Source organism: Nyctereutes procyonoides, unplaced genomic scaffold (assembly GCF_905146905.1).
Source record: "Nyctereutes procyonoides isolate TBG_1078 unplaced genomic scaffold, NYPRO_anot_genome, whole genome shotgun sequence".
NCBI lineage: Eukaryota > Metazoa > Chordata > Mammalia > Carnivora > Canidae > Nyctereutes > Nyctereutes procyonoides.
In genome coordinates this window covers 44,976,724-45,120,902 of record NW_026575051.1, presented here as the reverse complement: position 1 = coordinate 45,120,902, position 144,179 = coordinate 44,976,724, and the positions used below count along the sequence as shown (strand labels likewise).

At 39.1% G+C, this 144,179-nt stretch overlaps 2 protein-coding genes, 1 long non-coding RNA gene and 1 other non-coding gene across 4 annotated transcripts; 2 read left to right on the top strand and 2 right to left on the bottom strand.

Annotated features, from left to right (window-relative positions):
* Positions 1-23,440: 23,440 nt before the first annotated feature.
* Positions 23,441-93,318, bottom strand: LOC129513114 (uncharacterized). The gene is made up of 9 exons (XR_008665141.1): positions 93,053-93,318; positions 92,095-92,162; positions 63,850-63,975; positions 52,786-52,873; positions 29,455-29,489; positions 29,022-29,346; positions 28,474-28,536; positions 25,091-25,267; positions 23,441-23,879 (listed from the first exon to the last, which is right to left on the bottom strand). It is a non-coding gene; the product is annotated as an uncharacterized LOC129513114 (long non-coding RNA).
* Positions 58,338-59,667, top strand: LOC129513113 (TATA box-binding protein-associated factor RNA polymerase I subunit D-like). The gene is made up of 2 exons (XM_055330836.1): positions 58,338-59,284; positions 59,335-59,667. Exon 1 carries the CDS (start codon positions 58,424-58,426, stop codon positions 59,240-59,242), a length of 819 nt encoding a protein of 272 aa, XP_055186811.1. The 5' UTR covers positions 58,338-58,423; the 3' UTR covers positions 59,243-59,284; positions 59,335-59,667.
* Positions 93,319-103,460: 10,142 nt separating the features above from the next.
* TBX18 (T-box transcription factor 18) lies at positions 103,461-132,087 on the top strand. The gene is made up of 8 exons (XM_055330351.1): positions 103,461-104,193; positions 105,362-105,566; positions 107,777-107,878; positions 110,930-111,101; positions 117,801-117,968; positions 121,244-121,308; positions 127,568-127,662; positions 129,025-132,087. The coding sequence occupies exons 1-8, from the start codon at positions 103,887-103,889 to the stop codon at positions 129,747-129,749; spliced, it is 1,839 nt and encodes a 612-aa protein (XP_055186326.1). The 5' UTR covers positions 103,461-103,886; the 3' UTR covers positions 129,750-132,087.
* Positions 111,408-111,514, bottom strand: LOC129513236 (U6 spliceosomal RNA). Its single transcript, XR_008665198.1, has one exon. It is a non-coding gene; the product is annotated as a U6 spliceosomal RNA (small nuclear RNA).
* Positions 132,088-144,179: the final 12,092 nt, after the last annotated feature.

Sequence of the window (144,179 nt, the reverse complement as noted above, 5' to 3'; positions counted from 1 at the left end):
TTGTATGAATAAGAGCAAGTTTTATTCCTGATTCTTTTTTAAAAATTGTATTTATTCATGTTCTCAGAGAAAGTTGTCTGTAAGGATGGAGACCAAAATTATCCTTTAAAATCTACTTTCAGACACACATATGTATCCATGAGAGTGCATTTATGTGTGTGTATACATATATACATATAAGCCATTTATATGGAGCTTAATTTAAAAATGAGAGGTGATGGGCACTGAGGGGGGCACTTGACGGGATGAGCACTGGGTGTTATTCTGTATGTTGGCAAATTGAAAACCAATAAAAAATAAATTTATTATTTAAAAAAATAAATAAATAAAAATGAGATTTGGAATTGAATTGCTTTAATCAAAGAGAAAAGAAGTTGTGTATTTTTCACCTGGTAGTAAGAAAGTCTAAGACTTGTGAAAATTTGTTACCACCACCAGAAACAACTAGATCAAAAGAAGAATGAAGGGACCAAAAAAAAAAAGGAAAAAACTCCAAGAGAATTCTGGGAGACCTATGTCAACAGAAATATTGCCAAAGATCCAGAACATAAACATGACATTAGTTGTTGTCCACACATTTTTTTTTTTGCTCTTTTTTTGTTGTTGCTATCCAGGGATTTAATGACATTGTCTTAAACTATGTAAATCTATCCTGTGTCATTCTAAGTGTGGAAGAAATATTTTATTACTCTTCATGTGATATAGACTAAGGAGTTGCATCCCTTTGAAATAAAAATGTGTTTGGAACCCTCTTGTTTGGATCAAAGTCAAAATTATAATGATATACTTCAATCAGCCCAACAAGTACAGGATCGATCAGAATGTGTTTATTTCATCAACTATAACAGAAATCCAGCACTACAGAATGAACTATTATATAATTAATGGGCAGTGATATGGTATAAGCTATTGATCTTCACTCATTTTTCCTTGTTTAACTCCTAAATTTTTTTTGCTATGATCCTCCTCCCTTATTCTTATGTTATTTTCTAAAATTTTTATTATTGTTTTACACAGATACATAGGATGAAATCCCCAATGCATTGTAAATATCAACATTTTCACTCTTTTAGATATATTCAATAAAATCTAAATACCATAGCGATTTGATACCATCATCATCTAATTTTAAAATATGCAAACAAATTGCAAATGGGCTCAAGAATACTTCTGGGATGATGGAAGTGGTCTGAAATGGAATTGTGAGGATAGTGCACAATTATACACACTTAACAAAAATCTGCAATTGCACAATTACAATGGTTGAATTTTATGACATATAAATTATATCCCAAAAAAGCTGTTAAAGGGCACCTGGGTGGTTCAGTAGGTTAGGTATCTGACTTTTGATTTTGCTCAGGTCATGATCTCAGGATCATGAGATCAAACCCTGAGTGGGGCTCTGCACTCAGTGCAGAGTCTGCTTGAGATTCCCTCTCTCTCTCCTTCTGCCCTTCCCCCAGCTCACCTGCACACATGCACATGTGCATACTCTCTCTTTGTCTCTCAAATGAATAAGTAAATAAATAAATCTTTTTTAAAAAAGCTGTTAAAAAACAAAATGGAAATTTTACATTGTTCTTTTTCCACCTTTGACCTGTTTTTCTATTCTACTTCCTCCATAGAATCCCATCCTAGTATAATATATTTTCAGAATTGAAAGTCTTTTGTTAATGATCCCATACTTCTTTGCAACAAATACGTGTATTTAAATTAAATATTTTTTATATTCTATGACATAAGACTCTAAATATTAAAATGTTTCTTCTAAATTATTACAAGTAGCATGAATTGATCAAAAGCAGTATTAATATGCAATAAATTTTATAAACTTCAAAATTAACATTTATTAGACATGTACCATTTGATGAAATAGATGGAAATGTTCCTTTTTCATTTAGTTGTTTCCCTTCTAATTACTCATTGCCAAATGAGATCAAATTCAACAATTTATTCCAATTTTTTGTTTTAATAGATTTAAGCACCAAGCAACTTTTTTTGGTATAAATCATAAAATGGAGTATAAGATATTTAAGTAAAGAAAATGGCCCAGGTTTTCAAATTCCTTCGAGTTGTACATCATCTGGTGACCTGTTACTAAAACTGTCTTAATAATATAAACCCAAAGAGGTCCTCTCTCAATTTTATCAAAAGCAAAATTTGAAAACCACTTGACTTGCAAAAGTCAGTCATTATAATCAATCACCTTCTTAGCATTTACAACAATTTTTTGAATTTTTCTTATGTGTGGGACTGTGATGGTTTTTACAATTTTGTAGGATTTTGGTTGGGAGAGAGGTGGGCCATTCTTCTGTAAACAGGGAGAAGGCTGATGGCTAAGGGAGCACCTTTGCCCTAGGTGAATTCTCAGGCAGGTTAGTGTGATAAAGGAGTAGACATGGAAGCCGAGGATATGGGAATTTATTTCCTGAAAGCTGTCCTCAATTATGCATCCCTTGGGAAATTTGGTCCATCTTGAAAGGTGTCTGTACCCCCTGTTTAAAGATTGACAGAGCCAGCCAGAAGTCAGAGGCAGGAGAAAGCATAGGTGGATGCTTGGTGGGGAGGGGAGGGAAGAGAAACAGATGCGCTGAAGCATCCAGAACTGAGCCAGGCCTGGGAAAATTCAGAGGCTTTATGTATTCAGAGAGAAGCAAGGAAGGGCCTTTCAGGTGAGGGACTCACTTGAACAAAAGCGTGAAAACAGAATTGACATGTTCTTTGCCGGAGATGAGAAGGGGGCTGCCTGAAACATATGGACCAAATAAAAATCCAATTCTAAATGCAATGTGGTGAGAAGGGCCCTAAGAAATATCTGTGTTCTCTCCCTGAAATCTAAGTCCATCAGTTCAAAATGGCAATGGACATATATGGTTAAGAACCATAAAGATAAGATCAGCACTTGAATTTAACTTCATTTTCAGAGAAGGGCTTTAGAGGAATCACTTTACCTTCTATGAAAAGAAGGTACATAGGTACCTGGAATAAATTCATGAATCAAACACATGTATTAAGTCCTTATTAAGTCTATGCTATGTACCAGGCCTTGAGTGGCCTTATGGACATCTTTTCAGCCCGTATTCCAAAAACTGAACTACTCAGAACTCTCTTGCTGAAGTGATTCTGGATATAAAACACTAAAAATGTATGTGGGTGTAAGGAGAAGCCACAAATCTCCTTGGTACTATATCCTGCTTGTAGGGCCTGGTGCCTCCCCAGAGTCTATAGTTCCTATGCGCATGTTAGCTAAGTTACCTGGATGGAATAAGAGAGTATCTTTTCTCATCTGACCAGTGACTATGTTGGTAGCAGCAGTAAAAAAAAAAAATGTTTAAGCCTAGACATATATAGACATAAGCACAACACACGGGATATCTGTGTCCAAGTTTGTTTTCCTCCAGTTGGTAAAATAAGCCACATCCAAAATATAGACTTTCTATAAGAATTTCCTTTCAAATTAATTTTTGTCAGAACTAGTCCCCATGTGGTTTGTGGTTACTGATCTTGTTTTTAGGGTGAAGCATACTTAAGTCAGCTCAAAGGCTTTTCAGTCCCTTTAGGAAGATAACAAAAAACGGAGGGAAATCTTATACCTAAAAATCACCCCAACTTCTAGAAGGAATTTGAGCCCAGTTGTGCTCAGTACTCAACTTCTATCCTGCAAGCCTGAGTCTCTCCTGTAATTTCCCTTTGATGACTTGGTATCTTTGTACACATCCTTGCTGCATTAAGGATGATCCCTTTGGCTACTCTCTCCAGAAACCCCTCTAGTACCACCCCATTTTCCTGATTCCTTCAGGCCAGGCTGCGCTCTGTACTTCCCTTGCCCTCTCTCAATTGAATACTGAAATAATCTGTGAACGCACCCATTTCCCACATGGTGTTGTTATGGCCGTCTTCCACTGTTATTCATCTTTGAATACTTGCTACTTAGCAGGGTTCTTGGCACATAGGAACTGCTCAATACATGTTTGCTGAATGAATGAACAAAATACTAAGGCCCTAGAACCCGATATGTAAATAAAAAAGAAAAATACCCAACAGCAATTTGGGTTGCAGTTTTGTACAGGTATATTTTTTAGGATTCGTGAGTCATAGCAGGCTTGCGAAGTTCAAAGTGAAGGGTTTTACTTGTTTTTGTTTATTTTGTTTTGTCTTGCAACAAATGTGGATGAGTCGGTGTGTAAATATGTGTACGCGATATATGTCTGTGGTACGTGGTCTACACAATGAGATAAACTTCACAGTCACCTGGAAATCCTAGAGTTAGATTTTACTTTTCCACCTTTATTGTATCCACTCACAAATTTCTGTTCTTTACCATAATCCACTTGCTGCCACACACACACACACACACACACACACACACACACACACACACGAACACATACATGCACAAACACACCCATACCACTTCTAGGGTCAAGTGGTAAGAATGGGAGATAAAATACAGAATTATGCAAACATCGAGGTCTCCCCTTATGTTTCGGGGACTCATCCAGCCAACTCAAAGTGAGATTTGCCTTTTTAATTGCCTCACCAAAAAGTCTCTTTTGGTTTCCTTGATCTTTTGGGGCAGCCTGTGGGTTAGGCTGTTGGACATTAAACATAGCGATGTTGGAGGTAGAGACTAAGCTGGATAAACATGAAGGACCCTCAGGGTCCTTAGGCATGTGGAGACCCTCTGGTGGAAAATGAACTGGCATGTCTAAGATTCCTGCTGATGTGGGGTAGAGGCTAAGTAATGACCCAGCTTGTGAAATCGGCCCTCTGGGGCTGGCATAGAGTCATAAACCAAGCCAATTAAATTCTTAGAGGAAAATATAATTGTGTAAACTTCAAATGTTGAGTTGAACTGTTCAGCAGTGAGCTGTTCTTTTAACTGCCAACAGCGCCTGAGCCCGCCTCTTCCTGTTATGTCAGCAGCAAATAGCAGCTCCAGGCTTGGGTGTCTGGGTAATGGGAGGGACAAGGCTTTTGCTGAGAGTTGAACTATCCCAAAGGCAAAACTGAACTGAAAGTGACAAGATAGGTAAGATGTTTGACTTTAGAGTTGATGCCAGACGTGGTTAAGATTTTCAGACTGTTGTGAATATATTTGTATGTGAAAACTACATGACTTCTGGTGAGCTAGGGGGTATAGTATTATGGGTTGAATTGTGTCCCCCAAATTTCAGATGAAGTCCTAATCCCCAGTACCCCAGATTATTACTGTATTTGGAGATAGGGCTTTCTTTTTTTTAAAGGTTTTATTTATTTATTCCTTCACAAGAGAAACAGAGAGAGAGAGAGAGGCAGAGACACAGGCAGAGGGAGAAGCAGTCTCCATGCAGGGAGCCCGACGTGGGACTCGATCCCGGGTCTCCAGGATCAGGCCCTGGGCTGAAGGCAGTGCTAAACTGCTGAGCTACCTGGGCTGCCCAGGAGATAGGGCTTTTATAGAGGTTGGCCCTAATCCTGTTTGCTGGTGTCCTTATAAGAGGAGATTAGGACACAGACCTGTGCACACACCGAGGAAAGACCACATGAGGACACAGCATGAAGGTATCATCTGCAAGCCAAGGAGAGAGGCCTCAGAAGAAACCCATCCTGCCAACACCTTGATCTTGAATTTCCAGCCTCCAGAACTGTGAGAAATAAATTTATGTTGTTGAAGCCACCCAGTTTGTGGTATTTGTTATGGCAGCCCTAGCAAACTACTATAGTCACCTAGTCCAGGAAATATTATTTTCTAAGTCTCCTTATTTTTTTCAACTCAGTGAGCTTTTGTAAGAAATAGGCAGAATGTGGAAGGAGAAGACTTGGGTTTTGAAAGGCCTGAGGCTGATACAATTTTGGAGCATCCTCCTCAAGGAAAAAAAAATAGGTAGGAAAGTAAGTATTTATAGAATAGGACAAGAAATCACAACACATTTTAAAACTGCAAATGGGTGACAAAATTCCAAAATACATATCATCGGACCACGTGGGTCAGGCTTCACTGGAGGGCCAGGTAAGTTGGGGTGCAGAGGCTTACATGAGGTTGGCTGTGTGTTAAAGTGCCTGTTTGAAAGAACAGAGAAAGAATGGATCCCTATCTGGTTAGATTTTCTGCCTTCCAATCCTCCAGTTAACTCCACCACAGCAATCTGTTGTAGACCAGGTTTCTTTCTCATGAGTCTCCACCAGGCCCTTAGATTACATTTTCCATCTAGCTGAGTAATCTTTTTTACAAATGTAGTACCTTCTGGAAGAATCTGGAAGACTCCCTTGCCCTGTGTAGTAACTAGTCCTGGTTGGTTACTCTTTTCAGCAGCATTTTATGTAGATCCCTAGAAGTGGGCTTTCTGGGCTATCTGCAGTAAGTAATAAGCAGAGCATGGGGCTTGATGCCTTTGGCACACAGAAAAGCTCCTCTGAAATTGCACAGAAAACTTGAGAATTTTGGTGAAACTTTTCAGTTTCAGAGTTCACTGGATCTCACATCAGGTTGCTAGTGCTGAGGTCACCAATATGACCCTTTTCCCATTTTCACAGGCAAAGCTTCCCTCTTGCTAAAGACAAAATTCATGCAACTGTGCCAGAGAAATATGATTTTTTTTCACACTTCACAAAGCTGTCAAAAAGCCTTGGTTTGCCAGTTTTGCTTTTAATGTGCAAAACCTTTCACATGGCTTCAGGCACAGTCCAAGATCTGGTGGCCAACCAGTTGGATTTCCTTCCAAAGGAAACAGTAGAAGCATTGTTGGAGAAGAGGATGGCATTGACTTCGGCTGGAGCTGGCAGGGATGGTGTTCACATTCAAAAGAGCAGAAGCATTGGCTTCTGCAACAATGACCTTTATTTTAGAAGTAGGTTTAAGAGCACACAAGTATAGTGTGTGTGTTTACTCACACGTGATAATTTTACCTCTTTCACATGGCCATATTTTTCATGTTCACTTTGTAAATGGGATGTCTGAGGAGCAGCCCTGTGGCACCCATTGGCACATAGAGTGATCAGTTTCATCAAGTTGTCTTCAACCCTCCTACGCATGACTCTCAGTCCTAATAGCTAGCTTGTCCTGGACTTCTTCATGCTTTCCTTTTTATACTTTTCCACGCTTACTCTGAAGGTATTTAGAGAAGCACACTTCCATTATGTTTGGCCATGTACTTTATCCCTCCTCTCTTCTATGTTCTACACTGGTAATTCTCCAGGTGTGGCCCCTGGAATGGCAGTATCAACATCACCTGGGACTTGTTAGAAATGCAGATTCTCAGGCCTCATCCTGGTTCCACAGTATATTAAGTGGAGTTCAGAAATCTGTATTTGAACAAGTCCTCTAGGAAATTCTGATACTCACTGAAGTTTGAAAAGTATTGCTCTAGGGGCATCTGGTTGGCTTAGTGGTTGAGCATCTGCATCAGGCTGCCCCCAGGGAGCCTGCCTCTCCCTCTGCCTATGTCTCTGCCTCTCTCTCTCTCTCATGAATAAATAAATAAAGTCTTTAAAAAAAAGTATTGTTCTACATTGTTTCTAACTGTCCTGGGAAATAGATAGCATAGCCTTCCAATGCTTAGTCTCAATGGGCAATGTCCAGAAAGAAGCGACTCAACACTAGTTGCACTAAGCATTTTAGACACATTAATCTCCTGAGTCCTCACAGTGAGTCCATGTGGGAGGTGTGATTGTCCAGCTTCTACAGCTGACTGAGGCTCAGGGAGGCTATACAACATACCCACAACCAAGATCTTGGCTTCGGGGGGTGGCTTGGAGGAACGTTAACATGATTGCCCACTGCAATTCCACTGTGCTTGCTATGCAATGTGCGAGAATTCCCAAACATCTTTGCTCCCTACGAACAAGCTCTCTATGATAAAAATTCTAGAGAGGCATTACCTTCAAGGGCACACAACTGATGAGGGATGGAGCCGACGTTCAAAGACAGTATGTCCAAATTTAATCCCTGTGGTTTTGCCTGTAATTTGCAGCTTTGTCAGAACTTATTGTTCATAAGGGGCTGGACTGGGTTCTGTGGAGCATACAAAACTGGATAATAGAGAGTCCTAACCCTTAAAAAGTATAGGGTGTAGGTGGGAACTTCGGTCTGTGCCTCTACTCAGGCATGAGAGGGCAGATCCAGATAACCCAGAACAATGTTTAGGAAAACACTGGGACCTGGAGTCAACAGCTCTGGGTTTGAATCCCTAGACCACAGGTTGGGGCTCCCCTGGACCACAGGTGGGGCAAGCTGCTTAACCTCTTTCAACTTCAGTTTCAACATTAGTGTAATGGAAACAAAAATTCATGGGCTCATTGTGAGCCTATATTGGGATTAGGTATCTAAAAGTTTTAATATAAAAAATAAATAAAATGAACTGAATTTTTAGAACAGTTTTAGTATAGTGCCTGTTAATGAATGCCATTAACATCCTCACATTATTTACTTAGTTGGATTGTTGACAGAGGGAGGGATAATGAAGGTAAAATTCCAGGCACACCTTGGGTGTCCCAGAAATGGTAGTTATTTTTATTTTTTATGAGTAAGCATATATTCAGGAGTACCAGCATAATGTCATTCTCCCATGCACCTCAGTAGGGTGAAGGTTGGGAGAGCTAGAAGCTGGGTGGGAGGACAATGGAATGACTGAGATCCCACCCTAGATTATACTAAAAGCAATTCAGTGAGTGTTAAGGTGTGCCTCAACACTCAAATATTACCTCTTCCACTTTCTTTGAAACAGTGAGTTCAAGGAAAAGAGTTGGTGAATGGTCACAGGATGTAGAAAATGAAAGACACTTGATAGAGACCAAATGTTTCTTGCACGTTGTGCTAAAAAGGATACAGCCCCCCCCCAAAATTTTAAAAGTCAATGAAGTACAAATGGAATCTGTTGCCTCTACTCTGTTTTAATCATACTGGACTTTTGCTGCATGCACTTAGCTAGCAGTGGGTTCCTAATCGTGGAGCTCACTTATAGGCTTCCCAGAGACTTGAGCAATCCTGCACCACCTGCAGCATGGGATCCAGGTGCAGACTCATTGCCCAGAGATCGTGTTCATATGTTTTTTTAGTTTGGGTAAAATTTTACTAAAAATCAAAATCCAAGTCTTATAGAACATAAGAAGTAGCTTTGGGGTGCAAGTCTTCGTGAAAATAGAATCTATTTATTACAAAGCTAATTTGTTTCCCAGACAATTTATTTTTCTTTAGAAAAAAATACATCAGACTAGAGTATTTTAAGTTTTGAAAAAAAATTCTTAGGAAAGGATGGAACATGTGAAACACCCCGTAATCTCTAGAGAGATGAGGCAGGAAATACCAGCTTGAAGCTTACAAAAATGGTAATGACCAAATTTCCCAAGAAAGTAATCTTATAACATTTTATGGTCATCAGTTCATTTTACACATGAGTAAACAGTGATAAAATGAGGTGATATATAAGCAAGTTTGTAACCAGCTGTGCCCTTTATAATTATATAGATGCCCTAACTCTTGATTGAACAGGAGTTAATTTTTATAGTTGAAGACAATTACCACATTTATTCATGTAATTCTTTGCAAGGAAACAATCCTGAGTTAACTAAAGAGTTAACCTGTGTATTGTTTATGTGCTTTTATTTTCTGTATACTGTGATGTTTTGACATTTGAAAAACCTTCTGTCTGGGAAGAGACTGCCCCTCCAATGCTAGCCAATTAGAAATAGCACAAGGCCAGCTGGGAACATGCTTTTGATGTATAAACAAACCACTCCAAAGCCATACGTCCTTTATCTGGCGTGTGCACTCCTGGAGGCAATATTCCTTTGCCTTCATCATCCCAGGGCCAGGTGCCAGGCAACTAGGGACCACTCCTATAATTTAGAGCCTGCAGAAATTATTCAAACTAGCCAATCTAAATTATTTACCCTACCCCGCCTTGCCTTTCCCACAGAAATTCCAACAAAAGCTGGGGCTTAGACTCTCCTCTCTCCTGCTACAGTCCTGCCTCCTGACTCCCACTGATGCTTCGCCATGTGGTCCTGTGTGGCTTGCCTCCTGTCTCTAGGTCCTATAATAGGCTTTGTTTCCCTGACTCTCTCCTGTGTCTCCTCTCATGGTCACACTTGAGTGGCCACCATCAGGAACACAGAACTACACGTGACAATATTGCTTACATAAGGTTTCTGCTACCAGGTGCCGTACTACTTTTTCTGATTGGCAGAAGCAACAACTGTAGAGACAGGCCATTGAAATTCAGAGTATGTCTGAACAAAGTTGAACGCAACTTTGTCTCGATTGCTCCGTTATGCTTCCCAGTTTCCCTCTCTTTGCCAGTTCTATACACCCTCATTTCAGCCTGATGGTTCTTGTATACTTCCTGCCTGAGTCTAGCTTCTCTCCTGCTAGACACGTGGTTCTTTTTTTTTTTTTTTTTTTTATTTATGATAGAGAGAGAGAGAGAGAGAGAGAGGCAGAGACACAGGCAGAGGGAGAAGCAGGCTCCATGCACCGGGAGCCCGATGTGGGATTCGATCCCGGGTCTCCAGGATCGCGCCCTGGGCCAAAGGCAGGCGCCAAACCGCTGCGCCACCCAGGGATCCCTAGACACGTGGTTCTTGATCTTGAAACTCTTCCTTCTCTACCTGAACCAAGGGCATTACTGCCCATTTACCTTCCAACCACTCTTATCCTTCTCAACTTGCTGCTGACCTTAGTCATATACACTTTACCTTGCTAAGATGCCATATACATCTTACCTTGCTAAACACCACTCATGCACACTCACACATATAGTAGATGTGCCATTTGCCATAGTTGTCTTAAATAGGCAGCTAAGTTGAGTTCAAAACACTAAATATGTGGAAGTTTAATTAGCAAATATGCTAGTATTTTCCTATTTTAGGATATTTAGGAGCTATCTACATTCATTATCATATTCTATATGCATGAGAGTATACTGTTTTTATATATGTTGTGGTAATATAATTGCCATCCCAGTAATTAACAAATAGGAGAAAACTTTTATATTACAGAAAAAATTTAAAAATTTCTTCCTATATACTGCTAACAGATATTTACTACTATCCTTATTTTAATGAATAAAAATTTCATTTATCTGTTTCCATATAATTGTTGTACAAATCAGTAGCACCATGTTCTCTAAAGCTAAACAAGCCCTTTGAAATCGGTGTTAAATTGTTTGCTAAATATTTGCTTATAAAAGGTATAAGGATCAACCTAAATTTGGGCGAAATAACCACAAATGGCATTAATAAGCAAGTTGTTTTTTTTTTAAAAGATTTTATTTATTTATTCATGAGAGTCACAGAGACAGAGGCAGAGACATAGGCAGAGGGAGAAGCAGGCTCCCCGCGGAGAGCCCAATGCAGGGCTGGATCCCAGGACCCCCGGATCACGACCTGAGCCGAAGGCAAATGCCCAACCACTGAGCCACCCAGGCACCCCATTAATAAGCAAGTTTTGCAAAATTGCTTGTGAGTTCTTTACTTATATATAGTACAAAAATAAACTTGGATCAAATATGCACAGACAGAATTAATAAACAAATCTTGCAATACACATTTTCATTCACAGACCTGCAAATAGTTTTAAAAAAACTGACTTGAGGGATCCCTGGGTGGCGCAGCGGTTTAGCGCCTGCCTTTGGCCCAGGGCGCGATCCTGGAGACCCGGGATCGAGTCCCACGTCGGGATCCTGGTGCATGGAGCCTGCTTCTCCCTCTGCCTGTGTCTCTGCCTCTCTCTCTCTCTGTGTGTGTGTGTGACTATCATAAATAAATAAAAATTAAAAAAAAAACACTGACTTGGGTTATATTCACAACTGCCACTATTTACCCTCTAAGGAAACTCACCTTCTCACACCACTAGTTTAAGGAACAACAGCCACGATGTCTATCTATGAGGAACCTACTACGTTGCACACTGTTCTAGGTGTCATATATGTGCCAGTTACTCTTCCAATTACATGTAGTACGTACTATTCTTATCTCTGTTTCACGTATGAAGAAACAGACAGGAGAAAAGTCACTCACCCCAAATCACAACCCTTACAAGTGGTCAGGAAGAATGAGCTTGGTCTTCCTGCAGAGCCTGTGTTGGAGCCCCTCTGCTCCATCACCTCTGTGACAAGTTCAGAATCTCACCACGATCAGGGCTGAGAAGGCCACCGAAGACAAAGGGAGAGATGTCTGGGCAAAGGCAGAATCAAGTAACTATTTACCTTCATTCATTCCCTCCCTTCACCCCAATTAAAACAGTCATAAAGGGATTTCTCTTAAAGACAAATCCAGAAAGAGGAGGAAATAGGAGATGAAATGACAGCAACAAAATTTAGGAAGCCGGAAAGCCAAAGAATGAGTAGGGACTGGGTAGCTCATCCAGGAAGGAATGGGTGAATTCTATTGAGAAACAGATTCTTAGATCCCTGCTGTACCCCACCACCATTCTCTCTCCCTTTATTTTCCTGAACAGTAAAGGGTTTCTTGCATGTTTGGGGCACCTGTGGCTCAGTCGGTTAAGCATCCTACTTTTGATTTCAGCTCATGATCTCAGGTGGTGAAATCAAGCCTGGCAACAGGTTCTGCATGCTGGGTATGGAGCCTGCTTAACATTCTCTCTCTCTCCCTCTGCATCTGCCCTACCCCCATCTCTCCTCCAATCTCTCTCTCTCTCTCTCTCTCTCTCAAAAAAAAAAAAAGTTCTTTGCATGTTTTGATAGAGTGTACCTGTGAAGCCAGCTGAGTTTTAAAATTTTAAATTAATAGATACAATTTCATGCTCGTGAGAATGGTTACAACATAAAAGACCAGCAAAACCAAATATTGGTGAGGTTATTGAATAATCAGAGCTCTCATATGCTGTTTATGGAAGTATGAAATAGGATTACCACTTTGGAGAATGGATGGAAAGGTAAATTTACATTTATCCCATCATCTACCAATTCTGCTCCCAGATATTTATCCAAGAAAAATTAAAATGTGGGTCCACAAAATGATTTACACAGTGATGTTCATAAAAATCCTATTCAGAAGACACCTGGGTGGCTCAGCAGTTGAGCGTCCACCTTTGGCTCAGGGCGTGATCTCAGGTCCAGGGATCGAGTCCTGCATCAGGCTCCCTGCAAAGAGTCTGCTTCTCCCCCTGCCTATGTCTCTGCCTCTCTCTGTGTGTCTCTCATGGGTAAATAAATAAAATATTAAAAAAGAAACATTCTTTAAAAAAAGTCCTATTCAGATTTCCCCTAAATTGGAAACATTCTGAATTTTCATTAAGAGGAGAAAGGAAACAAACGACAACAAAAAAACCTGCAATGAGACAATACAGTGAATACTACTCAGTAAAAAAAAGAGTGAAAAGGTAGTATACACAACAACATAGATGAATCTTAAAAAATTGTGTTGAGCTACAGATCCTAGACACTACAGATTTATACATTGTAGATCACTCTTTTCATCTAGAATCTAAAAACAGCCAAAGCAGTGATGGAGTCAGACAGTGGTCACCTCTGGGATAGGAGTGAGAGAATGACCTGAACAGGCACATGAGGGAAACCCAGGGATGATGGAAATGTTCTATCTGTTATTTGAAGTAGTGTATCCAAGTGTTCAAACTTGTCAGTCTGAACACTTATAGTCTGTCCATTTTGTTTAATGTAAATTATACATCAGTAACTTTGCAAATTTTATAAATAGCAAAATATGCAAAACAAAAAAATGTACATTTATAAATTTGATTTAAAAGAGTAATAAAGCTTTTTGCTCCAGTCACTTGTTAGAACTTTACACATACAAATTAATTCAGTCCTTGTTATATCTCAATTAGATATTATTATATCAATTTTACAATTAAGGACACTGATGCCTATAAAGTAAGAAACTTGCCCAAAGTTGTCTAGCCAGCCAGTGGCAAGGCTGGGATTTGAACCCAAGTAACATGTTTCTAGAGCCTGTACATGATTCTATGGTATGATGCTGTCTTCCACTAACTAAAAAGAGAGTGGAGGATAAAGAAAACATGGTAGAAAATGGTAGAAAAGAAGTGACACATAAGTCATAAATCTGAAAAGAAGAGTTTGAACAAATTTTGCTCTAGCACAATGAAAAACTTAGGGTGGCTCTTGGGGGCTAGGTTCTTGACACTCTGACTAAGGATAAAAAAGGCAGGGTCCTTTGCTTTTCCTGGCAGGTCAGGTCCCCAGTTCAAATTGGGATGGCCCAAGCTCCTGAGCTGGCATTGCTTAGACAATGGGAATCGAGGAAGTGCCACTGGCCCTGAGTCCATGTGATCTCATTGCTGAGATATGGCATGATACACTTATTCCAAAAGATTACTTTTAGCATCAGTCAGACCCAGTTCCAATCTGTGCCTATGGTTTTATATTTGTATGGCCCTTCAAGCCTTAGTTTTCTTAGCTGTAACCTCAGGATGTTAACATCTATGCCAGAAGTAAGATGTGTAGCAGATTCATCTAGATGTCTGCCTAGTATTCACTCTCTCCTTTCCCCTCATTGGGGGTGTCAACAGACACTCTATTTTGTTAAGAGTGGCAACATGCCTGGCTAAATACCTTTTCAGATGCCCTCACAATGAAGGGGGCCATGTGGAATAGCTCTGACTTCAAAGAAAAATGTGTAAGAGGAAGTCTACCAGGATGTTGGGGCAAGTTTTGGCTCTCCTGCTTCTTGTACCTGTCCATTCTCCTTCCTCCTGTCTGCAACTCCAGTGTGAGTCTAGAGGTGAAGCCACCATATTGCAACCATGAGGATGAAAGTTGTATGCTAAGAAAGGGAGAACAAAAATAAGAAACCAAGGACCCTGATGACCATCGGAGCCCCTGTCTGGCTTAGGATGGTTAATTGCCAGACTTCTTGTCATGTGAGGAAAAGAAAAATCCCCCAGTGGCCAAGCTACTATATTTTGGGTTTGTGTTACATAGAGATGAATGTTATCCTTAATTTACCTTACATCCAGATAGTTGGTAAGAGCCATTAGTGGATGGCAGATAATTTTCAGCTAAGCTAAGAATATTCAATGTTATTTCTATCTTTGGTTTGGAGTTTAACAACAAAATATATCAGAGGTATGACTGTACATTATATCTCTATCCTTACATGTTGCTGGTTTTCCTAGACATAGACATTAATGTAACCCTTATCAGTCATGGTTTCAAGAGATTATTCCTGTCAGCACTTGATTTCTGGCACGGTTATGCTTGATAATTTTTCAGTACCATGCACTTGCCTTAAAGATATTTGAAGGATGAAACTATCCTTGTCCTCCCTTTCCTTCCAAGCCAATTTGTTTAGTATGAAGTTATAATACAAATAGACCACATTTATTAGGCATTTGCCACATTGATCAATGTTTTGAATATTTAACATTCAACTAACTTGATCATTACAAAAATTATTCAAAGGGACTGTTATTATAAATATTTAACAAAATCAAGACTCCATTATAAGTATTTTACAGAGTGATTAAGAAGCAATGTAGGTGGAGCAGCTAGGATTTGCAATCAAGCGCTCTGACCCAAAGCTTTCCTAACATGACTCATGGGCTGTATTCTTAACTGTTGTCTAAAGCAACTTGGAGTCAAAACTGGTCAACAAGTGGGACACCTGGGTGGCTCAGTCGGTTAAGCATCTGCCTTCAGATCAGGTCATGATCTCAGTGTCCTGGAATCAAGCCCCACATCAGGGTCTCTGCTCAGCAGGGAGTCTGTTTCTCCCTCTCCCTCTGTGCACACACACACACACACACTCTCTCTCTTAAATAAATGGAAATTTTAGGGAAAAAAACTGGTTAACAAGATTTGGAACTATTTGGTAGGTTTGCATGCCATTGTGTGCTTGGGGTTGCATACATGAGGCAGAGAGAGAGAGACGGAGGAAGGGAGGGAAAGAGAACAAGAATGGATGGTAAGAAGTTTTGTTTGGGGGGAGGGAGAAAATCATAAATAAGGGGAAATTCTCTTTTAAATGTCACTTACTAAATGCAAAATGAAAACATCATTTTTGAGCCTCTTCTGCATGACCTCAGGATGTTAGAAATTGAAAATGGATGGCCAAACACAAGCTGAGTTGTCAAAAGTGAAAAGAAAGTTGAATAAAGTTATCATTTGATACAGTAAATTCCTAGGCTGGAAGTCTCTTCCCTCATTTAAAGGAGAAAAAATTTTTTTTAAAAAAAGGAGAAAATTACATACCCACAGGACACAGAAAAAGAGAGTTTATGCAAAAAGAATGCAAAAAATGTACTTCTTGTCTAAAAATAATAAATCTTTAAATGAAAAGGAATAATGATAGATATTAGCATCTACTATTGTATCTAACATAATATGAGCAATTTTTTCCATAATTCAATTTATTATAGATATAAGAAGATTATTGTATGAAATGAGACTTAACTAAGAAGTAGAAGCAGAGTATTACACATAACAAGCATTATTATTTATTTATTTTATTAAATAATAACATAAAAGCCTGTATTATAGGGTATAACAGAAAACCTGCCTTTTAATTTTATTAAATTTTTTTAAAATAAGAGTAAATGGAGAATTAACTGAACCAGACAGATTCAGTACTTCAAACTGAAACAATGTTAGAGAAATACTTTTTAAATCTCAGATTTTGATCTCTCTTTGAATTGTTTTGGACTATTGCATCATGTTATTTCTGGCTGAGGTTTTTTGAAACTAGGAATATGCAGGATTAGTCTTGGACAATAGCAAGTACAGTCAAGTAACCAATAGGTAGGATTGGAAGAAGAGGGAGTGGCTGTTGGCTAGCCAAGGTCAATATTGGAAAGTCATGAGGACATCTGAAGTGCTAAGCTAGAAAAGTAGAGCATGTAAGCATTGCAAGTAGTTTCCAGAGCAATCCAAATGTCTTCTAGCAGATTGGAACTACACATATCTGCTTTTCCATATAGTATCTTAAATATTGTCTTATTTGAACCACTGTAGAATTGTTGAGACATTTCTGTGAAATAGACCAGTATCATTTATGTAGAAAAAGTAACCAATCATGTTCTGCACTCCTTCCTAATTAGAAAATTAGAAATGGGCTAGAAATATCAACACAATGAAAAGTATATACATTAATCCTACAGTTAATGCCATACTTAATGGTGAAGAAATGGCAGGGGGCCCAAGAATCTCCAGAACAAATAAGACCCCTCTTCATGTTACTATTGGTAAACTTGGGTTTAAGTTTCTGGCTAACACAGTAAGACAATACTGAGAAGTAAAAGGCATATCTAAAAAGAAGAGAAAAGTGATCATGTGCATGTTGACTTTTTTAGGCTTAGAACTAAAAGGACACAACTAAAAAATTTTTTTTAAATATTTTATTTATTTATATATTTGAGAGAGAGAGAGAGCAAGCGCTAGCCCATGCATGCATGAGTTAGGGGAGGGGCAAAGGGACAGGGAGACAGAATCCCAAGTAGATCCAGAGTTCAATTTCAGACCCTGAGATTGTGACCTGAGCCAAAATCAAGAGTCAGACACTTAATTGACTGAGCTACTCAAGTGCCCCTAAAAGTTTTTAAAAAAAGGAAGACAATTCAGCATAGTCGTGAAGTATGGGATAAATACCTAAAATAAATTTTCTTTATGTGAGTAATAACCAGTTAGAAAACTCCATTCATGAGTTGTCTAGGTGGCTCAGTTAGTTAAGCATCTGCTTTTGACTCAGGTCATAATCTCAGGATCCTGATATCAGCTGAGCAGGGAGCCAGCTTCTCCCTCTCCCTCTGCTTCTTCCCCTGCTTGTGCTCTCTTGCTCTCTCTGTCAAATAAATAAAATCTTTTTAAAAAAAAGATTCCATTCACAATAGTAACATACAACATGAAATAGCTAGAAGAGAAAACTAACAAAAAGTGTGGCTTTCATGAAGTAAACCACAGAAGTAATTCAAAAGACATGAAAGAAGAGAAAGATATAACATATTTCTGAATGAGACTTAATATTCAAGATAAATTACTTACCAATCAAAATTTGTAAATACTCTTGGCTTATCAAAAATAATTTTAATATTAAACTAGGTCATAAAAATAGAGATATGAGAATGGGTTATAAAATCCCGAAAAAGGAAATATTGAAGTCACACTCACACTACCATATAATAAAATGTAATATAGAATTCTGGTGATTAAAGCCATATGATATTGGCAAAGAAGTGACAGATAAATGAAACAAAATGGATAACTTTAGAGCAGACTCTAATATATAGAAGAACATATTCCACAATAAAGGAAATGTCACAACCCAATGGGGAAGGCTTTTTCATCTGACAAATAAGATGGAAAACACTAATAAACTTCAGAGTAAAGCAAGATCCTCAGAGAAGAAACAGACATGGTGAATACACATATAAAAAGATGCTCAGTCTTGCCAATAATTCAGGAGATGTAAATTGAGGCCATATTGATTTACCTTTCAATACTTCCTACATTGGCAAAAATCAGCAAAACATGCTGAATATAGGAGAAATGTAGATCAAGGAAAAACCATGTATCTTGCCGATGAGAATATAAATTGTTATAGTCACACTGAAATTTGCATTACCATTTACATTTAAAGCTTACATCCCCTACAACCTAGCATTTTGAATCCTAGATACACACTTTGCAGCAACTGTTGCATGTATACATCAGTAGATTTGCATGAAAATGTTTTAGAAGCATTGTTCACATTAGCAACAAACAAAACAAAACATTTATTGACAATAAAATAAAAGTACCTTGTGGCATCTTCACACAATGAAGGAGTATACACCAGTGAAAATAAATGAGCAAAATTATAAATAAAAACTAAAAGCAAACTGTTAAGGAGGAAAGAAAGCAAATCACAGAATACTACATACAGCATGGTACCATTTTTATGAAACCTCAAACCAGCAAAATTAAATGACAAATAATTTAGATCATATGTATGACAAAGCTATTGTTTTAAGCAGTCATGATAAATTCAACACACAGGAGAGAACAACAAGGTGTTTCAACCTTAGCCCCACTAGTACTTAAAGCCAATAACTCTTGGTTGTCAGAGACTGTCCAATGCACTATTGGATGTTTAGCAGCATCCCCCATCTCTACTCACTCGATGCCAGTTGTAAACCCTACCCCACTGGTGACCACCAAAATTGTGTCCAAGTATTGTGGACATGTCTCTTGAGAGATAAAACTGCCCCCAAATAAGAACCCCTGGATAGAGGTTACCCTTAGGAATGGGACCAGGGGAAAAAAAAAAAAAGGAATGGGACCAGGGAGCAAAGGAGATAGTAGAGGAGAAATCCAGGGGAAAGTGCCAGGTTAGTGATGACTCTCTGGTCGCTGGTTTGTATTATAAGTTCAGGGATGCCATTTTATTCTTATGCCTCATGGCTTACATGCTTTTTATCTATCAGATAGTATACAGATGATTTTAACATTAACTATATGTGATGATACATAGTAAAAATACCAGAATAAAATATCTCAAAATTAGCAATATACATCCTTAGAGACAAAGGCTATTGATGGTTTCTAGTTCCTTCTCTGTAATGTCTGTTTTCAAAAGAAAAAAAGAATATGCATTAGTTGTATAAAAAAAACGTTTTTAAAACCCTTCCAAATGAGACAACAACAATGCTCCTTGATTATCATGGTGGTGTTTGACACAAAATCATTTCAGAACTCATGAAAAAGTTCATTCCCTATTTTGTCACTTATATTTATTATACGTCTACTTTTAAGAAACAGCATTTGATCTGGCAAGACAATATGTTCTTCTTTTGGTTGCCCTGTATCTCAGAGAGTGCTTGTTAATCTAGTGTGTACCCAGCTTTATTTTTATAAAAGCTCATAAAAAAGTATTTGAAATTATTTGAGAGTTTGCTATATTTGAAGCTGCTGGCTCAGTTAGTCCCGGGCCTGTGATAAACCCTGGGGTTTGTTTCATCTGTTCTCTACAGCAGCTGACGCACAGCATGCTCTGCTCTCTGTATTTCTAATTTTTGTGAACCCTTTGATCAAAATCTGATGATGTAAAAAACAAAACAAGAGGATCAGTGGCAGTGGCAGCTAAATGAGTTCAAGAAGTTGTTTCAAGCATTGTCACAGTTGAGAAAATGATTCCTTTTCTTCAAATTAGATCCAAATTCTAGATACTAATGGAGAGAGAATTAAATATTATTTTATTTATTCCTGGTGAGAACACACTGCCAGAGCCCAACTGATAAATATTCGATGTGAACTCCTTGGAGTACATAATCCAAGGGTCATCTTAGCCAACACATACTGAAACTTCTTCCTTTCTCACAGGGAAAAGAGATGCTTCTCTTACTCTATGCATGGGATAGATAACTAGATATATTTATGGCACAAGCATATGTCACCTGTTTCTATCTTACCTTCATTTATTAAAGAAGGCAGAACAATAGAAACCCTGGATTTGAAACCAACTTTTCTGTACAACTTAGAAGAAATCACCTAAATTCTCTGAGACTCAGTTTGCTCAGCCAAGAAATGAGAATAACCAGAACACCTGCCAATCTTACTTTATAGGTAGATGAGAGAATTGCTTAAGGTTGTGTCTAGGAAAATGCTTCAAGGACTATTTATACCTTCCTACCTATACCTGCATCTATATACCTACAGTTCTATAGAGATGTAATGTGTAAGAATTAAATGGTCTTATTATCACCAGATGTTTCTGTTACAAGGAAAGCCATTTGTTATATTGTGTGTGTGTGTGTGGGGGGGTGTCACAAAGAGTAAGTAAAACAGTTTTTTTGCTTGTTTATTTTGTGAGTGACCCCATTCTCTATAGTTCACAGCCTCTTCCTCTTTTCCCAACAGTCAACCATTCTGGTCACCACTCCAACAGTGTGAAACTGTTGCTGGAGCAAAAGGCCACTCATTTCAAAGACTCCAGACACAAGTATGTCTGATTCAGCATCTCTCAACCAGGGCCAATTTTATTCTCCTTCTCACAGCGACGTGTGACAATATCTGGAGACAATTTTGATTGTCACAATTAGGTTGGAGGTACTTCAGTCAGCTTGTGGGTAGAGGACAGGGATGCTGCTAAATATCCTACAATGCACAGGACAGCTCTTCATCCCCAACAACAAAGAATTGTCTGGCCCCAATATCAATAGTGCCAAGATTGAGAAACCCTTATCTAAGTCAACACTGGGTAACTGTGAAATGGTTCAACTGTTCTGAAGCTTATTCTCCATCCCACTCATGTATCCAGGGTAACTTGCTATTAGAATGAAATTCAAGTGGCCCTCCTTGCTGTGGCTTATTTATATCATTGTTTGAATCAGGTGTATATGTCAGTCTCTCAATTTACCGTCTATCAGACAGTCTCCAGGGAATTGAGCCAACTTAGCATTTTAAGCTTGTATTCAACTACAGTCAAGTAGAATTCTTCTTGGTCTGACAAATATCTCTGATTTTCTTTTTATTGGGTCTCTGCAATTGGTTCCTCATCTTTTGGTCTGATTCTGGGTGATTCATTCTAAGTTTAGGTACACAAGCTCCTGCTTAGGGTTGAGTCCCTATACTCTGTCTTATAGACATTTGGTCAGACAGGTCCTCCATCATACTGGAAGAAACTCTAATCAACCAGAAGTCAGGAAACAAAGCAGACAACGAGGGATGTCAGATGGTTTTCTAGGCAAATGAAGAGGCAGCTGTTAAGCTGGTTTTGCAAGCACAAACAATCAAGAGGCTAGGGACACCCAAATCAATTTAATATCATATAGAAGAACTTTGGAGGATTATCACTTTTTAGTATAATTAGAAGAAAATGTCTCCCTGCAATCACCAATACACAATTTAGAATAATAAAATGACTAAAAGAGTCAGAGTTATATAGCAAATAAGACACAACCAAAAGTGGTCCTCATTTTATTCTTATTTACCATTACATAGTAATGTTTTTATTAGGCTGGTAATAGAGTATCACAAGATGACCTGCTACAGATGTCATTATGTATTTTAAAATGGCTCTCTTAAATTCCACTGGAATTTAGGAAACAATTTTGAATAAATGCATCCAAAGAAAAATCATTACTGATTCTCATAGGAAGATAATATGCTTTTTCCCCTTTTTCTCTTAGATCTCCTTGACATTGACAGTGTGACTAATGTACTCAGTGGTATGGGAAATCCTCAAGGCAATGACATCACAATATGTAATTTTTCCCTTGTGTACTCAGGAAAGTCAAAGTTCTCTTGTACACTTAAAGAATCAAAAAGCCTAACTTGAAATGGGAATAGTATCCAAAATAAACAAGTTGTAATATTCTCTTTCCCTCTCAACCCAACCTTTTCCCCTGTAGTTTTAAAGTTTGGAATTAGGTTGTCATAATAGTCTGACTTTCATTTTTAATTAGCCAATGACTTAGAAAAGAAAGGATGAAAGAAGAAACTTGCTGTGTATTAAAATCATTGATGTGTAGTTTTCTTTGGGTTCTGGTGTTTGATGAAGTGCCTTACATTGTTTTTTTTGTTGCCAGCAACTGAAATACCTACTAATGCTTTCTGGCTCTAAAAGAACTGCACAGCATTGGCTGCATATGTTTACCATTATCCACAGAACTGTCAGACCCTTTATTCCAGTGGAAGCATGCATGGAAATAGGCCAGGACGCAAAGGAACACAGTTCCGGTAGTGAAATTAGCAACTGGACAACATTCCCAAGGAAGCGGCTGAGTTCAGTTCTGGCAAAAATCCCATTGCTGCTGGTACAAAAAAAAAAAATTAGAAGAAGAAAGAGGAGGAGGAGAAAGAAAAAAAGAAAAGAAATAAAAGGAAAGAAAAAAACCCACAAAGGATAAAATTTATTTAGGGGATAAAGGGAGGTGAATATATATGATTTGTGTAGTCTATCAAAAAATAATCCTGATAATTCTTTTCATTTATGCTAAATTTTTGGTTTGGGGGTGACTTCTGATTTTGAAATGTCAAAATGCTTTTCTGAACCTTGATTATGCATAAAGGTTTAGCACTTAAGACTGGCAACCTTTTCGCCTTTGAAGAGAATTTTCAGAGTTTATCTCCTTATTGTGGTCACAGGATTTAAAAGCCATTATTTTGGTTGAATTAAATTGTGGTCATTATTTTTAGTTCCCCAAAATTGTATCCATTCACCAAACCAACTATGGTGAAATAGAAAAAAAGTCAATTCTCAGTATGGTTTTGTAAAATGTTGGTAAGGGTTACCTAAAACATGGACAATCAGTAAAAGATACATTACCAATAGTTTATGGTATTTTTTAATGTTTAATTGGGTTGCTAAGTAACATGGATGTATTTGTAAAATATTGCTGAATATTCAAAATATTAAGGGGGGCCCTTTAATATCACAAACCTTGTTGGGGACCAGGTAAAATCCATAATTACACAAATCTGTATGATCATAAAACAAAATGTATCTTGTCTTTTCAGAATCAATTAAAAATACTATGTGGTAATCATTATATATTTATTATTCTATTCAAGCTTAGCAACAATTGCTGAAATAGATTTTATTATCCCTTAAAAGGTAAGGAAATTGAGGCATGAAGACTCACATGAGAATTATTTGCAGGGCTAGAATTTGAACCCAGGTCTGTCTGGCTATGAAACCACATTGTAGACTCAATAAACCCATTTCCTCTTCTTTCTGGACGCACAGCTAGACTACATTTCCCAGTCTCCATGGTATTTAGATATGACCATAAGACCAAGTTCCAGGCACTGGGATGTAAACAGAGATGATTTTACCATTTCAGACTGGCCTATAAAATCCTTCATGCAGTACCCTCTTCATGGTATGTCCATTTCCACTGCTTTGAGGCAAATGTACAGGGAACACCTTGGATATGTTGAATATGACATAGGCACAAGAAAAAAAGGGTCTGGGTTCCTATGCTGTCTCTGGAAAAGAATGCCAATTTGGAAATTTATGAGAATGAGAAATAAGCTTCTATTGTATTTGAACCTTCATACATTTTGACGCTTTGTTTGTTACAGCAGCTAGCATTGCTTTGCCTGTATATAGTATTGCCTACATATTATAATAATAGTCTTTCTTCATACTGAATGGACCCAGAGAAGTCCATACAAAAGGGCAAATCTATAAATAACTTTTAAATAGGGACTTGAAGAAAAGAGATGTGAAGGAACAAGGAGACACTTCATCAATTCTTTTGAAGAAAACTATATTTAGAAAGGACACTTCTTATTTTTCTAAATAATCAACAAACATCTTAAGAGTTATAAAATCAACTATTTTATATTTAAAAACTGGATATACTATGTGAAGACCAATGTTATATTATGTACACAGAGATGTTTAATAATAATTTTTTCACTATCTCTCTTGGATAATTATTTTGATTTGATATATTTTATTTGAAAAACTTAGAAGGCAGGGGAAAGGAAAGCAAGAAGTCCCATTATGCCTCAATGGGATCATTTAATTCAGAAAACAAGAGTTGCTTACAATTAAATAAAAATTTCAAACTCTTAGGGATATTATACTTCATGTCTATGAATTCTGGTGATCAGGAATGAAATTAAACTTCTCTAAAAAACAATATTATCATGATGAGGTTTCAGGGTAGTTATGTTTGTACAAAAAAAATCCCTAAAAATGTACCTTTTTATGCATCTATCTTTTCTCATAAGAGAAAAAATGTATTTAAAGGAGCCCTAGAGATAATGCTGGAGCTGGAGCTTTGTAGGATTGTCATAAAAATACCATATGATCTAAAATGAAATCTTAATGTCTGTAAGGAGAATAAAGCTGTTCTAAGTAGAGTTGGGACAGTGGAGCAAAGTCTCCTTCTTCCCCAGTTGTCCAAATCCAGGTCCAGTCTGGTCTGGCATTTACCAGAGGATCCCATGCACTGCTATCTCTGGAAGAGGAGACCCTAAGGGTGATGAGTGAATAGTGCCAAAGTTCCAGAGAAGAGGCAGTGAAATACAGTGTGAAGATCATAAATTCTAGAATAAGAGACACCTGCTTTTCTACTTGTTAGCTATTTGGCTTTGATTAAGTCGTTAGATTTTTCTAATTCTGAATTGTGGTTTATCTACCAAAGTAGACAATGCCACATACCTCGAATGGTTCTTGTGAGACTTACCAACAATATAAAAGGAGAATCTGGCAAAAATATTTAATAAGTAGAAGTGGTTGCTGTCATGGTTGGAGGACAGTCCAATCCTAGAGCACTCTTCAGTCTCCAGGGGAGATAAGTTGACAAGACTTGGCTGGAGGGCTCCAATCTTTGGTCTAATGTTCTAGTTTTTCTAGGGAAAAACTGGTACACAAACACACAGAAAACAGATGTTCAGTCATCAGGATAGAAGATTTCAGGGAGCATGTGAAGCCACTCCAGGATCACCAAATACTAGGATGATGACAGCATAACTGCCTCCAGATCTTAGTCATTGGGAATAGAGCTCCTGGTATATGGACAGATGTGGACAGGGCTGTCTCAAGAACTGATAAGTGCTGACCCTTTGGGCTACAACTATATAGTGTCTGCATCTACATGAGTTTGAGGCTGGCAGAGAATGAAATTTGTTATGAAAAGTGAGCTATGTTCCTCAATTTTTTTTTGCTTTATTTTTCTATCACATTCAACTATAGGCCATTTCCAAATTTCTTATTTGCAATCATGAGAAAGAATTTTTCAATTCTTTCAAGTATAAACTTATAAGATTTGAACCTTTGTGTTTATCTTTTAATTTCTAAATTACTCATGATCCTCATTGTATTTCTCCTTGAATAATCTTTATTTGTGTATTTAACTTCATTTGCCTACTCAAATAATTCTTGAGAGTAGAAAATGTGTCTTACTATCTCAGTCAGGGTCCCATAGGAAAACAAATGGCACTCTTCAGCAAGATAATTAAGTCAAATGAAATGAAGGGGTATTTACACAGATATGAGCAAGTTTTAGGAAAATCAATAAGGGACAGTGTGGTACTCTGGTACAAGCAATGTTGGGAAGCTGGTACTACCCATAGGGCTAAAGAGACAAGGGAAGGAGAGTGTAGTGGTCATCTGATAGGGACTGTGGCTTTTAGTAGAGATTCACAAACAACTAAAGAGAAAGAAATACCCTGATCTCATTTCCCCCAAGCCTTCTAACCTCTAACTTCCTCTCATTGTCTCTCATTGGCCAAATCCAACCAGAAACCAGAAGACAAAGGAAACAACAACAAAAAAATCTTCACTTTTCTTCTTTTAAAACATCTCTTACAGAGGATGCCTAGCTGGCTCAGTGGGTAGAGCATGTGACTCTGAAACTTGGGTAGCTCAAGCCCCACCATAGATATGGCTCAAATTTAAAAATAAAATCTTTAAATAAATACATAAATAAATAAATAAGAATCTCTTACAGACACTGAACATATCATTATTGAATTGAGCTTTGTGCTTTATTGGTTTATAAAGACAAAAAAAACCCCACAAAATTGCACTGCTAACATTGTCGCTTCATTAAGCCTCTCCATATAACTTCCTTAACCTCCCTCTGCTTCCTTCCTTCCTTCCTTCCTTCCTTCCTTCCTTCCTTCCTTCCTTCCTTTCCTTCTTCCTTCCTCCAACTGAAACTCAGTCTCATGGGGGTCAGAGATGTAAACTGATATCATCCAATAGGATGAAGGCTTTAAATGAAGGTGTAGAGATGTGTACAAAAGGCTATGAGAACAGTGAAGAGCAGTCCTAAGTCTGCCACAGGAAATCAGAGAGGTTGATGCGGGACCTTCCCTTGAAAGAATATCCAGATATGTCAAAATGAGAAGCAGAAAGACTGCTAAGGTGCTGGCCAACCATGAAGAATTTCCTGCTGCTTTTCTTGCCTCTGTGCTCAATCATGAGATGTGTCAGCTGGGTGCAGGGACAGCCCCTAGAGACAATCACTTCTATGGCCTCCTTGCTTCAGTGAGAGGGAGGGAGGGCATAGGGATGAGTGTCTCTAGCTGAAGGAACGTCTACTCCAGAAGTCGGCTTTCACTACAGACCGCCTAAGGTTGGATATGGATATGATTAGGGTCTGCAATAAGTGACATCTGTTTGCTCTGACCTTTGGGTAATGTGGCGTTTCTTTCTCTGGGGCAGATGCTAGAAAGGTGTTTATTGTGAGTTGACAGGGGTCTTGGTGGGTGGTGAGGTGTGAGTCAAAATTCGACTATGCATTTTGGCATTTTGTCTACAGATGTTTCTCAGATGTTTGTGGGCGGGCATGTCTTTAAATAAAGAAATACTAAATGTATGTTTCTTTTGTGGAGGAAAGGAAAAAATTCACACTTAAAAGCTTGGCCCTTTTATGCCTTCAACAGCACACTTGTTTCATGGCCAGATGAGAATTAGTTATTGCATGTATTTTCTGAAGGGAAAATTTGATCATTTAAGGAAAAATCATCTGGTAGTATGAAATTAATGTGCTGATGAAGAACTTGAACATGGCAATGGGGAAAGTATGGGAAACTTCATGAGGTACCAGATACTTGTTTTATGCAGTCTTGCTCTCCTTTATCTTTCTGGTGTATCCTTCCCCCTACTCAGGCGAAAAACTGGATTTGATGAGGCTCATTCTTTATTTCAAAGTTCATTGCATTTGGAGTTGTCTTCAGAATTCACAGTCTATACCTATTTATTGTACCATGGAAGTCATATCTTCCATTGAAGATGCTGATTTTATAATATTAGAGAGAGAGATCTTGAAGGATATTCAATTTCTTCAGAATTATGTTGATATAAAAAACATGATTTGCAAAGGTATGGAAAATCAAACCATGCTTTTAAGATTATCTTTCTCTTTTTTTTTTTTTTACTTTAAGAAAGAAAAGTAACTAAAGGAAAAATAAAACAGTCCATTTTAATTTTGGTTTCCAGAATCACAAGTTTTAAAAGAAAGTTTCTCAAGTTTCTAAAGAAATCCTCTTTTAGTTTGAAAAATCTATTTGAAAAACTTTATAAACAGATGAAGAAACTCCTTATAGAGTTGATTAATCTGCTTAGTGAATAAATGGAAAAATAGTGATGATGAAATGAGCCTGGAAACCAAGAGCTTAAACATTATGTGGAGTTTTCCTGCTTCATATCAAAACTTCTTAAAATAATGTTTTTGACAGATGCTTACTTTGACCTCTACTTGTTAGCAGTTAGATGGAATTTACCCAAAAAAGTTTATTTTCAAAATAATTTTGTTGTGTATAGTTAAGGAGACCAACTTTTTCCCATTTAGTTTACTTAAAATTCTTAAACCTTAATGATTATCTTAACAAGAATGAAATATTTTATCTAATGCTCCTGCTTAAAAAAACAAACAAAAAGATAGCTGATGAATGATTATAAGGATAGTTACAAACAAAATGATAAGATTTGTTATATTTGTTGGTGAATGTGTTCTAATAGGAATATAAAAACTGCTTCTTCAACTTAGCTATTATATAGACCTATATTGTAGATCTTCCACAGAAATAAAGCTGAGAAATGTGAAGTGTGAAAACTCACATGAAAGTTTGCTTACAATCTTGAATTCTTTCTCCCAAATCGAGATAGTGTGTTCCAGCAAAGCTAGAGAAGAGATCCACCATAAAATATTTAATACATGGTTTCTTCATTCAAATTCATTGTTACACTAATGACTGACTTGTTTCAGTGCCTTATGGGAAAGTGGGTCTAGGGTACCTGGGTGGCTCAGTGGTTGAGCATCTGCCTTTGGCTCAGGGCATGATCCTAAGGTCCTGGGATTGAGTCCTGCATCAGGCTCCCCATGGGGAGACTGCTTCTTCCTCTGCCTTTCTCTCTCTGTGTCTCTCATGAATAAATAAATAAAATTTAAAAAAAAGAAAGATAGTGGGCCTGTCTTTACTGATATTTGGGGACCTCATAAAGTCTAACTGTAGCCAGTCAGTAACTGTTGCTCAGTCAGGGAGCGACATGCTATTTCTTGTTTTCCTTTTCTCCTGGGTCTTATCCCACTTTCTCCCATCCCTTTCTTCATTTCTCACCTACTTGGAGGGAAAAATGGTAATAAATAAAGCTCTTTTTTTTCTTACCCAAAACATATTCAGCAGAAGGTCCTGAGAACACAGAACTTGGCTTTCATTCCTAATGTAGCAGGATGGCAGTCAGTGTTTATGAGGTTCAGTATTACATGCTGGTCTAGTACATTCAAGGCAAATGTGTCAATCAGGACAGGCTAGGTTAGGTTATGGAAGCAAACAACAAAGCAATCACAGAGGCTGGAAAGAACAAAGGCTTATATCTCAGCTTCTTCGTATGCCCAATGCAGATTGGTGGGAAGTTCTGCTCCCCAGACCCAGGTCGACAGGTGTTCCTCATCATAGAATATTTCCTTCTCATCCAGAGATTTTGGGTTTGCTGCAACAGGGAAAGAGAACATGGAAAATTAAGGCCATTGTCCAGGAAGAGACATAGGTCAATTTCCCTTCATTTTGTTGGCCAGAATAGATACATAGTCATGCTTACCCTCAAGAGGACAGAAAATGCAATTCTTTATATTCCTACAAGTAAGGAAAAATATTAATATTACCATAGCAAGTCTGGGATTTTTGTTTGTTTCTGGTTTTGTCTAAATTGACCCTCTAGACAAGACATAAAATGATCTGAAATAGAAAATATTGTCTTGCATATAATAAGCATTCAATAAATATTTATGAGTGGCAGGTTATTAGTTTTCTATTGCTGTATAACAAGTTAGCATAAATTGAGCAGCTTAAAACAATACCTATTTATTATGTCACAGTTCCGTAGGTTCGAAGTTCAGCACGGTGTGACTGGGTTTTCTGTTCATGGCATATGAGGCTAAAATCATATGTTGGTCAGCCTGGATTCTCATCTAGTGGCTTTGGAGAATTTACTGCCAAGCTCAGGCTATTGATGGAATTCAGTTCCTTCCAGTTGAAAAGCTGAGGCCCCCATTTTCTGACTGGCTATAGGTGGGGTCTCAGCTTCTAGAAGCTGCTAGAATTCCATATCATGGAGGAAAGGTTCTTCAAAGCCAGCAACAGAGAATTTCCCTCACATCAAATCATTTTTCTGCTTCAAATTTCTCTGACTTATTCCATCCCTTACCTCTAGACCCATACTTTAAGGGCTCCCATGTTTAAGTCAAGCCCACCCAGACAATTTCCATATCTTAAGGTCAACTGATTTGGGATCTTAACTACAACTACAAAATTTCTTTTGCATATAAGGTAATATAATCACAGGAGCAATATCTTATCATATTTACAAGTTCCATGGATACTCCAGGACAGGAGATTATATAAAGGTAAAGGTCATTAAAGATCATTTTATTTAATTATTTATCTGTTTATTTATTTATTAATTTTAGAGAGAGAGAGAGGCAGAGGAAGGACAGAGAGAGAGAGAATCTCCATGCTGGGTGGGGATCCTGATGCGGGGCTTGATCTCACAACCCTGAGATCATGATCTGAGCCAAAATCCAAATTCAGACGCTTAGCTGACTGACCTACCCAGCTGCCCCAAAAGAGTTCTTTTAGCATCCTCTCTACACAGCAGCCTGGTTAGAGTACAAAAATTATTATTGAATTGTCCAGATGACTTGGGTTTAAGACCCAGTTCTGCCGGTTATTAACTGGATAATTTGAAGCAAGCCATGAGCCTTTCTTCTCTGTATCAGTTTCCACAATTCTGAAATGGGAATACTATTCCCTGCCCTGCAAACCCCAGAGAGTAGTTATGAGAATCAAATGAGATTATGTGAAAGCACTTTGTAAACTTTAAAGATCAACACAAATGCAAGTTATTATTATTTTGTTTGAATTTAATTTTGCTTCTGAGGACCTATGAGACCAGATCTTTTAAAAACAATGCTGGATGAGGAGGCAGGCATAGGGGCGGAGGAAGGTCTTGAGAGACACAGGCTTTTTGGCTTTCTGTCCTTACAGAACACAAATTTGATGAGCTAATCGTAAAATAAGTGAAAGCATATGCTACACATTTCTTTTTTTAATGCATGAAATAGGTGTAAAATTTTAGAGGATCACTTTGGCAAGATGTTTTTGGCCTCTGCTCTATATAATGATAATAATACATTACCATATATTTATGTGGTGTTTTCTGCAGGAACTGAAACACTTTATAGACAGGACTGTTCCTCTTCTAAATACGACTGAGGTAGTAGCAGATGTAAAGCATTTATCCATGTATAATGTTAGCATATAGACTAGGCCATTTCAGAACACAGGACCCTAAAGCCACATATAAGTACTTTATTTTTTCCCTTTGATTTATGATCTCTTCTTCAGTTAACAAATAGTTTTGGACTTTTACGAACCCCAAGCCTACCTTATTAGCACATGCCTACTCCATATTTTTTTACACTAAGGTTGAGCTTCAGAGTAATTGCATGCTTCCAGTTAAACATTCTCATTTGGTTGTAAGCATCAAATAAATAAAGTTCACATTGATTGAAAGAATTCTATGATGGTATTGCTTGATGCACAGACTTTGAATTTGCCAGCTTATATATAAGTATACTAAGTGATTGTCAGTTGCTCAGGTATGTCTTGAGACACAGGACTAAATCCGGTACAAATCCATTTTCTTTGCTCTGAATCCATTATGAAGAACACTACTGAGAATGTTTAGAATAGGCTCATAACTTATGGAAATATACTCTCAACATCACTTAAACTTTGTTTTCTCTTCGGTACTTTCTCTTTATCCCATGGAGTTTGGAATCTGGCTGATTTTATTTCCAGTGAAAACTAATGGTTTTTAACATGTACTATGAGAAAGGAGTTCATCTCTAAGGAAAACTTTCAGACAATAATAGTTGCTTAATATTGCAGAGAGCAATTTAAAGAATTTTTGTGATTTGCTACCCAGAAGGATTTAAATGGGGACAGTCTGTGGCATTGGTCCCAGTGTGAGCCTAGAGATGAATTTGGGATCAATTTTTCATGGCTTCATCTTGTGATTCTCTCATTCTTTTTGTTTGTTTGTTTTTATTTCTTTTCTAAAGAAAGGCAGTGCCCCATTTGAATGTGTCTGGAGGCTTAGAAACTCGATTACCCTACGTTCTACTACAAATGGACCTTGAGAATTTGTTTGGAGGTCTAGCAGGGGGATGCAGCTACTCATTTACCCTTGACTGAATCCTCCTCTATGGGGGGATGGTCACCTTCCTCCATGGAGCACAAAGCCTCAGGAGGGATGATTTGAGGGAGGAAGGAGACACCAGCCTAGCCTGCCAGATCAGCCGAATCAAACTGGCCATCATTAGTGGGGTGACAGATATCACAGCCAGATCACCTTCCCATCCTCTATTATTCTTTTCTTTATTTTTTAAAATTTTAAAAAAGATTTTATTTATTTATTCATGAGAGACAGAGAGAGAGAGAGAGAGAGAGAGGCAAAGATACAGGCATAGGGAGAAGCAGGCTCCATGCAGGGAGCCTGATGTGGGACTGGATCCCAGGACTCCAGGATCACACCCTGAGCTGAAGGCAGGTGCTAAACCGCTGAGCCACCCAGGCTGCCCTATTCCTTTCTTTAATGATGAAATTTTAGGCTGAACATAGAATGGCCACCCATCTACTCCAAGTTTTTATTCCTAATTTTTAAAAAAAATTATTAAAAATTTAAAATAAACAAAATAATTGTTTGGAATAAACAAAAAAATGTTATTTTAAAATTACAATCCTTCTCTCCCCAAACCATGGGTTCTAGGTTTGAGATTTCTAGTTTTTTCCTTCACCAAATGGCTTTGTTTCTTCCCAATTCTAACATTCCTGACCCTCACACTAGATTTTGCGAGATTGTCATAAGGAGAAAACCCAGTCTGGGGGCACAGACTGAAAATCTCCCTACTCCTGGTTGTCATTTGGCTCCACATTCACTGTAACTAAAAACAAGTATCATCTGTGACTCAAAAGTATAAATACTTTTCTTATTGACTAAATTATATTATATATTTAAAAAATATATAGTAGTTAGAACGACCCAAAATGTTAGAACATTTAATTTCTGAACCTGTAACTAATTTTTTCTTCTACCCCGTAGTTATCTAAAATTTCATATATCATTTAGATGCTTAACAATAAGAGAGGATCAATGTAAAGTCCTCTCTCTCTTTTTTATTGACGTATAATTAACATGCAATGCTGTATTAGTTTCAGGTATACAACATATCGATTCAACAATTCTATATGTCACTCAGTGCTTGCCACGATAAGTGCAGTCACCTTCTGTCACCATACAATAGTATTAAAATTATTGACTATATTCCCTATGCTGTACCTTTCATCTCCATGACTTATTTATCTTAGAACTGGAAGTTTGTATCTTTTAATCCTCTTTGTCTACTTCACCCTCCCCCAACCCACCACCCCTCTGGTAATTACCAGTTTGTTTTCTGTGTTTAAGAATCTGTTTTCGTTTGTGTGTTTGTTCATTTATTTTGGTTTTTTTTTAGAATTCACGTATAAGTGAAATCATATATTTGTCTTCTTTGCCTGACTTATTTCATTTAGCGTAATGCTCTCTAGGTCCGCCTGTGCTATCACAAATGGCAAGATTCCATTCTTTATTATGTCTGAGTAATACTTCATTGTGTGTATGTATGTGTATATATATACATGCATATATATACATTATATATGTGTATATATGTATATCATATATCTCACATATGTGTATATCATATATCTCACATAGATGTTTATATATATCTTACATCTTTTTTATCCATTCATCCATTGATGGGCACTTGGGCTGCATCCATATCTTGGTGATTATAAATAATGCTGCAATAAATGTAGGAGTGCTTTTTTTGTATTAGCATTTTCATTTTCTTTGGGTAAATACCCAGTAGTGGAATTGCTGGTTCGTGTGATATTTCTATTTTTAATTTTTTGAGGAATGTCTCTACTGGTTTCCACAGTAGCTACACCAGTTTACATTCCACCAATAGCGCACTAGGTTCCCTTCTCTCCATATCCTCATCAGCACTTGTTATTTCTTGTCTCTTTTATTCTGGTGATTCTAACTGGTATGAGATGATTCGTCATTGTGGTTTTGATTTGCTTTTCCTTGAGGTTTAATGATTTTGAATATTAGTGTGTCTCTTGGCCTCCTATATGTCTTCTTTGGAAAGCTCTTTTTAATAGCAAGTTTCTAATCTTGTACATTCATATGCAACTGTTTAGACTTACAAATTTCAGATATGAGTAGAGTCTGATCAGTAATATTTTAATAATGTAACATAATGTCAGATAGCAGGTTATTTTTTTTTCTTTTTCCTGTGCTAAGGCTAGATACACAGCAGGATTTTTTAAAGTGAATTTATAGTCAATTAACTTTGGAAAAGAAAATACAATAAACAGACCACCCAGTTGATAGCAGCCTTTAAATAGTGTGTTAAAAAATACTTGTATCTCAAAGTGAGATCCAGACACAGTTCTGATTATTTTTTTTTTAAGATTGTTTGTTTACTTCTTGGTTCAAAAAAGTCAACAACAGGTAACAGTGATTTTCCAAATTTCTCATGTAGCTGTACAATATTTAGTGACCTAAAGATATGGTACATAGGGCACAAATCAAGTTCTCTAGATTGTAATTCTTTTTTTTTTTAAGATTCTATTCGTTTATTCATTAGAGACACAGAGAGAGAGAGAGAGAGAGAGAGGCAGAGACATAGGCGGAGAGAGAAAGGGAGCCTGATGTGGGACTCGATTCCGAGATTACAGGATCACACCCTGGGCCGAAGGCAGATGCTCAACCACTGAGCCACTCAGGCATCCCTAGATTGTAATTCTAAGATAACATGACAATAATGCAGAAAATATGGACTGCTTAAGCACTGAATAAAATACAAAGCATTGAATCATTAATTCCGCCTTACATCTTATTCTTTTTTTTTTTTAAGATTTTACTTATTTATGCATGAAAGACATAGAGAGAGAGAGAGACAGAGAACAGACAGAGGGAGAAGCAGGCTCCATGCAGGGAGCCTGACATGGGACTTGATCCCAGGTCTCCAGGATCTCACCCTGAGCTGAAGGTGGCGCTTAAACTGCCGAGCCACCGGGTCTGCCCATCTTACTCTTTCTTAAATGAAATACACTGCCAGCCCAAGCACCGCCCCCCCGCCCCCAGCCCATACACACTCCTTCCTGATACTCACAAACTCAGCTCTTAACATATGAAGGTGTAGAGAGAGAAAACTGAGAAGACTAGCATGGCTCAGAAAACCTGAAATGTCCAGCTCCAAAATCCTCCCTTGCCTTCCTGGACATCATCTGTAGGATTCTGCTAACATAAAAATGAATGAGTCAGGTTTGACCATATTGGTAGTTTCTAAGCTAAGTTGTATATCTTTTCTCTCTCTCTCTCTCTCTCTCTCTCTCTCTCTCTCTCTGTTTGGTGCCTCCATGTTAGCCCCTAGCAGATTTAGGAATCTTCAAGTTCCTGAATGTTCCATATCTTATGAGCAAACTTGAAACTGATTTAAAGTAGTGCTTTATCATACTTTCTTTAGCTAAGACTGGAGGAAACAGAGGACAGCAGGACAAATTCTGAATCTGTATCAGTCCCAGGGGAAAGGCCACTGACATAAGCATGTTGACTCTTCTCAGATATGAAGTGTTCATGTAAGCAGCCTAGCAGAAGAGCTGTGATTGTAAAAGTATGATCACATACTTCACAAGTGGGAAAGGCTTATGAGGTGCCTGCATCCTGCAGTTTGTGTTTTGTATTTAATTCTATCAAGAATTATACGTGATGTATTATTACCCCCATTTTGCATAAATGGAAACTGAGACTCAGAGAAAATGAGAAACTTGCCCCGAGTAAGCTGTGACTCAAATGTCATTCTGTCTAGAAACCTCACACCCTTTATTTTGCTCTTTCCCTCAAACTACTTGAAGAATTAATTGTAAAATTTCTCTTTTATCATCCAGTACTATTTAAATGCCTAGTTATACATTCAGTAGGGCATCCATATGCTTTGCTAGGATGTCTTTCTGGCAAGAACTAGAAAACTGTGGGGTGATAGACTTCCAAATGAAGGGTTAAGTGAACTAGCTATAGCAACTTAGACTGTCTTTTATCAAATCTCTATCTAAGCCTTAATAACCTGGGAAAGGATGACTCACACAGCCCAGAGGCTCTCGTTGGCTTAACGGAGAGCTGCAGTGTGTCAGGGGCAGGTCTGCTTAGTGCAGACTGTTCGATGAAGGGTCTGAATTCTGACTCACATGAGCTACATGACTGAAACAGCCCCTTCCGAAAAATCTGGAAGCAATGCTGCCCTCTTGGACTGTACTTTTTCATGGCACCAACATGGGGTTATCATCTTAATGTGTTTATAACAACCAGAGAGACATCAGAATGTGAAATCTTTAGGACACAGATTTCGTAGTGGTTTTGGCACAGTATATTCCACTGAGCCTTGCATGTTTATGGGAAATATTAAATAATCATTTGATTGGTGATTGGGGATAGGAGACTGAGAGCTGGGGGATATAAAAGTGTGGGGTCAGAGAGATTTTCTTGACTACAGAAGATAAGGAGCTACAAGCTGTGGGAAGCTTTTATGAGAGAGAGTAGGCTGTATGCAGACATTCTAGGCTGGCTGTGTGGGCATGAAGCAATTAGGTCTGCAGATGAGGTGAATCAAAAAAATATTTCTAAGAAATCTTAAAGGTGTGAATAATTTGAGAAGACAGGTAGAAGAGGAAAGAGGGTAAACTGATCTGATAGATCTCCTGGCAGATTAACTAAAATTTCTTGACCAGAAGTGCTAATGAATAGAGTCATGTATATTTCCTCAAGAAAGAGAACACTGCAGAAATATCACAAAATTCCAGAAACACTAAAATCACCACTCATTTTATGTGGAAAGGCAAGAGGCTGCAGAGAAAAAAGCCAGGTGGCTTCATAACAATGCTGGCCCTGACGGAGGTTGGGATAGAGATATTCCAGTTACATCACATGTCTACAGGCAATATTGGACCCAAAGCTTTAGTGTTGCACTATTGAGTGACCTAATCAAATAAGCACCCTCAGATTTACAATGGAACTTTAGACCAGAGTGTGTAAAAATGATGTGATTTTACATGAAGATGAATTCAGAAGACATGGTAGGGGGGATGAGAAAGGACTCTTTATTTCATTTGTCAACACTGTGGAAGTATCTCATTAAACCTTATCATATCCAAATTAGTCATGTTCAGTCCAAGCCATTATCAGCACCAGAGGAATCAGTAAAGACTATACAATGGATCCCTTAATAGTCTAATTCTTATATTTCTTGCCTGGATTATTGGCAGAGCCTCCTAATTGGTTTTTCTTAATTGTTTTTTTAATTATTTATAAATTTATTTTTTATTGGTGTTCAATTTGCCAACATATAGAATAACACCCAGTGCTCATCCCATCAAGTGCCCCCCTCAGTGCCCGTCACCCAGTCACCCCCCCCCGCCCACCTCCCCTTCCACCACCCCTAGTTCGTTTCCCAGAGTTAGGAGTCTCACATATTCTGTCTCCCTTTCTGATATTTCCCACTCATTTTTCTCCTTCCCCCTTTATTCTCTTTCACTAATTTTTATATTCCCCAAATGAATGAGACCATATAATTTTTGTCCTTCTCCGATTGACTTATTTCACTCAGCATAAGACCTTCCAGTTCCATCCATGTCGAAACAAATGGTGGGTATTTGTCTTTTCTAATGGCTGAGTAATATTCCATTGTATACATAAACCACATCATCTTTATCCATTCATCTTTCGATGGACACAGGAGACTCCTTCCACAGTTTGGCTATTGTGGACATTGCTGCTACAAACATCGGGGTGCAGGTGTCCTGGCATTTCATTGCATCTGTATCTTTGGGGTAAATCCCCAGCAGTGCAATTGCTGGGTCGTAGGGCAGATCTATTTTTAACTCTTTGAGGAACCTCCACACAGTTTTCCAGAGTGGCTGCACCAGTTCACATTCCCACCAACAGTGCAAGAGGGTTCCCCTTTCTCCACATCCTCTCCAACATTTGTGGTTTCCGGCGGTTTTTCTTAATTGTGATGACAGACAGTAAGGTAGCTTCCATGCTCCCCCACTTCCTGGCATTCACACTTTAGTGTAATTTCTTCTCTTGAGTATAGGTAGGACCTGTGGCTTGCTTCTGACCAATGCCTTTGGTAAGATAATGGGATGTCACTCCCATGATCATGTTATGTTACATGAGATTCTATACTGCTAATAGACTTGCTCTAGAGTCTGTCTGTCTCTCAACCTTGCTCACTCTATTTTTTCTTTATGGCTGGCTTTGAAGAAGATAGCTACATGAATCATACAGCTGCAAAAAAGTGAATTTTGTCAAAAACCAGAGGGAGCTTGAAAACAGATTCTTCCCCTGTCAAGCCTCTGGATGAGAACCCAGCCCTGGCTGACATCTAGACTACAGCCTACAGAGAACCCAGCTGAACTTGCCCACTCCTGACTCACAGATAACATCATAAATACATATTATTTTAAGCCACTAACTTTGTGGTAATTTCTTACACAGTATAGAAAATTAATACACTGATATTCCCCTCTATTCCCAATAATATTTATTCTCAACACAGAATCCAGAGAATCTTGTTAATATTTAAGTGTTTTCTCTATTTAAAACTCTTCAGTGGCTTCCTCAACACAAAGCAAAAGGCAAAGTTTGTACCATGGCTTTCAGGGTCACGTATGCCCATTTCCTCTCTCACTGATCTATTGCTCTCTTACTGCCTAGTTTATCCATCCTGGCCATCCTGCCAACTCTCCAACATGCCGGCACCCTCTTTGGGTCTTGGTACTTCTGTTCTCTATGTCTGGAATATTCTTCCCTCCAATATCCACATGGCTCACTCCTTCAGCTCTTGCATGTCTTGTCTCAAATGTCACTCTCGCAGCAAGGCCTTCCCCAGTAATCCTCTAAAAAATATGCCTCCCACTCCATCATTCCTCACCACCACTTCCTGGTTTTCTTTTCCTCACAGTATTTGCACACTGTACCATGTGTTTTACTTATTTGCTTATTGTCTGTTTTCCTGCATAGGCCATAATCTCCATGAACATAGGAACTTTTATCAATTTTGTTCACAGTTTTATCTCCAGAACTTAGAACATATAGTATATGCTCAATAAATATTTGCTGAAATAAATTTCAAAAACACATCACATAATCTGCTTTTAGGTTATATTCTCAAATTAAAATAAATTTTCCATTTAAGCGTGACATAGCATCATCAAAAATTCTCAACTCTAGAGTAGCCCAGGTGGGTCAACGGTTTAGTGCTGCCTTCGGCCCAGGATATGATCCTGGAGACCCGGGATCGAGTCCCATGTTGGGCTCCCTGCATGGAGCCTGCTTCTCCCTCTGCCTGTGTCTGTTCCTCTCTCTCTCTTCCTCTCTTCCTCTCTCTCTCTCTCTAATGAATAAATAAATAAAATCTTTTAAAAAATTCTCAACTTTATTATCTAGATTATCTGCTGTATGACCAAAGGCATGGAATATTTCAAATTTGTCAAACAAATTTGTGCTGTGGAAGAAGACCAAGATGAACCTGACTCACTGAAACCCATCACATATCCAAATTTTCCTTTGGTTTTACAGATCTGGAGCCCAACTCTACTATCACAAGATCAGACTTCCCAATAGGGAACTGACATAAGACTAAAGCATCAAAATCAAGATGCTTTCCATGTGACATAGTTGTTCTCAAAACCAAAGTTCTATCAGCTAACTTTCTCTATGGTTGAGAAATGAGAAAACTTGTTTCTTTAAGCAGTTGTAAAAATAATTTTGCCAACACCTACTTGTCACTAACTGGCAGAACCAGATCTCTAAGGCTTTGGATCTGGAATATTAACCAATATCTGCTGAGCATCAAGAGTCAAGGGTTGGCCCTGTGATCCAGCCCATATGCTGAACAGGACTTGTAGTGCAGGGATGTGTCAGGATACCTCCGTGACTGCTGTGTAATAATTTCACACAGATTGGAGAATAATTGCTTGAAAAGATGTAGTGGAAAGAGAGTGGATCTTAGAAAGACCCACTTAGTTTAAATCCCAACTGTGGTCCTGACCTCCTGACCTTAGGGAAATGATAACTTTTCAACTTCATTTCTTTATTTTTAAAATGGGCATATAGGGGCACCTGGGTGGCTCAGTCAGTTAAACATCTGCCTTCAGCTCAGGTCATGATCCCAGGGCCCTAGGATGAAACCTAATGTCAGGCTCTTTACTCAGCAAGGAGCCTGCTTCTCCTTCTCCCTCTGCCTACAGCTCCCCCTACTTGTGCTCTCTCTCTGTGTGTCAAATAAATAAAGTCTTATAATTAAGTAAATAAACAAACAAATAAATAAATAAATAAATAAATAAAGTTCCAGCATCATAGAGCTGTAATAATAAATAAATATAATAGTGAGTATAAATTCCTTGGAATGGTGTTGGCACAAAGTAGAGATCCGTCAATGGCAGCTACTATTAATAATAAAGGTACATTAAAGAACAACTTCAAGTATTGCATTATTGCTGTGGAATAAAGGCAAACATGAAAGAACAGCTCTGAGCAGTGCATTATTGGTGTGGCAATAAAAAGAGCATGGCTAGGTTTGAGTAAAAAGATGTACATTCCCAGGTGGGAGTGCAGAGTTGGAAACCAAAGGGCTGTCTTCACATACGTACAATGTAGGCATTTGCTCATATATATATTTGCCCTTTTTGTGACCCATGTGGATGATGACTGAATAGCAGCATTTTCTACACTATGTATTATACTATTTGGTCTGATGATTCATGTTTCTATGTAACTAGAGAACCAAGATTCTGCTTGGATTCTAGTTCATTTATTTGTGGTTTAGTGTAGATGTACTTCTCTGTACTGGCAGGATGGAGTAGGTGGCTTTCAAATCCCCCTTGAGCCCCAACTCTAGGGAAATCTTCACTTAGAATACCTTTACTCTATTAGAATAAACTCCTGGAGCATGCACAGACTAATTGAGACAACTTAACCCTTCATACTCACAACATCACACCTGGCAAGGATACATTGCCCCTATATTAGGTAAGGGATATAGCAGCATGAGAGACCCCCACTTCCCAGAGCCTGTCCTCTAATGCTACCATCAGATAGAGCAAAGGAGTCCCACAGGGACCTTACAAGGTGATCCAAACAATAACCAGACTTTCCAGCTGGGGTGAAGGCTCTCAGCTGGGTGTGGTTCTAGAAACAGCTTCCTGGACTCTGGCCACATTTTCTCAGCATGTGCTGCTTCAGTAAGGTTTGCTTTCTTATGATGATGGTGGTGTTCTTTGCAATTGGGGTTGTGATAGCCCAAGGTAAAAATATCCCACATGGTGTCATGAAAGCCACAAAGCCTCTCCTTGGCCCTTTTGTTCCTTTGGCTCTGCGGACCTATCAGAATATCCTTTACTTCTACAGTCCTTTGTTGTGCTGACCCCTCAGGAAGTGCAGAGGTCCAGACATGGCTTCCCCAGCCCACCCACACTCTTCCCTTCTACCAGGGCTACATGCCTTGCAGGAGCAGATATGGTGAATGGCGAGGAGAGTCCAGTGGTTCATAGACTTTGAAATTTCATGACAAGAAAGTTTTCCCAAGGAAGATCATTAACAAAAAAGCAGCTGCAATCTAATATCAGAAAACAGTATGTTTAGGCTTTAGAGCCATACCACCTAGGTGGAGTCCAAATCAGCCATTTGAAGGAGATGCTTCATTACTCTGCGTCTCCTCTTCAGTCTCTTTAAGTGGGGATGACAGCTGTGCTCCCCTCATAGGCTTCTCCGAAAAATTACAGATGAATTACCTCCTATCTGCAGGCAAAGCACTTAGCAAAGTGCCAGGCACATGTTGTTATTATGTTCATTATTATCATTTCATAAAAGAAAGATTATTTTAACACCAAAAAAGTAGAAGGTATCTCAGAGTAAGGACAATCCTTTCCAATAAAACACAGCTGGCAAAATAAATATGTGTGTGTGTGTACAGGATCACTTAAAGTTTCATTGTATAAATGATAAAATACAATGATTTTCTTAACACCTATCGGCCAGTTTTCAGATATAGTCAACAGTGTTATTTGAAGTGAAAGTCAAATTCAGCTCTGTCCCCTACTGTTATTTAAATGCACAATTTTGAAATTGTAGTTTTTCTTAGGCTTATTTTGAAAAATGGAAGTAATACAGTGGTAATATGCCAACTCAAAACATGTGGAGCCAATTAAGAAAAGTCAAATATAAGTAACCCCAAGGAGCCACAATGGTAGCCAATCCAATTTCAGCCTCAGGAAGGTAGCAGGGAGAAGACCAATGGGCCAGTAGACATATGGAATAAAGAATTAGTGGTTTTTGGAGATCTTGATGTTTCTACAGAGAGGGGCAACTGGACAATGAGAAAACGTGGCTTCTGTTTGAGCTTTACACCCTAACTTCTAAAGAGAGAACAATTCACTGAAAACAAAAAGGGAATTGGAGCAGAACATTGAGGAGAAGGCAAAGGCTATGACTTGAGCTTGTGGAAGATCCTTGTGCCAGCACCCCTTGTCACCATGGCAACTGCAGCAGCAGCAGCTCCCAGGGCTACCTCTACGTTTGCAAGGAAGGCTATGAAGGTCCCAGCTGTGAACAGGCCCTGCCCAGCCTCCCCGCCAACGGCTGGACTGAGTCCATGGCGGCCCCCAGGCAGTTGCAGCCTGTCCCCACCACCCAGGAGCCCGACATCATCCTGCCCCGCTCTTCTCAGGCCACTGTGATCCTGCCCACCTGGCAGCCCAAAACAGGGCAGAAAGGTGTAGTTCAGAGAGTCCTAGTTCAGAGCCTCTATACCAGAGCTCAATCCATATATAGGTTGTCCACTATAGACTTGTGACTACTTCCCTAAACACCTAGTCAGGTTCTTCTAGCTCTAGAAAGTCTTAAATTACAATGATTTGTTATCCTATCCTTGTCCATTATCCTATTCCGGTCCATCACTTGGAAGAAGAATGACACAAGAATGGATATAACACTATGTGATAAGTGATTTTCATACTTTTGGAAAACTGACTTTTGGGCTTATATTAATAAGGGATTTTAATTCTCCCTACATGAAGAGGATAAAAGGCAGAGCAGTGTAGATTCCTGTCTGTCCTTGTAACATGTTTCATACCTTGAAGCAAGAAAATAAATTAGCCTCTCGAGGTTTCCCCTAGCCTCAGTAACCAAGTACCAAACGTCACAGTGTTAGCTGCCAGAATCAGGACAATGGGTAGTATACTGGAAAATAGAAATTCAAAGCCCTAGACTTGAAAAAAGTTTTGAAGTAGTTGATAATTATACCAGTGACACAGTAATCACCATTGTTAACATTACCCTCCTTGTCTCTAACCAAAAGTAGTATTTTAGTCAGGATGTCAGGTGAGAACAGAATTGGTTCAAATGAAGATTCACTTGTAAGTTTCAAATAAAGATAATTTAGTGAAGATACTTTTTATCTAGGTATTGGGAATAAGCAAAGGCATCCAGAGACTAGCAACAGTGGGAAGACTGAAAGGTCAAGAGAAAGTAATTGTGTTGTTGGAGCTCACTGAGAAAGAGCTGGGGCCATGGGAGCCATAGATGGGGACAGGCCCCACTGCTGACAGAAAAGCAGTGCTGAAATAAGGAGGGAGATGGAAAATAAATGCCTCAAGCCCTCTCTTTCATTTTGCCCTGCAGTCTCCAGCTAGTACCTCCTATTGGGGTACAGGGGCAATTCAACTGGGGGCAAGCTAGCAAGAGGGATAGGGAGATGCCATCTGTAGGCGCAGGACAGAGTAGGCCTGAGAATAGATGTGGGGGGCAAACAGAATAACTAGAACAAGCACTTACTATATGCCAGGTCCTGGGTTGGGTGCTTTAGGTGAATTATTTTATCTAATTATCAAAAAGCTTCTATGCAGTAAGACTAGTGTTATCCTTGTTTTTAGAGGCATGAAAACTGAAGCTTACAGTTGACTAACTTGGTCAGCAGAGCACACTGCGTGCAAATAGTGCAGCCAGATGGTCTGACTCTGCTAGATAGTTGGAAAAGATGAAGAAATAAAGTTTGAGATATTACACTAGATCAGGTGTCAGCAAACCACGACCTCTGGGCCAAATCTAGCTGTTTTTGTAAATAAAGTTTTATTGGAACACAGCCACACCCATTTGATTACATTTTGTCTCTGGCTGTTTTCACACTAAATTTCAACTAGAATTGACTAGAGTTGCAACAGGGACTGAATATACCATGAAGCCTAAAATATATACTATCTGGCCTTTTACATAAAATGTTTGGTGACCCCCTTCACTAGACAGAAGAAAATATTTCATTTGGAGCTGCTGACTTCTCTGATTCTGAAAAGGTCACCCTATACTCTCACTAAACACTCAGAATGAACTCCCTCTAGTCTGGACTCAGCCTGTGCCTGCCTAATGCAATCAAGGGAAAGGAAGACACAGGTGTCAGTCAACAGGGCACTGAACTAGATATGAAGGCAGCTGGTTAAAGAGAAATTGTTTATTGCAACTATTTAATTCATGAATATTCATTGCATGGATTTTGGAAAATATAAAAAGTGTGATGAAGAGGATAAAAATTACACCACTCAGGATATTATTTTTTTAAAGATTGGTTGATTTGAGATGGAGCATGCTTGCATGAGTGGGGGGTGAGGCACAGGAAGAGGAGAGAGAGAATCACAAGCAGAGTCTCTACTGATCACAGGGCCCAACACAGAACTCAATCTCAGGACCCTGAGATCATGACCTGAGCAGAAACCATGAGTCTGTTGTTCAACCAACTGAGCCACCCAGGGTGTCCTTTTTTTTCTTCTTAAGATAGATAGATAGATAGATAGATAGATAGATAGATAGATAGATAGATTTATTTATTTATATTTTTTAAAAGATTTTATTCATGAGAGAGAGAGAGAGAGAGAGAGAGAGAGAGAGACAGGCAGAGGGATAAGCAGGCTCCATGCAGGGAACCCGACGTGGGACTTGATCCCGAGTCTCCAGGATCACATGCTGGGCGGAAGGCAGGCGCTAAACCACTGAGCCACCCAGGGATCCCCTATTTATTTTTTTCAGAGAGAGAATAAATATTTTAATCATACACAGATACATATAATTTTTACTTTTCCCAAAATGAGTTTATACTGCTATGTAACTTACCTATTGAACTGCCTTCTAACCTAAATATCCTATAACATATATTTTTCCCCAAGGGTATTATAATGGCTATTGAAACAATAATTTAAATTTAAATAATTAATATTTATTTGAATCAAGTTAGTCTTACTCAAAATTTATTGAATGCGTTCCACATGCCAGATACTCCAATAAGCATTGGGAACAAAATAATGAAGAAGCAACCTTGTATCTGCTTTCAGAGAGCTTATATTCTGGAAGGGAAGACACAGAACTGGTGAAAAATAAAACAACTGCAAATCATGATCAATGTTATGCCAGAAAGAAGGGAATAATAGAGAAAATTTATGTAGAGGCGCTTTAGATAGCCTGGCCGGAGAAGGCCTCTAAGACCTGAAATGAGAAGAAACCAGCGATGTGAAGAATGAGGTAAGAGAATTCTATGCAAAAGGGAACACCTGATGCAAAGACCCTAAAGATTCAAAAGAAGTTTGTTCAAGGGACCAATCAAAGATTAGCATGGCTAGAGATGAATGAGTACAAATAAGAGTATCATAAAATATGGTCAAAGGTAGCCAGAAGATTAACACCTGGGGTATATATACTATGAAATACTACTCAGCAATAAAGAAGAATTAACTCCTGTACAGTGAATTTCAAGATCATCATGTGGCATGAAAGAAACCAGACACAAAAGAGATGATACCATATACTTCTATTTATATGAAATTCTGGAATAGGCAAAATCCATCTATCATGATAGAAATTACACTAACCGTCCCTTAGGGAGTAAGGCAGAGATTAATTGAGAAGGGTATTTTTCTAGGGTAGCAGAAATGTTTTATACTATGATACAGGTATGTGTGATATGGGTGAAGCCGTTTATCAAAATTCATCAAGATATACACTCATATCTGTGCATTGACTGTGTATAAGTTGTATTTCAATATAAAATGAAAACCAAACAACAAAGAATGCATACACACAACTGAGAGTATATGGGACCGTTTCATGCAAGGTAGTTGAAGCCATGGTACAAGTTTAGATTTTATTTTAAGCACAATGGACAGCCCCAAGACAGTTTTAAGCAGTGGAATGACATGATCTGATTTATGGTTTCAGATCAGTGTTGCTGCTATGGAAGAATGTATTGGAGGAGGACAATGTGGGAGCCTCCAGACCAGGTAGGGTGTATTTCAGTAGTTCAGGTAAGAGATGGGGGCACCTCAGAGCTAAGGTGGAGAGAGTGGGCTGGTCCCCACCATGTAAAGGTGTGAGGGTAGACCAAATAAGCCTCTTTGTAAGTGACGTTTGTTCTGCTTCTGTTTTGTACTATTTCCATTATAAGCCATGCTGCAAGAAACATCATTAGAGATCAACGTTTGAGCACATTTATGGTTATATGCTTGGATTAAATACATTCTTAGGACACAGAATGCTAGAAGAATGGGAATAAACATTTTTATTTAGATACCGGTGATCATCTGAACCATAAATCAGCAAGATAAGCATAAATATCCATATCCTTGAATCTCCACTCAAACTGGCCATTCATGATCTAATAATAATAGGGTTAAGCTGAAGAATAGCTGCTGGCTGTTACTAGACATAAAATTTTTATTACTACAAAATTTGAGTCTTTTCATATTGTTTCAGGCATTTGAATTTAATTTCAAGCAACCCATTTATTTTCTTTGGAAGGTAAACATTCTTTTATAACTATCCATGTACTGATATTAAGATTTAAGCTAAAGCAGATCCCTATATCTGAGCCTTGTAATGAAGTTTTACGAATTTCTTCCAACAAAGAGACAGAATTGTATATGTAAATGCATCAGATAGCCAAGTTCCATTTCCCCACAGAGATTTAGTTTAGCATACTGTCCTTGGTTGGCTACTTGAGCTTCCAGTGAATTAGTATTCTAGCTAGGGCAGCATCCTTCCAGCAGTATCTATGTGAATGTTTTCTGTTTCTCCGTCTCCCCTCTCATTGCTATACTGAGATAGCACCAGAGAGGTCATATGGTAACTTGCATGAAATCCCAGCAAGCCTTTATCTGTCTTGTTTTCTATGCCTCAAGAACCATTGGTAAAATGAAGTTAGTTTTAATCGTTGAACCCTTCAAGCATCTCCTCCGGAAAGTATTATTTCTGAGCCTTTGCTTCCCCACAGTTGATGTCATTTGAATCTGTGAGTTGAATAGGGATCCAGTTTCCTTGTATGTTCCCTAGTGTTCCTCCAAATCCCTTTCTTTTCAATATTAATGCATTCTCGTTGGTCAAAGCTACCAAAATGTACATTTAATGTTCATTCCTCTGCTAATGACATGCACATTTACCGTAAAATTATGGTAAGACTATTGTCTGCCTTCCTACCTTTTATTAATGAAGAGTCTGTATAAATTTTATGTTTGCGTGTGTAGGTATGTATCAAATTTTGTTTTTCCCTGAGGGTTGTGTCCCCAAACGTTTGAAAACTGATGAATTAGCAGGGCAAGGAGGATTTGTTACAAGAATGAAAAATAAAAATGGAGAGCTACAGCCCAGCTTGGATGGCCAGGCCATTTCTTCTACAAATGTTCTGGCTAGCTAAACATGTGAGTTGCCTCTTGACTCCTACTGGCTGCAAAGGAGCAATGCTAGCTGCAAGGAACAGGGAAAATTCATGACAACAGCAGCAGGTAGCTCTGCTGAGAGCTCTCTCTCCCTGGCCATGCAGGTTGGACAGCCAACACCCTGCTTTCAACGGAGAGAGCAAATGACAGGGCTTAGGAGCAGAGCATGTTAAAGCTTTAATAGACTTTAGAAGCAATGGAACCCTCATTTTATATCCTCGCCAAAGGGTACGTGAAAACCTCCTGGTGTCTAGGGATGGCTTGAGAGCTTATTTCCCTTTCCCCTACCTCTACTCCTCCACTAGATAATCCTGCTTGACATGAAGGATTGGATAGGATAGAAGTATGTTGGCATTCTCAAAATTGGGACCTCTCCATCTTACATAAAGCTAATCAACATGAGGTCTTTCCCAAGCTGAAACTTGCCCATGATTACCAAATGATATACGGTTGTTTGTGATATAGATAATGTTCCAATGGGGACCTCACTAAATATCCTCTAAAAACTCCTATTATACAAGACCTCTGGCTGAACTTCAACCCTCTGCTGAGGAGTGAAAAAGAGTGGTGCTGTATCTGCTAACTCCCTCCCCCGCTCTACTCCAAAAGCTGGAATCGTTAGGCAAATTATCCTATTTACCTTGTAAAAAGTTGGACAAAGTGAGGCATCAACCTCTAGAAGAATGTAATTAATTAAAGATAACTAGGTTGATAGAGTTTAATATCCACCTCTGGAGTGCCTACAAAAAGGACAAGGTGACCATCTATTATTAAGTTCTTAGTAGCTTTTTGGCTTTCTTTATAACAGATGTTTTCCTGTGTTGGTCAATAATATCCTATGAGTTATAAAATAAAGAAAGAAGTCTGAACAATTGATTGGCAAATTTCCCAAACTTAGGTCAGCCTCAAGTATATGAGAAATGGTGCTATATTGAGGGCAAATACCAAAAAAAAATCAATTTGATTTTATAAAATCTATTTTAGTTTGGCTGGATGCTGCCTGAACTCCCACTGCAGAGAATGGCAAGCAGTCAACGTACAGTTCCAGACATCAATATAAAAAAGTGTTTATCTGATAGTACTGCACAATCTCTTTAGATTTGTTTTGTAAATTGCTGTTAATCCAAGAGAGTTGTTCTGTGTTTGTCCATGGTATTTTCCCTTAGAGCTCATACTCTAATTGCAAAATTATTTTTTTTAATGAAAAGACTGAAAATCTATCCTGACCAACATTTTCCAAATATTAAGTGTGATTACAAAAGTACCGAGACTTTCTAAAAAACAGACATGTCATAACTTACACATCTCAATGAGGCCTTTTGGAACATTGCAAATTCATCAAACTCTATTTTCCTTGCTCAGAATATAACTGGAGCCCCTTGTTTTTTTTCTACTTAAAATTGTAATATTTTGGGCAAGTGTTTTAAACACTCAGAGCCTCCATTTCTCCATCAATGAAATGGAGATTTGTCCCAGAGATATCTACCAGTGGAATGCAAAATCAATGCATAAATATTTTTGAGGATTAATAATATATGCAAAGTTTCCAACATAGCAACTAGCTCATAGTATCCCATGGAAGCCATGGGAGATGTCATTATGCTTTACTTATATATGGCTCCTTCTACAAGTCATAAATCTCACTCTTTTGTCTGAAATAAAGTCCTCAGAAGTGAAAACAAAAAAATGAAAGTACAAAGGTCATCATTTTGCCCACCCAACAGCGCTGCCCTCTTCTGTCCATTCCCTGCAGTACAAACAGTTTTGGGGGGTGGTGGGGGGGGGGAGAAGGGGGTCAGTCATCCACCTAGTATTTCTGCTTAAGGACCTTTTCAACATGTTATACACTTAGAATTTTTTATTTTAATTTAAATTCCATGGACATTTGGGTGGGGCTCAATGGTTGAGTGTCTGCCTTTGGCTCAGGGCATGATCCTGGGTCTGTGGATCCAGTCCAACATCAGGCTCCCTGTGAGGAGCCTGCTTCTCCCTCTGCCTGTGTCTCTGCCTTTCTCTCTGTGCCTCTCATGAATAAATAAATAAAATCTTTTAAAAAATAAAATAAAATTTCAGTTCCAGCATAGTTAATATACAGTGTTGTATTAGTTTTAGGAGTACAACATAATGATTCAACAAGTCCATACATCACCCAGTGCTTATTGGTACAATTAGAATTCCTTAATAATCTGGCCTCCACCTGCTCAGCATAACCTCCATGCTGAGAATCTCATCACTGCTCAACCATCTCATGCCTTCTTGGGTTTGAACACAATTCCCTTCTGTTTGCCATGTCTGTTCCTGATTCTCCATCCAGCAACTCCCATGTCATTGCACTTCTATTCCCCACTTCTGCATTGCACATTTTCCTCATTTCTGCTGTGCTCCAGTATCACACTGTGTATTCTTGATGTGTTAAAATTATTTGCTTGCACATGTATGCCCATCAATAGAGTATACAGTAGTATCCCAGCGTGGAGTTCATGGGAGACACAATTTTTTGGAGATTGAGAGCATACGCTCTAGAGTAGAACAAACCTGGGCTCTTGCTCTTTACCAGCTTCGGTGAGTTACTTAATTACTCTAAACCTGTTTGTTCATCTGGAAAAGAAAGATCTACCAGGACCTCCTTTATAGGCTTATTGGAAGGATGAAGGGAAATGATGAATATTCAACAGTTATTTCATAACATCAATAACTATTAGATACTTTGGTTATTTATTTGTTTGTTTTTTGTTTATTTATTCCTTGAGGCTTTACAGTAGCAATCGTCTAGAAGATCAGGTATTTAGTTAAAGTGGAATGAATGAATGGATGGTGACACAAAAAACACCTCAGAGTTACATCTCCTTACATTTAAGAAGTTTTTTTAAAAAGTACATTCCATGATTCACCCGAATGACATGTTGAAGTAGCTTACAATTCCTACACTCAGAGATGTGACAGATGGGTTGTGATAGAATCATCTTTGGAAGAAAGATGGTTCACTTAAAAACACATACTTGTTGGAATTTTCATATTGTTATGATTTAGGTATGATTCAGCAAAAGTGCTACTTTTCTGAAAAGTTGCTCCTATGACTCCTAAAGACTTCACAGAGAAAGGCCTTCCCATGGAAAAATGTGATCGCAAAAGTATACTGAAAGGGGCAACAATCCCATCTTCAAGCTTGGAGCTGTAAGAGCCATCCTCAGACTAATTGGTCTTTTTGTTGCCACAGTGTCCTCCAGTGCTTTATAGTTTATGGGTGCTGTTGGATATCTTAATGGGAAGCTAGGTACCAGCCTAACGAGTGCCTAACTTGGGATAGTACCTAAGAACACCAGTCCAAGATTTGTATTGATGTACATAATAGCACAGCAGTGATAAGACAGGGATAGAAACCTCTGATTCTTCTATTGCCTTGCATTATTCCAGGAGTTCTGTTAGAAATATAAGAATATGGGTTTCTCTTATTTTATGTTTTGCTGTTTTACAATGGGGCTTGGTTTAATGGGGTTTATCTGCATTATTATTATTATTATTATTATTATTCATACTTTTTAAACAAAACCTCATCCTATAAATTTTAATACAACTTGATTATTTCTTTAAAATTTTTAAAGATTTCTTTTTAAGAGGAATTTTAGGCTCAATTTTTCAGAAAAAGTACAAAGATTTCCCATCTACCCTCTACAGCACACGTGCATAGCCTCCCCCATTAACAATCTCCCCCACAAGAGTGGTACATTTCTTTTTTTTTTTTTAAGATTTTACTTATTTATTCATGAGAGAATAAATATGAGAGAGAGGCAGAGACACAAATAGAGGGAGAAGCAGGCTCCATGCTGGGAGCCCGACGTGGGACTTGATCCCAGGTCTACAGGATCACGCCCTGGGCCCAAGGCAGATGCTTAACTGCTGAGCCACCCAGGGATCCCCAAGAGTGGTATATTTTTTTATAAGTGATGAAGTCTATACTGGCACATAATCACCAAAAGTCCACAAAGCTTACATTAGGATTCAGTCTTGGTATTGTGCATTCTATGGGTTTGAACAAATCTTTAATGGCATGTATCCACCATTGTAATATCATATGAGTATTTTTGCTGCCTTAAAAATCTACTCATCTCTCCCCTCACCAAACACCTCCTTTAGCATTTTTTTTCTATTTCTGTAGGTCTTCCTATTCTCCTGTCTCTAAATACACACACACTTGTTTCTTCACTGGCAGATAATATATGGTGTAGCCTTTGTTTTGTATGTGCAGCAGACATTTTAAAGATTTGTGCTCTGTACCTTTCTCTAGCAATATGTTTCAGGGACAAGTCTGCATTCTTTATGAGTCTGGCCCTAAAACTCCATAGATTTCAATTATTCTTAGAGTCTGGTTATGCCTCAAAAGCTTCTTTTTTTTTTTTTCAAAATATGGTGCCTAAAATGAAAAGCTGCTAGTTTGTTCATACACTGTGCTTTGAGGAACAGCTTTTCACAGATGGAAGGGCATAAAAATGATGGGCTGTTATCTTGTAGCCTCCACTCTCTGAACACATGAGATACTGATATTAAATCAAGCTGTACCTGGTTTCCTCCATATGAATCTTTCCAAGTTCTTGACCTCTGTTCTGTTGCTGTTTCATTTTAGGCAGAATTCCAGTGTCAAGGTGGGGATGGGGAAATACATGGCTTCAGTGAAAGAAAAATTGAAATTGGACAAGCTTCTCATATATTTTTATAAATTCAGGGATGACAGAAAACAGTAAAAATAAACGTAGCGATGATATGGTCAAACGGATAAACATATTTATTCAGGGTGAACTGTTTCACTCATTTGCAATGACATCATTGAAAGCTTACAAGCAGAATTTATATAATAATGAAATAAATTCTATACAAGACGCTAATTACACAGAATATTAGTGAAGGTGATGTTCACGCTATTAAAAAAACAACAAAAAACAAAGCTTATAATGGCTCAAACACTTATTTCTTATTCATACAATCAAATGAATATTCCTGATTAACTGGAGCTCACCTCTGGGCACTGATTCAGGGTCCTGGGCTCCTTCCACATTGTGGCTCCACCAGCTTTAACACAAAACTTCCAATGTTGCCATATTCATCTGAAATTCATGTGAAGGAAAAGAGCACAGATAATCTATCATGGGAGATTTTTTTATGCACCAAGCTCAGGAATGCTACATATCATTGCTATTCCTTCCACTGACTGGAACTCAGTCACCTAGCTACACTTTAGTATAAGACAGTCTGGGAAATGTCATCTGGCTGTATGCCCTGGAAAACAAAGAAAAGCTTTGTTGATCATCTAAAAGTCTTTGCTATGGTTATCACACTTTTAGTAAAAGCATCTTCAAAATTGTCTTAATAGATAATTTGACAAGATCACAAGACAGATGGATTATTTTTTTTAAGATTTTATTTATTTATTCATGAGACACACACAAACACACACACACACACACACACACAGAGGGCAGAGACACAGGTGGAGGGAGAAGCAGGCTCCATGCAGGGAGCCCGAAGTGGGACTTGATCTCCACATCTCCAGGATCTCCAGGATCTGAAGGCGGCGACAAAACCGCTGAGCCACCCGGGCTGCTGAAGACAGGTGGATTATTGATATAAAGAGTCCTTTCCATTAAAAAAAAACTCATATTTTTAATATGCTCCAAAATGTTGTCTGCCCTTTCAGTCCCTATAATTGTCTTACCATTCTTATTAGAAGCAATACAGTAAAAGGAAGTCATATACCCCTGGATTTGCCAACTTCAGGTATACAGGAAAGCAGAAACAGTAACCAAAGCCACACCTGTCAGTCTTCAAAGCCCAAACTATCAAACTCTAGAGTATTCTGCTTTTCATTGGCCACAGGGTCTAGTCCAAACTCTGGTGCTCAATATCTGATAGAACAGCCACAGCATCATGAGGACAGAAGCAAGAATTCTGGAGTATTAGTCATAAAAACTTTCCGTTTCAGTTAACAGGTAACTCATGTTCTTTCCAATGATTCCTGTAGGTAACAATTATTCCAAGTTCTTTTTAGTGACATCCAATCAGGAGCACATACATCTTCCTGGGGATAAATGCACACCTTTGGGAGGTTGACTATTTCAGAATCTGACACACAGTTTTCACTAAGATTTCACTAATTGATTCCCAGGGCACCCAACCACTGACAGGAAGATCACTTTATTTTCCAGGGTCACCTCTGTAACCAAATTCTATTTATATAAGTTTGATTTCTAACTTTAAAAATATGCTATTTCAAAATCAATTTTGTACCTGTTCATTGAGGTATGTTAGCAAAATAGAAGAGGGATATTTTTATGTTGAAATTCACTGAAAGTTTACTATCTATCCCTGATATTGGTTCTTGTGCAGAAGCCTTTCTCTCTTACATGTTCTGCTGTGTTAGTTTATCAGTTTAAAAAATCAGCTGGAAAATCAGAAAAATTTTCAATGTCATTTACATATAATCAATAATAACTTTTCCTAAACACATGGTTTCTGTGACTCAGTAATTGTGATTAATTTTCTTGAACAGGGGCACCTGGGTGGCACAGTTGTTGAGCATCTGCTTTTGGCTGACATCGTGATCCCGGAGTCTTGGGATTGAGTCCCTGCATCAGGCTCCCTCTGGGGAGCCTGCTTCTCCTTCTGCCTGTGTCTCTGCCTCTCCTTCTGTATCTCTAATGAAAAAATAAAATCTTTAATAAAAAATAATAATTTTCTTGAAGAAAAAAATACATGATGAATTAAATGCATATCTTCAGCTTCCCACATGATTGTGAGCAGTTTTTTGAGCATCCATTAAGTGAAAACATCATAACACATTGAGCATAAGAAGAAAGACATATTTGCCCCCTATGAGGCAAAGGTAGAGTGGTAATATATTTGCTCAATATGAACCAAGAATATTTACTAAGTAATAAATAACAAATGGTGAATCCTCTCATCAGTGGCAATAAATCAACAAATGATCAATCCTCTTATAGGATGGCAGCCTAAAGGAGTATTTGCTTCTAGGTTAGATTATGAATTTTTATAAAGGAATTATTTAACTGACATTCACATGCCCTTGATCAGTTATTAAACAAAAACAGTTAAGAAAGCTAATTAGAAATCTAATAATTTGCTTTATTTATAATTCATAAGACTGAGTAAATAAATTAATATGAGAATATAAGAATTAATTCCATAAGTACATCAGTTAAAAAAGAGGAAACCCCATTAATTAGAATTATTCTCTCTCTGAGAATTAAGAAACAATGAAATGTTTCTAAAAATCCCTTTGACTTAGCAAAAGTGGGTAAAAAACTCCCAGATAACTTCAGTTTCTGTATGCTTATTGTTCTTGAGTGAAAAAAGGAAAGCTGGTTCCTGAACCTACTGCTTTTGTATGATCCATCAGAGAAAAGGTGTTTTTAAGAAATGATCCACAAAGGAAAACCAAGGAAAGTACACAATGACCCCCTAAAAGCAGAACCTTAATAAAATATTTTAGCAGGAAACTTCATTTAGAGGTATTATAGCATAGTGTTGACATCATTGGCCAGTGCTGATGAGCATTCCAACTATAGATCTAAAGCAAAATTTTAAATATACATTACTCTTTAGGGAAAAGAATTTTTTTTTACCAAATGAACGAGAGAAACCTAGGCCTAAGTTATATAGCAATCAGAATATGCCTAAAAAAGAAAGCGGTGATCAAGTAGGGTTGGAAAGCAGCTGTATTCTTGGTCTGAAATCCCTTTCAAAATATAATGTCACCAAACTGACAAAAGATCAGTTTGTTCTTATTCCTGCTGTCTTGATTCTACAATTAACAATTTGCACTCTAAACTGAAAATGATTGGAAGCAATGTGGTAAAGATGACACACTTCTGGACCAAGTCCACATGCACCATCTATTGCTCCCCAGCTGTGTGACCTTGGGAAAATCCTTTGAACCCTCTAGGTCTTGCTTCTGACACCCCATGTACCAGAGGGCTCTCCATCTTGCCTGCTGCCTTCTGCTGTCCATCATTCTGCTCTCAGGGTTCTGACAGGCTAATGACCTAAAGATGCTGGCTGACTGTGGTAGGGTGAGTCTGGAAGATGGGTGGTCACACAAGAGAGTTCTGGAGGAAAACCATGCTAGATGAGGTCTTTGAAAGTCTTTAGAAAAGACAGCTCATGCATATCCAGAGTCATAAATTGTCACACAAAGCCAATGATCTCATTTTAATGATATTTGTTATTGAAAGAAATATGGATAACAACTTGTCTTAAAATCATTTCATGATGTTGTGGCAAATAATATCAAACCAGCCTGGAGCGCTGGCATTTTACACCGCCTTTAAATATTAACAAACAAACAAAAAAGAGACCTCTTGATCTTCTCTGAATAGAAACAGGTGGAAATGCAAAATCATTATATCTATTTGAAAATAAAGAATATATCTCCATTTTTGTCATGAAGTACAGTGCCATGTTTGCAAAATTATTTTTATTTTGTATGTACCCTGTAGTGCTCAACATTTTAATTGCTACTTCCTCAATAAAATTATTGGAAATCTTCCATCTTGCCATTAGCACTTGCAAAATAACTGTTAACAATATGTTATCCAGACACAGAAACTTTATAATTAATGTTGGAATAGTCTTCAAAGTCTAGTGACTAAAATATATCCTATAAAAATTACTGGACTTCATTCAATGCTGTTCTGCCGTTTTAAAGTTCAATAAACGTGTTGAGAGGGAGATATTTGGCAACCTAAGTTGGGCAGTCTGGCAGCGAGACCTGAGATGCTAAAGTTTTGATTTCTGTTGTGTGGTAAATATACCAAAGGCCTCCAGAGTTTCAGCACAACCCCTGGACAGCTAAAGGGGATCTGACCAAATGCAACTCCCAGTGGGAATCTGAACAGTCATTCGGGGCTATATTCCCACCTTGTGAGTTGATGAGGCGCTGGGACAGGTTCCATTTAAGCAATAAAACACAACAGGCCATGTATATATCTGGGTGATTATAGCATAACTCAGATTGTGTTATAAGTCATGAGGCTGAAGGCCAAGTGTCTTAACTCCATGAGAAGTGCAATATTGGCCCTGAAACACAGTGCCTGAAGTGTCTTATTGCTGTCAAGAAATGGAATTTCTACAGTACATTAGGAAAAGGAAAACACTTAGCACAGTGGATTTAAAATAACCATGGCTATGACATCACTGACAGCTAATCAAAACTCTAATTGCAACCAGAGTTCTGAGGCTATTGTATAAAAGGTCTTAACAGACACAGCCATGGATACAAGGAAGAATGATGCCTATGTCATGAGAAGAACTCCAGTAGCACAGGATCCTGAAGCAAGAATGGAATAAGTGGGCAGATTTCAGACAATCTCATTAGCAGTAATGTTGTAGTTAACAGATAAGCCAAAGAAAAAGTAAGCGTGCAAACAGTTTTTGAATATTTTTCAGTTGCAATCTTCATGTTCATATAGCTAAATATTTCTTTAAACAATTAAGAGATGAAACAGCATAAATGGGAACAAAAATCCAGTTCAGATGTCTTAGAAGAAATGAAAGATTATAACGAACTGAGAAGACTTTGGGGGTCACATGTTGCTCATGATCCATGCAAGGAATTTCTAGTGATATTAAGTTGAAGTTGTCCAAAAGGATTGAAGTCACTATGTGGTCATAAGGACCCAGTGCAGATTTTACATCTGAATCTGCCTAACACCACAAAGTGGAACGTGCATTTCAAGGTCCAGTTAACAGCCTCAATAAATTTAGCTATGCCAAAGCACACACTGAAAGGCATGTTCAGAAGGTGCCACAGGGAGGCATATAACATCATAAATGTGAGCAAAAAAAGAGCTTGTCTCAGGAGTCAGAGGATTTGTGCTTAATGATTTTCTGGGTCACCATGGATAAGTATTTAATTTTTGTGGGCTTTAGTTTCCCCCCAGTGGACTCTCCTTGGACTCCAGTTATAGGCATTGCTTCCTCAGGCTCCAAATGAAGCTACTCTGCCATTTCCTGAAAGTTCACTGACAAAGTCATAAAGAGACAAAAATAGATGCAAGAGATCCTGCTGTTGACACATCGTGGGACACATGTATATCTGTAAATAAACGTGACATTAGAACTTTGCCATCAGTTGCAGCAAAGATAACTATATAGATAAGCAATTACTAATTCACTTTTACTAATGATATTGGAACAACAGATTCTCCATGTTCTTGGGTAAAAACAAGTGGCTGTTTGTCCCATCAAAGAGTACACTTAAGTTTTGGAACAAAGGCCCCACAAAATCATGTTTATCTATTTCTCCTCAATTTATTGGAAGTTTTTACCTATATCATATGTCAGCCATGACACTAATAAGTGTACACTACCTGTGACAAAATAGTTCTAATAGTCTTGTATATATATATATATATATTTTTTTTTTTTAGTAATTAAGTCTGGCTTCCTTTGGAATAAAGAAATGTTAAATGAGTAATCAAATGGCTAGCCCTGGATGGAAGTAAATTTTTAATTTTTAAAAACATTATATTCTTAGCTTTCCTTCCACGTGGTTGTTGGGAACTCTGAAGCAAACAAGTGGTGAATACAATTTGGAGAGGACTTGGGGGAGAATAAGTAACGAATTTTCTCAACCTATAATGGCATCTAATTCAGCTGTAGAAATTGACAATGAAAGTGATAATTCTTCTGGTAGCAGCTTATTTAAGACTCAGTGTGTCCCTTACTCACCAAAACAGGGGCAAAGAAACCCTATTAGAAAGTTTGTTCGTTCATCTGGAGGTGTTGAAGCAAGAGATTCATCTAGTGACTCCTCTTTTGAACCAAGACCACTGACTTTAAAAGCTATTTTTGAAAGATTCAAAAAAAAGAAACGTAAAAAGAGGAAATATAAGCCAAAAGAAAGACCAAGGGGAAGACCAGAAGGAAGAAAAACCACTAGACGCTCCCAAATAAATAAGAAACAAGTTAAAGACAAAGGATCTGGGTTCCCATTTTTAGAATCTGAGAATGTAAAAAAGCCATTACCATGGAGAAAGATTTTAAGCTTTGAGCAAGCGGTGGCAAGAGGATTTTTCAACTACCTTGAAAAATTGAAATATGAATACTATCTCAAGGAATCCTTGAAACAAATGAATGTTGGTGAAGATTTAGAAAGGGAAGATTTTGACAGTCGTAGATACAAATACTTGGATGATGATGGATCTCTCTCTCCTATTGAAGAGTCAGAAACAGTGGAAGAGGCTGCAACAACTCTTGAACATGATGATGGATGTGATATAAAATTGGTGGACAATAATGAATTCATAGTAAGTTCTGAAATACCAAAGAAAATGAATCTGTATTTAGGACAAGAGGAATATACTGAAGAAGCTGCTTCGTCTAAAAAGAGAGCATCAAAGTCCAAAAACATGGGACAGAGGATAGAATGGTCTGAAAAGGAAGAGATAGGAATATGAATATTAAGGCTTTTCACTTGAAAACAGTGTCTGGACTTAAAGGTATTGGCGTATCCCAACAATCTGTACAGTTCTAGGGTGTGATAGTTTAGGGGTGAATACGATTTGAACTCATTCATGTTTAGAGGATGTTTGAGAACCAGGAAGATCATTTATCTATTTAGACCCTAAATGGGGCTCTAAAGAAATTGGACCTCAAAGATTACAGTGGGGAGTTTTTGAAGTATGTCCATATTCAAGTGGAGATCCAAGAAGACCTCTGGACAGTGACGGCTGTGGATTGAACAAAAGTTTGTTTTAAAAGTGCTATTTTGGTTGAAGATCATCACTCTGGCTTTGGTGGAACTATGGTGATTGGCGGCAGAAGGAATCACATGTCAAATATCTTAAATAAAAATATCTTAAATAAAAATTTATTAATTTAAAAAAAAACATTATATTCTTAATATTATGAAATAGAGCAAACAATTATTTTATTAGGTCAAAGTTTTACATATATTGAGATTTTAAATTTTAGCTTTATTCAGCCAATCAATTTAAGATGGTTAAGAATCCTGCTGGTCTTGCCCCACCTCAACCCACCCTGGCTTATTCTCTCTCTCTCTGTCTCTCTCCATATCTCCAATAGATAAATAAAATCTTTAAAAAAAAATCTTACTGGTTTTAATGGCTTCTGCAGTTTAATATATATTTTAGTTTAACTTGAAGGGAGCTGCATTTCTAAATTCCAATTTAACAAATGATCCTGTCACAGACATTTCATAAATGAAATTCTTCACAATTATAATACCTTTGTCTTTGATAAGACAAAGAACTAAATTCCAAAATATATTCAATTAATGGCAGGATCTAAAATATTGCCACAATTTCCAATCTTGTCACTGAGTAAATTTAATAAAAAATGCTCCATTAACACCCCTATTAAAAGAGTGTGGTGTCCTATAAAAATGAAGTATTATACAGAGACATAAGCATTAGGGTCTAATGACCAGCTGATACCTCATTAGTCAGGGCCACAAAGAGTGAGAAGAATGATATTCTCTTTTGTTGTACATCAATGCAATAAATAAGTGCAAAGCTGCTTTCAAGGTACATGTTGCATGTCTCTAATAACAGTGTGTAACACAGTTTCACCTTTGAGATGGCCTACCTCTGAACACACATGGGCTGCCACAATGCGGCCAATTCCCAATCATTTGAATTAATAAATGGCCTAGATATATTATCTCAATGAAACAGCTTTCTTATTTTAGACATTGTTTGTAACATACTTGTTAGAGAGGTGTTACTGGGTGTTGTTCAAGATATTTGGCTAAAGGATCCAAATATGCATATTCTTCTCCAACAATCATCCCTCCTCAGAGGCTCCTGCTGAGACACAAGTGCTGGCATGCATATACCTATCCTGGAAGCAAAGTGCAAAGCAAGCCTAGGGGTTTTGTTTGTTTTTCATTGGCTTAGCCCTGCTCAATCACCTCCAGTGCAAAGTGAAGATAAAACTAGGTTGGATTGTGGAATTGTGGATTGGATTGTGGATGCAGAATTGTCTAAGCAATTAAATAGAGCCTCTTCTTATCCCCAATCCCTAATCCATATTAGGCTCTTTCCATCTTTTGGCCAGTCATATGGTTCAGAAATCAAAGCGATGACTAAAAAACAAAGGCATGATTTAATGGAGCAACAAGGCAGCATTTGGCCTTCTCACCACACCAACAGTACAATGAAGGACCACAAAAGAGAACCTATGAGCGTGTGAGCATGAACACAATAACTCTAAATCAGAGCACCAGTCAGTTATCCCACACTGAGCAATTGGCTGAGCAACTCTTCCTTACTTGGGGAAAGGTGGGGAAGAGGCTGAGCAGATGGGCTGGAAACATACAAGATTCTCTCTTTGCTTCCAGGTTCCCTCTCTGCTCAACAAACCATCAATTCTACATGTTTAATTACTGTAAATATACATTTGCTGGGAAATGGGAAATAACCGTGGGACTTTTTAAAAGCACTTTTTTAGGTCGGGCAAAAAGGAAGTCTGTTTGCCAAGGATGTCCTTGAGGAGTAGCTTCAAGGAAGGAGGAAGTTGTGGGGTGGGCAGCAGAGAACTGGGAATTACCTAGCAGGGTATCTCATCATCAGAGTGCCCTGCTGATGGCTCATCATTCACTAAAATCTTTCCTCCAAAACCCACATCTTCTATATAGCAAAGTGACAGTGAAAATATAAGTTTATGCCACGTGGGGTAGAAGTAGGGAGTGACAAACCACTTGTCCCACAGACAAAACCTGTCTGCTGTGCAATTACCAAAATGATATAACTTAAATCTCTCTCCCCAGATGAGCATACAAATATAAGGAAAAGGGGCAGGCCCAGTAGCTCAGCGGTTTAGCGCTGCCTTCAGCCCAGGGTGAGATCCTGGAGACCCGGATCCCGTCCCATGTCAGGCTCCCTGCGTGGAGCCTGCTTCTCCCTCTGCCTGTGTCTCTGCCTCTCTCTCTATGTCTCTCATGCATAAATAAATAAAATCTTAAAAAAAAAATAAGGAAAAGAAGAGAGGCTAAAAAGAAAGAAATAAAATATCAAAGAAGAAAAGAAAAAATTAGCTTAAAAGAGTCTCTAAGAGATGAACCAACCCTTGAGTTGTTAGGGTGACAGACACTATAATGGATTGAATAGTGTTCCCCTAAAATTCATGGCCACCCAGAACTTTGTAAACGTGATCTTATTTGGAAATAGAGTCTTTGTAGATATAATCAAGTTAAGATGAGGTCATAGAGTAGGGTGGGCCTATATCCAATAAGACTGGTGTCCTTATAAAAACGAAGGAAATTTGGACACAGACATACAGGGAAAATGGCCATGTGGGACAGAGGCAGAGGTTGGATTTAAGCTGACATAAAACAAGGAAAAAGGCAAAGATTGCTGGCAACCCCTGGAAGCTAAGAAGAGGTGAGGAAGGATGCTCCCCTAGAGACTTCAGCGAGATCATAGTCTTACTGACACCTTGATTTTGGACTTCTAGCCTCCAAAACCGTGAGATAACAAGATTTTGTTGTTTCAAGTCACCCATTTTGTGGTAATTTGTTATGGTAGTCCTAAGAAAGAAATACAAACACTAATGGTGCATCACTAACATTTGTATGTTTGTTGTATTGTTCTTTCTTCACATGACAAATTTATCCCATTCACATTTTTAAAAATAGCCTTTTGCACAGGAAAAGAATACTGTTTACCTACTCAGAGTAAAACATGGACTTGGACTTTCTTCTACTTGTGTGGATTGGTACCGAACATTTCCCCCTTTCCATTGTTCTTGTGATCATCATCATTCACTTACAAGCTGGAATATCAGGCTATGACTCCAGATTTCAATCATGGAAAAGAATGGCTCTCTGTGCTAAGAGGCCTACGTGGAGATGCAAACTGTAACCTAGCCTCATGAAGAATATTATCTCTTAAACACCAAATAAATTAACTGATTTAAGCCACAGTGAGGCTGTGAGAATAATTATATAGATAATAATCTGGATAAACTGTAGCATTTCTGTTAAGTAGTGCTTTCTTTCCACTGTAATATATCATATATTCAGGAATTATAATGTATTTAGGATGAAATAAGTCTTGCTTTTCTAAATTGTAGTAGTGCCTTTTTATATTCTTAAATATCTTTTCCTCTATCTCTTGCTACTGATTAAGAATTCCTTCTCTAAATTAGCTTAATTTGCAGCAAGGGATTACTAAATGTGAGGGGCACTAACCTTTGGCCTTAAAAATGTACTCAGAAATGATGATAATCAGAACTATCCTGTTGAGAGTTTTATCAGTCATAGGGATATTGGCAAAGGTGGATTTATCATGTAATGCATCTAATGGGACCCAACCTTTGTTTGCATTTATACTTTGCCAAGTATCCTGACTTGAGTGGAAGTTTTGGTGGGAAATTCCAACTCCCAGCATTCTTATCTTGGTCCCAATGACTGAGTCTTGAATAAAAATGTTAATTACAATGATAATATGATGATGATGACAGCTAACATTCATTGAAAACTTATTATGTTTTATGCGCCATGCTAAGAATTTCACCTACATTATCTCACTTGACTTCTATGATATAAGTGCTATTATCATCACTGTTTTATAAACAAGGAAACAGATTTAGAGATAAAAAAAGATTATACCAGTGGAGATCTATCCCAGCACAGAAAAATGTCACCCTCAAAAGAGGTGAATAGAGTTTAATAAAGAGATTACTTACAAAATTGTAGGCAAAGTTAAGGGAAATCAACAAACAATGGTGAGGGCCTAACCCTATCAGGAAGTTTTTATTATCCCTGGCTGGAATATTGCAAGGCCAGCCAGCAGAAGCCTTTGATAGAAAGACATAGCCACTGTCAACCTGTGACCTGGCTGGGAGAATAAATACCCTGACCTCTCTCCTCTTTCTCTCAGATCTCCTTAAAGCATTTTCCTTTGGCTGACCCAAATGGAAACCAGAGGGCAAAAGCACTTGGTGATGTAGTCCCTAGAGGCCAGACTCCAGGATTCAGAGCAAGGTGGAATGGAGAATAGATTTGGAGGGGCGAAGGTGTTTATGCAGCACAGTAACTCACTCATTATTGGGTGAAGACAAAATGCAAATCTGGGCAGACCCTGATGGTACTAGGTCCTCAGGCCCACCTTTGATGGCTCATCAACCACCACGAATGTCTGCTGTGGCTCAGGACCCAGCTCCAGCTCTGTTGGGGGTAAATCAGGACACCGTTAGTTCTGTGATCCTGTCAAGCCTCCTCCCCTCCCTATCATGCCTGCCACTTGAGCTACTTCAAACCAAAACAGCAACTGTCTCCTCAAACTCAATGCCCTGACTCATCAACCACCCCCTTGATGACTGCTGGAAAGTTTACTTTGTAGTACAGGTTCCCTGAGGCAGTAACAAAAATGTGTTGTTCAAATCTACTCTTGGGAACATAACTGCCCTTCCTCCCACTGTTGCCTCTTGGCTATTTTTACACCAAGAGGACACTTCCCACAAGTTTCCCCCAGACAATGACTGAGATCAGTGGAGCACTCAGGCAGGCCCAGTTTAGCAAGAAGTGGGGATTCCCCACAGGGGATGTTGCTTGAGGACTCCTTATTTGCCTCATTAGTTCAAGACTCTTCCTTTCCAATCCAATTTCATTCTCTCTCTTCTTTCTTTCATTCTATAGATGCCAGACCTGCATGTGGTATGAAGCCTCTCTCCACCTTCTACCAATAAATCTCTTACATCTCTAATTCCATCCTGGCATCTGCTTTCAATAGGCAGGAACTAATGCAAGGGGTACTGAAGGGGTCTGAGAAAACAGGTGGTGAGATGAAAACAGGAGACTGGCTTATTCATCACCTGAGCACAAAGAGGATGCCATCCTTTTTTTTTTTTTTAATGTAAATTTTAGTGCACTATTTGTTTCTGGAGTAGAATTCAGTGATTCATCACTTACACACAATACCTGGTGCTCATCACAACAAATGCCGTCTTTAATAAAAGGGCTGTAGACAGTCCCTGGAACAAGTTAACAGCTCAACTGCTAAAGATTTCACTAGTGCTTATCTGGGAAAATGAGTGGAAGTAAACACCTTGCAGATGAAACAATCCAGGCATTTGAAAGATGTGAGGTAGCAATATCTACAAGAATTATGGAAGTGACCACTTACCACTTACTGTTGTTTTGATGCCCTACAGAGGGATGATGGAAAACTGAGATGCATTAGCAGACAGTTAAAAGCCAAGTGTGAGAGCCAGAGCATATCTTTGGTAGTTTACAAAGATGCCCTTACTTCCTGATGTGGAAGAGCAAAACAGGTGATCAGCATACTGGAGCTCTGATAGTTGAGTTAACAGTCTCAAGAGATGACTTGAATACTCACCCAAGACAAGTCTGTTATCCTAAGGTTCCTGCTTGGGAAAAACTGAGAACCTGAAATATGGGATAAGGCCATCTGGATGGATGCCCCTGAGGACATTGTCTCTGAAGAGCTCTCTTGAGACTGTTGAAACTGTCTTCTCATTTGGGGGAAGTGGGCATGCTGGAATGAACATGTTAAAAGGCCAGAAGATAGTATTCTATAGTAAAGCCTAGAGAACATTCATATACTAAGGCCATCAAAAATGCAGTGGTAGAAGGGGCGTGAACATCACTAAGAATTCATGGTAGCTCTTCTCTGTAGGCTGGGCTGACTGAAGAAGAGGCAATCACAGAACTGAGCTCATTAATATTTATGGAAGATGATGGGGCTTCAAAGCACCAGAGGGTAGGTATTTAACCACCAGAAACCAAGATGTCATATTTACCAAAATGAAGACCCCAAAGAGCCAAAGCAATCTTAAGAAAAACAAGGCTGGAGGTATCACAACCCCAGATTTCAAGATATGCTACAAAGGTGTGGTAATCAAAACAGTATGATTCTGGTACAAAAACAGATACATAGATCAGCAGAACAAAAGAGAGAGAGAGCCTAGAAATAAACCCATACTCCAATCAATTACATGAAAGGAGGTAAGAATATACAATGGAAAAAAGTCTGTCCAATAAATGATGCTGGGAAACTGGACAGCCATATGCAAAAGAATGGAACTGGACCACTTTTTTACACCATACACAAAAATAAGCTCAAAATGGATTAAAGACTTGAAACGATTAAGTTCCTAGAAGGAAACGCAGATAGCAATCTCTTTGAGCCCTAGCAACATTTTTCTAGATAGGTCTCCTGAGGGAAGGGAAACAAAAGTAAAAATAAACTTTGGGACTACTTCAAAATAAAAATCTTTTGCATAGTAAAGGAGACTATCAACAAAACAAAAAGGCAACCTAAAGAATGGGAGAAGAGATTTGCAAACAGTATATCAGATAAGGGGTTAACAACCAAAATATACAAAGAATTTACACAACTCAACACCAGAAAAACCCAAATATCTAACTAAAAATTTTCTTCAAAGAAGACATATAGATGGCCAACAGACACTTGTAAAGATGCTCAACATCACTAATCCTCTGGAAAATGCAAATCAAAACTATCATGAGATATCACCTTACACCTGTCAGAATGGCTAGACTCAGAAAGACAAGAAATAACAAGTATTGGCAAGGTCAAGGAGAAAAAGAAATCTTTGTCCACTCTTAACAGGGATGTAAATTGGTACAGCTACTGTGGAAAACAGTATGGAGGCTCCTCAAAAAATTAAAAATGGAAATACTATATGATCCAATAATTCCACTATTAGGTATTTATCCAAAGAAAATAAAAACACTAATTCGAAAAAGAAATATGCACCTAATGTTTTGCAGCATTATTTAGCCAAGATAAGGAAGCAACCCAAGTGTTCACTGATAGATGAATTAATAAAGAAGATGTGGTTATATATATGGGAATTTTATTCAGCCATTAGAAAGAATGCGATCTTGCCAGTTGCAGCAACATGGATGGACTTAAAGGGTATTATGGTAAGTGATATGGGTCAGAAAGAGAAAGACCAATACCATATGATTTCAGTTATAAGTGGAATCTAAAAAAACCAAAACAAACAAATGACCAAAAAGAAACAGAATCTATAAATATAGAGAATGGATGATTGCCAGAGGAAGTGTAAGGGGGATAGGCAGAATGGGTGAAATGGAGGGAGAGAGACACATTTCCAGTTATGAAATGAGTAAGTCACGACATAAAAGGTACAACAAAGGAAATATAGTGAATGGTATTGTAATAGCATTTTGTGGTGACAGATTGGTAGCTATATTTGTCATGAGCGCAGTGTAATATATACAGTTGAATGACTATGCTGTACACCTAAAATCAATGTAACATTATGTGTCGACTACACCTCACAAAAAAAAAGAAAGAAGGAAAAAGAAAAAGAAAAAGAAAAAGAAAAGAAAAGAAAAGAAAATTACTATAATGATAATGACAGAGCAGCCTAGGTGGCTCAGCAGTTCAGCATCGCCTTTGGCCCAGGGCCTGATCCTGGAGATCCTGATCCTGATCCCTGCATGGAGCCTGCTTCTCCCTCTGCCTGTGTCTTTGTCTCTGTGTCTGTCTCTCTCTCTCTCTCTCTGTGTCTCGCATGAATAAATGAATAAAATATTAAAAAATAGATTACTGTATAATGATAATGACATGCAAGACCAAAGGAGTAACTAATGGGGTCTTGATCTATAAGGAGTTATGGAGATGATTAATGGTACCTGTAGGGGCAAAACTGACCAGTAGTCAACAAGGGTGGTGCCTAACTTCTACCATCAGGAAAAAAGTTACAACCCCTTGCTCAGTTTTCAGACCAGAATCCCTTTACTTGAAAGGGCCCCAAAAGGAAGAACACTGTAATACTGTGAAAAGTACACATTGTAATGATTTTCCCCAGTTCTTCCCCAGGGGATCTATGGTCATATACTTAGGTGACTGAATACACTGGGGAGAAGGAAATATCAACTTATCAAGACTACTGCATTCAGAGTATCAAATGACATTGAATCCCAGGGACCCAAAGCATCATCATAGTCCCCCTGTTAGAGTGGGGACTTACAGATACCAGGTAATAAATGCTATGTTATGGTAGAAGTCTGACTTCCAAGCATGGACCAACCCAGCAGCCATTTCCTCAGTTCCCTACCTTTTAATTGGAATTGACACATTAGGGAATTTGAGTAACCCCACATTGGGTCCTTGGCTTGTGGAGTAAGACCTATCATAATGGGGAAAACCAAATGGAAATCTCTGAAACTGCTCTTGTTTCGTGGACCAAGATAGTACATCAAAAACAATATCACATACCAGCAGGGATAGTGAAGATTAGTACCATCACTAAAATCTAAAAGATGCAAGGATGGTGGTTTCAATTATATCTTTTTAAGTCAGCAGTCTGGTCCCTGCAGAAACCAGATGGGGCCTACCAAGCCTTAGGCATCTTTATCCAGAAACAGAACACAAGTAATTTTGTGGTAATGATTATTGGATGCTCAAATTTCAACATTTGAACTCTGATTTATTACTCAAGTTATGGATATCTGTAGATCACACCAAATTAGAATTTAAGAAGGAGTGTTATGGCTATTAATTTAAACAAAGAGGATAATATATCTTCTGGATATATCATAATCATCCTACATGAACTCTACAAGGATAAACTCACATTTTCAAAAAAGGCACATTGCCACTTGGTGATTTATTGCCCCAAACTTCTTTACATGGACTATTATTCTTCTTATATTTTGCCAGATATATTACAGCATCTATTTTAAGACAATATAAGAGACACCTTTTCCAAGAAGTCTCCCTGCACACCAGGCTGGTTTAGAGGTTCTTTCTTGGTGTGCCAGTAATATCCCCTGCAGTTTAATATTTGCCAATAATATCCCACCTTGTTTTATAATTGCTGTTACTGTATCTGTTTCCTCATTAGACTGTGAGCTACTTGAGGGCAGGGACTGTATCTCATTCATCTTTGAGCCTCAGTAGTTTAGAATAGTGCCTGGCACATGGTTAGCAGCCCATAAATACTTATTTAATGAAAGAATAAAGGCTTAAATAAATTTAAATATTCTGTGTTGATGCTTGGGTTTTGTACCAGTTTTTCAGAATGCAGCACTCTATGAGTGATTTCTGCCAGAACACATTAGACTGTTTCATGAATGTGTATGAAGGCAAGTTTCCAATTCACTCTTTTGAACTGGAAACAATACTGTTCCAGACCACCCAGGAAGGACCAGTCTCTGTGGTCAATGCTCTGCAACAAGATTGAAACATTAGCCTTCAGTCTACTCTGGGTGGAATTCTTGCACACATCATCTCCACAGAAGGTCAGAAAAGTTACCAACACCAGAATTATTGATCTAGGGTGCTCCCAGAGGGCTTGGGATACTGAAGGAGGCCCACACCTGGCTTGCTTACCACAGTAGGGCCTAGTCTGATGTGGCTCTTCAATCTCAGCTTAAAGCATCACTTTACCAGCTTCCATGGAACTATGTCTGCCATGCCTGAGGAAAGAAAGCTCTCAGACAGAAGTACGGTCAGTTGTAGCTCAACCTGTCCAGAAACCATCATAGGTCAGGTTTTGCACTACTTCCTAAGCCACACAAACCTGCTTTCACCATCTGGAAGAAGGACCAGCTTCAAACAACCCTAAGACTGGGATTTGAATACACCACTTACAGAAAGTCAAGCATTACAATAAAATTAACATGAGTGAACCTTCAAAACATTTGTACACAGCAACTAATAAGTTGGTTATTCTTTTGAATGTGTTTCCATTGTCTGATTCATTCTTCCCAGATCTGAAATATAAGAATATGAGACATCAATAAACCTAGATGTATATAGTGACCAGTTCAAAAAGGATCCAACTATATGCTAGGAGCAAACATCACCATCACATAATTTGATCCTTTGTCATTGTTCAAAAATATGAGGCAAGGGAGAATATTATGAGCTTTTGAATTACATTAACCTGGATTCTCATCCATTCTCCACCACTCTCCACCACTTAATAGCAGTTAATTAAGCCTCAGTTTCATTGTCCATAAAATGGGACAATTTGTTTAACTGCAACACTTCACCTCCTTCCATCATATCACGCTTCTCATTATAAAACACAACCTCTGCCCTTAAATATTTGGTTCTAAAAGTAAAAACATGACAGAAAAACAAAAACTAAAATATAAACACTTTCAGGTTGCTCATTGAAATTTTGGGCCAAGTTTCTAGGAAAACATCACAGATATAATAATTAGAAACAACATAAAAGCTGATGTCTATCCCAGTGTCTGATACAGAATAGATACTATGGTATAACAATATCATGACCATTTATTTAGGTTCTGTAGGATCAAAACTACCCACTTACTCAACCTTCTGGCCCTAAAGAGTGTTCATATGAGGCAGGCTCCTCCTTGTTAGTAAAGTGCATTTTTATTTTTATTTTTTTTTTAAATTTTTTTTTTATTTATTTACAATAGTCACACAGAGAGAGAGAGAGAGGCAGAGACACAGGCAGAGGAAGAAGCAGGCTCCATGCACCGGGAGCCTGACGTGGGATTCAATCCCGGGTCTCCAGGATCGCGCCCTGGACCAAAGGCAGGCGCCAAACCACTGCGCCACCCAGGGATCCCTAAAGTGCATTTTTAGATGCGAAAAGCCCATCAAGCCAATTCCATATGAATAAGGGACAGGAGAGAAAGGTAGGGGGCTATGTGTGTGGTCAGGCTCACAGAAATCCCCAAATACTGAGGTGTAAGGAAACCAGAGATAAGGGAACAAAGCATACCACCCTGCACTAGGTGTCAGGGTTGGGAAGGGTTTTTTTTTTTTTTTTTTAATGATAGTCACCTGTGACCAACAAAGAATAACCATACCCTAAAAAGAAGTAAGCCATTAAAGATGTTATCACCAGTCCTTACTCAAACCAAAAAGTCACAAGAATGTTAAGACCACAAGCTCCCTGGTTAGTTCTAAATAAAAGACTGTCAGTGGAGGCTCACGTTGGCAACCCTGTCAGGACCCCTCTCACTCCTGAGAGCTTTTTCTGTTATCCTGGCTTAATAAACTTCCATCACTTTACTGTTTCTCCATGAGATACATTCTTCAACTCTGCGAGAAAAGAACCTCGCTCTCCCGCTTCACATACACCTGTGTCACAATACTTTGCCCTCCAGACATCTCAGCATAGTTGGTGCCAAATTAAATCTTTACTACTTACTAGCTATGTCAGCTTCTAGTCTATAAAACTGGGTTTATAATAACATATCTCACATAGGGTCAGTGTGAGAATCAAGTCTAATAGCATATGTACTCAAAAACATTCTATAAATAATTATCAAGCTCTTGTGTCCTCAGCAGTATGGCTGCAGTGATAAATAAGAAACAGTAACATTCTAAAGGACCTTTAAATGAACATTCATGACAGGGTGCCCAACACAATATATTCCTCTAAAAATAGTTGCTAATAGAATTGGAATTCTGATAGCCAGAAGGATGTTCAAGTGTATGTAATCATAAGGGAAACACATTCCCTTGCAATCTCTTGAACCCCTTGTACACAGCAAGATTCTGTGCCTTGGTCCCCACAGTTTTTATTACTCAATTTTGTGGGCAAGAGCACCCTCATAAAGATTATTGCAATGCATTTTAGTTCTAGAGGACTCCAAGGATAATTTATACCAACCCACATTAAAAAGATACCGCTGATATTTTTAATGCCGCCTATGTATATATCATTTCTTAAAACTTCATAAAAGGAATAGCATTTATTTCCAAATTAATTCCCCAAGTGGGATGACACTACTTATTATCCATGCATAGTTTTAGGTATATCAACCTAAACTGCATTTTATAGTATTTCTTCTGGCTGAGCTTCTGTTTTTCTCATTCCATCATAGAGCAAGTTATCAGATCTAATTTTGAAATATGAAAGCTATTATCCAAAAAAACACCAATATTTCCAGGTGCACTGTACGGAAGTGGAGAACTATTTCTCAGAAGCATAAAACAGTTGTTGAAAAATGATTTAAAGTGCCAACAAGTTAGAAGTCTTGAGTTGAGCAGGGTCAAGCTCAGGGGAGCAGAACCCTGAAGTCTATATGCCCCAGTCCCACAGTCTTCATGGGCCTCATATTCAGACATGAGACAGTCTATGCTAAAAAAGGGAATATAATTCATTTTATTTGAGAGTTAAAAGCTTTATTTTATTCCATGTAAATATTTCAAAATACATTGTATCACACTATTTTAACTCAGTTTGGCAGTTCTTTATGGTTTAATATACTGCAATCCTCAAAAACAGTCCAGGTGCTCCCACACTTAGAGAAGCGAGACAGCAGTCACAAATAATACATAAAGGAATGAGCATAGATCTATGCTGATCAAACTTTATTTACAAAAGCAGGCTATAAACTAGATTTTGAACCAGGCCTTAGTTTACTGGACCTGGTATTATATGAAATTAAAGCAGCTTTATGTGATAGAAAGAGCTAGAGGTTTATAGAAAAATAGATCCAGATTTGATTCCTACTTCTACTTACTATTGTGTAATTGTGCACAATTACTTACTATTGTGTAATTGTGCACAGCTTAGATCACCCTGGGGGAGATTTTCAGGCAGCCTAGTACCTTTGAGCAGCAGAGCTCCAAGTAGAACATTAGTGATCAAAAAATGTCTTTCGTGATCAGACTTTTGGAAAACTCACTCACATGACTAAAAGCCATGAGACTGGTTTATGGCAACATCACAATTTAATGGTTTTCTATTAGAAGTACATTATACAGTGTATGGGCAGGTGATCAGTGTATTTATACGAAGGACAGGAAAGATGTTAGGAAAATCCATCATGAGCAGAAAGCAGTTTGCTGATTTTTTCTTTTCTTTAAGTAGCACTTATTGAATACTTAAAATGTTCTGGATTATATGCCTAGTGCTGTTCAGAAAAAAAAAGATAAAATAATTGCTTCAATTTATGGAACATTTATATTATGCCAAATATTTTGCAAAAATGATCTCATCATCTCATTTAATTATTACAAAAACATGAAAGGTTTTAAGGCCCACTTTAATAAATACAAGCATGGTGCTTGAGAAATAAAGTAACTTGCACAATTACACAATAATAAGTAAAACTAGGAATCAAATCTAGATCTATTTTTCTATAAACCTCTAGCTCTTTCTTTCACATAAAGCTGCTTTAATTTCATATAATACCAGGTCCAGTAAACCAAGGCCTGGTTCAAAATCTAGTCTATAGTCTGCTTTTGTAAATAAAGTTTGATCAGCACAGAGCTATGCTCATTCCTTTATGTATTATCTGTGACTGCTTTCTCGCTAGAGCACCAAAGTTGAGCAGTTGCAACAGAGACCTTATGGCCTATAAAATATTTATTATCTGGCCCTTTCGTGGAATAAGCTTGCTGAATACTGATTTAAGACATGATCTTTGTTCTAGCATCAATACCTCATTTACGATAAACCATTGCCATCTCTAATCTCTCAGGGGTCATCTCAGCAAATTAAGACCAGCAATAGACATATTTAGCAAATTACTGAATTCTGTCATATGTGAGATTGCCATGACAATGAATTCGCTCTTACCCAGTTATATACTGCATCTTCTCCTAGTTATCCCCCTTGAAATCCTACATATATTCCTATGTTCCTTCTGGTATATGTGGATATCCTGGTTCTATGGTGCTTTTGGCATGTAATAGCTTCTTCTTGAAGCAGCCTTGTACTTCCCGGTACAGGCTATACTGAGACCTGACCCAGATTAGCTGGAGGCAATGAAATATGGTAGGTGGATGACCTTAATAAAAACCAGCATCATCTTCTGAGGTATTATCCTTAAGGTGAGGTCATCGCATACTGTCCAGTCAAGAGGAGGCTCCTGGTCTCTGGCAAGGAGAAAGGACTTGCTTCTGATGGCCAGGGCATTCAGAGAAATTGAGAGTTAATAGTCCTCAGGTTCATTCACACAAATTTTCTCATCACAGTTCTCAGGATTCCAATTCTTTCTCTATCAGACATTAGATTTAGATACACAATTATTATTGAGTTTCCTTTGCATTATTGCTATCCGTATACTCAGATCAAATGCCCAAATTTCAGCCTAATCTAGTCACTCCTACAGTTGCAGAAGATGAAAGTTTCTCTAAAGCTGCCATAAGATCCTCTGGCTATCACAGCATGACATAGATTAAAAACTGTCTTTAGCCTATAATTTTTTTTTTTGCAAGGCTTCTGATGATGTCAAAAGCAGCCATCCAACACCACAATCCTTATAATTATCATTGTTCCCATAATGTTAAAGTACAGGAGACAAAATGTTCTAATGCTATGTTATCCACCTGCACCTTAGCCCAATTAACAAGTGAAAGCTTTAATAAGTGTAAAGCCACAGCATACCAGATGTTCTTACCACAACAATTCACATACCAGGTGCCTTCTCCTGTGCTTTCTATGCTTTGTGACTCAAAATCTGGTCCAAAGACCAAGAGCATTGGCATCACTTGGGAGCTTGTTAGAAATACAGAATCTGAGGCCCCACCCCAAGAATACTGAATCAGAATCTGCATTTTATTGAATTCCCAAGGTGATTCTTATGAATACTAAACACGCAAAGCTGTTGCTCTAAACTAAAACAGATTCTGAAGCAAAGCTAATATGCTGCCACAATTTTGGAGAGTATAATCCCAATGAAAAAAAAACAGAAAGGGGAGAAGAAAAGAGGAAGAGAAGAAAGAAAGCAAATACAAGAAGGTGTATTGCCAACTCATCAGAACTTCTCAAAGTACAGGCTGGATAATTGGTCACATGGTATTTCTCCAGAGAATCTATAACCACTTGGAGCAGTCTGCTATTGAGAGGAAGGAAGGAGAAAAGTAAGCAATTTATTTGCTGGTTCATTTCTGTTTCCTGTCTTCCATTGGTCAAAGAGTGCCCTAAGAGCTGTTAACTCTTCAGTACTGCTGGATATAATATCAGGGAAGCTAGATACAGTTACCTGGGAAGCTAGAGCTTCTTTAAGTCCCATTAAACCATACTTGGGTGCAAGAAAATATGCAAGAAAAATATGTTATGCAAGAAAATATGCAAGAAAAATTTGTTATGAAAAATGTTGTCTTAGTCTGCTCTAGCTAATATAATAGCATAGGATGGTAGTTTAAGTAATAGAGATTTATTTTTCATAATTCTAGAGGCTGGGAAGTCCAAGATCAGAGTGTTGGCCAATTCAGTTGCCTGGTGAGAGCTCTTTTCCTAGCTTGCAGACAGCTACCTTCTAGCTGTGTTCTCACATGGCACAGAGAGAAAGTAAACTCTCTGATGTCTCGTTATAAGAACATCAATCCTATTGGATGAGGGCCTCACACTTATGACCTCATTTAACTTTAATTACCTAAGAGCCCTATTTCCAAATATAGTCCCATTGGGGGTTAAGGCTTCAACATATGGATTTTAGGGGGACATAATTCAGTACATAACAGATGTAAACCCAGTGGGAAAAAGCATCTTGGAGGAAACAGTATAGTGAGATGAAAACCTTGGGGAAAAACCTATTATTAATAGTCACAGAGAAGATAGCTCTTATTCTACAACAAGATAAGAAATAGACTAAAACAGGAGGATTTTTAAATGAAATATTTAGAGAAAAAATAAAGAACTTTTGGTAATTAAAATATGATAGCAGAAATAAAAAATCATATAGAAGAGATGGAAGATAAAATTGAGAAAATTTCCAAGAATGTAGACATAAGGATTAACTGAAGTAAAATAGATGAGAAAAAGTTCAAAAAAAAGTTAAAAGGTCAGTTTAGGAGGTCCACAATCCTACAAAAGCAATTTCAGAAAATGATCCCCCAGAAAGGGCATAAAGGTAAGTGGAAAATTCATAAAGCAGAGTTAGTCTTCACTATCATTCAGATCTTCTATATCCTTACTGATTTTCTACCACTTGTTATGTTAATTTCTGAAAGAAAAGTGTCAAATCTTCAACTATAATTGTAAATCTGTTTATTTCTTCTTTCAGTTTTATCAGTTTTTGCTCTATGGATTTTGAAGCTGCTATTAAGTATATAAACATTGATCATTATTATGTCCTCTTCTTGAACTGACCCCTAATTTGTCAGCAAGAAATGTATCTCTTGGGGCAGCTGGGTGGCTCAGTCAGTTAAACGTCAGCCTTTGGCTCAGGTCACGATCCCAGGGTCTCAGCAGAGAGCCTGCTTCTCCCTCTCCCTCTGCCTCTCCCCACCATTCATGCTCTCCTTCTCTCTCTGTCTCAAATAAATAAAATCTTAAAAAAAAAAAAGAAATGTTTATCTTATCCCTGATAATATTACTTGCTCTTAAATCTACTTTGATATTATATAGCTACCTCAGGGGTGCCTGGCTGACTCAGTACAGCATGCAATTCTTGATTTTGTGGTCATGAGTTCAAGCCCCACATTGGGTGTAGAGATTACTTTTTAAATATATATATATGTACATATAACTACTCCAGCTTTCTAAACTCTACCCTCACCATAGCACTCAAACTCATGACCCAGAAATCAAGAGTTGCATATCTATTGACTGAGCCACACAGGTGCCCCTTCACTCTCAATCTGTGTTTTCTGTTTAAAGTAGGATTCTTATAGACTGCATAGAATTGAGTCTTGCTTTGTATCCAATCTGAATCCTGTCTTTATTTGATATTATTAGATAACTTATATTTAATACAATCTTTGCTATGGTCTGCCATCTTACTAGTCACTTTTTATTTGTGATTCCCTTTTTATCTTCACTATTGACTTACTCTTTATACCGCTGTATAAAATGCTTTAAGGGTTTCCATAATGTTTAAAATTTAGATATTTAGCTAATTAGAGTCTACTCTCAATAGTATTGTTTAGCTTTACATGTGCTTCCATACTTGGTGGGTTTTTTCATCATACATTTTAATTTTACATAATACTTTTACATAATTCATATAGTACATTGCTACTGTTCTTGCTTTAGGGCATCATTCATGTCTTAAAGGAATTAAGAAAAGTGAATTATATTTTTCATCGTTTATTTAATTTCCAGCACTCTTCTTTATGTATATCCAAATTTTTGTCTTGTATCACATTTCTCCTGCCTGAACAGTATTCTTTAGGATTTATTTCAGGCAAAAATTTTTCTTATTTTTTGTTTTCTGGAAAAGTCATTAATTCTTCTTCATATTTGAAAGATATTTTTGCATGTATAGAATTCTGATAGATTTTTCTTTTAACATTTTAAATATATGACTGTTTTTATCTTGTGGTTTGCAGTTTCTGATAAAAAATCTGCTGTTATTCTTATATTTGTTCATCTGTAGATAATCTGTCTTTTGTTTCTCTGGCCACTTCCAAGATTTTCTCTTTGTCCATGGCTTCCAGTAGTTTAAATATACTTCATTTTATTTGGGTATTTTGTGTGTGTGTGTGTGTGTGTGTGTTTTAAAGATTTTATTTATTTATTTGAGAGAGAGAGCTCATGCAAGTGGAGGGAGGGACAGAGGGAGAGGGAGAAGCAGACTCTGCACTGAGTAGGAAGCCCAATGCTGGGCTCAATCTCATGACCCTGAGATCATGACCTGAGCCAAAATCAAAGAGTTATAGGCTCAACAGACTGAGCCACCCAGACACCCAGTGTATTTGTTTTTATCCTGATTGATGATCCCTGAGCTTTTTGGATCTGTTGATTGGAATCTTTGATTAATATTAGAATATTATTAGCCATTATTCTTTTTTTTTAAATTGGAGAGAGAGAATGCAAGTGAGTGAAGTGAGGAGCAGAAGGAGAGGGAGAGAGAATTTCCAGCAGACTCTCTGCTGAGCACAAAGCCCATATGGGTCTCAATCTTATAACCCTGACTTCATGACCTGAGTTGAAATCAAGAGTCGGATGCTTAACTGACTGAGCCACCTAGGCCCCTAGGCCATTATTTCTTCTTATGAACAAATATTTCGTGTCCTGTTCACCTTCTTCTCATCTGGGATTCCAATTACACATATGTTAGATTTTTGTTATTGTCCCACAGATCTTAAGTGCTCTGTTCTGTTTCCCCTTTCCCTCTTCTTTCTCCTCCTTTTTCAGTTAGGGTGATTTTTCATCAGTCTATCTTCAAGTACACTGATTCTTCCCGTGGCTGTATTGATTCTACTAATGACTCAAGAAGGCATGGGAAGCATTCTTCATCTCTCTTTAAATGATTTTTTCCTAGCATTTCCATTTCATTCTTTATTACAGTTTCCATCTCTCTCCTGATATTACTCATCTAATCATGCACATTATACATTTTTTCCACTAGATCCTTTGACATATTAATCATTTTAAATATCCTGTCCAAGAGTTCCAACATCCGTGTTATATCTTAGTCTAGTCTGTCGTCGATTACTTTGTCTCTTGAAATCGTGTTGTATTTTTCTCTTGCTTCTTTGTATGCCCTGTAGTTTTTGCTGAAGCCTAAATGTATTATGCAGTACAATAGAGACCAAAGGAAATAGATTTTATGCATGGAAATCAGCATATCTTTGCTTCTTCTAGGACTATAGTATGGGGGGTGGGGGTGAGAACATTTAAGACCTACCCTCTTTGCAACTTTCAAGTATACCATACAGTATTGTTAAGTTTCATCACCATTTTATATATTAAATCCCCAGAACTTAATCATTTTATACCTGGAAGTCTGTACCCTTTGACCAACATTTCCCTACTTCCCCACTCCACAAGCCCCTGGAAACCACCAATCTATTCTTTGTTCCTATGAGTTCAGCTTTTTTAGATTCCACATATAAGTAAGATCATTCAGTAAATTTCTTTCTAGGTCTAACTTATCTTAGCATAATGCCCTCCAGGTACATTGATATTTTCACAAATGGCAGGATTTTCTTCCTTTTTATGGCTGAATAATATTCCATTATAGACATGAAATGCCATTGGGATTTTGGTAGGGATTGCATTGAATCTATAGATGGCTTTGGGTAATATAGACATTTTAGCAATATTAATTCTTCCAACCCATGAACATGGGGTATCTTTCCATTTATTGCTCTCTTCTTCATTTCTTTCATCAACGTCTTACAGATTTCACCATATAGAAAACTCCTTGGTTAAATTCATTTCTTTTTTTCACGTCCTTGGTTAAGTTTATCCTTAAGTATTTTATTGTTTTTGATGCTATAATTAATGGAATTGTTTTCTTTACTTCTCTTTCAGATAGTTCATTGGGAGTATATAGAAACAAATTTTTGTGTAGGCTTTTTTCACTTAGCATGTTTTCAAGTTTCGTCTATGCTGTAGCCCATATCAGAACTTCATTTCTTTTCATGGCCAAATAATACTCCATTGTGTGGACTTATCCTTTTTATTCATTCATCAGATGATGGATATTTGGGTTGTTTCCAATTTTTGGCTATTAAAAATAATGCTGCTATAAACATCCACATACAAGATTCTGGGTGAACTATGTTTTAATTTCTCTTTAGCACATATTTAGGAATGGAATTGCTGGGTCACATGTTAACTCTCTGTGAAATAATTTAAAGAACTGACAGATTGTTTTCCAAAGTGGCTATGCACTCTTTTATATTCCCACCAGCAGTGTATGAAAGTTCCAATTTTTTCTCATCCTCATCATCACTTGTTATTTTCTGACATTTTGATTCTAGCCACCCCAGTAGATATGAAATGGTATCTTATTGTGCTTTTGATTTGCATTTCCCTGATGGCTAATGATTATCAGGTAACTCTTCTTGTGCCATTTACATATCTTATTTGGAGAAATGTCTATTCAGATTCTTTGCCCAGTTTTAATTGGATTGTCTTTTTATTATTGAGTTATTAGAGTTCTTTATCTACTCTTGATACAAGCCCGTTATCAGATATGTGATTTACTAAATGTGTGTAGCATTTAATTTGGCATGTTTTAGTAAGTATCTACATAATCACCATCTCCTTTTAGACACATTTTCTATATTCAAGTTAACTTCAAGCATGCTTTCTAATTAAATACTTCAAATTAAATGCACTGGATAGATATTTAATATTATGTTTTCTCTTATTAACATTTCTATTAGATTCAGACATACCGTACATACCCAACACATGTAGGTGTTATAATGGATTACAGGGCATAGCTCTGGAGCTAGAGGGTCTGCGTTCTTATACTAGTTCCACTACTTACTAGCTACTTAGGATGTTACTTCACCTCACTAAGTCTTAATTAATTTCCTTCATCTATAAAATGAGGCTACAGATAATACTACCTACTATATGTAGTGAAGTAATAGTGATTAAATTAGGCTAATGTAGTAATGACTTAACCATTACTTCAGACAAAAATAGTAATAGCTACTATGTTTATTATTGTTGTTATTATGTTTACTTTGTTCCAGGTATGTATATATTTTATATATATCATTTAATCTAATCTTCAGAACAATTATATTAAGTTGATATTATCACAGGTAATATTTTCCTTCTCTGAATATGCATACACTATTTTAAAATATCTTTGTAATATAATCACAAGAAGCACATTCAATAACTATTGCCTACCTAAATACAATTACTGGATTAGGATATTTATAAGACATATTTTAATTTTATTTCTCAAGATCCTAGTTTGTTTACCTAGTCTGTGGATTCATTACTTAATCATAGTATAATTTAAAGGAATACTTCATTTGTTTAATAAAGAATATTGGCCATTTGTTTTGGTTTCCTATTAAATTCTTCAAAAAATGTTCACATATTTTTTTACATTCACATTTTTTATTTGAATAGATCTTCATAGTCTTTACTCAGACACATTTTAGTGATTTATATTTCCTGATCACATTAGTGAAATAAATTTTAAATGATTAACTTAAATGTTTATTTTTAAATGTGACCAGTTGAAAATATTTCAGGAGACAGAAATTTTGGAATAGCACATATTCAAAGAGAAAGAAGGAAAAAGCTTTGTGGTATGTAGATTAAAATTCACTGTCCCTGAAAACAGTCATCAAGACTTTTATTCTTGCTCAATTTATAATTTATAGATAGCAATGGAGAGCCAAATATAAAAACATATTTTGGAGGGCTGCTAGAAATGTGTATAGGCAATCTTTATTATGATCAGATATATTAATGTATGTACAGGCTATTTTGCTTTTGGATAAATAATGTATATGCTCTGACTCAACAATTATTTACTTGAGCACTAACACTGACATGAATGCAATAATATCACTGTCATATTATTTCACTTATTCCCAAGAACAATGCACAGAGGTTGGTTTTATTATTTTTATTTTATACAGAACAGAAACCAGAAGTTCAAAGAGGTTGCATGTCTTGACAAAAATTCTTCAGCTTCAAATATTTAAGAAAAATAGATTCTGTTACTTCTCTACCAGGAAGTGATAAAGTCACTAATTTGTGAGTAGAATGGGACCCCCCGCCCTTTTTTTCCACAACTTTTCAGAAACTTCTAGTTTAGGAGGAAACTATTTCTCTTTTATCCTCAAATAATTCAATTGTTTTCTCTCTCTGATATTCTATGGCAGTGGTTCTCCAAATATGGTCCTGGATTGGCAGTAGTAGTATGCTCTACCTACTGACTCAGAAATGAAGGTGGAGGTACGTAGCTATAGAAATTGCTCTATAGAGATCACTCTATAGAAGTTGAATTACATGGTCACCATCATTCTTAATTCCAAATTTGCTGACCTTAGTCTTTGTGAAAGTTTCCTCCTTGGTGGCATTTAGTAGAATTCACTACTCTCTCAATCTTAAAACTGTCTTATGTTGTTTTCTAGAACACAGTTTTATCTGATCACCTCTTCTGCAATACCCTCACTAGCTCTCCTCTTTATTCCTTAATAAGACTTCCTAAGGTTTCTAAATCTCTTTGAACCTCTGTTTGTGCTTTTGTTCATTCCAGCAACTCCCATAGCTTCAAGCATCACACAGATGCTGGTGACTTCCAAATCCCTATGTCATCCCGACTTTTCCAGTAGTTGAATGATTTAGTCATTAACTCAATATACCTTTGTTACAGTGCAGCAGGTTCCACTGAGCACCACTGAGCACCATTTGCTGAGGATAGCAGAGGAAAAAACATTCATCTTTGACGTCCTTTAGGTATTACATTATCCTAACATGCTCTGATGTCCTAAAAACACCATTCTCCCTAAAATTGATTTTCCTTTTGAATCTAATATCTGTATCATTACCTACATTGAAACTAACTCTTCCCTTTCCCTCATCTCACATACACAACTTGCTTCTTTAAAGTCTTCTTGCTTCTTTAAAAGCATGTCTCACAAGTCTCTCTCTCCCTCATAGCCAATGATTTGAGTTCTGACCTCATCTATACTGTAGTAGATCATAGTATATAATATACTGCAGTAGATTCCTATCATTTTTCCCAATCAATATATATTTTACAGTATCATCTGATTTCTTTCCCTAAGATTAGAGATTGTATCATATCTATGTCCAGCTTAGAATCACACAAATAAATAAACAACCCACTTCAATGATCCAAACTGCCCGCAAAGACCAAAATCCTAAATAAAACATTTAAAGTCTTTTTAAATGTGGCTTCAACTTCCTTTTCCAGCCACATGTCCCAGTCTCCCTGTGTTATTTCCCAATATGCTATGCACTCTCACTCTGTCAGGACTCTCCTGAGCTGTGTCCCTACAAGTAACATGATCAGCACTTCTTCCTGTGGTACTATCCCACATCAGAACCCAGCCTCAATGTCACCTTTTCCATGAAGTCTTTCCCACTTCTCCTAACAACCCCACTCCAAAACCAGGCAAAATAAAAGTTCCCTTTCTCCTAGAATATTTTGTTGATGTCACTAACAATGTCCCACTGGATTTTAAACTTGAGAGAAAGAATTATATTGATTGATCTGTGTGTGCCTAGCATCTAGCTCAGTGCTTGGCACATTAGTGCTTAACAAATAGAAGTAGAATTGATTCTACTCAGCTTTAATATGTTTAATTTCCATGTTGCAGCCATCTGGAGGCAGAAAAAATTTTTTAAACAGATCGTTCTACCTTCTAGATGCAGGCCCACTGAGTACGAAGAGTGGAGCTGACAAGGTAAGCGATCTTGTAAACACAGTCCTCATAAGCAGGTAGTTATAGTCTCCTAGATGCTGGCACATATAATCATAGCTCTTTGTGTTGATTCCCGTTGATCATAAAAAGATTAAATCACATTTTAAATTCTTGGTTTAAGGATTAAGATAGTAAACTACGTTTTGTTAAATATATACTTTAATAAAAATATAAGGATTTTTAAATTTTACTTATATTGCTTAGGATTGGCTTCAGCAAATAAATGAAATACCAAGATAACACTGTCTTTAAAAATACAGAATCTTGGAGTGCCTGCATGGCTCAGTCAGTTAAGTGTCTACCTTTAGCTCAGGTCATGATCCCAGGGTCCTGGGATGGTGCCCTGCATTGGGCTCCCTGCTCAGTGGGGAGTCTTCTTCTCCCTCTTCCTCCGTGTACTCTTTCACTCTCACTGTCTTTCTAATAAAGAAATAAAATCTTTAAAAATAAATAAATTGGTCACCTGGGTGGCTCAGTGGTTGAGTGTCTGCCTTTGGTTCAGGTCATGATCCTGGGGTCCTGGGATCAAGTCCCACAACAGGGTCCCTGCAGGGAGCCTATTTCTCCTTCTGCCTATGTCTCTGCCTCTCTCTGTGTCTCTCATGAATAAATAAATAAATAAAATCTTTTAAAAAAAATAAATAAAATCTTAAAAAATAAATAAAATCTTTTTTTTTTTTAAATTTTTTTTTTATTATTTATTTATGACAGTCACAGAGAGAGAAGGAGAGAGAGGCAGAGACACAGGCAGATGGAGAAGCAGGCTCCATGCACCGGGAACCCGACGTGAGATTCGATCCCGGGTCTCCAGGATCGCGCCCTGGGCCAAAGGCAGGCGCCAAACCGCTGCGCCACCCAGGGATCCCAAATAAAATCTTTTTTAAAAAAGTACAGAATCTTATTTCTTCCCTACATACTCATTTTGATATTACAGCCTCCTGTAACACTTTGATTCTATGGTGAAAGGGACAGAGGCTCTATCTGTCTTGTTGCCGTGCTTTTTAGGGCTTCTACTCCCATGGCAGCTAGCCATCAATGGTGGAGCCCCAGTAATTATGGCTCCCTTCTGAATCTTTCCCTTTCAGGCTTCTCAGAAGATGTCACACCACCTCTGCTTGTATGCTACTGCCCAGAGTTTAGCAAATGACCACCTCCCAGTTGCAAGGAGGCTGGGAAATGCAGTTACTCTTTCACAGCTAGAGACTGTGGTTCAAATACTAAAGGAGAAGGAGAAACAGGCTGCAAGACAATCAGTATCTTCTTAACCTGCATTTTAAGCTTCACTTTTCTGAAGCATTTCCCAATATGCAGTTTCACAATCCCATCCTCTAACCAGGACCCATAAAGGAAGCATCATAGTATTTGAAAGGTGACTCAACCTCCCACATCTGCATTAGTAACATATCAAAGTAGAAAACAATTTGGAAAATACCTATTCCAGTGTCAGTCCCTAAACTGTTTATAAGTTCAAAAGGAGAGATCAAAATTGAGAACAAGCACTTTAAAATTTACAACACTTTGACATTTCTGAAACATGCAAGCCCATGATCAATATAGTTGTCTCACTGAATTGAGTGTAGATCAGTTCAAGTGTCATCTAATTTATTTGGTAAGTCGCATGCGGCAAAAGCTGAGTGTATGTCATGTACACCAATACTATGTGTCAGTCCTAAAGGGATTGGAAATGAAAAAACAAAAGAAGTCCTTCATAGAGTTTTAAAAGCACTGGTCTACCACAATTTAAGAGAAGCACTGGGGCCAGAACATGGGGTTCCTGGTTTCTGATCCAGCATCATCTGTTGTGGTCCTGTCCTGCTCTCAGATGCTGGCACTAATGCCACCAACCCACATTTCTAACCACCTGAGAGCTCCAGAGCCATTCCTTAACCAGAGTTCTAAACCTACTGTAGGCACTTCTGAAATGTGACTGGCCTCTCTGCATCTGGACTCCAGCATTTGTGGGACAGGACCAGTACACCTGTGTTCTGTGGGCCATTTTACAGCCAATCATTTGCCTCCATTCTTGTCTATCCTCAACAGCATTCTTGATCCTGCTCCAAACTGCATAAACCATAGAAAACGATGGTCCTAACTCTCACCCAACTTTGGCAATCCCCATTGCCTAAAAAATACCACTGCAGTACTTACATACACACACATACATGGATGCATGCATGTGTGTGCGTGCACAATGGGGAAAGCAGTGTAGATCCAACCCACTCTCTTTTAAATCAATGGTCACCCTCTACCATTCTGACAAATTGTTCAATTCACTGAGTTGCTGCTGAATTCTTTTGAAAGTTTATTTTTGGTGATTTTTCACACCAGTAGTTTTCATAGATGATTTGATAGAATAGCTCAGTTATCAGTTTCCCATCTGAGTCACATTTCAGTTGCTGAAGCAATTCTCCGAGACTCAACATTAAGATGTGAATAGATGAGTTTCTTTTTAAACACACTTTACACAGTCTTTTCTATTTCTGCAGGTGTATGCCCTGCCTCTGCCTCTACTTCAGTTGGTGAAAAGTCTCTTTACAAACTCTCCTCCGGGATCCTGGGTGGCTCAAGCGGTTTGGCGCTGGCCTTTGGCCCAGGGCACGATCCTGGAGATCCGGGATCGAGTCCCACGTCGGGTTCCCTGCATGGAGCCTGCTTCTCCCTCTGCCTGTGTCTCTGCCTCTCTCTCTCTCTATGTCTATCATGAATAAATAAATAAAATTTAGGGATCCCTGGGTGGCGCAGCAGTTTGGCGCCTGCCTTTGGCCCAGGGCACGATCCTGGAGACCCGGGATCGAATCCCACATCAGGCTCCCAGTGCATGGAGCCTGCTTCTCCCTCTGCCTATGTCTCTGCCTCTCTCTCTCTCTCTGTGTGTGACTATCATAAATAAATAAATAATAAATAAATAAATAAATAAATAAATAAAATTAAAAAAAAAAAACTCTCCTCCCCCTGGTAAAAGATATATGCTTGCTGGTTTCCTACAATTGGTAATTTGGCAAAATGATTTTTGGAGAACTAATCTAGTGTCACCACCAAGTGTCACATCCTACTGTAGTTAAATTGTTTCCATTCACATAGTAAATTATTTCAGCAGCTGAAATAAGCAAATTTTTAGGGAAAAAAGGTCTTCACCAAAATTACTGTTTTTACATATACATGTGGTGTCAAATAACATACCAAAAAACAATCACAACCATACCACCTCCACTCAAAAGTGTTGTTTCCTGCATGCACTGTCCTGGCAGTTTATGTGTGGATGACAGGGTAGGAACAGAAGAAGAGAGAGCTGAGAGTGCAGAATTAAGACCTCTCTTTGCCTTCACCTTGATAGAGCACATCACCATTTGAAAGCACTCTCAAAACAGGCTGTTTCAGGGTTCCTGGGTGGCTTTGTTGGTTAAGCATCTGTCTTTGGCTCAGGTCATGACCCCAGGGTCCTGGGATGGAGCCCCATGTGAGAGATAGGGTGGTGGTGGTGGGGTCCCTGCTCAGCAGGAGCCTGCGTCTCCCTCTCCCTCTCCCCCTCTCCTTGCTTGTGCTTTCTCTCTCTAATAAATAAATAAAATCTAAAAAAATACATGCTGTTTCATCTGATCCACAGAATCAGTTAACGTGTTTGCCAGGGTTCACAGTGCTGTTTCTCAGTTGAGGTAAAGGAAGCTCATAAAAGTTAAAGAACTTCGACCCAAAGTCACATAAGCAGTAGTGAAAGGATCTGCATGAAAAACCACCTCTCAACTCTTGCTCCTTTAACTTGGTCCTAACTCCTACTCAGACATTTTTTATACTTCCGCCTAAAAGAATATCAGCCAAATACTTTTACTTATGCTTCCTTTAGGGATTTTTATTGGTTCACCTCTGACCATGCTTTTTTTGCTTTTTTAATACAGTTAATTTATTTTTTATTTTCACACAGTTCATGTGGCTATAAACTCTTGAAGGTGAAGGTCAAGTCTTAGTGGTCAGCATAGTTCACAACATGTCTCTGGCATATAATAGGTCTCCATTTAGCTCCTCACTTTGCCTAGACCTTCCTTGGATGCTTTAAATATAGCCAGTGAGTACTAACCAATCAAGCAGTTTCTAAAGCTCTGGCAGGACTTCTAAGACCTGCTCACATACAAGTTCAGGAATGAGAATAATATGTCAGGCTATTTTAAACAATAAATGCAACTGTTCTAAGAACAGACAAACACAAAGGTTTTTTTTTTTCTAATCTCTTTGAAGACTGGAAATACAGATCAATGTATCATGTCCATCATCTCCCTTAGAAACTGAAGATTTCAAGTTTTCTTCTCTTAACTATACATCTCATCTGGAAAATTTGAGCTGACTGGTGTTGAACCAAATATCCTAAAACGGTATTAGAAAAACTGTTCACTGAGAAGGTAAAATGTAAAAGTGTGTTGGGAAAAGAACTTAACAAGAAGGCTGCAGCCACTTTAGAAGTGTAAAACTCCCTCCACAGGGGAGTTGGGACACTAAAACTTCCATCAAAGCACATGAAAATGACATCAGTGGTCTGTTATCCCCTCATAAATGGACCAGACCTGGGCAAAGACGCTTGAGCAATGTCAGCCCTTGTCAAATGCATAACAAAGTTTGACATCTGTTAAATCATTAAGGATACAAATAAAATGTTAACCAAGACAGAGAAGGAAGGGAGAGTGCTGATAGTATGTATTAGGACTAAAAGTAAAAGGCCAGAAAAGACGTGATTAATTCCTAGACTTTGGAATCTCACTATAGGTTGTTGGCTAAATGTTTCTTTGCTTTTTTTTTTTTTAAACCTTCCCAAGTTTCAAGTCACTGGAAACAACTCTGGTAATAAAACGACTATGGAAATCTGTAATAGATGGATTTAGGGCTTTTCACACTGATATGGCTGTTTTCACAATAAGAGGATATCCTTTGGCCCTTATATCCCCATCTTCCTCCAGATACCTGGTTTCAATTTCATGGAATGTAATTCTCCCTGACCTCAAAGAGAACTTTGTCCTTGAACTAGCTCCATAGAGCAAAGCTCAAATCTCGGCCTATAGTATTCATCTTAGTTTTTGTACCTGATTAAGCTGTGTTTTCTATTTTCCTTGTCCTTTGAGTATGCGGCACACTAGTCTGGAAGTTCTCTTGTCCAGGAAACAGACGAGTTTCCTTTCGAAACTTGTGACCAAGAAAAAGACACTTAGACATCAAATTGTTTTACTTTCATTTTCCTAGGAAAAAAAGGAAATACTACATTTCCCAGATTCCTCTGCAGGCACATGGTGCTTTGGGACTGATTTCTGGCCAACAGAATGTGATCAGAAGTCACAAGTGTCATTTCCAGGCTGAGGTAATTAAGAGTGGGTATGATTTCCCCACACATCCTCTTTCCTTTCCTCATCAAACTTGGAAGTCAGGTTCTTCATGGCACAGCTACAAGAAGGGGTCAGCCTAGGTCCTGAGTCACCAATTGGAGGAAAGATGCCACCTCACCCACATCAGGATCTTAAGTAAGTAGACTAGTATTGGGTTATTCCACTGTTATTCAGAGATTGTCTGAGACTGCGGTTAATATTAATTTCCATGACTAATAAATAACCTCTAGAATGTTGAAATTTCCTAAAAGAAGTCTGAGGCTTACATAATAAAAGCACCATAAATGGACAGAGATGAATATGCATCCAACTGAGCTCAAGGAAACCTAACCGGCCCCAAGGAGAACAGATTCCAGACTTTATATGTGGGTACATGGGGACTTCTTGCAGGTACAAAGGGGCAAAAGAGGAAAGTTGTACAGGATGTACCATTTCACACCCTTGGGCCTGCCAATCAAGGAGAGAACCCTTAGAAGGAAGAGCCAGAATGCACTAACTCACGAAAAAGGGATTTTCACTGCTCTGTGGGGTTGGGGTTGGGAAAGGAAAAAGGAGAATCCAGAGCAACAGGAAAAGGTAAGTAATCTGGACTACTACAGCTCAATTCAATACAGGTAAAAAGCGACACTTCAGCAGGGCCTCCAACATGCAAGATCCAAGTATGTACTTAGGCCTGGTAATGAGAAGTTGGGATGACCATGGAGAGCATATCAGTAACTTGGGGGGCAGTGAGCAATAGCCCAAGAAGCTCCAGAAGCACCAGTCTCCCAAGGTGGAAGAGCAGGAATGTTGAGTCCCTGGGAGGGTCACAGCATGAAGGACTACTTGGAGGAGCTTCAGTCTAAGGTAAGCATTGAGGGCTGAGGATGGGGCAGGGTTGCAGTCCCAATGATCCAAATGATGGAAGCAGCACAGAAATTGTGAGAACTTACTGTATCCTTCTCCCACCAGGACTGTTCTAGAATACTGTTTACCAGTTCTGCCTATAACCATATTCTGGAATCCTTTAAAGCCAGGAGAAGAATCCAGATGCACATGTTTTAACAGAATGTGGCTGTCTTCTCACTCCTCCTTTCCATCTCCCTTTCCCTGGGAGAGCTTCAGGGAGTTGTCAACATGGCCAAGAAAATCATGCCACAGGAATAGGCAGGCTTCACTGAATCCCTCTTCATGGGACGGGTGGACCCCACTTCTGGTTGGGTACCACATTGCTTCGTACCCACTGTCTACACTTAACAGGAGGAGAAATTCTTCCTCATATGCCTCTCTCTTCTGTCATCATAGCCTGTTTTCCTTCTGCCACATTCTGTGCATCTGCTAAGGAAGGGGGTTGGATATATGTTCTAGATCATTTGGCATGTACTCCACAAACAAGCAACTCTAGCCTGACTGTGCCCCCTGGCTGACTTGGAGATAAGACAGCGGAACTTGGCAGAGAAGGAGACCTATGTGCACCAGCGCTCCCAAAGTTTAGCCTTCCCTCTTTTACACCAAATAAGTGGATGTTTATGAATAAAGGATAAGGTTTTATTCACTCACAAGTATTTATTGAGTATAGTGCTACAAAACACTGGAATAGCTCTTTGGGAAATACTGATGTAGAAACTGTTCCTGCACTCATGGGGCCAGCTTATGGAATGATAGAGGGCATAAGAAATAGTTTCCAATAAGTTTAATGTATAGAGGGATGTGTTATGTGCCTAAAAGATGGAGAAATAAAATGCCATGAGGGCTAATTCAGAGGAAGATGAGATTACTCTCAGATGAATTCAGGATCATAAAGTATTGGTGCTATGTGGCATCACTGCGGTCACTTCATCAATACTTCAGGTGGAAGCTTAGGATGTTAGATGATTACACAAGCTCATGGAGCCAATGAGAGCCAACAAAACCTTGAGCTGGTTTCTTCCGAATCCAAGTCTTTGCCCACTCTGCTATGCCATGCTGCTTATTAGTCATGGGGCTTCCTGAAATAAATTACCTGCTGTCCTAGATTCAGCCAATCAACATAAACATCATGAAGTTCATGAGCTTGGGAAGCTTACAATCTAGTACAGCAGGTCAAATATGTACATGTACATTTCCATGCTTTTCTAAGATACAACTAACCTCAGAAAATATATTGATGTATTAACCAAATATTGATATACTTAACCAAAATATGGATATACTTAACCCATTATCAATCTGCAAGATTTAGCAGGAGGAGAAGGGTTACAGTTTAGTGGGGTTTTTTTTAAGATTTTATTTATTTATTCATGAGAGACAGAGAGAAGCAGAGACATAGGCAGAGGGAGAGGCAGGCTTCCTGTGGGGAGCCAGATGTGGGACTCGATCCCAGGACCCCAGGATCAAGACCTGAGCCAAAGGCAGATGCTCAACCACTGAGCCACCCAGGTGCCCTACAGTTTAGTGGGTTTGAGCAGGTGAAAGAAGGAAGAGGGACAAAAATAGAAGATCTCAGAGGCCATTTGCCTGGTGGTAGATCCAGGACAAACAACCGGTCTCCATAAGACTTAGAACCACTGCTGGGTTCTCAACAAGTACTCAGTTTTAAAGATCTACACAGTAAGAGACAGAGTGAGGGAGGATGGGGGAAAGGGGAATGTCACTTTGTATTTTGTTCCTGGCCCAAACCCCCAATATTTAATAGAATACTGACTCTCTGTAGTGATCTGTAAAACTTTCATGCTCCCATCCCCCTCCAACATAATACTCAAAGATCTATCTACCTCCTCTTGGAACTCATTCATGCAGTGACTTATCCCAAGTGATTCTGATAGCTGCCATCCCCTGGTGATTTGGAGCAGAATCTACCGGTGGACCTGCAGCCTCCGGGACTGACCCACTCCTACCCTTGCTGGTTTAGGGCAAGGTCTATCTTATCAACACCTTCTTCTCTTTCCAGAAACTTAATCATTGTGGGCAAGTAAGGAGGGTAAGGGAACTCAGAGACCTTGTTCATTTAACTGTACTAACATCTTCAAGTCCAAATTTTGGTATTCTTATTTGCTCTGAAGCCCAAAAGTAGTGTACCCTTGAATACTTTATTGCTGTAGAAAAGGAGAAAGGAAACTAACACTTGTGTTATGTTAATGACAATAAAACATGGCTGTAATAACCTAACACTTAGAAAAAGGTCTCTTAGTGCCAGGCTCTGGAATGGCTGCTCTATAAGCCTTTGGGGTAGATTGTGCCCATTTTATAAAGAAAACTGGATCTCAGAGAGAGAGAGATTAAGTGCCTTGCCAAAGGTTACAGCAGAGCCCTAGGTGCAGAAGCCAGCCCTGAATTCAGGTCTTTCTGATTCCAAAGTTCTCTCCAAACACCCAACTGCCTCTATATAGACAAACAACTTTATTTTAACTATAATGAAGTAAAAATATCAAAAAAAAAAAAAGAGTATCTAAGTGTGTGGGGGCTTGTGGAGGAGGGGAACAGTTGGTCTCGCATATGGAGCAGCCTGTAAAACATGCCATGGTGCTTCCAGTATCACTGTTGTCATCACCACCACCACCACCACCACTGCCATCAGTTTAGGGAATAGCTTGCTTATTGAAAGAATCTGATAGGATTTCTCCTTGTGCTCAATGAGAATCACATTTCACTTTTGCTGCTAGGAGGCTCAGAGACAAATTTAAAGCTCCTCTTTAATAACTGTCTAGTACTCCACATACTTATTAGGGTTCTTATTTTCTTCTCATCTTGACCCAAGATTTTGATTTCTATGTTGTCTTTTTCTATAACTTATTCATCATTTTCATATTTTTTTCGTATATGGATTCCCATGAGACCCCTCAAAACTTTAGTGGAATAAGATAAGGTATGCATGATATTAATTAAAATATAACTTACCTGGGTAGAGCTTTCATCTGTAGCATCACACAGACTCTTTAGTCCTTTGAATTCTATTGCTAGCCAATCTGAAAAAAAAAAAAAGAAAAAAATCAAGACACCATCTGGCTGTCTTTGGAAAGACAGAGGTAATTCAGGTCTTTGATCTGCTCTGCACATGGACTGGGAGAGGGAGAGAGGACCAAATCTCCCTGACACAGACAATCACTCGCTTTATTAAACAAGTGTCTTATATTATACACAGAAAGTAGTGCATTATGTGGATGCACAAGAAAAAATTATGATGAAAAGTAGATACTGAGCGAACTGAGTACTCTGGGTTTTGAAACATTAACGTCACAGCTGTTTCTAATAATTTTTCTCTAACTGCAAGCTTATTTCCACAATATGTACTAATGTAACTGTAACTGCCCCAAATGTTTTTCATTTTTTTAAATGAAGTCTTCTTAGAAATAACTATACAACTGAGAGCCCAGAACCATCTTAGATCACTACCCCCATACACAGGTTATGTTGCATTCATTTTTTTTTTTTTTTGTTCTGCTATGATTCAAGATGGGGCAGTTTGAAACAGCTGACCTACTTAAAAACTTGTGAAATATGCCTTTCTAAACAACAATAACAAAACAAAACGAAAGAGAGCCTCAGTAATGAGAAGTCAAGAAAGTTATTAGGTGGTGTGCTCTGGGACTTTAAGTGGCAATGGCAATGGCAATGCCAATGGCAATGGGGGTGGGGGAAGCGCATTCCTTTACCCATATCTGAGGCGGTGGTAATGGCAACAGGTCGTGGGAAGCTGCCTGAGAAATCTCTGCCGGCCGGCCCACGGCTTGGGGAGATGTAAGCCTTCGGTTAGAGGGTTGGCTGCATGATAGCATTAAAACTCTGGGGTGTACCTACAGTCAAGGGCAAAGAAAACCTGCGTGACCATTCCTTTCAGGTTCCTCCTTCTAATTACCTTTTATTTGCAATTATCTCCTTCCATCCGGTAGATGTCTCCTCTTCCAGACGGTTTTATATTTTTGTGAAGGGTTGGGATTCTTCCTCCTTTAAGGACTCTCCGCGCGTAGGTCTGACAGTCAGAAACCCGCGCCTTCTCTGAGGCTGGTGGTTCTCTGGCGCGACCCGGGGTCGCCTTCCCCGCGTCCGCAGATCAGGGTAACCTACACGACTTCCCCTTCAGCCTAAATTGCGTCGGCCAGCTCCTCCTCCCGCCCGGGGCTGCCGAGGGTCACGACTGCGGCCCGCCGCGGCCGGATGCTGGGGTCACCCCGGAGCCAAGCACCGGGCGACGTGCGGGGCGAGTGCGCCCGACTCTGCCAGGGCGCCCTGCACCTCCCCCACCCCCCCACCCCCCCCCCCGGCGATCGGCTGCGCCCACCCGCCCGAAGCACGGCGGGCTCCGCGGAGCCTAGACCCCCGAGAGCCCCTTCCTGGAGGAGGTTGCAGGCCAGGGCCTGAACTACCTCAAAATTCTGGGCGGGCTGAGCACAGGCACCCAGGGGGAGTTGGCAGTCTCTCTGCCACCCCCCTCCCGCCCCACCGGAATATATGACCCCACCACCCAGCGGGCAAGCAGGGCAGGGATTAGGATCCAAGCTGTAATCTGGAGGAGGTTAAAGCTGGGACGTGCTCAAGGTCACGATACAAATACACGCGGCCCCGCGCCGGGAGCGCAGCGCGGTCGGCCACCACCCGCTTGCTCGTCCCCGAGCGCTCCGGAGGGGCGGGCCGCCGGCCGGGGCGCGGGCCGAGGCCGGAGGTCTGGGTGGATTCGGGTTTACGCCCCGGGGTGAGGAAGCGGTGGGCGGCGCGGCTGCCCCGGCCGGTGGGGCCCCGGACCGCAGGGCGGAGCGCGAGCAGGGGCGTGCGCCGCGGGGCCCCGGAGCCGCAAAGAGGCCCAGGCGCCTCTGGATATGCGGCTTCGGGACCTCAGCAGCGAGCGTGGCGGGCGCCCAGCTCCCGGGCAGTGCCCGCAGAAAAGCGTGGCCCGCGCTGCGCCAGACCTAGAGCTCCCTGCGGGAAGTGGGGGGCGGGGGGCTTAGGTTTTCACGGACTTTGTTCTGTAACCGAGTTTTTAAACAGAGTTGTGGGCTCAAATGGAAAACAAGAACAGCCTGCTCCCCTCCACTCCATCCCCCCTCGGCTCTACCGCGCTCCGCCAGATTGATAGCCCGAGGCGCCCCCAGGCGCGCACGCTCGCGCGCGCTCCCGGGCACGCACGCACGCAGGCACACAAGCCACACGCGCTAACCGCGGGGTCTCCTCGCCTCCCAGGCTGCCCGGGTAGGGTGGTGCGGCTTTAAGGGGCTGGAGAAGTCACTGGGCCAGACGCCGTGCGGGGCGGTGGCCGGGGCTGCTCACCCTTCTCGCCGGCAAGGGGAGGCGCAGAGGGGCAGCGGTCGCCCACACTCATCCGTAACTCCCCAGCGGCCTCCGAACAGCGAACGCCCCAGGAAATGATCCTCTGATTGTTCGCACTTACTGTGCACTTAGCACCGAGAGGGTGGTTCTTTGCACTTATCCGCAGAAACCCGCGGCTCCGCGGCCCGGACTTCACTTTTGCCGCTGAGCGTGAGTCCGCCGGTAGCCGCGCGTCGCCGGCTTCCCCACTCCAACAGGTGGCGCGGGCCAGCGGCCACTGGTTAGGGCGCCCCTTGCCTTGCCTGACCTACAAGGCTCGGGGCGCCGTGGCCCGCCACTTCGCCCCGAGGAAGAGGGCGCGGGCTCAGTGGGAGCCAGCGTCCCGGAACGCGGCGTGAGCCCTGGGAAGTGAACGCGCACGCGGGGTCCGGACAGCGAGCAGCTACAGCGCCGCCGCAGAGCTTCCCAGGGAGCCACCCTTGATTTCCCGGGAAGGGTTTGATTGTTAATAGCTAGGACGAACGTGCCTTTCAGGTGACTCGAACAGAGGAACTCCTTGGGGATCCGGAAACAGTGTAGATTGTTGCTGCCTGCCCATCGACCCTACACATACCCCCTGCCAAGTTGGCCTCCCTTCGTCCTCTTTGATTTTGCGCGCGCGCGCGCGCGCACACACACACACACACACACACACACACACACGGTTGGAGAATTAGAGACGGTGAATTAGGGAGAAAAGCCAAGCCTTTCTCCGCCAGTGAGTCCCTTCTGGGAGGACTCTGATCCAGGGACCGCGTCCTGTCCTCGCTCGGGTCCCCGCGGCCAAGCCCCACTCGCTAGGGCCAGGCGAGCCCAGTGGCTGCTGGAAGCCACTACCGCGCGCGGCGGACGCGCGGCTCCGAGCGCGCAGCTTCCCGAAGCAGCCCGCGAGGCTGATTTATGCTCCAGCGGCTCGCGAAAACCCCAATGCTTTGGCTGGGTTAATTTTTGTCAATTGTTCTTCATCACACTGAGATAGTTTGCAGCTCGAGGCGGGTCTTATTTATCACCCTGCACATTTGAAATACAGTCAGACATAAAAATAACTGACTCTGGGACTCTGGCGCAATATTGGAGCCGTCGGGGAATAATTTGCCTAACTGACTTGGACGTTTCACCTTCTAAACAGAAATGCAACTCTCAGTCAAACAGTAAATCAGATTGTCTTCGGCAGTGGGGGAAGAAAAAAGCACCAAGCCCAGAAGGCAACGCAAACAAAATGAAAGAAAACGCAGATATTGACCAAAGCAAAATGAGCTTCAGAAACCCAGACAGGATTTTGATTTTAGGCGTGGAACCTCATGGGGATTGTGAATTCCTCAATGTTTTACCAACCGGATCCGTCCCAGAAATTCCGGGGTGCCCCGGAAACTGAAATACTTTATTTCTTTCTTTTTACCATTATTGCTGTTTTTGTTATTAAATATTAACGAATAATAAATGCTGTTTGGGGGGTCTCCTTGAAGAGCTCTAATTATAAATGCTAGCGAGAGGGCGCAGAATGCTTTGGGAAGGACTGGGTGGGAGCTCGGAAGTGACCTAAAGCTTGGAAAAGAAGGAAATCAGAAATTGTCCTGGCACTCTCCTTATTCACAAAGTTCTGTGAATAGATAGAAAAGAATCCGACAGTCTTTTCCACGCCTCAGAAATTCCTTTGCCGGCCTATGTGGAAGCCCCCAATAATGAAAGTTCAACTTCTCACTGCCTCACTTAGACCAAGTGGTTAAGAACCTAGCCACGACTAGCCTCAGGTAAGGCAGGAACTGGAAAAGAAGAGAAAATCCATGCAGGCGACCACTCAACAGTTGATCATAAAGGGAAACTCAAAACACAGCCAAATAAAACTTATGCAGGGGAAGGGTGCATCTGCTATTATTCTGCATTACTTCTACCCCCAAGTAAATTTCATTCTAGCACAAGAAAGGGGGAGATTAGGCTCCCACTTTCACAGCATAAATCTGAGGATGGTTTTCTTGACCTGAACCCACAGTGACCTTACCTGTAGGCACTTCCCTACCACTTTTAAGGTACTTAAACAAGTCTATATTTGTTTAAACTCCTTTTTGACCAAGTCCTTTCTCATGACTTGCTTCTTACCTCTCTCCAAATAAACTTGAACAAGAGAGCTGTGACTTTTAAAATCCACAAAGTAAAATTAAATTTAAAGATACCACAGGGGGCTTCAGGTAGAAAATTGGAGGGATTATTATTTTTTTTTGGAGGGATTATTTTAAAATAATTTTGAAGGTTTAAGGGATGATACGTTGGTAGTTGATAGTACTTGATATCCATTGATAATACTGAATCTATAATATTATGATTGCAATCAAAATACGTAGTTTCAAAGGTGTTAAATGAGATAAATTTACATCTAATCTTTTGATTGGAAAAATATCAGCAAGTATTTGGATTTTTTTCTCTCTCTCAAGAGTAAAGTGAACTGGTACGTTTTTGACATTTGCAGGATCTAATTATAATCTGGTGGTTTTTACATCGGCCCCAACCTGGATTTCCCCAAGTTGACGTTTCTGCTTTTTCGAAGGGGGATCTCAATAAATTCAGAATGTTATGTTGACATGCAATACTCCTGTTGTGAGTCATCCTTTGCCAATAGACAGTCTGATGTCCTTTTCAGTATAACCAGCTGGGAAATTAAAAGAAATGTGTTTGCTTCTCCACATTTGATAATTTTTTTTGTTTTTTCCCCCTTTATTTCTAACACATCAAGATGAGTTCTTTCTCTTAGAATCCCAAACCACAAATATCTCCAAAAACGTATATTTCAAAAATTAAATCTACAGATGTAATACATACTGTGAACCCTATAAAATGCGTTTACAATGCTGACTTAAAGAAAGAAATTTATAACTTTCATATGTACCTTCCTTGTGCAATAGGCAACTGCCATATGTTTCCGACTTTCATAATTCAGTTTTTCCTGGACATCTGTAGCAGGTAGTGAGTGCTTCTTAAAGTACATTTTATGTAATATGAGAAGGAACCCGCACCAAAGACTAAAGGTTAACATAAAAAAGCAGAAGTCTTTCTAGAAATGCTAGTTATTCTAAATTTACATCACCTATTACCAATGGCCTGTGATAGGTTTTTTTCCTCCCTCTTTCTTCATGAGGCTGGATTTGGAAATGCAGTATTGTAGATGTCAAGGACCTTTATTTACAAGCAACTTTTTCAAAATATTGAAATGTTTGGGTAGAGTTCCTCTTGTTATTAGTATTCTTTAGGCTTTTGCTTGAAGATTCTCATTTGGCTCTTCCTGAAAACCCGTATTGGAAATATATTCCAGTACAATTATTTTATTTAAGACAAAGTTTCATATTTTAATATTTCCCCCCTATATTTTTAGAGGGAAAAGAACTAAGCTCTTCATTTTTCATTGATCTCAATTGTTCATGAAACATTTCTTATAGGATGGAAGAGTTCACACAATTAAAAGTGAAAAGAAAACAAAACCAAAAGTCATGCAGAAACGTCATAGTTTGTTGTCAAATTTTTTGCCCACGTGTTTAAATCAGGGTTCATTCACACTATTACTACTATTTTTCAATAGCTCACTTCTTTTTGTGCAATTCCTGTGCTAACTTTAAATTACTGTTAAAAATCTTTTCATTCAGCTGAAACTGAAATGTCTCATCTGTCAGTACAAAAATATGAATAAATGCCAGTCACATTATTCATTGTTTACACTTTCAGCAGATTATATAAATGTGCACAAAATTTCCACTGTTTAAGAACTTTGGTATCTACAGTTGTGAAAAATGAGAACAGGGCCCAATTTACAGCCAATTAAAAGACGTAATAATTTTTATAAAAAGTTAGAAACCATACCTAGTAGTTCTTAAATGGCGCCTAGATAAGGACACTTAGTTCCATTTTCTTTCTTTTTTTTTTTCATTTTCAATTCATTTTAGTAAAGTAGCAGACTCAAGATAATCTTTGTTTATAGGGAAGTAGTATTAAGTATTTAATTCCAAGAACATAAAAGTATTATATATTTTAAAAATCAATTTGAACATAATTTTGTATAATATAAGCTCCTAAAGTGCCCATTTACTATTTGGAGGATATTATTTAATTTCCCCATTCATTGTCTTAGTCCGATTTATATGCAAATCGACCTGTTGAAATGCTGGTATCATCAAGGTCCAACTACCCATACTTGGGTATTCACTTACTATTTCTATTACTTCCTTCAAGCCATCTTATATTTGAATCGGGTTTTAGTGATAGAGAAACGGTGGCCTTCTTGGTTGGACTTTTCTGTTACTAACCCCTAATTGTAGGGCTGTGGGAGGAGTGCCAGGTCCGTGAATGAGGAAGTGAAGCAGTGATTTTTTTTTCAGCGCAGGATGAAAAATAATTGCAGTATCCTGTGGAAGCAGAGCAGACACTGCTGGTAAACGGACATGAATGGGGAAGCTCATTAGCCTAACGGAGTAGTTTTGTTCTAGACACTCCTTCACCACCCTTCGACTTGGAAGGTCAGAGGCCCTTTCTAGAATCTCTTCCTTTCCCGCCTCCAAGCTGGAAAACTTAGAGGTGGGAGGGATGGAGGAATGAAGACAAACTTAATCTCAGAGCACACTCTCCTTTGGCTCTACCAAAACCTTCTAAGCCCCAGGGAGAAATAAGCCTTGATTTAAAAACCAACACTACACAAGACTCTCTGTGCACCCCCCTCCTCCGGCCTCCACCTTTTCGACCCCTGAAGGGCTCTTCTGTAGGCTCCTGGAGTTCTTTGGTAGACGAACTCAGTCTCAGACGATCAGAATTGCGGAACAGACTGGTTGTTGAAGAGAAGAATGGTAACCGGTCGCCAGCCCGTGGGAAGGTGCTGTCTGTGCGTGCTATTTGCGGCAGAATCGAGCAGTGAGGAATTGCGGGAGCGGATCTCTTTCTGCGCAGGGCCTGGGTTTGCAGCCGGAGCCCGAGGCTCCGCAGAGAAGCCAGCGCGGAAGAGCGCAGCCAGCCAGACCCTGGCCACCCGAATTTATTCCCGTAGACTTTGTAAACTTGCAGATTATAGCTTATTATTTTTTATTAATTCAAATCAGAGGGAGGGGCAAGAAGAACAATATGTAGGAGGAGAAAGGAGAAGGAAGAGAGTGGGAAACGGTAAGGAATGGAATGGAGGAGAGAGCGAGCCCTAGCCCGCGTGTGTGGCGCGGTACTGTGACTCCGGGGGGCTTCAGGCATCCCGGGCTCCCAATTAAGATAAGGCTCCTTCCCAGATCAAGTTACAAAGCAATTTAGCCAAATAAGTGTCCCTCTTTGGGCTTGGATGGGGCCTTCCTTCACCCTCTCTCATCAGTTAGTCTATTTCTTGTAAGTTAGTATTTTAGCGAATAATAAAATGTCTTTCTATGTGTGGGAAGGAAGTCCAGATCCTGCCTCTTTGGAAATTCGGAGACTACAGTGGTGCACTTGGAGTACAGGGAAAACCTCCCCTTGTCAGATCTTTAGTCAGGGAAATCAGACATGAGGTTGGAAACTTACAGCGGTTGTCAAGTGCAAAAGAAAAAAGAAAAAGAAAAAGAAAAGAAAAAGAAATCTAGAGAATGAAGTGGTGCCGCATAGGATTTTAAAGTTTGTAAATTAAAAACAATTGTTTAAAAATAAAGTACAAGAATATACAATACAAAATATAAACAATAGCAGCTTAAGTAAGAAGAAACAGCAGACTCTGTCTAAACATAGAGTTTAGATCCGATGCAAACGGCAGGATGCTACAGAAAGAATGAGCTTCGAAAAAGAATCTTTTGCAACGATCCAATGTTAAGCTGTGAAAGAACGAAGAGAAAGAGAGAAAAGAAACAGGAGGAACCAGATATGCTTTTTAATCCCGTTAGTTTTGCTATGACTGAATACGGATTCCACTATGTACCATTCTCCCAGATATGGATTTGCAAGGCTCGTAAACCCTTTCCCCTCCAGCCAAGTCTCAGAGACAGATCCACTCTGATAATATTCTTCTCTGGGTGGCTTTTATTTGAAATAGAGCCTGGTTAGTCTTGCCAGAGGGCTGACAGTTTAATCCAGTTTTAATCATTTCCTTAATGTAGCACAACCTGGGAAAAGACATTTTCTCTCTTAAAGTGACAGGAGGCGCACGCTCCCAGTACATAAGCTCTCTTCCACGTCTACACGTGCGCAGGTGCACACACGCGCATCCGCGCACACAGGCCCATACAGACAAGTGCACACATAGATCAGTGCGCACGGGCGTACTCACGTGCACACAAGCACTGACATGTGCACACACGTATTCCACCGAATTTTTCTTCTGCCAATTCGCGTCCTGTCCCGTTTCTTTTGCTCTCGCAACAAAGCAAAATGCAAGACCCTGGCTTGGCCCAGGCACGCGCAAGACAGGCTTTTGAGAAAACGCCTTGTAAAGGCGTTGTCTTCGGGGTCACTCCGGAAGGCCGAGAATCCTCCCGCCTGCGGACTCTGGCCTTCCCTCCCTCCCGCTCCTGGGAGAGGTTCGGTCCCCGTCTCCCAGAAAAAAAAAAAAAAAAAAGTCCTGGTGCGGTGAGGTCTGCGACTAGATGCTTTTGCGGGGTCGACTAAAGCTGGTCCTGCTAGGTCCGGAAGCCTGAGCCAGATCCAGATCCAGCGGGAATTCGAGGCAACCAGCGGCGGTGCGGCTCTATCGCTAGGGTTCCCAAAGCCTTGTCTGGACCTGTACTACGGGGACCAACGCTTTGCTTCCTTCTGCCCTGGCCACCTAGTGCACACCTGGATTATTTCTAAGGGCCACGTTCTATCTGCGAGGCTCAGCTTTCCAGCTGTCTTCTATGTGGACACAAAGACTTCGGTGTCCGTAGGTTCTGGGGTCTGCGCCCCTTTCTATCGCAGGTAAAGTTGAAAGAAGTGGCAGAGGGATTAGAGGAGGCCTTTGAGTTGCGCAATCCAGAGCGCGCCACTGCAGGCCGTCTAAGCCCCTTCTATAGCAGTTTGAGCTGCAGAGCATATCAATGGACAAGAACCCATCTACACAGCAAGCTTCGTGTCTGGAAAAGGCGTTTGTCCCTGGCGGCCTTAGGTTTCTCAGTAGAAGCTGCTCCTTCACGGTCCGCTGGGGGAGTATAGGCCTGTAGGTCCTGGTGACTCCACCCAGAGGCCTCAAAGCCTTCTCCAAGGTCTCAAAGGCTGCCCTCAGGAGCTTGGGTCGCTCCTCCGCATCATTCAGAACCTGGGCCTGCAGCGGGGCGCTCGGACCTCGCAGGCTGCTGATGCCGACTTCTGACGCCCAGCGCGCGGAGCTCCTGGAGCAACCCCCAGCCACATTTGCGCACCACCCCCTGCCACCCCTACCCCCACTCCCAGCCCAGGTTCTTCAGGTGGCGCCTTTGCTCTCCCAGGCCCGATTCCCCTTCGGCCCGGCTTCAGAAACCGGTTTGCGCTCACATTTTAGGTATTACCCGCCTGGGGCGCCCTCCGGGGTCTGCAGAGCTCCAAGACCTTTTGCCAAGCCTTCTTTTACAAATGCAAAACATCTCAACATTTCCTTCCAGTAAAATCTGTTTCTCAAGCGTTTAAAAGAGCTCTCTTCCGCGTGGGTGTTACTCAGTCGTTTTTGATTCTGGCTGCTTGGCCCCGCCGGGAGGCGAGTGCGTGGATGCCCCTGGGCACCTCCTGCTCAGGTTCCCGCTCATCTAGTTACGTTGCTACGGTTAAAAGCAAGTTTACCGAACTGTGGTAAAAAGATCTTAGTGGCAAAGCTACTCCCTATCGCTCTACAGAAAACTTAGAAGCCCGAGGTAACTAGGAAGCCAGCGGTTATGGAGGTTGATTGAGCGAGAGAAAAAAAAAAAAAACCTTTATCGTGTCTTTTATTCCAAAGATTTAAGAGTATTTTGCATCAGGAATTTCATTCTGTACGAGATCTGTCCTATTTTACATCAAATCCATCTTAGGAGCTAATTCTGACCAAAAAAAAAAAAAAAATCGAGTTAAAACTATGAACTGTATGGATGCATGATTGGTGTTATTCAACTAAAATGTGTTTTTTAAAAATTGCTTTGAAGAAACAAGCTGGCTCTTTAAAAGCGTGAGAAAAGAAGTGGCAAATCGTTTACAGCAGGACAAATATGGAGTTAGGTTAAATCACAGAGTCATTAAAAAAAAAAACTCCAAGGGAAATTTTATTGTCCCTTAAAACATTTCACCTCGCCAAGTTTTTGGATTTCAAGCTAAGTCTTTATCACTGAAGACATACAGAACTAAAATCCCAAGACTTAACGTCTTAAAATTACCATGCTTTGAAAGGAAAGGGAGGCTCCGGAAAAAGGCGTACATTTACAGGCTAACAAATAGGAGAGGCTTAAGCGATAATGTAAAATTTTGCTCTCCTAAATATGCTTTGAATTCTCACATCTTCCCTAAGAAAAAGCCACTAAGTAAAACACAAACATAAACAAATAAGCAAGTCTAATGCCATTCCTGGGAGACTGGGCGCTACTGAATGCAGAAATGTTTAAATCAGACAGGACGGGCCTGGTGGCTGTGAATTGTCCCCCCTCAAAAAATGTTCTGAATTGTTGCAATATTAAGTGATAAGGGAGTGGGACTGGAGTTTAAAGTTTCTTGGAAGATTCTTGATGTTCTAAGTTGGTGATCATCTTGCTTTAAAGCCAGGAGGATCACCCTTTCCAGGTCTGGGTGAGGAAAACTAGAGACTCTGGCTGGACTGGGATGTGGCAGCCAGAGAGACTGACCGGGTTCAGCGCCCGGGGCTGGCACTTCCAAGCCAGACGGCGGCGCTTTTCACTCTTTTTTTTTTTTTTTTTTTTTTTTGAGCCCTTGTAAGGAAGTGGGCGCGGGCTGCGCGCAGTCGGCGCCGCCTGATTGGCTGGACCTCCCCGTGATTGACAGGACTCCAGACTCCACCCCCGCCGCTTTATTGACACTAATGAGCAAGTTCTTCCCACCGCTCTCCTGCCTGGAAGTGCTGACAGATCAAGGCAACAAATTTCAATTACAATCCCTAATTTGTGTCCGCAGAGTGTTTTTTACCCATGTTAGTCCTCTCTGGCGCATCAGTCGAAGCAGATCTTGGAGCAGCAGGAGGAGGTGGAGGGGGTGGGAACGAAGGAGTGCAGCAGTGAGAGAGCGCGCGCGAGAGACCGAGGGAAGGAAACTTGGCGGGCGCGTCGCTGGTTCCTCGGATCCCAACACGAGCGAGAAAGAGGAAACGCCAAATTTGTTTTTGTTTTTTTTTTTTTTGCCCGCGGCAGGGAAGGGGGCAGATCGGCCTGCGGGAGGCCCCGAGAGGCGTTCAGATTTTGGTGGGGGTGGTAGAGCGAGCGTGTGCGTGTGCCCGCGTGAGTGTATATGCGCGAGGGGCGGGCGGGCGCCAGGCGGCGGGGATGGCCGAGAAGCGGAGGGGCTCGCCGTGCAGCATGCTGAGCCTTAAGGCGCACGCCTTCTCCGTGGAGGCGCTGATAGGCGCCGAGAAGCAGCAACAGCTTCAGAAGAAGCGACGAAAGCTGGGCGCGGAAGAGGCGGCCGGGGTCGTGGATGACGGAGGCTGCAGCCGCGGCAGCGGCGCCGGTGAAAAGGGCTCCACGGAGGGAGACGAAGGCGCTGCACTCCCGCCCCCGGCTGCGGCGGCCTCCGGGCCCGCCCGGAGCTGCGCGGACCTGGAACGGAGCTGCGGCTCCCGCGGAGCCGCGGGTGAGTCGGCCCTTTCCCGCCTAACTTCTTCGCCGCGCGTCCCTCCCGATTCCGCGGGGAACCTGAACTTCTGCGAGCGAAGGGCGCGCGCGCGCGGTGCCCCTCCGTACCCGGGGCGCTTGCGCCACCAGCGCTTTGGCCTCGGGTGCTGGGGCGCGAAGCTCACAGCCGCCCGGGCCGCTCTCGCCGCCCACTCGGGGCGCCCTCCAGACGGCGAGAATGCCGCTCGTAGCCTCGCTTCCCGGGCCGCCGCCGCCCCCCTGGCGACCCGAACCTTCGGCCGCTGCTCTCTGCGGCTCTCGGCCGTGCAGGTCCGTGCGCCTTACGCGTCTGCCTCCCTTGGGGTTCCAGCCAATGGGTGCTCTTTTTTCTTTCCTAACTTTTAAAAGCAAGGGGGTGGGGGGAAGCGACGGCATAACCACCCCCCGAAACCGGAACGGATGCCCTAAACAGTTTGGGCAAACCAGGAAGAGGGCGGCGTACTTGCAGACGTGGTTCCCCGATGGGTAGCTGAGCCCTTCCCTCGCCTCTGGATGGATTCCCGCTGCCTGCCGAGGCCGGCGGCCGCCGGGGGACTGGCCTTTCGCGCTCTCATCGCCCCTTCGCCGCTTGGCTGAGGAGTTCTGGGCGGTCGGGGAGGCCGAAGAGCTTTCTAGAGGATGCCTCCGCCCGGGCCCGGAGCGAGGGGCCTCGGACGCCTAACGGGAAGGGAGGCCCGGGCACTGGGGACCCGGGCCCCGGACGCCGCGCTGTTTTGCTGTGTGCGTTTCGGGTCGCGGGCATCTCGGGGTCTGCGCCGGGGCTCTGGACTCAGGAGCGCATCTCGAGCTCAGCTGGGCACGTATCCTAGACCCCCGCGGTTGCGCGGACCTTCTGTTGGGGCCTTGACCCCGCGGGGACTGGGGGGAGGGGTGGCCGCGGCCCTCAAGCCTCTTCGGGACTCGGCACTTGGGGGCCTGGCTCGTACGTCGAGTCCCCTCGGCGGGCAGAGCGGGTGTTACCCCGGGGCCTGCAGGTTAGAAGAATCCGCAGGCAAGAAAGCCCCCCGCCCCGCATTTCCCCTTGGTCCTGTGTTCGTCTTCCCCAGCCGCTGCCCGGGGCTCAGCCTCCCCATCCAGCTTCCTCTCCCGAGCCCTCACCGTTACCCTCTCTGCCCTTTGCTGCCCAGGAGGCTGCGAGGATGGCTTCCTGCAGGGCGCTTCCCCGCTGGCGTCCCCAGGAGGATCCCCGAAGGGGTCCCCGGCGCCCGCCCTGGCTCGGCCGGGGACCCCGCTGCCCTCGCCGCAGGCCCCGCGGGTGGATCTACAGGGAGCAGAGCTCTGGAAGCGCTTCCACGAGATCGGCACGGAGATGATCATCACCAAGGCGGGCAGGTAAAGGGCGACCCGTCGCCAACCCGGGGCCCTGGCCTCCCCCTCCCCCCTGACGGGTCAGGAAGGGTGAGGGCCTGCAGAGCTGTGGCGTCTCTGGGCAGCATTTTTGCACAGATTGGACAAGGCCCGGGTTGCGGCGCGCTCAGAGACTGGCTTTGCGTGCCTTCGGCCCCCGAGGGCAGTCGGTGAGGCGCGCAGCCCCGCCGCCCTCCCGGGTGTCAGGGAGAAAATCAGCCTCGTCGCCCAGGCGCTAGCGCTTGCGGGGCTTAGGTAGTCGGCGCGCTGGGTAGTTAGAGCCCTGGTTACCCAGACGGCTGCCTAGGCGCTTGCTTAGGCGCTGGTTATCGTTTCTGGAACTACGGAACACATTGCTTCCCTTAACCTCCCGCTTTTTTAAAAAACGCGGTTTATTCTTTAGAAAACTATGGTTTTTTTTTTTTTTTTTTTTTTTTTTTTTTAGATTCCAGACTTGCAAGCTGGTTCTTTATCAAAAGATACCCTAGCAATGTAAGGACGTGATGTCTCGTGCTATTTTGGTATTCTACTAGAATGAAAAAAAAAAAAGGACTGGAATCATTAGTAATACATGTATAATCTCTGCAAAAATAATTACCTGGTTTTTAAAAACCATTCTGTTTGTAGATCCAGTTACGTGGTTATACATATATTTTTTTTCTAAATGAAATCCAACACGTTCGTCTAAATTTGCTGAAGAAGACTTAAAAAAAATCGTAAGAAGGCATATCTGTTTTTTGAAAGTGTGAAATTTGCACATCCGCTAGTTAGTAAAAAGATTTGGCCAGATACTATTAATTTGAGGGAAGAGCAGAAATATTTGCATTTTTAAAGTTTTCAGTTCATTTAATGCAGTGAAATCTATGAATAATATCTTCCTTAAAAGGAACTTTAAAAAGCACAGCGACTCTTTCAGGGAGTACACATGGCCAAAACCTGGATAGCATAAAAGTATCCAAACTTATTAGAAATTACAAAAACATATTTTATTGAATCCATATGCTACCTTCTACATTTTCACAGAGCTTTTATTAATGATCCAAATTCAGTCTTCAACAACACAAAGCAACAGTTGTCTTATAAAGGATGTAGTTAAAGACCTTTACTCTTTATCTTACAGGTGCACTGAAATAACACTAAAACAGCCAGCATATTAAACTGTTCTCATGCCTAGTTAGGAATAATGGACTTTCTTTTCTCTGGATGTGGTCTTTAATGGCATTATTATTATAGAAAAAGTTTGTGGTAAATAACAGTACTAAAATTTGTGTTATAAGGTTAAATTAGCAAAAATTAGATTAACTGGCAGGGTCCTAGACATAAATCATTAGATGAAAGTTTTTTTTTTTTTAAAAAGAAGGAACGAATCTATTTGTATTTTATAAACAATAATTTGCTGTTATATTCTTGCTACTGTGTCCTTTTTAAAAGATAGCTTTCTAGTACTATATAGCATCTCCTTTCATAATGCATCTCTGGGAAGCCTAGAGAAATGCAGATTTTCATTTGTTTTAATTAGCCACGTTTTGAGTAAGTGTGGTTAAATAAGAAAGTATTTCCAGGGTATAGTGGGGGAAGGAATGATTTGGTAAATATACATTGTGTTTAGTTTCTGCTTTCAATAAAGAAGTTTTACTATACCTTTCAAATTTAGAGCAACTTTTGCACTTCACCTTTACCATGCTGCAGACAGGAAGTCCTGTCTCAATAAAGAACATATTGTTTGGTTATAGCATGGCACATTGGCTCCTTGTGGTTTTTTATAACCCTTTTAAAATTTCACATTATAATATATTTTATCACTTGTGCAAATTCAAATTTTCTATTTCTACCTTTGGAACATTTTATCATTTGTATTATTAAAGTAAATATACTTATTGATTTTTATTTAAAAAATAAACTGCTTTTTTTAGTGCTACTACTCTTTCAGTGTATAATTCTTTTCCTTTTAGCTGTACTGACATTTCAGTAAACACAGTACATGACAGGGTACAACAAATTACATTTAAAAGCCTCAGTTTTGATATGTCCTATATCCTGATTTTTTTGAATTACATTATCAAAGTGAATGCTAAATATTTGTCCATAGGAAAAATAGAGAGGTTTCCAGAGGTTTCTTCGCTTATTCATTCTCAATGCTTAATCACAAACAAAAACAAAACCCATACCCTGTTTCCTCCCCTCCGTATGCTTAGGCGCATGTTTCCAGCAATGAGAGTGAAGATCTCAGGACTAGATCCTCACCAGCAGTATTACATTGCCATGGACATTGTGCCAGTGGACAACAAAAGATACAGGTACAGTGATCAGATGGATACCAGAGGATAAGAATATGCTAGGATTTTACAGGCTCTGCCTGTTTCATCTGTGACGACTATGATGTTTGTTTCCAGAAGCCTGTAGTATTTCTTGATCTATAATCCATTCCCGACAGTTCTAGTAGCCCAGACGCTGCCTTCTCTTGCAGTAAATGCGGAAACTTAATTTTTGTTTTGCTTTTAACAGATACAGAAATGTCTTTTAAGCATGGAGAACTTTAAATTGGTGCTAGTTTAGTGTTGTTAACTTGTGTCTTTTATAATGACTTTTTGATTAGAATTTTGAGAGGAAATGTTAAATTTATAGAAATATATATAATATTCGAAGAAATGTTTCATTTTCTTTATGATGACTTTGATTCTTAAATAAATTCCGCTTTTCTTGTTGTGTCTGAAATCATTACTGTTGGCAGGCGTTTTTCCTTTAATTTTAGGAAATTATTGAATTTAGAAAAATCTCATAATTCATCATATATTAGGACATCTTTAAACTGGCAATAAGTTTGTTAATTTACTGTTGTTTTTTGGTTGGTAGTTAACACAGTAGATTAAAAAAGAATATTGTAAGATTTATTTTTTGTAAGATGTATTATCTGGATATCAAGTAGAGTTGGAAAAGATACATGTTCTTCAGTTTTAAACCAACCTTTGCACTTTTTCTTTTTCAAGTAAGCAGATCAGTAATTTCCAATGGACAATGCTTTTTAGTTTTCAGAGGAGTTAAAAATACTAACATTTCAAAAGGAAATTTTGAGTAGATCAGAAGATGCTTTAAATTTTGGTCGTCTTTGTTTCTATGTTTTTTTTTTTTAACTTTAATAAACAACTAGAGAATGTAGTAAGTTTTTAAATGAAGTCAGATTTAGTTTTTATCACTTTTTAAAATTTAGGGAGTTACTTTTTTGAAACAGGCTTACCGATGTCAAAAGTATACAGATTTAATTAGTACAGGCACATATGGAATACTAAAAAGATGGGTAATAAAAAAAGACAGTTTTATTGTTTATGTTTTGTTTATTTTAATTAAATAACTCATAGAGAGTTTGCTAAAATTATCTGCTGCATGGTAAGAGCTAGAGGCATTTTTTTATTCTTTAAATATAAAATATACTTGGTTTAAAATCCATATTCTAATTTGGGTTTTGTGTTGAGAAAGAGAATGTAATTCTTAATGAGCTTAAAAATTATTCCTTTCATTTCCAAATTTGTCTCCTACGTCTCCAAATATCTTTCATATATTTTGGATGGTTTATTTTACCTGGTTGATTCTTATTATTTTCACATAAAGCAGGAAAAATTTCAAGTATTGGTATTAAGATGACAAATTTTAAAAGCTCAAATTATAAATCATAAATTTGGTTTCACTTATAATGCTTCCCAAGAAGTTTGGTTTTAGCAATTGTATTTAGAATGTTTCACAAAGAATGTGCAATGGTTAACATTTATTCTCTAGGTGGCTATGGATTTTTGAACTATTGAATATGTGTACTTTTTCAAGGTTTTGATAGAGCATATTACTCTGTTCACTTTGGAAATAACTATAATGCAATTTTTTCTTGCATTTCTAAGATTTGCATTTTATTTTCTAACTTTTAGCAGTAGTAGAAAAAAGTTTTTGGCTTATTTTCTGCTGTCAAAGAGTGGTATTTGGTCAAATTTAAAATACTTGTGATTTATTGTGATGTGAAATTAATATTCAGAAAGTCCATGCACTTAGGAACTTAGTTACTGAAATTATGTTATACCAATTCAAGAAGTTTTTAAAAAAATTATTCTTAATTTTGCATGTATCTTTTTCCCAAGACAAGGAATCAAAGAATAGAAGGCATATTGAGCTCAAAAGAGAATGAAATATGTGACATTAGTTGAAGCAGAGGGCCTCACCAGAGATGTTACTGAAAGTATTTCATACTATTTTTAGAAGAAATTTGCATACTACACAGGTAGAATTCTCTGAAACTATCTACAAATTATTGTTTTAAATTGTATGTCATATTTTAAAATACAAATGGAAGGGAAACACTTAAGTATATAATTTCATTTTATACCCTTTTCTAAGTGAATCATCGTATCTTAGTTTCTAGTTTTCGAATTAGTGAATTTTAAATTAACAATTAATAAATGAATACCTGAATATAGGATTAGATATTATGATCTTATTTACTGCCAGGAACATTGTTTTTATATATTATTCTCATGGAGTCAATATACTTGACATGTATAAAAAACAGAAGAGAATGTTTGATCTCTTAATTAGAAAAGTCATATTATTATATATACTGTCATTTTCAAAGTTTGATGTATATTTTGATTAGTGGTATTTTAAAACTAAAGAATTTTCTTTAACAGTAGAGAAAGAGAAATTTAGAAAATAAAGACCTATATGTTTTGATTACACAAAAATTTTTAGTTAAACTTAATCCGTTATCTGCAATTTTTAGTTTAATAGAATTAGGAAAACATTCTAAATGATCATAGCTAAAACTATCTTTCTAAGAAAATAAAAGTTATGGAACATTTGCAATTTCCCCTTGCCTCTCTATCATCCATCTAATCCGTCTGTACATTGCCTAAAATGGAAAGTGGTCTTAAAGGAAGTAGGACACTTTAAGGTATACCTCTCAAGTATTTTTGAGATTTACTTAAAAGTGAGCTTGACAACTTTAAGCTTGACAACAAGAGTCTCTTCATGTCAATTGAATGTCCAGATGTAAAATGGAAAATATCAGAATACAGATGGAATGTCTAATATGAATAAGTGTGACTTTTAAGAATTATGATACTTGAATTTATAGTGGTGATAGTATGCATAAATCCTTAACACATCACTTACCCTGAGAGGTCAGCAGACCTCTGCTGCCTCAGAGAATTTTTGAAAAGTGCTTGAAATCTTATTTTAATATGTATTGGATATAAAGAGCAAATTGTTGTTCTTTAGACTTTAAAAGATACACAGTTTGTCTGATTCTACTGACTCAGAAATTCCAAGGAACCGTAGCTCCTATCCTGAGCCTTGTCATTGCCTTCTAGGTATGTTTACCACAGCTCTAAATGGATGGTGGCGGGTAACGCTGACTCCCCTGTGCCACCACGAGTGTACATTCATCCAGACTCGCCTGCCTCAGGAGAGACTTGGATGAGACAAGTGATCAGCTTTGACAAGCTGAAGCTCACCAACAATGAACTGGATGACCAAGGCCATGTGAGTAGATGGCCTCCTTAAGGTGCCTCCATGGGGTGGTGTAACCTTGTCTATACTGTGCGACTAAAGGGCATGAATTTCTCTCAGAAGTTGGTTGATCAGCATGTGCCTGATCTGTGCAAAATCAAGGCTATATTTGCATTGGCGACTTCGCCTGTGCCTGACGCATATTCTGTGAAACATTTAATAGGTTAAAACTGGATACTAAATTTGTATTGGAAATTATAGCGTCTCAGGCAGACTTTTATTAGCTAGGATTTTTTTATAGGTTGTTTTTTTGTTTTTGCTTTTTAAAAAATATTTTATAAAAATATAGAACGCTTCACAAATCTGCGTGTCACCCTTGCACAGGGGTCATGCTAATCTTCTCTGTATTGTTCCAGTTTTAGTATATGTGCTGCTGAAGTGAGCACTTTAGCCAGATCATTTGTCTGACACCCTCTGAGTTACTAATTATTATGTGAATGATATTATGTGAATTCTGAATGTGAATTCTTGGGAGTTGGGGTAACAGGGATAATGGTTTATTGTGTCCTGCTGCATTCAGCTCTTTTCCCAGGTGAGGCTTATTGCTTCTCAGAAATGGCCCATGCTTACACTGTTTGTGTATTCCATCTGCAAGCTCCTAGTCGTTTTGTAATGACATCTAATGTGTCAAAATATGTTACAGTAACAATTCCTTTTAGTCTTAAAACCTGATGCCTAAGTCAAAGTCAGTCATTCTAATAATGTAGTGATTTTTAGCACCCTTATTGTCATACAATATTGTTCCTAGGCAAGATTTCTACATTATTATTTTAATAAATAAGTAAGTCTGGGTATATGCTGATTTCCATCAAAAGCTAGTATTTCTATTAGGTTTTTGTTATTTGAAAGGGTTTTAATGGAGGCAAGATTGAAATGTCTTTTGAAGAGTACATCATACATACCACCTAGTTCATTTCTCAAAGGGTAAGGTAAAAGTAACATGTTTATGAGCAAATCTTTTCAAACAAAAATGCAAACTGTCATAAACGAGTAATACAGTTATGATGAGATGTGATTTGCAAGTTGCTAGGAACTGTCTTAAGCAATTGATATTAATAAAAACATTCAAGTATAAATTTTATTGTGGTACAAATTCAGTGTCTAGATTTTTAAGATACAACTGTCTTACATTGCTTGTGTTTGACAAGCTGATTTAAAACAAAATCAGAGAAGTATAGTAGATTTCATTTCTGAATCCAACTCCATGGCCTATATTTTAGTGTATTACTTCATTTCTATTCTTTTTATTCTTTATGTACACAGTCAAGTAGTAGCAGTTACTTTTCACTTGACTTCAATGAAGGAACGCTAGTTTCTACTGTGTGATTGAGGGAGCTGCCTGAAATGTCGCCAGCATGTTCATTGAGGGGTCTTTGGTTTTTGGAGTAGAAAACTCAAAAATAATGCCATTAAGTGTGACTTGTTTTCAAAAGTTTAAATATCCTTTACTTTTCTCAGTTCTACAGTTTGAGAACATATCTTTTAAAAAAGATAATTTGGTCTAAAAACTATACACTGTCATGTGTAAAGTGTCTTTTTAAAAATAATTTAAATCAATATGGCCACTTTCTAATTCTTTCAGAGCAAATTGTTGCCTTTATATATAATACTTAGTGTATCTGTAACATTTGATATAAATATAGTAATTTGTTTCTACAATTTTATTTGTAATTTCACCAGACTACATAAAACAGTATTCTCTAGAGAAACAGAACCAATAGAATGTGTATAAATATATGCAAAGAGAGAGATTTATTTAAGATATTGGCTCACATAATTGTGGCAGAGGTGGTAGGTCCCAGATCTACAGAGCAGGCGAGCAGGCTTAGGACCCAGGAAAGGGTTGATGTTGCCTCTCAAGCAGGAAGGTAGTCAAGGTAGTCTCATGGCAAAATTCCTTCTTCCTCAGAGGATCTCAGTCTGTTTCTATTAAGGCTTTCAACTGATTGGATAAAGCCCACCCATGTTATGGAGAATAATCTGCTTTACTCAAAGTCTACTGATTTAAATGTTAACCTTATCTAGGAGTGCCTGGGTGGCCCAGTAGATTGGTTGAGCATCTGACTCTTGATTTCTGCTCAGGTTCTGATCTCAGGGTTGTGAGATTGAGCCCTGCACTGGGCTCTGCATTCAGTGCGGAATCTGCTTAGGTTCTCCTTCTTCCTTTGCCCCTCTCCCTGCTTGTAAGCTTGCTCTCATTCTCTCTCTGTCCCTCTGAAATAAATGAACTAACGAAATCTTATTGAAAAATAAATGTTAACCTCATTTAAAAAATTCCTTCATAGCAACATCCATATTTGTGTTTAAATAATTACAGTATTTCACTTTTAGGAAAAACAAAAACGTAGCAGAAAACAGGCAAAATCTAGAGAAATGTGTCATCTCTCAGTGAAATTTTTCTTCTAAGGTTGTGGCTGAATGTAATACTTTGAAATACAGGGAGGTAATTACTGAGTGTGGAAAAAGGGAGAGAAAGATAGGCACCCGTCCATTTCTGAAGCAAGAAAATTGCTTTTGCACTTGGTAAAAATGTATGAATCAGTTGGTACCAGAGGAGTATATACGAGGAAAAGTGCTCTTTTCCATTATTTATTTAAAAGAAAGTATTTTTTAAGACTTTGTAAAATATAGTATAACATAAAAAGCCATAGTCTCTGCCTTCAGTGATATAGCCTAGATGGAAAGAGAAGACGTACACACAGATAATCATGTTGTTGGCTCAGAGAGATACAGACGCCTCATTATTCCAGTCAGGAGAGATTGGGAAGGTTTCATGAGGACCTCCTATTGTGTCTATTGTATTTATTGACTCAGTTTGAAGACCCCAAATGAGGTTAGATTAGAGATTAGGAATTTGTTCCTTATGCCATTGTTGTGATTGAGTATCTAAGAAGACAGTAGTACCATTATGGTGGGACTTTCTAATTCACTCGTCCTTTTCTTCATGCGCAGACCTCTCAAGGACTCACCCATCTGCCATCATAGGGTTGAGGTTCTCTCGCCCCCAAGTTCTAAAGGAAGTACACTAATTTCTAATTAATCAAGCTGTAGATTCAAAAGAGAGATGATTTTTCTAATTTCCTTTCTAACTTGCTTTGACTTTTTTGGCCTCTCAGTTCCCAGTTTTATGTTCTGCTAAAGGTATACAAGTATTCAATATAGTGACCTGAGAACTGCCTGTAGACTTGGGACTTTTATGAAACACAGTGTGTTTAATGTAGGAAGCACATCCTCACAGGGCTATGTATGACTGGACCTAGAACTGAATGAGACATGAGATTATATGCCATTGGGTTTTCCTTAATGTGACTTCATTTTCCCAAATACCAGGGATTGTTCATTTTCCCAAATACCAATACCATTTTCCCAATATTGACCAATATTGGTAAGAATCTAGACTTAAATGTCCTGTCACTTTACAACTAATCTTGTAAAGACTAATGTTGTAAAGACTTTATAATCTCTCCTTACTCCTTGGGGAATCTGTAGCCAGCTTTACATTGAATTGTATAGAATCTAAGACTGGTCCTTGGGCTACCAATGTGCAGATGGTTAGCATGCTTGGGTAAGATGTTTCCTTCTCATTGTGCGCATGTTTCCCTATTCATCTGGAATTTGATGTCTGGAGGAAAATATTTCCCTAAAAAGTTAGAGGAGCAGCTGGGTGCCTCAGTCGGTTAAGTGTCTGACTCTTCATTTTGGCTCAGGTCATGATCTCAGGGTTGTGAGATCAAGCCTGGTGTTGGGCTGTACTCTCAGTAGGGAGTCCACTTGGGATTCTCTCTATCCTCTGCCCCTCCCCGCTGTTCTCTCTCTCCCTCTCTCAAATAAATAAATATATCTTAAAAAAATTAAGATAATTTGGCATGTCTGTCAAACTTCAGGCACTTTAGGTCCTTTCACATGAAAGATAAGTAATATTGTGCTTCTTTTGACTTAAAACTAGTGTCTTTAGAGTGGAAAGATGTATATTAACCTGCACATGGGACAGCACTCTGTGTTTATGAATATTAGACCATGTGACTGTTTGTTACTAGGTAATGCCAAAAAGGAAAAAAAAAATCCTCCCTTTAAGTGGAACAGAGAGAGAGAAAAAAAATAAGTGGAACAGAGAGCATGGAACATGCAGATCAGATATAATTATTTGAATTTCAGCATTATTATTGTGGTTTCCTTGTTTGTAAGACCAAGGTTCTACTTGTTTTATTAAATAAGCAGAATGTTATTGATCACTCATCATTGTAAGTTTGATAGATCATTAAGAAGCAAATAATGCTGTTTTATCCAGATGAACTGAGGCTTGTTTAACGTTCCCTGAAAACATCTGGGGATATACTAAATTCCTCTAGATAATATTGAAAGTATGTTATTTTGCTGGGATAATCTCTAAATTTCTGGTGGCATGTGCCCTTTAATGTGCAGACATAGGTAGACATCAGCTATTTCTATACCCTACTTCAGTATACCCCACCTTATGTGATTTTGGAAATTCTGTAAGGATAGAAAGAAAGAAATAAAATTTAAGTATATATACTGTATGGAGAATCTGCTTGAGAGAACAAAGACTTCATAAAGCAAGAACCTATGTTCATCAACCAGTAAGTAGAAACCTGAATCAGTGTTTATTTCCTTCATTCCAGTCAATTTGTTTTGTTTTAGTCTTTTGAAATTAGTTATGTACTTATTTTTGTTTGTTTGATATAAAGTAGCTTTCTCTAATTTCTCTTTTACTCTGGAATTTGCTGATCATTAGAGTCATTAGAATAGGTCTTGCATCTGTGTTTTTCAGACTTTTTACCTGACTCACATAACCAGATGTACACATTACATTATGACCTGGTGTAAAGACATGCAAGGAAAATGGTGTTTTACAAAATAGTACTTATCGTTACTATAAGGAGCACACTCTACATTTCTACTTTATAATTTTATTTATTTAAAAAAATTTTGGTTGCAACCCTTTAAATTGACTTTTGTGAGCCGCTAATGGGTTACTGAAGTTCTGTCCTTTTTTTAGACCTGGAAAGAGACTTTTCCAGAGGTTGCAGATCCATGTATGTATCCACAGGTGACCTGAGGGCTATTGTGTTCTCTTATCCTTTTCTTATATTCACACTGCACCCCGTTGCCCCCATCAAGCAAGTCTGGTGGGCACTGTCATTAGATCTGCCATCGAGGCATCTCTTCCACTGATAGAAAGATAATTTGGAGGTAAAAAACAAAACAAAGCAAAACTGACCATCACACTGATTACTGCCAGGGAGTAAAGGCTTCCTTTTGTGGCAGCAAACATGCTCTCCAGGTATAGGGCTATTTGTTTTGGGGCTGACCAAATATTCTGAATTTGGCATTATTACGCTGCCTATATCCTGCAAAACAGGAGACAGGTCAACTACAGTGTTTTTCCAAGACTCTAAGAATTTCTCCTCAAAACTCCCAGTGACCCAAACCTGAATTCAAATCGTGTAACTCAGGGAAGATAGAGCTTTGTTAACTGAATTCATTAACAAATACCTGAATGTGGATGTCCAGCAGCAAATAGAAAATTTCACTGGATAAGGCTGTTTCTGTATTCTACCTCCAATACCTTGAAAGCATAAAATATAAAGAAAAAGAAAAAAAATTCACCCACAATCCCATTATCCAGAGATGGTCACTGTTTATATCTTTCTGTGGGTCCTTTTTACAGTCTGTTTTCATGCAGTTGTGGTAAGTTTATAAACAAATTGGATCATTTAAGATTTTTTTTTTTGGATCATTTAAGATTTAAAAAGAAGCATTTTATTTTGTGGTTAAAAATGTCCCAAATAGCACTTAGTAATGGCTGAATAACATCTATTCTGTTGCATGGACTTTGATTTACCTAACCAATCTACTCATGTAAGTGGTTTATAGTTTCTTCACTGTTATAAGATGGTTCACTGCTCATCTTTATACATGAAATGCTTTTTTTTTTTGAAATATTTTCTTGGATAAATGCTCAGAATTGGAATCATGGGGTAGAGGATAGTTGAACTGATATCTGATATTATCAGATTTCCCTAGAAGAGTTTGAGTGCAGCAGCTTTTCTACCCCTAGGTGCCTGGGTTTTGGGAGTTTCTCTGTGGTGGAGGTATGAACCCTAGGTTCTCCAGACAAACCAGGGATGTTGTAAGCCACACATAAGGCAGATTCCTGGGTATCCTTAAAATTCCTTTTGCCCTTGACTGGACATGTTGCCATCACCATAGTGGAAGAATGTTATCTGAAGAAAACTGTGGTGTGCAAATACTTATTTTCAGAGGATGGGTGTGGTAGAATTTAAATAATCATTTCAATCTCTATTTTTAGTTTTACTGTTTGGACTGTTATGTTCCCTTTGGCTCATTATAAATAAAATGCTGATGAATTCTTTTGTTTTAAGAAACAGAAAATTAGATGTTAAGTTCATGGTTGTATGCAGAGTTCCACCAAAATAACGATTTTTTTCCTTTTGTATTTTTATGCATATTTTACAAATAACTTCTTAGTCCTCTCTTTCCAATTTTGACATACTGTATTAAATTGGCACTTCTGCATCTTTGGAAATTTTTATTTCCAACTGGGATTTATTTTACACATTAAATATTTAGTCATGGTGCTGAGATTGGGCAGAAATTCCTGATATATTTGGCTTTCTTTCCTTGACACAGATTATCCTTCATTCTATGCACAAATACCAACCACGGGTCCATGTCATCCGTAAAGACTGTGGGGATGATCTTTCTCCCATCAAGCCTGTTCCGTCTGGGGAGGGAGTAAAGGCATTCTCCTTTCCAGAAACTGTCTTCACGACTGTCACTGCCTATCAGAATCAGCAGGTACTGTTCTCAGAATTACTGTCTTTCTAGACTTTTCAATTCAGGTGTCAATAGAAAGCTAGCTATCCTTTTCACTGTATCTAAATGTTACGAAGTGTCAAAAAGCAATTGCCATAGAAGACCTCCAGGATGTGTATGTGTGTATATATAAATAATTTTTTATCCATGATTCCCCAAGTAAGGCTACTTAGAGTGAGAATCTTTAGACAAGAATGTGTCTCATGATTAACAATGTAGGTTTGCATTCCATTTTGAGATGTCAAATCATGATGTCATAATTAAGATTAAAGAGCATGTGGGGGCTCCTAGGTAGCTTAGTCGGTTGAGTGTCTGACTCTTAATTTTGGCTCAGCTCATGATCTCAGGGTCATGAGATCGAGCCCTGTGTCAGGCTCAGCACTGGGCATGGAGTCTGCTTGAGATTCTCTCTCTCCCTCTGCCCCTCCCCTGCACTAACTTGCTCTCTCTGTTTTTTTTTTTTTTTTAAGATTTTTAAAATTTATTTATTCACGAGGGAAACACACACACACACACACACACACACACACACACACACACAGAGAGAGAGAGAGGCAGAGACACAGGCAGAGGGAGAAGCAGGCTCCATGCAAGGAGCCTGATGTGGGACTCGATCCCAGGTCTCCAGGATCATGCCCTGGGCTGAAGGTGGTGCTAAACCGCTGAGCCACCTGGGCTGCCCTTGCTCTCTCTCTTAAAAAAAAAAAAAAAAAAAAAAAAAAAAAGCATATGTGCTGCCTAGGAAATTGGCACGTAGAATATGAAACCTGAATTGATCATAGAACATGGGATTTGATAACTCACATTATTTTAAAACTATAACCCAAGTATTATAGGAAATATTTCAGAAGCATTTATCTTACGTAGTCATTTTGGTATATACAAAAAAGGCTATTTCTTTCAAGATCCATTTTAATTGTGACAGAGGGTGATACATATGCTTATAGCCTGAGAGGTCCTCAGCTGTGGAGTAATCTTTTCATAAAATTAGTAATAATTTCAAAAGTGATAAATTTCTTTTCAACATAGGTAAGCATATGTATTTCTTTAAGTCTGTGTCTAGTAGGTAGAAAATTGATTCGAGGCAGTTATTTAGTCCATGCGGTTATGGCCAGTTTTCATAAAAAATAGTGATGTAATTTAGGCAGATGTGGTCTGTGATAGACTTTTTTTTTTTTAAATTTTAGTGATTAGGAGAATTATTTTAGGTCTTCTTTTTACATTTATTTATATTTTAAGGCTTTATAATTTCTCTGTTGTGTTTTTTGTTGTTTTAAAGCTTATAAAGAGATTTGGGTCCTGCCCCTACAACCTCCTTTAGGACTGGGGGGTGCATCTGCTCTCATCCATGTGAGCTGCCAGTCCTATAGCCAAAGCCATCCTGTCCTTTCACTCACATTGTCATGCTCTTTATAGGCTTCGAGGAAGGACATTAAGTTAGCCTTTAGAAGGACTGGAGAGAATTAGGAAGAGGTTCTTAAAATATGTTAAGTGTAGAAAATGAATTTTTATTTATTTATTTTTTAGGAAAAACATTATGTATGAGGAGAAGAGAGCAGAGACATTTAGGACCTTTTAAGCAACCCCAGTTTATCTGTCTCTTTTTCTATCTCTCAAACACAAACAAATGAACTATGTCAAATGTGTATTTTCTCCCAACCTCTGTGATACAATAAACAAGATGCAGTGGGCTTTTTGGTACATGTTGACTGATACCAATTGACAAACTTTGACAAATCAATTACTAGGGTAAAAAAATTAGAAGGGACATTGTTGATGACCAAATACAATGATGTTCATTTTTTGCTTCCTGGCTCCTATTTTAAGAACTCATGGAAAATTGGTAAAGCAGCTTAGCTTAGTGGTTAACAGCATGGGGTTCTGAAGCCCAGGGTCCCAGCCTAGTTCTATGGCCAAGTAACCTTATGATCATAGGAAACTTAGGCCTCTGTTTAAAAGAAAACATAAGATTGGGATAATTACATATAGATTGCGATGAGAATGAAATATATGTATAAAATTCTTAGTAAGCGTACATAGTATGCACTCAGTAATAAAAATATTGGCAATAGTAACATATCTATATTCAGACAAGGCACCATTATGTAAATCTGTACTCTTTTTTGAAAGCCTTTATAATGTACTTTTATTCACATGCTAAGACAATATCCTGTGGAGCACATGTATGTCAAGTGTCGTGTAGCTAATTGGAGGATGGCTGAGAACACACACAGGAGAATATAGGGGCATTGCAGATACATTTCAGAGATGCCTTTTCTTGACCCTAGTGTTAACCAACAGCGTTCATTTGTCCTTAGCCAAAATGGTACCATCAGAAGTATGTTCATTAACTTTGTAGATTCCACTAAGCCAAAGAGCTTAGAAGACAAAGCATGATGTACTTCTTAGAAAATAGGCTGTAACTTCCTCTGAGCAAGGTGGAGACCTATTAAGAAATAGATGTTATTATTAGTGTCAATTACGAGATGATAGAAATAAAAAATATATATATAATGGAGATGATTAGACCATTTGTAAAAATTCCACCCCCAAATTTCTGTTAAAATTAAAACATCATTTGTTTCTACTTCATGAATAAGATTTAATCTCATTAGAGCCTTCCAGTAGTGGTTAGCTCTGGTTAGACATTCACTGTAGTGCTCTGACTAGGTCAGGACTCAGCAGAAAATAGAGGAAAGAATAAAATTTTCAAATGTGAGCCATAAAGATGATTCAAAGACAAAAATACAGAGGCAGAAAACTTGAAGAAGTATATGTTACCTAATTCTTAAGAACAGAGGGATGCGTAGGAGCTTAACAACATTCAAGTGTATAAATAACTTGACTAAATAGAAGTTGGATATAAGCTGTTACCTGTTACTAAGAGAAACAGGATTAAACCATGTCACAAAGTTAAGATGAAGAGCTTTAGTTCAGGGGGATTGTAAAACAAAGGACAAGTTGTTATCAACAGACGATTCAGAATTTCTTTCTCTATGATATTAAAAGCAAAACAGATTTTATTTACAGAGTTTTATTTGCAGGTGGGAATGTCTTTCATAGCAGGTGAATGTCTAGGAGATTTCTAAAATTTTCTTCTAGCTTTGCAGCTAAGGGAGTAAAATACTGGAGAAATAGGGGAGAGGAACACAGTCTATTTTGAAATTACTTGTAGTTCTTCCACCATTTCTTTTTTGAATTACCTTACTTGACATTTGTAATATTTGATATGATTTTTTTTTTTTTGTATTCTGTAGATTACTCGCCTGAAGATAGATAGGAATCCTTTTGCCAAAGGCTTTCGAGACTCTGGGCGTAACAGGTAAGATTTAGTGAAGAGCATTCTGGCTCCAATAAACATATTTGACTTTTTGTTGTGAATTTTCCATTATAAGGTAAACAGTTTACTGACATGGCTTTGAAATAATTTTCTGATACGGATTAAAATTTGTCACTACCGCTGGACCTTGGATATAACTTATTTTTGGGTGTAATGCTATGGCTTGCCAATTCATAAGGTGAACTTTGATGTGTGATTCTGGCTGAAAAATGCAAGTTCTCAGGGTGCACAGTGCATACCACTTTTGTAGGAACCTTGAGGAAACCTGCCCCTTCAGGACTCAGGGGTTTCAGTATCTTAAGTTGATAGCCTGCCCTCTGTGCCCTGGGGCTTCAGTATTATAAGTCAATAGCCTCTCTGCATCGCTGTTGGTTTATAATTTGCTTAGTGATGTCATAACAATCTATTGATTCTGTCTTTGGTTTATGATAGGATTTCTTGTTTTCTCAGATTTCCAACTAGAATATGAAACTACTCCCCATTGCCAAGAGAGCTCATGTTCTTCAGTTTCCAAATTTGTCTTGGCTGTGCTGACAGCCACACACTTGTTTATTTTTTCTGTGTTGTGTTTTATAGTGTTTGTACTAGGAGGGAGAGCAACAATAATGAATTCCACTCTATAACTTTTTTCAAAAAGCAGATCACCCTTGTCTGTGTGCCAAGAGTTTCTGAATTTATTGATATGATTCTATTCCAATATAGTTTGGTGCAACATTTTCTAAAATAAGTATTGATAGTAATAGAGAGTAATAATAGACTAACGTGCTCCAGATGCCTCTTCAGGGTAAGGCTTTGACTTAAATGTTTTTAAAGCTTTTAAAAAGAAATATTTGAGTAATTTTTATGACTTTACTCCACAAATTATTCTAATATTTCTTGAAAACTTGGTATTCTTGAAAAATTGGTAGAGGCTATGTCTACAGGAAGTCAAAATCCTCAATTGTATTGTTTTAGGGACAGTTTGTGAGTTAAAATTGTAGAGAAAACAATCAGGTGGTAGTCCAGATTTTTAGTTTCTTTCAGCTGATTATTCAGGCAAAGTTGGTGCAGACAGATCTTTTCTCAGAATGCACTAAAGTGCTTGCAGAACACACTCATATACAGTGGCATTCTTTAAACACCATGCAACATGAGTACTAAAATGCAGCTGAAATGCATGAAGAGTAGAGTAGACTTTAACTTAGTGCAGGTGCATCAACAAAACTAATAATAGGACAATAATTTCCTCTGAAATTCTTCATTCTGTAAGAAGATTTGCAGGTATTCCTATAATACCTGTTGTCTGAGATACTGAAATTACTTTGTCTTTTTAGATGTTTTGTTTTAATGTGAGAACAGCTTTGCTTGGCTTTTGTTATGTTACATTAGCTGTTGGTTAACTTTTCTGTCCAGAGGAGTTTCTTTTTTAAAAAAAAATATTTTATTTATTTATTTGAGAGAGAGCAAGTATGGTGGAGTGGGGGGGAGGTGTTGGCATGTGGCTGGAGAAACAGACTCCCCACTGAGCAGGGAGCCCAACCTGGGGCTGGATCCCAGGACCCTGGGATCATGACCTGAGCTGAAGACAGATGCTTAACGAACTGAGCCACCCAGGTGCCCCTCCAGAGGAGTTTATAAAAGTTGAATAATTTTGTAACTGAGAAGGTCACTAGTGAGGGGTAATAGGAGACTTTGGGGTGACTTCTGCATTGATAAATACTCTGGTGGGATCTTGTGGTTTTGGAAAACCAGTGCAGTATTTATCCATTTAAGAGTCTTTGATTTTGTTATTTTCTTTAAGCAGTGAATACATTTATTAAAGCTCACTGGAACTCCAGGAAGGCAGCTTGAGGAATATACAGCCAGGAACAGTGTCCAGGCTGTCCTGTAGGATTGACCTAGCAGACACCACACTGCTATCAACACTGGGGGAATCACACTGCTTGTATACTGTCGGTTCATTTTTTAAGCAGTACATTTAAAAATATTTTTAAAGGTGTATTTTTGGATAGATAACAATAGAGAATAAACCTACAAATAGAAGTGAGATGATTAAATGCATATGATAGTTTCCAGTAAGAATTCTAGAAATGTCAGCATAATGAACACGCATTTGAATTTGTTCCGTGAAAAAAATCAATGGGATTGGTGAAAATTAACTACTAAATCTTGGTTTGATACGATGGGGTCAAAATGCTAGGTTTGATATGAATTTTTTCTGTCTCTTTATTTTACATGTATATAGGTGTAGCATCTGTGGTGCTGGCTACTATTTCTTCCCTGACTCTAAAACTTTTAAAGATTTTCCATGGTCATACAGAACATAATGAATTATGTTTTAACTCTTTTGAAATTTTTAATTTTTTGTTTTGTTCCAAATGTTTAAGCAATATCATAGTACAAGAAAAAGATGCTGAGTCTATACATAGGTTTCTTATTCAGAATAATTTCACTTTTTGTCTCATTAATATTAGTTTTCCTGCCAATAATAGATAGCTCTTCAGTGCTTATTTCACAATGCTAAATATATATAAATCAACATTCTCTTCTTAGAAATCTAATTTTAACATTTCCCATTGATAAATGCAAAAACTCATGTATGGGGAAGATGGAATTTGGTCAGCTTTAAAGACTTCTAACTTACATATTATTTTCCTTAAAAAATAGTTTAAGTTATGTGTAAGACTTGGAGGGTGCCTTGGTATTGAGGGCTTGGGGAAGGAGTGGTATTTCTTTCTTTCTTTCTTTTTTTTTTTTCGTGATGTATTTTTTTCATATAAATAGAGAAGAAAGTCCATGAAGAAAAGTTCAATATATTTCTTTAATACCCTTGGTCTGTTGTCTTATTGTTATTACTTTTTAATATAAATTTCTGTTTTTATTTTTCCCCATATATGAAATAAACAAATTAAGCAGTACAAGAAATAAACATGGACTTGTGATTTTTTTTAAACTTTACAAAACAATTTGCTTTAATTAAAAATTATCCCTTCCTGGTTATTTATGGTTCTACAGCCTATTTTATAGGAATCAGTAGCTTCAGTCCTTAAAAGCTCTCCTGCAAGACATTTGCTACGTGAAAGAGAATTTATGTGCTGAGAATAGTTTCATTCTTCAGTTAGGCCTTAGGTTTGACCCTATAAAATTTTTTACTCAGGAAGGTACAGAAATTTCTTTGCTTTAAATACTTCAGGAAAAACATAACCATTTTACTAAATAAACTTGGCCATTTGATAGCATAAATTAGGATGGTGATAAAATGTGGAAATTGTTCAAAGGCATCTTGTATAAATTATCGCCTTGGCTACACTCCTGCAGGAGGTGCCTTTTATCTTTTCTTTAACTAGATGGGAAAAGTCTCCATTACTGGAGAAAATGAAGGCCTTTTTTAAAAAGTCCAGATTCAGCTAATAAATATTTTATAACTGTTTCCTGCAAAATATCTGAAATCCTTTCTGGAACTTGCAGTGTGAAACAGCAGCCTCAAAAAAAAAAAAAAATATCAATAGCTCCAAGTCAGATCACTTGTAGATACGTCATTTTCAGAGCATCTCTTTAAAGCTTAGGGTTACAGGTTTTTGATGATCAATGTCTCCCCAATGGGTCTATGGGTTTGTATTTGAAGCATAATAAAGTTTACACTGCTAAAACAAATAATGCAATAATGCTCATCTCCATAGATAATAAATGTCTAAGTCCAGTGAATGCTTATTAATTACCTCTTAGCAAACTCCTCGTCGAGACCGCTCCATGACCACTTTGGTATCCTTAATATTTAAAACTATTATTAAAACTCATCTGTGTGGTAATAAAAAAGCAGTTTTATGCAAAACTGCGTCCTAACATTCTTTAGCATTTTTAAAAGCTTGTTTCTAGAAAGCTATAAAACCTAGCACAGGCTAAATATAGAGTAATCAGATAAATAGTACCCAGCATTCATTAGTTGAGTATTAAATGCAACCTGCAGGCTACATGGGATTTTGGGACTGACCAAGCTGCCAAACTGCACCCAAATCAATACTTCAATGTGTGTAAAATATTATTGAGTTAGAGTGATCTTGCATTTGGCTTGCAGTCAGCCACAGATATGATGTCTGGTTTTGGAAATCACTTAGGAGCAAACAACTTGAGAGCTAAGAAAGGATGCAGAGCTTTCATGTTCTAATCTTCACTTTGTGGGAAACTGAAGCCCAGGGAGGTTAAAACATTTGCCCAGGGTCACACAGTGAATTTTAATGCATTACAGCCACAACTCAGTTCTCCTGACCCCCAGTCCAGTTTTCTTACCATGAAATAGTCCAATCTCTGTAGAACACTGGTTATATCCAAAGCTAGATTTCAGCAGCTCTGGTGGAAGGCATGTGCAGGTCCATGCTGTGCCCTGCTCTCCCCTTTGACAGCCCAATGCTAGCACCTGTGTGAGGCTGGGGATGGCTCTTTGAAGTGTACAGTCCCACAGTAGCATCCCCTGAACTTGTGACTTGAGAGATAAGTCAGGTCCACATGTGGACTCATGTGAGGATGGTTCATGTACGCAAGCCTGTGTTTGGACTCAATACCACCCATCCACATGCACACACACACACATTGCTGTCTCCTTATGTCACTAAGATGGGGTAGTGATGCTTCATGGAATCATGACAGACATCAACAAATTAATGGAGTCTACACTCTGAACACTCTGAAGAAGTAAATTCAGTGTGTAAAACCTCAGAACAGTAGGGCAAGTTGTGTAAGATGTTTTATCTGCACATATCATGTACTACGAGTATCTAGAGAGTTTTTTTTTAAGATTTTATTTATTTATTCATGACAGACAGAGAGAGAGAGAGAGAGAGAGAGAGGCAGAGACACAGGCAGAAGGAGAAGCAGGCTCCATGTAGGGAGCCTGACATGGGACTCGATCTCGGGTCTTCAGGATAACGCCCTGGGCTGAAGGCAGCCCTGGGCTTAAGGCAGACGCTAAACCGCTGAGTCACCCAGGCTGCTCCTAGAGAGTTTTCCCCATGTTGTGTAGGTGGTATGACTCTGGGGGCAGGAGGTTCCTCTAGTCTTAGTTAATAATTCATGATTTGGGCATACAAGGTATCCAGAGGAAGTAGCAAGTTGAGTGCAATGGATTAAAGACTCATTATTTAACATTTGCATTAAATACAGATTATTTGTGTGAAATAAAACTGTATCACAAGAGAAATATGAATATTGTTTGATACTCAGAAAGCAGGCATTTCCTACAAAGGAGCTCTATGTTTCATGAAAATCACAATGATATTAAGATTAACAAATTGCTTAGGGCTTTGGTAGTTGAAGGAAGACTGATGAGGTGTTAAGAATGGGCTAGTTGAGTGAAGTGCCTCATTTCTAGAACTTAATTCTCTAATACAAGGAGAGTAGGATTCTGAATCACTCACAGTAGGAGACATATACATTGATATAGCATTCAGAGTGATTACCTTTGTTTTCAAATATATATATATATATATATATCATGTAAATAGTTTACAACCAACTTACCCGTCTCTTTAAGTATCCATTCATTAAGTGTGTGTAGGAGCCTGAAAAGAATGTTTGATGCTAATACTAGATCCATATACTATACTGGCCTTTGAGATCACCTTTCTGTATTCTTCCTGCATGTTGGGCCTCATGAGAAGTCAGTGCTGCCTCCCACCCCCCTGGACTTCCTATTGTTGGAGGGAGAGCCTATTCTGGCTGTACTGGGTGTGATGGATTGTGCCCCCCAGAGAGAAGTTGGTGTTCTTTGGATGAGTGTTCTTCTAAAGCTGGCTACCAAGGCACCGAATAATGGCAGACATGGCTCTTTGGAAAAAAGTGGCTTCACTGGGTTAAGCTTTTGTGGCAAAGCCTTCCTCATCAGAGGGAGAAGTAATGTTACAGGGGTGCAGGGTGGACTCTGAATCATAGCAGAGAGCCTTGGACTCCCATCAGCTAGGATGGACCTTTTCAACTGAGCTCCTTGGTGCAGAGGGACAGTTTTTTATTCTCCCAGGTCAGCTTAGTTTTCTGAGAATGTTAACAGGATATCTTAGGTGGTTTCCATTGTCCTGTGCTCCTAGTGACAGAATGGTAGCCCATCACTGAAGCATTTCTTTTTTTCCTATGCCGAGCTCCTAGCCCTACCAATGTGGGGGGACACTGTCAACACCAGTGATGTGTTCTGAGCTGCTTATTACTGGTGGAAGCTCCAACTGCTCCTAACTAGGCTTCTTTTGTCCACCTCCATCCCAATCCTTTTATTTAGAATGGGTTTGGAAGCCCTTGTGGAGTCATATGCATTCTGGAGACCTTCACTACGGACTCTCACCTTTGAAGATATCCCTGGGATTCCCAAGCAAGGTAAAACGAAGTCTCCTGTGTCACATATATAGCCAGTTCTTGACTGGAAGCTCAGGCACTGAAATATCCACCTGTCATCATTTGCTTCCACAGTGGCAACCTCATCACCAATATCCTCTCGTTACAGGATCCATCTCTTTTCTGTGGGTAATGGGGATGGGAACCAGAAAAATGGCTCTTGTGGTTGTAGGTTAAGTCTTGGATGTTTTAGGCTATTTATATATTTCATGACCTTTATCTCACCCTTAAATGTCATGTTAAAATTAGAGTTGGGCTGTGGGCTCTTGTGCCAGGTCCATCTCACAGGGAATTGCCGGTGCAGGTGCCAGTTCACCCTTTCTTGCCAGCTTCGTTCTTCACTTCCTTCAGCATAATTGTCCTAGGACTGTCAGCATGCTCCTACACTCAGGCTTTGTCTACCCAATCCTGCCCAGCACCCCACTGACAATCAACATGCTGGGTTTTAGATAATTATCATCGACTGGATTGGGCTTTGAGATGATTTTGAGAAGCTATATAAAACACTGATGCTGGAGCTGTGAAGGCTTTACAACCCATCCGGCCTGTTGGAATTCTCCCTCTAAGTTCTATCAAGTTTGCAGACATCAATCTGCCAGTGAACCCAGAGAAGGGCAGATGGCCACAACCATTATTGATTGGACGCAGGGTCAACCACCTGCTCTGTTTCACAGGACTGTTTATTTGGTGGGCCTCTGCTCTTGTATTAGCATGGGATTCACCGACCTGTTTTCTGGTTGGAAATGAGATTTTTGAAGTTCTAGACTACTGCCTTCTTGTAATAGCCCTACATGGTACAGCCATTGGATGCAGAGAAGCTTCTAGTGAGAAGCTACAGATATGTTTGAGACAGGGTGTATCCTATGACCAATTTGCTTCCTTCTATTGACCCAGAACAAGGTCTGTTGAAAGAGTAAGAATATGGGAAGAAGAGAAGTTATGGTTGTAATTTTGGAACAAGATACAGAGTAAGATGAAATTTATAAAGTTGCCAAGAAAGTCAGTGTTTGTGATATCTATTAGAGAAAATCAGAAAACTTTGGGAAAGGTAATGGAAGGAGAAAATGTGAAAATTCTATGCGGTAGTGTCCTGCTATCCTCTGCAATAAAAAAGATTATTGCCTGGGGAGATCATTTGCTTTAGAAATATTGAGAAGATCTGTGTCTAAAATATTTCAGTCTGAATTCAGGTAAATTATAATTCCTTGAGAGCCAAGACCATCTCCTTTTCACCATTCAGCGTGGGCTTCCTGGTGACAAGCATTGTCTAGCTCCTGTTCACAAAATTGAAAGGAAAACATGGCAGTAGAGTCCTTGCCCTTTACATTTCAACTTCTTTTGTAGGAAATACAAGTTCTTCCACACTGCTCCAAGGCTCTGGGAATGGCGTTCCTGCCACCCACCCTCATCTCTTGTCTGGCTCCCCTTGTTCCTCTCCTGCCTTCCATCTGGGGCCCAACACCAGCCAGCTGTGTAGCCTGGCCCCGGCCGACTACTCCGCCTGTGCCCGCTCGGGCCTCACCCTCAACCGATACAGCACCTCCTTGGCTGAAACCTACAACAGGCTCACCAACCAGACTGGCGAGACCTTCGCAGCGCCCAGGACTCCTTCCTATGTGGGCGTGAGCAGCAGCACCTCGGTGAACATGTCCATGGGTGGCACTGATGGAGACACTTTCAGCTGCCCACAGACCAGCTTGTCCATGCAAATTTCGGGGATGTCTCCCCAGCTTCAATACATCATGCCTTCACCCTCCAGCAATGCCTTTGCTGCTAACCAGACCCATCAGGGCTCCTATAACACTTTCAGGTTACACAGCCCCTGTGCTTTGTATGGATATAATTTCTCTACATCCCCCAAACTGGCTGCCAGTCCTGAGAAAATTGTTTCTTCCCAAGGAAGTTTCTTGGGGTCCTCACCGAGTGGGACCATGACCGATCGGCAGATGTTGCCCCCTGTGGAAGGAGTGCACCTGCTTAGCAGTGGGGGTCAGCAGAGTTTCTTTGACTCTAGGACCCTAGGAAGCTTAACTCTGTCATCATCTCAAGTGTCTGCACATATGGTCTGATGCATCCTTGAAGTTAAACCATATGCAAATTGGTCTAATGTATTTTTTTTCTTCATTTTCCTTTTCTTTTTTCTGAAAGCAATATGAAAAGAAAGTATCAGTAGCTTGTAAGATTTACATATAATAGGACATGAAGGCTCACTGAGTGTTTTGACTTTCTCATGGTGAGATTGTAATTATCTATGGTATATATGTATACTGTATATAGCTTGTGGAGTTTTGCAGCCTGCAAAACCACATCCTCCCTCTTTTTTTCTCCCTATTTCGTCTAGTTGCACAGGGTATTGGCATAAGTAGTATGTTTAGCCAAAATTCTCAGACTCTTTTAAAAACCAAACAGCAAACTTAAAACTTGGCAGTGATACTAACCAGACCAAGACTTATAACTTAATTTATCAGAAAAATGCTCTACACAGTTTCATACTTGAGTGTTGATAACAAACAGTAACCAGCACACAGAGTCTTGTGATTTCTGTTATTCTTGGGCACAGTGTGAGAACCTCAAATGCAAAAGCCAGTTGAGGTCTAAGTATTAGTTCCGAGGCATTTGTAATCATGAAGGATTAGCTTTTGGGTTCTTGTTGGTCTTGTTTGTCACAGATACTAGATGATTTAGTTCTGTAAAAATCCACAACCTATGATAATTATTTACTTAAGTAAGGTGGAAGAGAGGCTTGTACTTTCTTTTCACTTCCCATTGGGTATGTATGAGGTATTTATTCATCTGCAGAAAATATATTTCCAGTATTTTGGATCTTTTGCTCATTTTATTTAGTTTAAGTAGACCGTTAAAGAATGTTCTATAAACATTTTTAAATTCCAATTTTCACCAGGAAAGGAATATATGATATGAGTGGAATGCCAAAAAGAAAATAAATCCACCTCAAATTCTTTGATTCCAGTGAGATATGTCTATCTTTTTAAATCAAGAGGAATAATATTGTCAGCTATCCCTTAGGTTTTTATAGTGTGGTTTTTCATTGAGGATATTTTTTCCATCTTGCTTTGTGATTCTTGACCCGTGGTCTGTAAGTAAGGAAAAAGGCCTTTAAGCTACTTATTTATGTCTTGTAACTCCTACAAATTGAAACCTCCCCCCTCCTTAACCTTGTTTCTCTGTCTGAGTCTTTCCCGAAACAAATAGATTCTAGGCCTTTATGGTATTAAATAACACTGTAAGGAATTTCAGGGGGTTATCTCCAGCAATCTGTCTTTTGGGGGTTGTAGTGCAAAGGCCAGAGTCCATTACCATAAAGACCCTCTTAGAGGATGAAGGAGGAAGATACTAATTATGATAAAGGATCTATAAAACTTTTAACCTCAACAGCATTTTCAGCCTCCAAACTGAAAAAATGAAAATAGGATTAATTTTTGAAAAACCCCTAAAATAACGTATACTTGGTTTAAGATTTCAAAACAAATAACTTTGATAGCATATTATGAGATGAGTAGGAAAGGCTAAGAATGCATGATGAGGAGCATTACCAAATGTCTGTTAAGAAACTAAAATAACATGTCTGTTCATTGACTTAATACCTTTCATATATTTGTCAACCTACAGCAGTGAGATTTCCTTTAAGTGCTAAACAGAGTTGCTTTAACTCATCCCTACTTTAGATAGGGTAAGGGTATACCTCCCGATTTACTTCTTGACTTTAAAACAGCACGACTGTTAGATATGTAGACACATAACTGTTTGAAAAATATTTGCACAGGATGTGACTCTGTTTATGGATATTGGTAACTTCCATCATGGATTTTGTAACAGTTCATCAAATTAGTATTGATTTTTAAATTGAAGATTAGCACGAAGGGACACAAAATCTTTCTGGTAGGTAGATACGTAGAAGATGTTTGTGTATGGTGTTAATAGCTTGACAAAGATTTGGGAAAATCCTCATGAGTACATCCCAGCCTTAGTGCTTAGTACAGTTCAAAAACAAAAAAGTTTTCTGTCTTGAGAAAACATGGAAAGTAATGATCTAAACTCATATGTATTGATAGGGAGAACATTTTCTTTTTTGCTGTTGGTGATTTGAAATTACATAATAATATGAGTAGAATTTTTATTAATTTTTTTGATTTAGCAATATTGTACAAATTGCTGTTTCCTTTAGGTTTTACTGTAAATATTAATCATCATGTCACTTCAAAGACTAGTCTTTTATCGTTATATTAAATGATATACGTGCATTGATAATTATAATTATATATCTGTATTTTATTAAAAAGTGCTTAAGAAATTATATATTAAAGTGTGTTACTAAACCCTTTTATGACTTTAGAGGGTAGTCATTTAAAGTGTCTATAAATGTTGTTCCAAGAATAAGTGCACATATGAACACCCAGAACACAAATTTTGTAGCTTTCAAGTACAAGGCATGGAGAAATGGGTCTGGCATTCATTTTTCATGTGCTAAATATAATTTCTTGGTGCCCTGACCATGTCATTGAAGGTGAAGCCCTGACAAATGTTGAACACATGAAAATTCAAATGTAAGAAGAGGAGGACATGGTGGTATGTTTTGTTTCTGGTCCAGGGGAGAAGGGCAACGATACAAGAATGAGCTGCTTTTACTACTGACCAGTGATGACAGATCACTTCTAGACCTCTTGACTGGAAAACATTCCAAGGGACATTGTGATGAGGTGAGGTTGGTGCTATCACAGCCAGTCACATTTTGAAAATTAACACTTGCTTCTATACAAGCTCCTTCCCAGAGGTCAACAACTTTTCACAAGCAGGGCACCCACTTGCTGACCCCTGATTTCTGGAATGTAGAGGGTCAGGAGACTTTCATGGCCTCCAGAAGAGACTGGACCACAGTGTTGCTGATAGAGCAAAGAATCACACTCACTCTTCCCATTAACTAGTGAAATTCTGAGCAAAAGAAACCTCACCTTTAAAATGTGAATTCCTCTCAAGACATTGCTCTCTAGGTTTAAACCTATCAACAACTCACAACTTAGTATGGATTAGATAAACAGAAGCTTCTGAGATAGCCAGAAGTTTGATTAGAAGAAAAGAGTAATTTTTGGCATAGGGAAATTCTGGGAAGATTTGGATGGGGAAGAGGATGTACAAGGAGAGGAATCTCTGAGCAAACCTGGTGTAAAGCCATTAAAAATAATCATTTCATGAACTTCTTTCAGGAGTCATGGTAGAGTTGGTGGATGCTATGCTGATGCTGTCTTTAATTAGGTTTGTAAAGAATCCTTTCAAAGTGCAATCATGATGGGTTTCCTCATGGAGAATTAATGACTTCTCTACATGGAGGTTTTCTAAAACCTTCCATTGGAAATTAAATAATGCTATTACGTTACTACCACATTGTGTTTTAATATCTTTGATAATTATTCTTTAATAAAATGTATGCTGATGTAAGTTGACAGTAAGGTTGAATATGTGAATAGTTAATAGGCATACATGAATGCAACCTTATAGAAGCTCAGCTTAAAAACATGATCAATGATGGAAATGAACAAATATTCAAGTATAGAAACATTCAAGAGATATATAAACTTAGTATCCATCTACATGCTGATGGATTTTCAAATAATTTTTTTTTGAAATTTTGGTATGATGAGAACATAATTTTCTTGGAAATTAGGGAGCTTGGTTTCAAACCATGTACTTCTTGATCATAGTTTTGAACAAAAACTAACCAGTTTAGGTCTCAGTTTTTTATGTGTGAAAGGAATGGCTGGGATGAGAAATTTTACATCCTTTCAGTGTATGCCAGTGTATAAATTCATATGCCAGTGTACAAATAGCATTCAGCTTAATAGGAAAATAGCTTTATAAAAGTATATCTATAAAATATGTCTTTTGGAATATATATATTTGTGTATATCTTTTTTTACAAAGAACATACCATGACCCTGACCAGGATTATTGGTTTTTTAAATTTAGTGGATTACTTAGAATTTATCTTTTATTTTTTTTAGCTTTTAAAGATTTTATTTATTTATTCATGAGAGACACAGAGAGACAGAGGCAGAGACACAGGCAGAGGGAGAAGCAGGCTCCATGCAGGGAGCCCGACATGGGACTCAATCCCAGGTCCCCAGGATCAGGCCCTGGGCCAAAGGCGGCGCTGAACCACTGAGCCACCTGGTCTGCCCAGAATTTATCTTTTAAATGGAACTATGCTATATAATATATAGGATGTACTTTAGTATTTGGAAGAATCTGAACTTAATATATTTGCTACTTTATAGTGAACAGAAATAGATGTTAACAAAATTTCTTTTTCATGATGCTCTTACTGTGTGGCTTAATATTAATTCACTTTTTAAAACATTTTTTTATTTATTCATGAGAGACACACACACAGAGATAAAGAGAGAGATAGAGAGAGAGAGAGAGAGAGAGAGAGAGAGAGAGAGAGAGAGGCAGAGACACGAGCAGAGGGAGAAGCAGGCTCCATGCAGGAGCCTGATGTGGGACTCAATCCCGGGACTCCAGGATCATGCCCTAGGCCAAAGGCAGGTGCTAAACCACTGAGCCACCCAGGGATTTCCTATTATTTCACTTTAGAATAAGTATGCCATCTAGTAAAATATCTAAAGATCATTCCAGGTACATTCAAAATACATTTAAATTGTCATCCAGAAAATACTTGAATTTATTTTTTGGAAAGATTTTATTCATGCTAAGACTCAGATACAATAATGTAAAACAACAGTTGATTATTCTGTAATTCATCAAATTTACACAAGGCTGGACCTTCATATGCATCCTGTGTCCACATTTTAAATTATATATATATATGTGTATGTATATATATACATATATATACACACTTAAGGATTATATATATATACTTAAGTATATATATATATATATATATATATATATATATATATATATGGATTTTATTTATTCATGAGAGACACACAGAAAGAGGGAGAGACAGAAGCAGAGGGAGAAGGAGGCTCCCCATGGGACTTGATCCCAGGACCCCGGGATCATGACCTGAGCCACCCAGGTGCCTCTCACATTTTAAATTACATTAATCAGGTCACTAGAATAACTTTATAAGGCCAAAACATTTTTCTGAATAACAGCTTTGTTGAATCATAATTCACAAACCATACAGTTCATCTATTTAATGAAAACTTCAGTGGTTTTTAGTATATTCAGAGTTGTGCAACCATCACCACAATCAATTTTAGAACATTTTCGTCACCTGCAAAAACCTCCATGCCCATTAACAGTCACCCCATTTTCCCCATCATCCCTTCTTTATCCCAAAGTCCTAATACACCACTAATATACTTTGTCTGTTGATTTGCCTATTCTGGACATCTCAGGTAAATGGAATCATACACAATATGTGATCCTTCATGATGGGCTTCTTTCACTTACAATGTTTTCAAAGTTCCTTTGTTTTGTAGCATGGATCAGTATTTAAACTTTTAATTGCTAAGTAATATTCCACCGTAGGTATTTTCCACATTTTATTTATTCATTCATCTGATGGACATTGGATTGTTTCCATGTTTGGCTGTTATAAAGAATGCTGCTAAAAACATTTGTGCACAAGTGTTCATATGGGCATATGTTTTCCTTTATTTTTGGGTATATGCCTAGGAATGAAATTGCTAGGTCCTGTTGTAATGTTTTATAGAACTTCCAAACTGTTTTCCAGAGTGGTTGCACCATTCTACATCCTGATCAACAATGTATGAGGATTCTGATTTCTCTATATTCTTACTAAGAGTTGTTATTATCAATCTTTTTGATTATAGCCATGGGTATGAAGTGGTATCTCATTGTGATTGATTTGCATTTCCCTGATTATTGATGGTGTGAGCATCTTTTCCTGTGCTTTACTGACCATTTGTATATCTTCTTTAGAGAAATGTCTATTCAGATCCTTTGTCCATTTAAAAAATTAACATATAATGTATTATTAGTTTCAGAGATAGAAGTAAATGATTCTTCAGTCTTATATCATACCCAGTGCTCATTACATCACATGCCCCCCTTAATGTTCATCACCCAATTACCCTGTCCCCCTGCCCCCCTCCCCGCCAGGCACCCTCAGTTTGTTCCCTATGATTAAGAGTCTTTTATGGTGCAAAAGTCTCTCTTTCTGATTTTGTCTTATTTTTTCCTTTCTTCCCCTATGTTCCTCTGTTTTGTTTCTTAAGTCCACATATGAGTGAGATCCTATGATAATTGTCTTTCTCTGTTTGACTTATTTCACTTAACATAGTACCCTCTCATTCCATCCATGTTGTTGCAAATGGCAAGATTTCATTTTTTATGCCTGAGTAGTATTCCTTGTGTGTATGTGTATATGCATATATGTGTGTGTATATATATATATATCCCCCACATCTTCTTTATCCAGTCATCAGTCAGTGGGCATTTGAGCTCTTTCCAGAGTTTGGCTGTTGTTAATAATGCTGCTATAAACATCTAGGTATATGTACTCCTTTGAATGTATATTTTTGTATCTTTGTGTAAATAGCTATAGTAGCACAATTGCTGGATCATAGGGTAGTTCTATTTTTCGCTTTTTGAGGAATTTCCATACTATTCTCTGGAATGGCTGCACCAGTTTGCATCCCCACCAACAGTGCGGGAGGGTTCTCCTTTCTCTCCATCCTCACCAACGCCTGTTGTCTCTTGTGTTGTTGATTTTAGCCATTCTAACTGTATGAGGTGGTATCTCAGTGGTTTTGAATTGTATTTTCCTGGTGATGAGTGATGTTGAACACCTTTTCATGTGTCTGTTAGCCATCTGGATGTAAAAGTGCATTTTAGAAGATTTTTAGGTATACAAATTTAATAGTACTTGATAAATAACACCTCCTCTCAACACACCCGAAATGTTGTTCTTGGGTAAATAATTATATATCCTTCAGTGTCTTAAGGGTAAGGTCAAAGGATCCCAAAGGATCCCAAAGGATCATGAAATTTTCATTATCATAGAAAACATTTTGCATTTCTAAAAATTTTAAATCAATAAGTATTTATTGAGCACCTACTATTTGCTTGGTATTAGACATTTGGGGTATAGTAGTAAAAAAATTCTGATGTCTTCAAATGCTTATAAAAGTTGAAATGCTGATTTTCTGGAAAAACCTTCATACTAGAATATATCACAGTTGGCAGGAAAAAAAAAGTGTTGCCTCTTGGCTCCTCTATGAGTTGGTGCCCATGCCCTTATTACAATGTTACATATCCCAGATGGTCACTGCAAAATGCTTGCTCCTGTGCCAAGGTACAACAGGGATGCATTATCGCCTTAACTCTGTTTGTTTTGTGGTTTTCATTGGAAACCCTAGCATCATTTAAATGAAATTTTTTTCAATTTGGCTCTGTTTACAGAACTGTAATAAGATATTTCTCTATTAATAGCAGGAAGGGAAAACCTTGCTTGTTTAGGGTTTTGGAAAACTCCTGCACATTTTTCTTAAAAGCATTTGGTGAAATGGATTGCAGGAGATGTACAGATTCCTTTTTCTTAATTTGCCTGAATGGATTTCAAGGGAAAATTAGTTAAACTGTATGTTTTCCAACAAAATAGAAGCTCTTGCACAGCAACAATAAAGAGAATCTTGAAGCAACTCCTGTCAAGGAATGTTATGAGGGTCCAATAGTGCCTTGCCTTAGGGAAGTTTGGCTCAGAATGAATGAACATCATGGTGGGTCCCTTATAATTTCTGCTCGTTTTGTTTCTCCAACGTTGGTAACGTTGTGTGAGGAAGAGAGGACATAGAAATTGTTTATGTTTAAATATCTTCTATCTGCTCAGTTTTCCCTTAAGGAAATACACAAATTTAAAGCCAGAAGATCCTGAGATATCAACTAAGAGAGTTGTGTGTGGAGAGGCAAGTGACCTTCAGAGGTAACCCATGTTGACCCATCCACAAGCTTCGGACAAGATATTCAGCAAATTCAGTGGTAGTCTCCAATGATATCAGATTTTATTTTCAAACTTCCTTGTCTTTTTTCATGTTTTTCCCTTAGTCCTGAATGTCCGTCAAACCTACATTCTGATTTTTCAAAGACTTACTCAAGTCTTTCTTCAGTGAAGCTTTTCCAGTTTCCATTCCGTCCACCTCCCTTTCCCCAGCAGAAATAAACCCTCCCTCTAAAATATTTTCACAGCACTCCGTACATACTTCTTTTAGAGGAACAGACCTCAACATCTGCTTTCTACGTAGGTCAACTAGCCCAGTTACAATGGGAGAGCCCCAAAGGGAGGGAGCTGTATCTCATTTTTTTTCCCACTGCATATAGTAAAGATAAAGTGATTAATGAAGGAATGGATATATGAATACATGTGCCAATAAATAAATAAAATAATGAATACATTGTAGGCCTAGAATGGGACCTCAAATTTGGTAGATCTGGAGGATTTGTTTGGTGAGCTGCCAATTTGCCATTATCAGTGGAGATGCAGAGGATTGTGGCTTCCTCACAGCAGATAAGAACGAAGATTTCTCTCCCTCTTTTCTCTCGCTTCCTTTCCTTCTTCCTTCCTTCCTTCCTTCCTTCCTTCCTTCCTTCCTTCCTTCCTTCCTCCTTTTTTCTCTTCCTTCCTTCCTTCCTTCCTTCCTTCCTTCCTTCCTTCCTTCCTTCCTTTCTTTCTTTCTTTCTCTTTTTCTTTTTTCTTTCCTTTTCTTTCCTTTTCTTTTCTTATCTGCTTGAGCTGAATTGTATGAAGAGAGGATTGTAGCTAACACCTAATTAAGATGCTCCTCCCCAAACTATAGTCATTTTTTATTCATTTTTTATGAATATTTCTCAAAACTAATAGGATGTTATGTGAATTCAAAGGGGAGATACCACTAAGGAAAGAATGTGCTACATGCAACTTGGAGATCATTCTTCAATGTAGGAAGCTTCAGTGGGCTGAAGCTGTGGTTTCAGGAATTGACTGTTTCTATTGCAGACACCTCCTAGAGTCTAGTCTAGAAATAATGGGGGACGAGTGAGGCTTTCTACATCCTATCATCGAGGTAGCTGCAGATGGGTTGTTGATTGTAGCAAGATAGTCTGGGTGTTAGAGAAGCCCAGGCTTCACATGAGATGGGCCTATTATATCCTGGAAGTTATGGGTGCAGTGGCTCTAAAGGGATTGCTGTATTTGGTTACTAACATGCTTACTTCTAGGTTGTTTGTTGTATATCTGTGCAAGTGAGTTGATGTTGTAATAAATATCATCTCATCTAGAAAAAGTGCTTTTTTAATATAAAAAATAAAATTCTAGAAGAAGACCTAGATCTGCCATGGATTTGGGGTACTGTGTCAGGAAAAATTTTCTCTTTTGGTGGAGACCTAAGACACTTTGGAGAAAATATTTGCTGCAAGAAAAATCATAACAATGGCTGTTGACCCAGCAGCTAGTGCCATCTTATGGGTGAGCAGCTTAGATGAGTGGGGCACTGCATTTTGGGGCACATATGTGCCTTGCTATCTCTCCATCCCTTTTTCTCTGGAATGTAGGATAGTACTTTGGCTTGCTTGCTTGTTTTCATATTCTAGTGGTAAGATCCACCTAAGAGGTTGGGGATGACATAGGAATAGATGAGGGGAGAGAGTATACATAAAGAAGGAGGCCCTATTGAGTTCACAGAGTATGTTTTACCTAACTCTGCTTTGGGGCTACCAGATATCTTCCCAGACTGACAAAACTGTGTTTTGCATCTATTTTTTCCTATTTACCATGTGTGTGTGATGCATCTTTCAGAACCCCAGGGAGAAGACTGTGAATGACATCCTGAGTTCCTCACCCATTTGTTTATTTATTTACATGAAGTTCATTTGTTCATTCATCTCTGCATTTAGAATTTGTTGGGCATTTGCCACATAAATGATTCTGCTGCAAGAGATGTGGTGATGAGCAAGTGGGGGAGGGTGTAACTCATAGCCTCATCAGAGGATCACATGTGCAAACACATAGTCAAGATGCAATGTAGTAAATGTTAAAATAGAGGACATACCAAAAGGTAATACCAACTACCAAGGGAACATTGGAGGATGTGACTAAGATTATATGGCAGGGAGTAGAGAAATCAAGAAAATCTGGGAAGGTGAGGCCCTATTTGACAAAGGTCTGTAGGGCTGGGGAAAATGGCGGATGTAAGTGATGAATCACTAAATTCTACTCCTAAAACCGGTATTACACTATATATTAACTAACTAGAATTTATTTATTTATTTATTTATTTATTTATTTATTTATTTATTTATTTTTAACGATTTTATTTATTTATTCATGAGATACACACACACACACACACAGAGAGAGAGAGAGAGAGAGAGAGAGAGAGAGAGGCAGAGGGAGAAGCAGGCTCCATGCAGGGAGCCCGATGTGGGACTCCATCCCGGGTCTCTAGGATCACACCCTGGGCGAAAGGCGGCCTAAACCACTGAGCCACCCAGGCTGCCCAACTGACTAGAATTTAAATAAAAATTCAAAAAAGCAAAAATGGGGGATGAGTACTCTAAAATGGAATACTCTTATAGTCCAATGACACTTTTCTGCAACAATGTAAATATTCTCTATCTGTATTGTCCCATATAATAGTCACATGTGGCTAGCACTTCAAATGAGGCAAATATGATGGACTGATTTTTAAATTTTATTTAATGTTAATTATTTCAAGTTTAAATAGCCATTTGTGGCTAGTAGCCACCATGTTGGACAGTGAAGCTCCATGAAATTCTGCAAAGCAGAAAGCAATGCACGTCCTTAAAGAAGCATGGATAATGGGCAATGGACAGAATAGCTTCTTCAGTACATAATTTACCTCCTGAGTGGATGATGCTTCTGGAGAGTTATTATGAGTAGGTGGTGACTCTGTGGTCACTAAAAGCTGCTTAATGCTGTGCAACTCTGTCAGGCAACTGATTTGTGAACCACTGTGCAGTCTCCTTCAGTCCTCCAGACAGTTGGTCATACTATACAAGCACCCAGCGATCCCCTGGGCCTCAGGTTGTTCTCCTTCTATCAGGCAGAGAAGCCAAAGGGGTATTTTCTGGGGAGTGTACACATTGTAATTCCCTTTGACAAGGTTTGCTTTGGAAAGAACAATTATGAGGCCTGAAACAGGGAAGGTTGTTTGAAGGCTCAGTGGCAATCTTCCTGGCTGGGGTGACTGCCACCCTGGCCTCTTTCTTCTTGCTCTACTCCCCCACTCTCTGTGTAGTACCTGCCATTGAACTACAGGGTAAAGTGTCACCTCATCGTCTTCTCTTGTCAGGCCAGACTAAAGCCCAGGTAATCATGTATTAGTGAATGTGATTCTTTCTCTTCCTTTACTTCTATTAAATGAGTTAAGAGGACACTCTCAGGGAAAATGGGGACCAATTAATGCAGAATTTTCCTCACGTGAGATATAAAAAAATAAGTTTGTGTAGCATTTTCTGGTACATATTGCATTTTCACATACATGATTTCATTTAGTCTTTACAACAATCCTGTGAGCTGCTTTGGTCCTCACTTTTTTTTTTTAAGTTTTATATATTCATGAGACACACACACACACACACAGAGAGAGAGAGAGAGAGAGAGGCAGAGATGTAGGCAGAGGGAGAAGCAGGCTTCCTGTGGGGAGCTCTGTGGGGACTTGATTCCAGGACCCCAGAATCATGCCTTGAGCTGAAGACAGGTGCTCAATCACTGAGCCACCCAAGCGTCCCTGGTCCTCTCTTTATAAGTGAAGAAACCAGGGCCTTGCAAAAGTTAAGGAGTTGCCAATAGTCATCCCCGTCAAGTGACAAGCTGAGGCTCAGCCCTAGTCTTCTGATGCTTAAATGGTGTTTGGAAGCAAAGAAGAAAGGAGATTAGGGCAGTAATAATTATTGGGGTAAAATTCCTGACTGGGAGGGGAGGAACAGACAAGAGAGGGGAAGGAAGGGAAAAGAGGAAAGGAGGTGCTTCTTGCTGATTTTAACTGACACACAAAGCTCCTGTCAGAGAAAACTGTTGGTTGGCAGGAGCAATCACTAAAATATATCCTTTAATACAACTTCTTCTTTTTACCTGCTTCCCATGAAAAGCCCCCACCATGAATAGGTAACCAAAGGATTCAGAACTGGGGTGAGGTTCTTAGTTATGCTATGAGTAATTAAAAAGATAAACTGAGGCTTATTAAATATTTTGTTTATCTGAGCAAAGATCGCTTCTAATCAGTACCAAATTGGAAATGGTTAGGATACTCTGTAGATGGGAACTTGGGGACAGACTTCTATAGAGAAGAGGCGGAAGCCAAGTAAGGGAATTATTGATTGAATTAGCTTAAAGCCTGGTTGGCTGTTTGTGATTTTTTTTGTCTTTAGTGTTCTGATTTCCTAATCTTAGAGCATTTACAGGCTCAGATTTTAATTTCCAAATAAACAAATATTTATGGACATAATTTGTGAAGCAGGCATCCTTCTAAGCAGTAGGAATACTGTGGTGAATAAGACACAGAGCTGTCCTGCACACACAGTTTATGACCCAATAGAGGAAACAGACATTCATCAACTCAAATGAATATAAAAATCACCACAGTGTGAGAGTTCTCCATGAAAAGAGCAGCAGTGGTGCTATGAGATAATATACTAGGAAGAATGTGATTGAAGGAAGGAACACTATTGGTTTTGATCTTAAGTTTTAAGTTGAGAACTTCAACATGCACCCTTGTGCACTGGGCTCTATACTGATGCCCCTCATATAACATGGGTTGCCCTGGCTTCCCAAGTCTCTCATTTCTGCAAGGCAAGTACACTTTTGAAACTGCTTTGCCAGGAAAGGATGGGGAATATCTCTTGTGCAACTGCTAGAGTGTGGCATTGAAAACATAAGCCTGCTGAACAAATGAACCTGACACACAGATGCAACTGGTGTTCATTTGATTCTCACCTGTCAGCTAACTAACAAGTCTCTGATTCTCCTGGCAATCATGACAGCCTATGAAGATTATTTAGTAAATCTCTGTGGTTTTTTAGGCCTTAAATAAGGAAGAAGGGAAGATTATTTTATTTACTGGCAAGAGAGCACGGGGAGATTTCATCATTTCTGTAACTCAGTGTTGTTCACCTATAAAAAAAAAACACAGGGGATTCATATTTTAAAACAATCATTTAAATAAGGAAATAAATAAATTTCATCCAAGCATCTTCTGTGTTAGAAGGGAGAGCAGGGGATTACTTACTATTTGCCGAGGACAAGGCAGTCCCTTAGAAGCATATCACTGGGGCCCAAAATAAACCTAGGGCACAAGTCCTTTACCATCTACCCACCTCCTTCTCTCTCTCTCTCTCTCTCTCTCTCTCTCCTCTTCTCTTCTCTCTCTCTCTCTCTCTCTATATATATATATATATATATATATATATATATTTTTTTTTTTTAATCAAATATGTGTTGTCAGTTTTGGAACCACTAAGGTCGAAAACATGATGCTAATTAAATGTGATACAAGGCCTTATCCATGGTCTTGTGCGACACATGAGTCAATCACACCACTCTCTTGTTGCTTTGCAATTTCTTCTGCCACCCATTGCATTGTTTGGGATGCAATAGGCTATTTTTTTTAGACAGAGAGAGGGGTGGGGGAGGGGCAGAGGGCGAGATAGACTCTTAAGCAGGCTCCAAACCCAGTGTAGAGCCAGACTCGGGGCATGATCTAATGACCCTGAGATCATGACCTGAGCCAAAATCAAGAGTCAGATGCTTAACTGCCTGAGCCACCCAAGCACCCTTTGAACATGTCTTCAACAGACTATAAGGTACCTTCTACTGGTTGAGTCCCATAAAGCACTTGATTGTTGCTTTGTAAGGGCAGGTGGAATTGATGTCATTCTTCCAGCAATGACTTTACAATTGTCAATATATGTCCCCCTTTCTGTGTGCCTTTTTATATGCACAGTAGCCTTTTGTTTCAATATTGTATCCTTATGTGATCTTCTTTAGGACATTTTATTTTGCATTTAAATTCAACTCTTGTACCAACAGTGCACAGAATTCAAAGAAGTGATTACAATAGGACCAGCATGGCAAATGGAAATGAAATTAATTGTGGTAACTGCTCTCAACTGCTCCACCCTCCAGTCCCCATGCTCTACCTCCGCTTTGGCTTTCAATCTCTCCAATAATTTTCTTGCCTTCTAAGAAAGCAGAGGCTTTGCAGATACCTTAGAGGTGTTGTCATGGCCTTAAACCTGTTGTCCAGATTTTTAACTAAGCTCAGTGAAAGAGGCACCTCTAGTAAATGCTGAACAGCTTTCCTTCCTGCTCTGTGAACACTTGGCAGAAGCGTTGATGACAGTTGCAAGAATGTGATGCACAGCAGTATTCTTTACAGCAGTTTAATCTGTGTCATCAAATCCCCAGAAACCATGATTAATAGCAGCACTTGAGTTTGTTCTCAAGTTGTATATTTGGCAGCAGTGAACTTTGATCTACGGTTTCACTTTAAAGA

Excerpts from the sequence above, each read along its gene's own strand:
- TBX18 (XM_055330351.1), top strand. The coding sequence starts at position 103,887 with ATGGCCGAGAAGCGGAGGGGCTCGCCGTGCAGCATGCTGAGCCTTAAG. Across the intron at positions 105,567-107,776 it reads ATCATCACCAAGGCGGGCAG|GCGCATGTTTCCAGCAATGA; the intron begins GTAAAGGGCGAC and ends CCGTATGCTTAG. Across the intron at positions 127,663-129,024 it reads CCCTGGGATTCCCAAGCAAG|GAAATACAAGTTCTTCCACA; the intron begins GTAAAACGAAGT and ends CTTCTTTTGTAG.
- LOC129513113 (XM_055330836.1), top strand. The coding sequence starts at position 58,424 with ATGGCATCTAATTCAGCTGTAGAAATTGACAATGAAAGTGATAATTCT.